The sequence below is a fragment of the Panulirus ornatus genome, chromosome 8 (genome assembly GCF_036320965.1).
Source record: "Panulirus ornatus isolate Po-2019 chromosome 8, ASM3632096v1, whole genome shotgun sequence".
NCBI lineage: Eukaryota > Metazoa > Arthropoda > Malacostraca > Decapoda > Palinuridae > Panulirus > Panulirus ornatus.
In genome coordinates, this window is record NC_092231.1 from 5,919,821 (window position 1) to 6,059,352 (window position 139,532).

The 139,532-nt window shown below is 41.7% G+C and overlaps 1 protein-coding gene across 2 annotated transcripts; it reads right to left on the reverse strand.

Annotated features, from left to right (window-relative positions):
• Nucleotides 1-16,532: 16,532 nt before the first annotated feature.
• LOC139749780 (EH domain-containing protein 3-like) lies at nt 16,533-120,073 on the reverse strand. Of its 2 annotated transcripts, none has more exons than XM_071664018.1 (6): nt 118,954-120,073; nt 29,258-29,366; nt 27,336-27,500; nt 26,833-26,989; nt 20,151-20,321; nt 16,533-18,948 (listed from the first exon to the last, which is right to left on the reverse strand). In XM_071664018.1, the coding sequence occupies exons 1-6, from the start codon at nt 119,754-119,756 to the stop codon at nt 18,737-18,739; spliced, it is 1,617 nt and encodes a 538-aa protein (XP_071520119.1). In that variant the 5' UTR covers nt 119,757-120,073; the 3' UTR covers nt 16,533-18,736. The 2 variants fall into 2 exon arrangements, with proteins under 2 accessions (XP_071520119.1, XP_071520118.1); XM_071664017.1 differs by lacking the exon at nt 118,954-120,073 and adding an exon at nt 94,955-95,839.
• Between the last annotated feature and the right edge of the window lie 19,459 nt (nt 120,074-139,532).

The following is a 139,532-nucleotide window of genomic DNA, read 5'->3' on the forward strand; positions in this document are numbered from 1 at the left end:
ATTAAAGGTTATATAACCTATTTAGATCTATCTATGTTACAAATACACAGCAGCTGAGTTGAGCCACGGAAACCACGTATTATCCTCCTCTCTTCTTTCTCTTATCTATTTCTCCTCCACACCAACAAACTTGCCTTCCAAATCCCTCAGCTCCCAAGACCCTTTCCCTCCAGTCGACAAACAAGAGAAATTGTCGTGGCTTTATATCCAACCTCCACTAAATAAAAAAAAAAGAAAAAAGATAAAAAAAAAAAAATGCTGTATCAACAATCTATCCAAATCCAGAACCAAAACATACAATCGGTTTTAAATTACTGGAACCATATATGCAGTGAGAACGTGTATGAACATAGAGTTATCTAGAACACCTGCAGAGAGTGTTCATCATCGACTGTTGGTTATAACGACACTGACGGCCTAACGACCTGGCAGTTGACAAGCCTAGCCCTCATATCCAAATCTCCAACTGACAAGTGTTTCGGCCACTGAACGTTGGGCGGTGTGGCCAGCGGCCGGGCGTCACTTCCCAACGGTTCGTCTGTTAAATCTTTTGTCTGTGTGTGTGAGAATATTCCAGTCCTCCATTTGAGGATAAAAAGAGATCTTTTAGTTGCTTTAATGGAGCCTAATATCATATTTTTCACTAGGGTCGATGCAGTATGACCGCTACTAGGTTTATTCGGAATACTACTGTAATCGTGAACATTTGGGTTTATTCTGACTACTATAATGGTGAATCTTTGGGTTTATTCTGACTAATGGTGAATCTTTGGGTTTATTCTGACTACTATAATGGTGAATCTTTGGGTTTATTCTGACTAATGGTGAATCTTTGGAGTTAATCTGACTATAATGGTGAATCTTTGGGTTTAATCTATTATAATCGTGAATCTTGTTTTAATCTGAATACTATATCATTGAATCTTTGGGTTTATTCTGACTACTATATAAGTGAATCTTTGGGTTTAATCTGCCTATTATAATCGTGAATCTTTGGGTTTAACTGACGACCATAATAGTGAATCTTTAAGTCGGTAGTCACCCCGAAAGGATCGAATGCTCTTAATGAACTGGACTCAAGAGGCAAGATAAACACATCTCTACCTACAGTCTTTGTAGGTGGAGGTTACGCCCAGGGGAAGTATTACCCTCCTGACTTAGGGAGTGTTGAAGTGATGATGGCCCAGAACCATCATACACCCTCTGTCAGCAAGCACAGTTGGTTTTATTTTCTTTCATTAAAACCAAGTTATTAAGCTACACTAAATCTCCCTCCATCCACCATAAACGTATCTTCATTTTTTTTTTCTCTCTCTATTCTGCCTTCACGCACTTTCCCTTCCTTATCTCGCCGTGAATCACGAAATGGAAAGTGAATGCAAAAGGAGAGAGTGTGTTGGAATGTGAGGAGAGAGAAGGGGAGGAGGGTTGAATTCTTACTTCTCATCCTCACACTCTTTCTTAACTTCCCTTTTTCTCTTAACTCATTACCGGGTCAGCTGGGAAACGAGAGAGAGAGGTGAGGAAAACTTTCCTTTCTTCTCTATTTCTTTGGCTTTTTTTTTCTTGCATATTTTACCTAAGGACTTTTCCTCCGTGACTGGCGTCTTCCACGCAAAACAATAATAATAATAATAATAATAATAATAATAATAATAATAATAATAATTTGCGCTACCTCGCAAACGCGGGAGACAGCGACAAAGCAAAATAAAATAAAATAAAAAATGATAATAATAATAATAATAATAAAATAATAATAAATGAAAGAATGAAAGGAATGATTGTCAATAATCTACGTATATGGAACTTTCAGAAGTCTGGCCAGAGCTGTACTATGGCAACAAATTTGCTGGGTCTTTTGAAGTTCCTCGGGTCTTGCACATATACGTAATCAACTACTTAATTAAATGCTATCTGAGAGCGTGTCGTAATCTATCCAAGCTCAGATAATAATATAAAGTTCTATTTCTCGACAAGATTTCGAGAACTCACAACAGAATGCTCACAGACAAAGATCAATTTTGAATATAATCAAAAATACAGCAAACTATCATTTTTTTTTTTTTTTTGTTTACTGGGTAGAAGGGACACCTTCAGCATCGGGAATGTGTGAGACAATATACATATACCGATGTAATATATTCCACAATAACTGCAACATCCCTCTACACCACTTGAAGAGGCAATATATGGATATCTGCAATATATAGACAAACCAAAACCTCTTGTAAAATCCTAAGACAAATAATGGAAAGGGAAGACAAAACCGAGTTCAAATTCAAAGAAAACAGGATGACTGAGAGGAAAAGAAGCATGCCAAAAAAAAAAAATCAAATAAAGGCAAATAGAAAATGAACGAGTCAGTGAGTATAAATCAGGAGAGACTTTAGTAATAATATTATATGATATTTCTCTTTAAGGAAATGTTAGATCAGGAAACTGATATTAGTGAAAGAATATGTGAACAACAAATACAGTAATAAGTTACTGGGGGCAGTTAATGAGCGTTAATCATTACTGTGGGTCGAGTGGTCGGCCAAAAGAAAAATAAATAAATTATCAGACTTACCAAGTGATGCGTGGACCAAGAGCATATTATATAGCCATAGGGGACGAGTTGTAGTCATTATATATAAAAAAAAAAAAATGCATATTGTGGAAAACGAGTTAGTTTGTTCGCAAAACTTACTGAAAAAAAAAAAACGATGATTGGTTATTTGAAAAGGCTTTAGGTCTAGCAACTGTTAAAGTCATTAAGGTTGTTGTAACGGTCATAATGCCTTTATAACAACCGTACTGAGGTGTTCACAATAATTCTAACACACACACACACACACACACACACACACACACTCACAACATATATATTTCTCGAATAATAAATTGCACAACATAAAACTGAAAACTTGCAAATCAAAATCTATGATCCTTAAGATATCAGTCTTAGCAGAGACGGTGAAGTGGAAATGACAAGTGTTGAAAGACCTGCTGAATACAAACCTTTTTAAGAAAGAAGTTTAAAAAAAAAAGTGACAACAGGTTTGGCAAGGTTTGTCCAGCCACACTGTTCAGGCATTCGTATAAGGAAGTGATGGATGGTTGGCTGGCTGGTTGGTTTTGGGGGCATTCCAATGAATCCTTAAATTGCCAATTAAAAAACTATATATATTCTTTTACATTTTACCCACCAGGTGGTAAATAGTGTCTTGACATATCTTAAAGTATTTCTGACATTATACAAACAGAACTAACCAAAAGAATTACATTCGTTCTGAAGTTAACTACAGAATAATATAGCCTAGTTAAAACATTTCCGAGTATCTCTTTGTGGTAGATAATGAATAGCCGTAATGGGCAGTTATTTCCTATCTTTAAATTCTATGCTAATCAGGACTCCATCGTAAAATCTGATCTTGGAAGACTTCGATCACAAGTTTTTTTTTCAGTATGCTCAATACTTCACCTTAGATTGAATTTCAAGTTATACACATTACTGGTAACATGGTAATTTAGAAGGAAGTTACAAGCATGATCCAAAGCTGATCCCAGATTTATATAGATTAGTCGATACAAAATCGAGATACAAGAGAGGAATTTACTGAATTTTGTACTCACGCCTAGTTTCCCAACGTTGCCTTTACCGCTTATAAACTTCTTGATCTTGTTTCCTTTGTGATGTTTTGATAATAATGACTGAAGACGTCGAACTATTATTATGTACTGATGATTTCCCAATGGCTAAACTACATTGCGGAATGGATTCGGCGGAGGAATACTTGACCAAACTGGTCGACCCTCGGACCTCAGACCATCGTCACGAGCCGAACCCATTATGCAATGTGACTGACTATATTTGTTCTCCACCATCTGTGAACTGACACTACGGCCACTACCATCTTCCTTGACGATAGCACTGTAGCAAGTTCCCTGTCTGGATCTGACAATTAAATACAAACGTCTTTGTCTACCGTAAAATTAATCTCTCCTCATAGTCCCCTAACACACACACACACACACACACACACGATCATGTCATTAACTAAATGGCTGACAATTTTATTTTTTGCCCTGGTGCATCCCAGACAACTCGGGCTGTTAAGGCCTTCAACGTCAAGTTATATACAACCAGTCGAAAAACCTTGAACGCCTTCGTGGGGTTAAAAGATAATACTATTCAGACCATAAAACGCTCTCACTACATGTACACAGCCCTTGCTCAAGTAGTGTTTATACATAAAAATTTGCCAAAAGAATAAACCAAAACTAGGCTATGACTAGACTTATGTCAGCCGTGAGAGCCAGGCTTTTGTCATTGACAATTTTGTTACTAGGCTTTGGTCGGTGATCGAGTTTTCTCACGAGGCTTTGGTAAGTCACAGAGTTTTCTAAACACAATATACAATATTTCAAACAACTTAAATAGATTTTTTTCCCCAAAAATTACGCTTAGGAAACTGATCTTTTACGTTTATCTTTTTGTTCACTAACATTCCACTCCCTGATAGCTTGTCAAATGCTAGCTATCGGCCTGTTGTCTGCAAACAGCATTTTAGATAAAAGCAGTCAGTGAATTTTCTGCTTCCTTTACTCATTAAAAAAAGGGAAAGTGAACATAAGAAAGAATGAAGCAGAGAAAAACTAAAGATTACGGAAAAAGTCTACTAACAATGAAAAGGAAAATAGTAACCCCTTGATATAGACGGTACGATCCCAGCATCTGACCTAACTCTGATGGGTCAGGTCAGAGGTAAAGGCTTAAGGGTCACGTCAAAGGTAAAGCCAATATAACCGAGACTCGTACAATCGTAGTTAAAAAAAAAAAAAATTCTCTGGAGGTGACGGGAAAAAGGAGAAAGGGTAACAGAACGTATTAAATGAGGTTACGTGACTGTTAAGTACACCAGTACATAAGGAGGACATGTACAGAATACTTACCGTAAATAAGGCGGCGTCCTGGTGATGAAATCTACACAGTTAAACAAACAAGAGAATTAAGACTCAGGTCGTCTACTCCGTTATATCATAAAAGCAACTTTCCTAATATGAAGAAAAAAAAATGTCCACAAGGCATGGTTGCCAGACATCACACTGACGCCTTCCCATAAAAAAAGTAAAAAAAAAAAAATTCTCTTCAGACTCTACCACACACACACGACGGAATTATTGTTTAGCTTTTATGATCAATATTTCGGGTAATATGGCTCAAGTTGCTAAATGATAAAGGAAATTCGGACGCTCTTAACATATTTTAGTGAGAAATGTACGAGTAAAAATAAGGATGTGGGGTGTTATATAATTGTCTTTTAACACACTAACTATATATCGTTGAACGGAAAGAATCTACAATCTAATGAGTGTTCGAGGAAGTGACGAAATCCAACTGTTACCTGCGTCCCAGAAACGAATGAAGATAAAAAAAAAAAATAACAAATTTGGAGAACTTATACTAAAGAAAAAACTACATGATTCGACTGAAATCCACGAACTATCTTTAGCTTAAGTGATTACAGTGAACCTCACTGAAGATCTAAAACCAACGACAACAGGAAAAGTACGTAAAAATACATACATGTCAAGAAATCGTAAAATGTTTAATTTGAACTGATTTTTCCGTTGCAAGAGAAACCTCGTTGTTCCCTGAGGCTATGAGCAGACGAGTGGACACTGTGGCTGTCTGGCCGTTGCAGACGACATGATGGTTGGATTAGGCTTCAGGCGGAGTAAGAGACCATTTCAGAAGCTTTAACAGTCCCAATGGACACCAACATCAGACCCCTAGTGCTCGTAAACTTTGACGACTTCTTCAGCGTAAGCACTCCACTGTGTCGACCCCAGTGACACAGACAATTAGGCATACCTGCTGTCAACCACTGGATACCTAATCACGTGGGAATTTTGGGTAATAACGCAGCGGACGAGGTAGCCAAACAAGCTAAGGACGTGGCCGTAAGCCTCAGCCAGACGGAAGCCGCCGTCACCACCAGCAGGAGGAGGAGGAGGGCAAGGTCCCACTGGTGACACTAGGAGACGCGTCCTCCACCAGCATGGCGCGTCGGTTTCCTGGTACGTCCGGGTCGTCCGCTACCCAATCACTTCCGATCCAACAGCGCCACAAGGGAGAGGGAGCAAGTGAACCTTCACACCGACTTAGCCTTGGGGATGTATGCAGCTGGCAGCTTAAATGAGTCAGTCCAGCACACGGGTAACTAGTGTAAATGTGCACCAACACATAGGCTGAATCACATCTTAAGAGTGTATAGTGTGTTACTCCGTGCATTAAGGAACGCTACACAAAAGAGGAGCCAGGAGGAGTTTCTACTATTGCTACGGGCATGATGAAGGCAAACTGCAAAGACAGTCCACTATCCATGCAATTTGGTTGCTTGGAATTACTGCTACCGAACCAGACCGAAGCCTAACTCTCAAAGGGTAATGGAATGAATAATGCCATGTAAAACGCAGGTCGCTTTCCGTCGTCATAGCAAAGTGTGAATGATAGGCAAAACTACTGTCCAAACCACATCTTTTGGCTCCCCATATCCACATCTTCACAACCCAACACCAACACTTAGTCACTGGCGAATGAAAATCTCTTAAGGGAACCCGTGAACAATGGGCAAAGTCTATCGACAAAGGTGGACCAAGGACCAAGGAAATTTGAAAACGTCCACCAATACATCTGCCGTATCACACAAAGTGATCTTGGGTGGTACTAATAATAATGCTATTTCTACATATCAATACTTAGGTTTATATATGTGTAAACGAGTTTACATAATTTTTGATTAATTACGTTCTGATCTAAAAATATCATTCCATATCTAACATCAAAATGAACATGTGAAGCTTATCTGGAGTTTCTCTTTAATAAACATTTATAAATATAATAGATATTTCTACATGGAATCACGAAAAAAATTAACACATGAAAAATCATAGCTCCTGCATAATCTCAAAAAAGCATAGCAACGAATTAAAAAAAAGTACAGCAATGAATAAAAAAGCATAGCAATGAATAAAAAAAAAGCATAGCCATGAATCGCTTGTACGGTTTACAAATTTCAACAGAATCAAAACTTGAATAAAGAAGATGAGGATAAATAAAGCTGAAGCACTCCATTCACCTGCAACCTGGACCCCGAGGTCTTGTTCAGGGATTCGCTGCTGACGTCGAACATGTCTAGAGTTTCAACGAAAACTTCCTTACCTCGTCAAAGTCGTCCTATACTCCTCAGTATGACTTCTGTGTCCGAGTGGAGAGCAACTGTAGCTCCTGGCTTCTTCCATCTGCTTCCTCGTGCGACCTTCATGGCGTCCACGGCTGAATGTTTACACTTTTGACTGAACACACCTGGTGGAAGATATTTGACGGTCATTAACAATTGTCCTTATATTCACTGGTATGTAAACTTTATCACAAAGTAACACTGATGTAACAAAGCCTTTAAAACAAGGAGAACATATATATAAACGTACACAATGAATATATCCTATAGAACCTGTGTTCCGGGTTGATTGATCTATTGTAAACATATTTAAGAAGTGCAACTCCGCATGATTAGTAGAATTTTTAAGGAGACGTCGAAAGTTGCTACTAACGCCATCTTAAGGGTAAGTTAGTTACTTGTGAAGGAAAACGTTTAGCAGAGAAGGTAAGGGTTAATTACATTAATTTGTGCGTGACACTGCAGAATACGTGCTTACTATCTTGCCTTCATTTAGAACATCAGGAATCCCTATAATTTTCATCACGGTTTATAGAAATACATGTATGATTACTAACAGTTATTACAATACCTACTTACTCTCTGGAATCTTTCGGAAATCGTTGGTTCTTCAGATGACTGTGTGTATTTCTACTTTTTTTTTTCTGCAGATAAGAGCAGCTCTTCCTTCCTCGGAGACACCATATTATGATTGTTGGCCGCCACTTTTTCTTCCTTTGCCGATCGATTGAAACTATGACAGCAGAGCAGACGACCAGCTCACAACATTGTACTGACAATGATAATGATGATAACGATAATAAAATAATAATAATAATAATAATAATAATAATAATAATAATAATGATGATGATAATAATATGTACACGAATATAGAATTTATTTATATATAGTTACCCACAGGATCAATTTCTGTGAATGAGTTCTGCTTCTACTTAGGACCTTTCTAAAAGCTGCTACATGGGCCACATAAGAGTATATGTGGTCTTAGAATTATCTTTAACACCTGAAGAAGGTGTTAAAATATTTTCAGTTGGTGGATGTAACTTACGTTGACGTTTTTAATGACCTTGGCAGTTGATAGGCCATAAAACTAATCAACCAATCAGCCACCTGCAGCCCAAAGACGAGCTACTTCCATTAACAGGGGAATCAAATCTCCATTGGAGTGGCAGATTCTTTGACGAGCTGTGCTCTCAGAAAAGAAATTCAATCATAGTTCCGCATGTGTTTATGAACTTGACTCTTAACGATACAAAGGTTATACTAAAAGGGAAGGCCGAAAGAATACCACAGTCTAGCTGTTCGAGGATTAAAGGAGGCTTCAAAACAGCCAATCCTCGAGTGGTCGGAATCCATACAGAAGCTGTGGGAAGCAGCAGTAAGATGCGTGCCACGGGTCCACACCCTGAGGGGTTGGGGACACATGTAGGTGCGTACAAGTGTCAAATTATTGCCTTTAATTAAGTATCGGCCAGGTTGGGGACACATGTAGGTGCGTACAAGTGTCAAATTATTGCCTTTAATTAAGTATCGGCCAGAAACATCCCGGCAAAAGTGATGACTGGGAGAGGCACTTCAGTTCCTCCTCGCTGTTAGAAAGATGAAGTATTACAGATGTGTGAGCAATATTACATAACAAGGTGGGTAAAACACCTGCAAAAACACCTGTACATATGAAATAACTGCTTACGTGAATAATGATAACGACACCGATACAACACACTCAGATTTTGGAACAAAGTTTATATTGGGTTTTTATTATTATATATATCATACATTATATTACATTGTATTATATTATATTATATTATATTATATGAGTTGAATTGTGGTGTTTTAAAACAGAATAGAGCGAAAAGAATGATTCTTAGAGAGACATGCAAGAAGATATTGTCTTAACCTTGGAATTCGAGCTAGGTTACTGTTCCCCCATTCCGAGATGTTGGACTGGTCTGAACTGAGAGACGATATGTATTCAGGACGAGAAAGATAACCAACATTAAAGTAAAAGTGAATTGAAGAAAGTTATCATCAGCGTAAAGAGTGAAAAGGAGAAATGAAGAGATCAATTATTGAGAAGAGGAGAGGAGAGGAGGTGATAGGGTGATGGAAAGAACGAAAACAGACCTACGGACTTTGTGGACTTCTCATTGGAGGTTTGCATTTCCTCGTTTGATTGTTGTAACTTGACGTTGACCGTCTTAGTGACCTTTGCAGTCGATAGGAGTAAAGCCCAAATAATTAACCAATAACTAACATGCCCTCTGACCTCACCCACTTCTCTATTCTACCCTCACCAAGCAGTAACAGCAGAAGCCTAGCTCTCACCAAGCTTGACTGTCCAGTTCAGTGCAAATGACGGAAGTTTTTATTCTGGTCTATTTTGTACTGTTTGCCCTGTCCTCTCAAGTCTGGTTCACCATTTAGAAAAAAATGAAAATGACATCAGAAATACTTAGGCAGCAGACTAGCGTTGTATACCCTATCATCAAAGTAGAAAACAGGATGTGTGAGAGGAATGAAAGGGTTTACCTCAGGCAGTGTAGTTTCTAAACCAGTTTGGTAATGATGACGGTGAAGTGTTCTTTGGAAGATGTGTGGACGAAACGATCTAAGGCCATTAAAAAAAACACAGACTCCACAGCAAAAAAAAAAAAAAACTTGTTAGGTAAGAGATGCACAGGAGCGCGTCTTTGGACGTGTCATAGTGCTGGATAAACAGAGTAATCTAAGTCTCAAAATATGGTTGATACTGACAGGTTACAAGAGTTTGAAAAGTTGGACGATAGCAGAGAAAGTTCCATGGATGAGAACCCCCAGCGGGTGTAGAACTATCTCGCCTCGCACAGTACAAATAACCAATTATAGTGAGAGGAATTAAACGAAGGAGGAAATTACAGAGGAACAGTTGTGAGATACATAAGACGAAGTGATACGGATATAAATATTTTTTTTCACCTAGGCATCAGGAGTAGATTGGAAATATATATTACAGATGACCAGCAGATTTGGTCGTAAGAAAGACCCATCAGTGTAAGGACAAACTTCAGTTAATATGAGCGACCTGGGACGTGTTCCATTACTGCGTCACAAAAAAAAGAAAAAAAAATTAAACGGACGTTAGACAAGGAATACCTAAAAAAGAAGCTCACTTTCTATATATATATATATATATATGTATGTATGATATATATATATATATATATATATATATATATATATATATATATATATATATATATATATATATATATATGACCAACAACAAAGATTTGAACCTCATATCATTTGCTTGGTAGGTGGGTACGCTCTGCAGAGAGAGAGAGAGAGAGAGAGAGAGAGGAAAACATAGTTAAGAGTTGCTTATGTATTAAAAATGACACTTGAGAACCAGTTGGAAACCGTTACCTAACAGGAGAAAGGGATTTTAAATGCAAACCCCAGACCTGTTTTAGACGAACAAAAAAAAAAAAAAAATTTTTTTTGCAGATGACCTAGGCGGAAGTTAGGCAATCAAGCACGATCTATTAAACCTGAGTCATTAGAACAGGAGACGTGGACACGTTACATAGTGGGAGCGTATGTGGTCTTGGAGGTTAATTTTTTTTTTTTTTTTTCGGTAGGCGGATGAAGATAGCCCATGTTGAACGGCCTTAATGACCCTGGTAGTTGATATAGTCCTGAATTATCAAACAACCATCCTTAATCTTGCAAATGTTATATATTGCAGGAGAAAATTATATGTACATATATACCTAAGATAATAATAATACCAATAATAATAATGATACTACTACTACCACTAATGATAATAAAAATATAATAATAATAATAATAATAATAATAATAATAATAATAAATAATAATAACTAGAATGATAAACTTTCTCAAGCAAATGCAGTGTGCCAGCCCCCTCTCTCCCCCTAAATTATCACTCACCCTCAAGGTCATTATGGAGAACATCAACAAATATATCTGTCTTCACGTCACCTTCCATGACCCGAGAATCATGAGAATCACTACAAAGGCCTTTGTTCTGACCCTTACAAGTCATGTCAGAGGCCGTCTTCATTACACCCTTTTGAATCAAGTCAAAAAAAAGCCATCTTCGATACCACCTCGACACCACTGGCCTTTGACCTAACCCTTAAGGGTCAGGTGAAAGGATAAAGCAGTGATTCTCAAAAGGCCGAACCGTCGTGCTGTCAAGGTCAAAGTTCGAATAAAGACAAGACAAAGTTTATATCTGCTTATTAAGACTTTTTAGCCTCAACCACTTCATACATCGCTTTAACTACGAGAATATTTTCAAAAGTGGAACAGCACAAGATTACTCCCTGGTGATACGTACAAATCGATTAGCTAATCAGTAACAGTTTACCAAACTCTATGATACGTGGAACAAAAAGTGGTAACGAAGCAATTGGTACATGTGTACGTGGGTGGGTTGGGCCATTCCTCGTCTGTTTCTTTGCCCTACCTCGCTAACGCGGGAGAAGGCGGGTATAATATATAAATAAATGAATATTTCACAGAATATAATCATCCCCACTAACATGAATATACCTATCATGACTTCACCTAATACGATGGCATAACATATCTCATGTGGCCGTTGTGCAATTTTCGCTTTGCAATGTAACTGGGTCTGAATTTCACCATCATTATCTGTGATGAACAACGTAGCCTATCTTAACCTCCCCCCCCCTCTCTCTCTCTCTCCAATGTCACCACAATCTTGATTTCGTCTACCTTATTTCTTTCATGATCCAGCATCATCTGCACATATATATGCTCAGGTAGTGAATCATATCCTTCCCAGCAAGTTACTTCGAACAGGAGGAGGAGCAGCAGCGGCGGCGTCCTCAGGTCTGACCCCTGTGGAACGCCACCGGCTACTTTTACTCGTACCTCGTTCAGTGAGGTAACTCTTGACCTTTTGTTTGGGTAACTTTCGGTCGACTTGATCTCTCTCTCTCTCTCTCTCTCTTTCTCTCATGTTCATGATGATAATATAACAAATACCATGAGAATGAAGCAGACAGACAATAAACAGATGTTGAATGAAGAAACCTGAAAAGAAGGATGAAAAGATATATATATATATATATATATATATATATATATATATATATATATATATACTTTTTTTTTTGTCGCTGTCACCCGCGTTTGCGAGGTAGCGCAAGGAAACAGACGAAAGAAATGGCCCAACCCACCCCCCATACACATGTATATACATACGTCCACACACGCAAATATACATACCTACACAGCTTTCCATGGTTTACCCCAGATGTTTCACATGCCCTGATTCAATCCACTGACAGCACGTCAACCCCGGTATACCACATCGATCCAATTCACTCTATTCCTTGCCCTCCTTTCACCCTCCTGCATGTTCAGGCCCCGATCACACAAAATCTTTTTCACTCCATCTTTCCACCTCCAATTTGGTCTCCCACTTCTCCTAGTTCCCTCCACCTCCGACACATATATCCTCTTGGTCAATCTTTCCTCACTCATTCTCTCCATGTGCCCAAACCATTTCAAAACATTTTTCAAAATATAGGCCAGCATTTCTCAAGATTCTCATATCACCAGTAACTCCTGAATCTTCAGGTTATCCCTCAAAAGGAGAGCCAAATCTCATACTGTTATTCCTTGCTACTGCCATGCATCCTCTGGGAAATACACAAGTCTACCTCCTCCTTGTTGAGACTTCTCTTAATAATTCCTTGGACACTTAGAATTATTTCCCTTTGTAAGTTCCCTTCCCGGTCAATCTTTCAGATTCCTCGGTATTGAAAACAAGGAAATCAGTACAGTACCCTTTGATAATAGTGATTGGGTCCTAGGAACCCACAACCCTCTCCCCATATTGTACAAATAGGAAATTACAATCAATTTTCAGTACCATAAGAAATGCATATCCAGTCCTCTATATCATAAGCCTTTTCCAACAACATACACCAATCCTTGCTTTATGTTTTTCTGCTACCATCCACACAGAGTTAACTTAATTCATACCTCTACCTTACTTTAAAACCCCTTTGCTCTTCATCGAACCTACTTCATCATCCTCATCCAGTCAGTTCTCCAGTGCATCTTCAATGGTACACTCAACAAGATGATTGGTCTTTAGTTTTCACACTCCTCTCAACTAGGCTTCATTTGTACATAGGCAGAGTCCTTGATCATGTCCATAGGTTTCATGTGTACAAAGGCACAGTCCTTGATCATGTCCAGTCACTTAAGTACACACCCACCTTTCAACAGACACTAACACATTTGTGTCCATTCTTTAGCACATTACCTCTGTTTTTTAACATTTCTGCTGTTCTCCCACACATTCCAGGGAGCTTGTAGGAATGTTTTATCTCAGCAATGGATAGTTTCATGAAATGAAGTTTTTCTTTGTACTCTCCTTATCCTCATGCATGATAATACTGCCTAACTACCAACCACCAATGTCATCAATTCTTTAAAAGTACTCCTCCCATTTATATGGTTTAGTCATCCTTCAACATCTCTTCTTTCACTTCGGCCACTTTCTAGCTAGACTGCAATTGCATTAAATAAATTTTCTTATGCCCACAAATGTTTCTTTCATCTTTCTTCCAGGTCCTCTGCTTTTTATCTTTCTCCTCCTAATCATTAACTTCACTCAAACTTCTTGCACTCCTGTACCATCATCTATGTTGCCCTGGCAAATTCTTCTGCAGAAACATCATATACACTTCCTACTTGATTTGTATTGTTTTATCTATTTACTCATTCCATAAAACACAGCCACATACCCTTTTAACCTTTCAGTTTCATGCCATACACATTGCCTCCTGCCTTCTTTATACTCTCTCAGAAGAATCACCACATAACCTTCACATCATTCTGTCAATTTTAAATGTTTTTTTTTATGGTACTCCAGCCTCAATTTTCTGGTTCATTCAGTTTTTCCATGGCTACCCTCATCTCCTCATATTTCAGTAAATTAAATATAAGCACCTACCTTTTCCTAATGCTTACTGATCCAAATTTCACAACCACCACCTTCTTAACTTCACATCCAACACTTTCTCCCTAATTTTTTCCTTAATATTTGGAAGCATTATAGAACAGATGACATGGGCCCTTTACATTTTTGCAATTTTCCGATGCATTCCAACAGCATTACTATTTTTCAATGGATTTAACCTATTCCATGCAGCCATGTGTACTCCCCTCACTGCAACTGAAATAAACAAAAATAAATTCTGCATTTTTGCAAAACTGACTTTAAAAAATATAAAATACATATCATCTATGCAAAAAAGCCATATCATATACATTGAAAGCAGTCACTAACTCGCCCCAGATGAAAGCAAAAATATGATGATATCGTGCAACTGTTTACAGTTCATCCACTTTAAAGGCTAACCAGTTATCCATTGGCCCATATTACACGCACACTCAACCAGGAATATAATACATATCTAAACAACTGTGAAACAATGCGTAAACAAACTAAAATCAACTTACCATGTGGCCTGTGGTGGTGTTGGGGACAGTTACACAGTAAATCTGCTTATCCCATTCACTTTTTCAAGGCCACTGTCATTAATGTACAATTGTAGCATGTTTATATCATTCTCTCCCACACTTCATATATGATCTATCCAATGTCTCACACAGTTTGTACATATTGAACAGTATAAAAATAATAAAACTTCAGAGATGCCATCATATGTAGTCAGAATAGCTAGCACATTATAACCAAGGTCATTTTCTATATGAGAGTTAATATATCATGGCACCTGGCATCTTACGATTACCATTGTGACACACCTTTAAATGCATATATGGTGAAATCGCACTCATATTTAACATGTAATTTTTTTTATACATGTGGCAATACTTAATAAAGTTATTTAAATCTCAACATTACAACAGAAGTACCGTCCAGCATCTACCAACATAGACAACAAACTGGTGGGGGTTGACCTGGGTAGCTAGGTGTGTTAGGGACCACTTTTCTGATGTTTACATTTTTTGACCAGACCGGGAAAACTGTAACAGAGAGATGTTATTGGCACCGTCAAGCAGTATGCAGGGATGACGAAAAAATGTGATTACTAAACGCTGTCATGAAAAAGATAACCCTGTAGACTTTAAAAATCCAGTTATTTTATACCTTTCTGCTATGGCACCAGCAACATCATTGAATCTGTCTTAATTGCTACAATTAAGAACTCGAACTTGCCCCAGGCAACTTTAAAGCCCATCCTATCATTAACCAAATCATTATGAGAGAATTGAAACTTGGTCGAGTTGAAAGCAAGGCACAAGCTTTCAATTCATGGATGTAGGGGGTTTGAGAAATACATAAAGCAGTATTACATCATAAGAATGTGGGTTGTATTACCATCAGGATAAGTGAGTGTTTGGAAATTTGCTTAATATTTTTCTTTATAAATTATGGGCAATTGTAATCATTTATAAATAGCCAAGAACATAACCCTATTCACACCATTATGTTGATGAGAATATAAATTTCTATTTACATCATTTCAACTAAAATCATTTTGTTCAGGGGAACACCCCTATGTAAACTGAGGACTACATAACAGATAATGAATGCTTGAGTTTTGCACGTTCATCCACATCTGGACCATTCACTCACCTCCTTGATGCCACATTTCAGGACAAATTAAAAAACAATGATAAATATCAGTACACAAAGGTCACATCAATCAAACCTAGCTGCCTTAAGAATTTGCTGCTCATTGAGGTACTTACCAGATGTTAGAATGCCAAGATTAGATTCAACCTGCATAAATAACTGTTTTTGACTGAGGCTTACCTAACTTGAAAATGCTGAACATAACAAATTTCAGTTCATTTTTTGTGTTCTCTAAATATTAGGTCAGCCAACATGAACACCATTTGAATTTTGGTGTATCTCACTTGTTTTACTCCAGCTCCAATACTGGTTTTCAGTAGGTGAAAACAAGGAGAATGCTATACCAATTCTGGTGTCGTCTGAAAAAGATTATGTGCCTGTAATTCATGTTGCTATCGGTGTCGTAGCTATGACTGCAAAACACGATAGAAACATTTCTAGCGATTGATTAAAATTAGTATAATAATCTCATCCACTACGAGCAATACAATCTGAGAACAGGTTATATTTCTTTCTCCTGTTACAAAAGAATGCTCAAAACCTTTTTCACATTTTAGAGTATACAGTACAATACCTATCAAGTGTGTGTGCTTTATGAAGTAATTAGGAGTATAATAGAGGAGGCAATGATACTTATATCATTTAAGTATAAAGTAATATATTTAGAGGTTATAAACTTTTTCCTTTTGTTGGCTTACATAAACAAACAATAAAATATTCTGAACATAGTTACAAGGAATCAATTCTTTGGTTTCCTGAAATAGTTGGCAACTGTGGGGGATTGACATTTCCAATTGCTTCACTATGTAAAAATGGAAAATATGTAACATTATGCTTATTTACAATAAATTTACAAGTAAAATAAACTCTAACACACGGACACATTAGTTGTTCTGAAGCCTGTGATGAAAAAACAGAGGTGGAGTAAAAAAATCACAATGGCCAAGGAGTTTTAAAAAGTATTTAGCATGCCAGAGTTCTTTAGAAGACCTTTGAAGCAGTGACAAAATATATTATTAACTGCTTCAGAGAAACCCTCCGACTATCTGATTTCCTTAATCACATGACAGCCACTGACTCCACCTGATTATTTCTGAATTCATCCAGGTTACAGAATTAAATCAGAATACTGGGTGCAGAACTTGGGTGCAAGGATAGAATCCCTTCACAAAATCACTGGTGAACAAAAGAGGATATAAAGTTTCCAAGCTGAATACTAAAAAATGGTTTTGAAAGTCAGAGTTCTGGAACAACCTGTATCCACAAACGAGCTGAGTAATCTTGGTGGTATATCTAGCCTTTCATTTTACAACATAACCCAGCAAAGTGGCTGTGGAACTAACCACAGCAACACTAACCAATACAATTTGGTCCAGTGTGATGACTGACAAACTACACAACAAATGATGGAATGACATATTCTCCTGAAACTGAACTGTGGCAATACTTTGTAGCCAAGCCTAGTTAAGCTCTGCAATATTATATAGCACCTTATCAAAGCTTTGCAATATTCGTTTTAAATCTGTTTCCCGATTATAAATCATAAACATATATATAATCTAGGTTCATTCATAATATTGTGGAAAAATCTTTTGACAAAGAATAGCTTGTAGGAAAAAAGTTCCGGCACTTGCGTGAACATTAGCCTACCCGAGGGCTCTGCTACAGGCACTATTTATAATATTTTTGCTAAGTTCTCTCAAAACCCATCATATGAATGTTGAAGGTAATACAAGTCTGTAAAACTAGGACAATATTATATAAAAAGTTCTCCCTTGAACAAACAGAAACATTACTAATAAAGAACTTAGCAAAAACCATTCTCGAAATACTACCCTCATAGAATCTAGGCTCATATTGTGGAAAAATCACTTGACAAAGAATAGCTTGTAGGAAAAAAGTTCCGGCACTTGCATGAACATTAGCCTCCCTGAGGGCTATCTGCTTCAGGCACCATTCTTGTAACAACTTTTGCTAAGTTCTTTGAGGAACCATCATGTGAATGTTGAAGGCAATAAAATCCATAAACTGAATGGTTGTATTCTGAAAAGTTCTTCATGTAACAGGATGACTGATTATTACGAACTTAGCAAGAATCATTCCTGAAATACTGCCCTCAGTTGAATACCTCAAGGTATAAAGCCATTGAAAGTGAGTAGATATTCGACTAGATCTTCTGTGTTCTTTCTTAAAGAAGTATACTTGTGTTCATCAGTCTGATCACTGGTTATTTAATCCTTCACACCTCACTTGAAACACCTACTATGTGATGAGCATCACTAGTGCAACTCTGCAATATGGCAATTTCTCAGGGAGAATATAAGACCCAGCTGTGAAGATTATATTCCAGTGATACTTACTTTCCCTTATAGTGGCAAACTGTTCTTTTACATCCAACCATCCAATAATATCCTGTTGAGAAGACATCAGCACGTCTTACAATTCACACACAAAAGATGAAAAAGGAATTAACAATCTAACACTCTTTTTTTATTTTTTACTTGTGGTCATATATAACTCTGTGAGCCAATGAATGAACTATACCAGTAAAGATATAAAAAGGAATTCTATGACACTACTTCACCTGCTCATTTTTCAGTAAAAAAAATTTATAAATCTATACAGAGCCTCTAATTTCATCACTTTTAATGAATACATAAATATAAAAATGGTGAATTTCAAAGTTTACTTTACACCAACATTCCCTCTAGACAATATTATCAACAAAAAAAGTTTCAGTTCAGCCTTATAAAAGCTGTGATCTGACCCTCATAGTCACCATGTCATCTACTGACACCATGAAAACTTTGTACAGTAACACTGTCCTCAAGACTTAAGTATTAATCTAGGCCTGGAACCCTCTCTTGCTTGGAGGCACAAGATGGTCTGGTAGATCATTGGGCAAGTCATTGCCATCTAACTTGATGTTAATGAGGTGCATTGCCAGTGCAAACTCATCTGAGTCAAGCATGCCATCTTTGTCAATGTCCGACATTTTCCAAATCTTGCCCAGTACCGAGTTAGGTAGCTTAGACTTGAGCATCTCTTGCTTAGCCGCTGAAAATATCAAAGAATTTGATTAACTATCAGAAAAAAAAAAAATCAAAATGGGCACCAGTCATTAGCACATCTTCAAACTCCAAATGCTAAAGATTTTGAACAAAGAAAACAGTAACTCTACATTGCAACATCCATCATAATAAAGTAACTCCACCAACTACACCATCTTCTTATGACAAAGACACTGTTCAACACATCTTAAGATAGGGAAAAAACATGTTTTAAAAAGACAAAAATACAAAGGAACTCTCAAAAAGACTAGCAAAAAAGTATTCACTCAATTCTGAGCTATGTTGAGAAATGAATCCCTCTGCTGAAGCATCTTACTAAATGTGACTAATTCACCTATCTATTATCTTTAACTTATTCCAATCTCTAAGAAAAACATCAAATGAAAATAACCTCATGGCTTGCTCATATGTTTCTTCGGCTTATTACCAGTAAACCTAAGAAAACAAAGTCTTCCAGACTACTACAGTGCCTCACAAATCAATTATGCAGCATAATTTGTTAATTCATCTGGAGACTTGTTCCCATTTATCCCTCTATCTGGTCTGTAAGCACATGCTGCTGAAGTGTGAAGCAAAGATAAAATTCTAACTCTTACCAAGGGGCTGGAATCACTTCATAAGAAAATGATTGCTGAACATATCAGTACTTTAACAAACCAACGATGCTTTTTTTAGCCAAAACACTTAAGCAAAGAAAATTATGAACAAGTCATCATAGCCTTCAAAAATGAAAAAGTCAATTTCTATAGTTTCTAATGATAGTGGTAATGATATGTAAGATGTATCCCATTCTCTAACCAAGTAGTGTGTACATGTGTGTATTCGGTGGCTTGAAGGCTGGTCAAGATTCATCATACAACATTCACTGTCCTCCAAGTGTGTCAAATCTATTGTCATTGCCTTTGAAAATTCAAAAGAAATCCTTATTAATCATTTCTTTTTATGACTGTTTATATTGTCACTCTCCCTTTTCATGCGAAACTGGACTGGAGGCACTACAGTCTGAAAAATCAAGATGCCCTGAAGTGGCCGGCATTACTCATGAGGAGTTTTTCTGAGGATGAGGTTATTTAGGACCATGGTAAGCTTTGCAAATGTTCTGGGAACTATTCCTACTAAAGACTTACACATGTCTATACTCAACACAATTCTTTTTCAACTGGATCACTTATAAACAGGATTTCTTACCTGAGCCAGTGATCTTGCCATCAACAGGGCTGAGATTGTCAAAGAGCTGGTCATACTTGTACCGGTCTTTGGCTACAATCCAATCTGGGTCACCAGCTCCTGCATCTGCTCCCTCACCTCTCTTGTACCCAAAGACAGTGTTATCATTCATCACACCTTCGAATGCACCACCTGTAAACAAAATCAACAATTAATTTACATATAAAACATAATTCACTGGGACAATTTATGCACCATTTGTGACGCATATAGGCACTTCCTTTGGAGGGGGTAACTCCATACTTAAATGGATCCACCACTCTAGAAGAACATTTCTTCAAATGTATTTTCCATAATTCTGTGCTGCCATTTGAACCATACAAAACTGACTTATTATACATCAAAGTAAATATCTAAACTTAAGAGAAAATAAACACTGAAACATGCAATATTAATATCAACACAGTAATAACGATAATACAAAATATTATGACTGTTAGCACTTTTTCATCATTTCGTGTGTCAGCAAGGTAGCGCAAGAATGGATGACCAAGCCTCGGAGGAAAAATCCTTAACTGGCTCCTTCCTCTGCTTATCATTTCAGAAAATGATACAGGATGGGAGGAGTTCCAGCCGCCATGCTCCTACTCCTCTTAATCCACCTTCTACAACAAACCAGAAATACATAGCATTCTTTTTCTCCCTATACTCAGGAACAAACCAGAGCATCAGAAGCAGCCGTGGGAAATCAAGGAAAGGTCTGTGGGGACTAGCTGTGGTTTGTGTGACAGATAGAGAATGGATGTAAATGAATGAGGGAACAAGGCCTTTTCTTTGTCTGTTCCTGGTGGTACCGTGCTAACATGGGAAACAACAAAGCATAAAAGGAAAGAAAAAATAATAACAACATAAGGGTCTTGCAATACTGTTAGCATTCACAATTTTTATAATACCTTATCCCAATCACATCCACAATACGCATTAATACAAAGCAGAAATGCCATCCCAACCGGAAAATACACCTTAATTTTCAGCTAATATAAATTCTAAAATGTGTTGACTCCATTCCAAGAGGAAAACTGCGCTCAAATTTGAGAAAGCCAAAAATGATACTGCTATTGGAACAAGAAACACTGCACATCTTTTATGGTTTAATAGAGCATATCATCTGAGCTCTGAACCCCAACCCCCTATTTACAAGGAAAACAAATGGTGTATGTCAATGCACCTAAATGTGTAATTCTCTTATAATGACAATTCTTTTTTTTTTTTCCATACTGGTTCGCAGCTTCCTGCCTACATGAGGTGATGTCAGGAAGATAAACACCAAGCCTTGAAGAAGAAATCCTCACTTTTGTTTTCTATACTTAAGTGCTTCTCCTGCCTCTACTAGGTAGTCAAGAACAAGAAATATGGCCTCATTTACATGGATTCAGCTTCTAGCTGTCACGTATAAAGTAGTGAAACCATGGAGTAGTCTGTAGGGCTTGGCTGTGGATTGTAAACTCTTGATACATTATACCCTCAAGCAAGAGACTAGATGTTTGCAAATAAGGTCACTTTTGTTTTTATATAAGATGCTACCTCACTGGGATGGGAAAGGCAATCATTAATAGAAAGATATAAATTCTACAAAGGTGTAAATACCTTCTTCCTATGCTTTACAATGTCTTGTCAACATGCAAATGGGATCTCAATATTTTGCAGTTGCATTAAGGTAAATCTTAGAAACATTTACACTCACTAACTTGGATAATCAATAACTGACCAAATGCTAATGACCTTATCTGTCTATCTTGTTGAACAAAATTGTATTAAACACATCCTTTACTTTTGTTTTCATGTAAAATGTATGAGTTAAAAGTTCATATTCATTTAGAATATACAAGTTTTAAGTTCATACTTACATAAAATATAAAAATTTTAAGATCAAGAGTAACTAATAACCATACAAAATTCTGATATCATCACCAAGGTGCAGGGGTGAACCTACTTTTTTTTTATAACCCTTTCACTGTAGATAAGTTAATATGATTGAGGCATCTCCTCAGACCCCACCTGACTAAGCATGTTTCGTTCAAGAAATAATTTTTTATTCAATGCTACCGTCAAGGTACTGAAAAACTATTTTCTCTATCTATTACTAAGGAAGGGGGTGGTGCATAAGTATGCTAGCTACAGTGAATGGGTTAATGCTGCAACATACTCCTCTTTTATTTGTACCATCACAGATATATGCAGGAAAATTCTTCCATCACATTTGGAAAAATAACAACTTTATACTACCTCACAATGCCTGACATTTGCTACATCTAATTGACACCAAAATTCACAATACTCGATTTTCAACAAAAATGAGACATTTTGTTAAAAAGTGCTTTTCAGTCATCTACAATGTCTGTAGTGACAATGCCTTATGTTATTCTTCAGTATATTTCTATAAAATACTGTTTTTGAATAAAAACCAACAAGCATAATGTAAGGCATGATAGTATAAACATCCTCCACCATACTTAAAGTTTACTCACCAAATGATCTCATCACACCAGTACAAGAAAATATTTCTCTTGGTTTCCATTATCAAGTTACGCCTATGATTATCACAAAAAGTAATAACTTATTCATGTATTCACTCGTCCATAAGTAAGAAAGAAAGAAATGGATCAAAATCACAGTACAAAAGCAACCGTTATTGCATGGCCAACACATCCTAAACATAAAGCAACCATCCTTGCATGGCCCACACATCCTGGACACTTTCCTTTTATTTCTGCCGTTCCAGAAGCATCTACATCACGGGGGTTTGAAGGCATGAGGTTGGAGAGAAAGGTTAGATGTTAGATGTCTAAAGGTCAATTATCAATAACAGACTTAAAAGGTTTCATGCATGATTAGTTTTACAAATGATCAAAGCTTACACTAAATATGTGATTTAACACATTAGTGTAGTATATCTCTATCTTTTATGAACAAGTTGCATTCTGTTTCATTCAAAGCAAATGGCAAAGAAATAGTAATAAGATAAAATAAAGTTATGAAATCAACTGTAACAATGGTGAAATCAAAGTAAAAATCTGCAATCAACTCAACATATAAAAATCAACTAAGTAATTTCCCACAACCAGAGGACTATGAATCAAGCAGAGTCTTCTAAACACTGCTTCTTGTCTACCTCCACATATTGTACAAATTACTAGTCAGCTGTCATAAAATGCCGGTATCTGAAGATTTTAAAAGGTAATTACTTACTCCTTCAACTAGTAATTCTTCCTAATAATTTTCTTACTAAAGTAAACATCTATTCACCATTCTTATAACATTTTATCTCTAAACAACAGATGCTCTGCTTTAAATTCTGACCTGATAACCTTGTTTACCAAAAAAATAGAAAAAATTCTAGCTTGGGAGTCTATGTATAGTGCCTTTAAAAATGTTCACAAAAACTAATAAGAAAAATATCTAAACATTATTAGTATCATGCTTTTCTAATCTGCAAGATCAAATCTTTGTTCTGTCTAAACAGGAAGTCCTTGATTACAGGAATTTTGAATACTGCTGTTTTGTAGAATAATCATTACCAGTCCTTGAATTAGGCTGCTGTCATTTTGAAGTTACATAGTTCCTGGATGAGAAATGGTATCTAATATGGCCAATAGATGAAGAGTGGTATTTCAAATTCCCAGAAAAAACAGAAGTAACAAAAAATAATTAAACATTCTGAAGCTGGTGAACAAGCTGCCAACATTGCCATGATACACTCCTAACAGCAACAAAGTTAAGGGCTATCATTTAAGATCAAAAGTTTTTCAAAACTGCAATGACTTTACCTATTACTCAACTGATTAGAAAAATATAGGTACCGTATCACAAAATATTTGTATGGAGGATAAGGATCAGCCCTGGATGCCAGTGAGCATACTCTTAATAATGCACAAAGCAAAGAATTTATTTGTGAATTTGAAGAATGATTCTGGGAAAAGAGTAATGAAGAAAATTAATGGAACCTTTATCTGCATTCATTTTACCATTGTAGTGTGCTAGCTTTTTAATAATCTGAAAATTGTTCAGCCTTGTTTGTCTGCAAAATATGTTTCCAGTTTGTTTCCTGAGGATGCAACACTAATTCATACACTGAAGCCATAGAAAACCTGTCTTGAATAACGTCATTTTGAATAAAAATGCATTTTCCAAGAATACATCAATGATGTTCATCAAGGATTACCTGCACTTGCAAGCATACAAATCAATTTTCTTCTGAAGCTGAAACACAGTAAGTCTATGGAAATATTTCAAAGTTATACCAAATATTTGCTTATTCTTTGAAATGAAACCAGACAAACTTTGACAAAAATGGGACTACTCAAACAAGGACAAAGTTGCATGTATAGTTGTTTTCCTTCTGCGTCCACACTTATTAAACTAAGAGGTGAAAATGAATACCAAAACATTCACTACCACTTTCATTAAAAACACCATTCACTTATAAATACCCAAAGGATAGTTACATTATGAGTAGCTAAGTCCATAAGCAACACCTCTAAGATCATTTTCTTTTCTTCATTACAGTAGGCATACATGCATACATGAATGCAAAGTTTTAAAAAAGTGGAAGGGAGCAAATGTTACACCTACACAGACAATGCCTGATTAATTAAAGGCTCAACATGTGGAAATCCGACTTTATGCAAATTCTCTTATAACTCAGATACAATACTTTTCAGAGATGGAAAAATATGTGTTAGTAAAGTACTAAATAGCATGCACAGAGGAATACAACAGAAAGATGAGTTAGGTAAGCATCCTCTTTCCCAAGGAACATGTCTTAACAAAAACAGCACTGCAACCCACAACATCTAATGCTGACCCTATTTCCTCTCCACATTTCTTATCTAGCAATCAAGCTCTTTATTAACCACCACAAAAACAGTCTTCACAGAATTAAGATATATGGACTCTCTTTACATCCGGATAATGTCACATGTTTCTTTTATGTACGAAATGAAAGAAGGCCTCTGTATGATTACCATCTTGAAAGGAATAAGCTTTAGCATTCTGTATGTGAGTGAAAAGGACTTGGGAATCAACAGTGTCCCAAACCTGTTGCCTGAGTCTTACATATGGAAATTAGTTAAGGAGACAAATCGTTTGCAGGCAAATATTAGAATAGCTTTCAAGTATATGGATAAGAAGTTTAGAAACCTATTCACATCCTACATAAGACTGAAAATATACCATGCTTCACAAATTTGGTCTTTGTACCAAAGGGGAAAGTCCAGAGGAGCATAACAAAGATGGTACCTAAATTAAGAGAACAAAGTTAAAGGTAAGTATTAGTTGGTAGGCAGCCAACGGCCAGAGAGGTATATTACCAGTACTACCCGCCTGGGTATCAGGAGGGTTAGTGACATCTGCTTAGTGAGCCAGCACTTTAGTGGTTGCCAAGCTGCACTCCTCTGACCCAGGTAGCTTTCTTTTCTTTCTGCCTCACTAACATGTGGATTACTGGCATTCTGTCCACAAACATATAATCTCTTCCTGTCATGTGTAACGCTTGACAACACTTAACTCACGCAGCTCTTTCAACCCCTACATTTATCTCCTCCTCAAGAAGCTGGTGTCTGAGTTTGGGTGTGTGTGTAAAAGGAGTATGTTCTGTGTATATATCTAGATTGAAGAAAAACTGAAGAGTGGAGTTCTTCAGATAACTGAGAGCAGATATTGCAAAAGGAAGAACCATGCAGGCAGAAGTGAGTTATACAAGTCATAAGGTGGGAGAGAGGATAAAGTGTCCCAAGTGCATTAAGGAACATATGGAAAAGTCTTTGTCTCTTTGAACAAATATTGTTGAGTATGATGATATATCATTCTTAATAGTGTTGTATGCAAAATTCTGACAGAGGGGAGACAAAATTAAAATCCTGAGAAAATTACATGGTGTGAGATGGGTTCATCATGTAAGGAATGGTAGTGTAAGGGTGAAATGTGGTAGCAAGCACCATCTGACAGACAGATGACTCAAGATGTGCTAAGATAATTAAAAAATATGAAAAGGAAAAACAAAGAAACACAGGGGATCTGCAAGTCAGAGTAGGAGGGAGGGAATGGGAGAGGAAGATGAAGAAGAACACGGAAGGATGGAGTGAAAGAGGCTCTCAAGTACTATGGAGGAAGATCAAGAAGAATATGGAAGGATGGAGTGACAGAGGCTCTCAATTATTAAGGGGAAGATCAAGGAGGATATGGAAGGATAGAGTGACAGAGGCTTTCAAGTATTATGGCTTGAACAGTCAAGAGGATGAGAGGGACAAAATGAACTGGGCTGGTGTGGTATGCAGGGGGTAATGTGCTGTTCATGGGTTGAACATTGGCACATGATGTAGTCTGAGGAAACCAAGGGGTAGTCTATGAGGCTTGGATGCATCACACAAGACAGCTAGGGAATTGATGTAAACAAATAAGGCTGCTGTTCATTTGCTCCTGGCACTACCTAACTAAATGAGATATGGTAAACAGTTAGAAAAATATGTGCATGTGTTTTGACCTATTTGTCTATTTAGGACATTACACATAAGTGTGTTAATGAATATGCTTATAAAATATCTCTGATTCATTGGAATTCCATAAAATGTGTTTTATTTACACTTTCTCCATTTCTTTTTAAAGATGAATCACCTCTCTGCATGATGAGCCATGTTACACTTACCACGGATTACTGTATTTTCTTTATTTGTAGTAGCCTCCTCAACTGGGATCATGGCCATTAAACGAGCAATATCTTCTGCCAGCATCTTGTCTACAGCCTCTAAGAGTCTAGGTTTTAGAGGGTTGAACTTAGTGAAGTCGTGGTGCTGGAGTTGTTCCTGAAGGTAATATGTTGGATTTTGTACATCAAAATACATCATATGATTCTTTAATAGCATATGAAATGTATCATTCTAATTTGTTCCTTCCTCAAGATGACTCTTCTGATCTGATAAATATCAGCGAGTTTTCTTCTTTCAAGTTAAGCATTCCACTCTTGACAGATAAAACTAATGATAGTATTTCACAAAGTCATGAGTTGTACGATCTGGAGAATATATACCAATTATGTTTCCACCTAACATAATGCTTTACATTTTCAAGCATGTACCTCGATGTTCCAGAAAATCAACCAACAATTAGAATTCTAATATGGTTTCAGTACAACAAAAATAACAAACCCACCTGCATTCTCTTGATTTCAGGGAAGTCTCCTGGAGAGATTTGGTGTTCTCTCTGAATCTTTTCATAAGTTGAACTCAAATTCTTGATTAGTTCCTTCTTTTTATTTTCTCGGCCAAACATGGAGGGCATTTCCTTCTTCAACTCTGATATGATATATGCATGAACCTGTAAAGAAAGTTTTCAGTAACATAAATGCATTTAGAGCTAATAATAAAATAAATCATGATGACACTGCATTTACACAAGCAGATGCACATCATTTGAAGTAAGAATGTGGGCCTAAGAAAACATACATCAAATATGAAGCAACAGGAGCCATAAAGGCACAATAATACTGCTCGAGTTTTCTATCAAAGTAAACAGTTGCACAAATAAAGAACATAGTGGAATGCTCATATTTTGTAAATCTTCACCTGTTAAGGTCCAAAACAATCCATTTCCTCACTAAAAAATCTGTGATCCCACCCACATACAGAAACAATAAACTTAACTAAAAGAGTACAATACATTGTACTGTAATTATGAGGCAAGACAGGGGCATGAGTGAAAGTATACGCTGATGAGATTGACAGAAAAAAGAAAGAGTACAGACCACTGGATAAGAGAACAACAGTTCAAAACTGAATAATCTCTGTTTACACAATCAAGGTTAATCACATGTGTAGAAGCATCTCAAAATGACCTTGAGTGATACACTCAGTCACTAGATGGTTTTCACGTTTGGGGTACAATCTTCAAATCTGCAGCTCAGTCAGTGAACAAGATAACTTACTGAGGGTTGTCCGATACTACAGTCCTCTACTCACTTTACAATGAGTAATTTGGCTGAACAGTACACAGTGTTGGGAAGTGTCCAGTTGTTTTTAGAAGAGGCTCAGAGTTTTATCTTAATTTTTCTTATAGAGGATTTACCTACAGATGAATGAATTTTCATGCCTTATAATTCTTATAGCATCTCTGCTCTTGTGTGCATCTTATTTCCATATCCTAACCCATCTAGTATTCCAGCAGAGCATTATCTTTCTATGTAGGTTAGGGATAAAGTCTTCTAGTATCTTCCATGTGCAATCTAACAAGCATCTCTCACACTAAAATTCTATGGTAATCTTATCTTTACATATCCTCGTCAGTCATATGCTACCAGAATCAATGAGGGCACCCAAGGGCCCTTGGCCAATTTCTAGCTTTGAAAGTTCTCCAGCTACAAACAATGATGTTAATGATGTGCAACACTCAGTCATGAGAACACTATCACTTTTGAGTTGTGTCACCAATGGTCTTGCTCCTCTTATTCTTGAAGATTTCAATAATCATTATTCTCAATAAATTCTTCCATTCTATTCTCTAATGATAAGATCATCCAACAATATCAATCTTGACCTTCAATGCAATTCTCTAATGTTACCATCAGTTTTGTAGCTATCAATCTAGAGGTCTACAGCTAAGATATCTGAGGTAGACAAAAGTTTGTAATAACCATGATTTTACCGTAATGGGAGACTTCATCATCCCCGTGTCAAAGGCGGAGAAGCTCTGTCTTGTAGCTCCAGGTGTGGATTGGATTAAACTTACTTAACACACCTAATGCACTTCATTTACTTTAAAGAACTGAGCCCTGAAAATCTAGGGGGTCCTAAAGACAGAGGTTTTATCAAAAAAAATATTGTCTATCAATTAATAGGAAATATCAAGTTAAAGAAAAACAAAAAATATCATTCATGAACCTTATTTGTTGTTGCATAGACATTCAAATCCAGCACACACACCAAGCTCATAATTTTTTCATAATTAAAGGCAAACCAACTGTGAGAGCCATGTTAATATTAAACATACCTAATGGTACGGTACACACTGATATCATTCTAAAGCAACAGGTTCAGAAATCATCACAAACAAAATTACAGACTGCAGTCATGTCTTACTTTAGCAAGGCGGGCACGTTTAATAAGATCATTCAGCTTCCTCAATGCTGCATTCCGAGGCAAAGATTGCAGATCTGCAAAAAGATCTTGCTCCTCTGCCTCAAACAATCTGAAAATAGAAAAATTCAGGATGTAGTCTAGATGAAAAATTGTGCTTTCACATTGTATGCATTCCTTCCAACATCACATTCACAGCACAGTAGGTCACAAAGAATATTCTCTTATTGTCCATGAGATCACTCAGCTCCCTTGAAGTAACACAACTGTACAGTGACTTTATAATCTCCCTAAACAAGGCATCTAATTATCTATTGGCTATGCTCAAAATGATTGCTCAACAATCATCGAAGTGGACTTTAAAATCACACAAGTTATGCAGCTGCCTACTACTTGCACCTAAAAACACTGTAAAAGTATTCATACGAGTGACTGAAATGAATGCTCTATCTCTCTCTCTCTCTCTGAGAAAAATGAAATAAAATATGGTCTCATGCCAAGCAGACTGTAAATTTAACTTCCAACAGACCTCGCATTTAATGATTTGCTAATCTACTAAAGCACATATAAATGCTGATTACATTGAATAGTTCCTGCACGTGAAATTGTGAATATGTTCATAATGTAATGAATAATTACATTAATGAGCACCTAACCTTGTTAAACGATTACAAAAGGGGACTCGTAAATAAAGTATTCAAAACTGGTAACTTTTGAAAAAATTACTAACAAGAAAAGGCTTCGTTTTCCAGAGAAAAATCGTTTAGATTTTCTTCAAGGGTATGTATAGCAAACGGAAAACTAATATGAATAGTGTACGAATGGTATGTATCACCTGCATACAAAATTGTCCTAAACTGAACACTGCTAAAATGCTTTTCCCCCAATAAGTTGAATGTTCGGCTATGAATGGAGCAAACTTCCATTACACACACACACTCACACATACACACACCCGTAGCACTACCAATCTTTTTTTTTATGGCGTTCCCAAAAAAACATTGACAAAAAGACTAAGAATGTAACGATATCTAAATACAACACATCTTCAGTACAAGATAAAAATACCACTGGCAGGTCATCCTGACATCACCTTCCTTCTCCCTTATGATCAACCATACTTTAGGATTTTCCTTGGCATCTGCACTGCCATCAACGTATGGGAGATTCCCTTACAATTCAGATGCCATCAGCGCCGTTACTATGTGGCTTTCCCCTCCTACAGCAGCCACCATCATCATGCCGACCTCGCCGGTTGCCACGCAGGCAAATTAATTGCTCACACAGGCGTAATGCTGATCAGAGAACTTAAGAGGCTATCTTTATAACTAGAGCCACAGCTGTCCAAATAATTAAGAGATCTTTCTAATGCCTATTATTGGTAAGGTGTTATTCCTGGAAAACATATATGACTAACATATAAACCGACTCTGGCAAGGTTTTTATAGAATCCGTCACGTAATTTTCGAGATAATAATTTTCTAAGACCTATCCTGTACTGTAGAGCAACATGCTAATTACAAGACGAGGTGACCCATTCCTCCTGCCTCCCTCCTCCGTGAAGCGTCACGACACTGAGTCTTTACAAAGCTTTGTTCATCAGGTTGTTTGTTGCTGCTGCAGGTCTATATTTATTGCGTGCTGCGCGAACTGGCTCCTCTAACCACACACCCACACCACCACCTTGCATGAAACTTTAAGTTTTATGAAGATTTCGGTTTTTACCATGATACGTATATTTGCGTGTGTGGACGTGTGTATGTACATGTGTATGGGGGGGGGGGGGTTGGGCCATTTCTTTCGTCTGTTTCCTTGCGCTACCTCGCAAACGCGGGAGACAGCGACAAAGTATAAAAAAAAAAAAAAAAAAAAAAAAAAAAAAAACGTTTGCTGGGTCCGTCGAGTAAACTTGGTTCCCTTTACATGACGTTTTCTCTTTTTTTTTTTCCTAGCATCTCTGCTCCCCACTGTTAATCTAACAAGCCATTATCTGTGTATAAAGATTACGGGCTAAACCTTCTCATATCTCCTATTTGTATATCTCTCTAGAGGTCTGCGCTCAGAACATAGTTTTTTCAGATAGTTTTTACTCTATCCCAGTAATTAAGACGCTGTGACCAACTGAATGCGGCCGGACCTTTCGATGTCTTTTTTTCTTCTAGTCCAGCAACTAATATCCGACATTTTAACACACCGCGGTAGACAAAAACTCATTTTCCTGTCGCCAGAGAGCGTTACACTTATGACAGAATACAGTAAGAGAGAAAAGGAGAAATATAGAGAGAGCATTAGATGAGGAGGGCACTAGAAAGGTGATGCAACAGCCCTCTGGGCCACCATGGACATTGCACACACACATCTCGCTCACAGTTCAAGACGTAGACGTGCATCTTAATGCGCCTAACAACCTTCATGCCTCAGGCTCAGAGCGACGCGGCCGAGGTGGAGACTTTGAAACTGATACACAAACTTAAAATAACACATCACATGTATGCGCAGTACAGCAGCGCAGTAGATCCGAATATACCCTTCCATCCTTTTTGGTATATATGGCTTAACTATTTCTTGGTGGACATTTATTTATCTATTCATTTTTGCCCTACCGTACTTATATTGATTACCAAGGTCGTCCTTATAACCCGGCCCAGCAAGCTTCATCAAAATACTGTTGACCCGAGATAAAGTTTTTCCACTACATACTTCGGCCTATATCCAAAGATTTTTTTTTTTTTTGAGCGTCATGAAAAGACCTCACTTTGTCAAGCCTGACAAGGTCAAACACGGGGATTTGTCACACAATGTACAACGAAAGATAACAGCCTCGGACAATGGTCCAATATCAAACAAAAAGAGATGCAGTCATGTATGTGCGCGCGAGCGCACTCACTCACACACACACACACACACACACACGTAAAACTCACTCCCCATTACACAAATATTATAGCAATCACATATACACACATACGCCACAGAAAATCATTAAATATAAATCCTCACACATAACAACTTACATATATAAATACATAAATACATAATACATACATACATACAAGCACAATGAATTGAGTGAGAGGAATTATTATTAACAAGGAAATCCTTCATCTGAAGAACAGGAAGTCAGAGAGAGACAGACAGGATAACCACCAAATGAATTTCCTTGGATGACCAGCACAATCAAATTAACACACATCAACTCTCCTGACGTCAAAAGGGAACCAACAGATACGAGGACATGACGGGCCGCTTGGCAAGCGTGAGAGAAGGGACGTGAGGAAGAGTTGCTGTGGATTCGCGGTACAACCTAAGCCAAAAGGAAGGTACATTAGGACAGCTCTGAATATATAATAATAATAATAATAATAATAATAATAATAATAATAATAATAATAATAATAATAATGGTCTGTATGATGGGAAGTGTGTGGCTTTTTAAAAGAAACCAGCGTCCCACGAGTGTAAGGTCACATGACCCTCTCACTGATGCCGTGACCTTCGCCGGGCATCCAAGTTTTCCATTACCCAAGAGGAGTGTGTAACGAGAACAAATGCCACCACAGCTCACGGTCATCCGGAGGGCAGCCCCACACACGAGCTCATCCAACCAACCCGCTCCCTCCCCAGGCTGGACACCCATCACCAGCTTCCCGTACACCACTAATCCATCCATAAATCCCTTCCATCCTTCCCCATCCACCAATAATCCCTCCCTCCCTTTCCCCCGAAATCCTTCCTCCGGTATCCTGTCCTGAAATTCTATCCTACTCTCTCCCCCCGCGTGAGACAGGACAGCGAGCTGGTATGTGTAGTAGGAGGCACGTCTCGCACCGACTCCACTCACGATCACACCCACCCACCCACCCAGCCTCCCTCGGCCCTCATCGCCACAGTGAATCTACTCCCATCCATCACACAGCCCCGCCATCACCACCAAGAAAAAAAAAAAAAGATAGAAAATCCCACGCCCTACACAAGTGCCTATAGAATGTACCAGGATGTGGTGGTTTAAAGATTAGCAGAAGGTCTGCTGGGGGGGTGGGGAACCAACGGCGGCGGCGCTGGAGCCTCCTCTTTTAAACCCCGCCTGACGGAGGAGCAAGACCCGCGCCCTCCCAACACAACAACACCCGACCCTCAGACAACACGAGAGACCACGTGTCAGGTTCTGCGGCCGCCAAATTTCATCACACGAAGAAAAAAAAAAAAGAGAGTTTCTCGTGTCTTTCGTAATATTAATTCAGAAACGCGATGATGATAGGTGTCACAAATAATGTCAGATTACAGCGAACACAATCTTCAGAACGCCTTATATATATATATATATATATATATATATATATATATATATATATATATATATATATATAGAGAGAGAGAGAGAGAGAGAGAGAGAGAGAGAGAGAGAGAGAGAGAGACACGGGAATGGACGAAGGAAGCAAGAATGAATATGTACAAGTGTACATGTGTATGTCTATATATGTTGAAATGTATATGTATGTATGTATGCGTGTACGGGCGTTGATGTGTATACATGTGTACGTAGGTGGGTTAGACCATTCCTGTTTCCTTGCGCTACCTCGCTGACGCAGGAGACGGTGATTAAGTACAATCAAATAAATGAAAATATATATAGATAAACAGATATAGATACATATACGGTACAATTGACTGAGGGAAGAGACTTACAGAAATCCATTACAGTAGGACAAGTTGACCATAGTCAAATGTGATAAAAGAAAACATTCCGGGCTGAGATTATTGGTAAATTATAAGTTATAATAATGGAGTTATAATAATCTGGAGAGGAATGAAAAAAAAGTAACGGGTCGAGGCCAACTTTACGATTTTTGAGCGAAGACGGTACGACACTTTGAGCACGACGGTACGACCCCTTTAAGCACGTTGGTACGACGATCCTTTGGGTACGACATTACGACCCTATTATGAGCACGGCGGTACGACCCTTGGATATGATTGGCCCGGCCTTTTCGACCTGACCTTTACGGGGTAGTTGGGTCAAAGAGGCCAGGTCCAACTTACAACAAAAAAAAAATACTAATAATAATGATAATGATAATAATTTTTAGTTGACCTCGCAGCCTCGTCCTTCGCTGTGTACACGGAGCACTGACATGTATCAGCTGACGGGCGGCGACTTTGTGGGTAACCACACCACAAGCTCGCTAAGAATCACCAGACGAAGATCAAACACCCCCAGAGAAACATTCAGCGAATAACAACCCCCAGAGAGACATTCCACGCATAAAAAAAAACCTGCAACACCCCATACTGACATTTTGGTAGCAACATCCCCAGAGAGCCTAAGCAACACCCCCAGAGAGCCTAAGAGCAACACCCCAAGATAGAGATTCTCCAAGCAGCAATTTATTTTGCACGATTTCCAGACGCCACTTCAACAGCTTTACAGCTAAAACACCCGTGCCTAAATAAAGCTATACTAAGCTTAGGTTCCCCTAAAATAAGCTAGGCTAGGCTAGGCAAGGCTTAGGATCATCTAAATTAGGCTAGGCTAGGGTTAAGTTCGCCAGAGTTAGGCTAGGCTCCGGATCGCCTAACTTACGCTAAGCTACGCTTCGGATCGTCTACATTAAGCTAAGCTAGGCTTAGGATCGCCTAAATTAGGCTAGGTTAGGCTTAGGGTCAACTTAGCTCAACAGATGACCCTAACGTACCCAAAACATACCATACCACATTTACATTAGATCACAACCCAAATTTCACAAGGTATCATAACCTAGTTCTTCAGATTGCACAAAAGCCTTCCAAAGCCCATGCCTGACCGGACGCAACACACCCTCCCTCCCTCAACCCTTCCCGATCTATTACCCCCCATCCCCCATTGCTATCTTCTCCCCTTCCCCACTCACCATTTCTTTTTTCTTACACCACCGCACTCCCTTCATGCTTACAACCCCCCACTTAAAATCCCTTTCCCCAGTACAGATACTACATCTCAATGATCAACCTTGTCTTTCTTGCACCCAAACCCCACTCGAATTACTGTCACCTCCACCCATACCTCCCCACCACAACCATCCTAGCGACACACTCCCAACCCCAACAACAACGCCATCACCCCAGCTACACCCCACCACCGCCCTGGCAAAGCCCCACCACCCCTAGCTACACCCCTATCACCACCCTAGCTACACCCCTATCACCACCCCAGCAACACCCCCATCACCAACACCCTAGTTGCATCACCACCACCACCTTCCCTCCTTAGCTACACACTCTAACACCACCCCACTAACGAACGCTCCCCACCCCATCCCCCACTCCTCCCCTTCGCACTCAGTAACCCCTCCGAAACCAAATGTCACATCTGTAACGCTGGCTACGTCTGTTCATGTCACTTCTCGTAGTCTTCCTGTCTCTTAACCTTCTCCCTCTCTCGCATATTTTCCCGTCTTTGACAATCAGTCTTAGTCTTCGTCCGTACATCTGTCTGTATGCCTTATGCCTGTATAGAGAGAGGCACCATCTGGAGCGAGGCATTACGTCATAGGGGGGAGGGGGAGAGAGGAGGAGGAATGACCTTCCCTTCGTGGTACCCGGCCTGGCCTAGACTAGCCTAGCAGAGCCAGCCGGCTGGCCAGCCAGCCAACCACCACCCGCCCTACAGCAGGAGCAAGTCACCAGAACCCAGCTGTGTGTACATGATCCTCTCTCTCTCTCTCTCTCTCTCTCTCTCTCTCTCTCTCTGAAAACCTTGGCAACAACAATCTCTTTAAAAGTATTTCACTATCGCAGATCTCCTAAGCTGCTACCAAAGAGCCATCTACGGTATGATTATTATAATAATTATTCCAGTGATTATATCAATCATTACCATCATCACTATCAGCTTTTCATTATCATAATTACGATCATTATTGTCATCATAATCATTCCAGTGATTACATTAATCATTACCATCATCACCATCAACTTTTCATTATCGTAATTACCATATGACCATTATAACTGACAAATGTTCGTTATCATATTGTCATGATCACTATCAAATTTCCGTTATGTCATTATCAATATTCGCATGTGGTAGAAGTACTTGAAAGCATTTCTACACAACTGCTTCTCACGCCTTAGCCAGGGCCACCCGTGCTACGGGCCTCCACTGCACACACACATCCACTCTCTTCAAATGACTTGTATAATCCCATGTGACCAAGACAACGAATCGTCACTCCCGCTTCTGAGTCCTTACATCCCGCTGTCTTCCTCCCCTCTAGAAATTCTGAGACGTAAACATGACCTGCTACTTTTTGGGGAAATATTGAAAAAAAAATAAATAAAATAATCCCACTTTACCAGAAGTACTACTACTACTACTACTATAACCTGTAGCTTGTACACCGTATGACCGTAGGGAACTACTTCTGTCGTAATGCATTATTAAACATCATCAAAGATACGACACGATACTGCAGTATGAATCGTGTCTTTGTTGACCAACGCTAAGCATAACTATTCATTTGTCTCAAGGGAAGAAATGGCTAAATTAAGGCCCGTCAGGAATAACCCGGCTCATGTCGTACTTTCCTTGGAACTAATTCGTCTGTTCAACGTGTTATCTCTCTCACACACAAGTCACGGAAATTTTCACAAACCACAACTTAAAAAAGCGCCTACCCTTAAGCCTTTCTCGGTAACTAAATTGAATCCCAAGCAAACCTAATTGGAACTCTTACAGTATTCTGAAATCCACTCCTCCTGTAAGAAAAATTTTCCTATGAGAAATATGAGAATCATGAAGTCAAGAGGGGAGAGGTATTTTGTGGAATCGATCAATATCATGGTACGTTATGACCCACATTAATCATACAGTGTTGAGCGTAGGCGAGATCAATACTTGTGTACTGGATAGATAGATGACCCACTCTTAACTCCAGAAAACCAGAGCACTTTCAACGCACCGCATCAAGATACCGCTAACCACTGCCTTAACCCCATATGGTACTATACAATTACTTAGTTGAAGTAATAGTAGTATAATAGTAATAGTAGTAGTATCAGCGGTAGTCGTAGTATAGTAGAAGAATAGTAGCTGTAGTAGTAGTATTACTGTAACTAGTAGTAGCAGCAGTATAAGTGTAACAGTAGTAGTAGTAGTAAAACTAATAGCAGTAGTAGTAGTAGTAAAACTAATAGCAGTAGTAATAGTATAACGGTAACGGTAGTAGTAGTATAACAGTAATAGTAGTAGTAAAAGTATAACACTGACAGTAGTAGGAGTAATAATGTAACAGTAATAGTAGTAGTAGTATAACGGTAATAGTAGTAGTAATAATGTAACAGTAGTAGTAGTAGTAGTAGGGTATAACGGTAACAGTAGTAGTAGTAGTAATGTAACAGTAGTAGTAGTAGTAGTAGTAGTAGTAGTAGTAGTAGTAATGGTAACAGAAGTAAAAGCAGTAGTAGCTTCGTCCTTGAGCTCGTTTAAAACCATTGGCCGGCGACGTGCACACGAGGCACCACAAGCTGCTGATGCAACACCGCCTTTATCACGTCCTAAATGAGATTAACACGCAACAATCACATTGGAACAGTTGGACGAGGCTGAGGTCTAGGGCCATCATATAGGCGCTGGTTCTCATGCAGTTCTCAAGCACCACCACCAACCTCAGCCCAACCCCCGAGGCAGACTGACGACTCTCTCTCTCTCTCTCTCTCTCTCTCTCTCTCTCTCTCTCTCTCTCTCTCTCTCTCTCTCCCCGAACCCCGAGACTTGACTCAATTCGTAACCTAACCCCCCCAAGACTCGACAAATAACTTTCACACCCCTTAAACTCCGAGGATGATGGACGACTCAAAACCATCCTCCCCGTCGCATTCCCGACTAGGAACGACGAGGGTTTTTTTTATACGCTACAAGTGAAAGAAAGAAAATCACGGCGACGACGTGCAAGCGATGCAAAACAAACAAATATAAAGCGGGGAGGGAGCGGGAGAATCTGCCTGGCGCCACAGGTATAGAAAACGGGCGCCATAGTCGGTGAGGGCGATTGGTTCAATAAGTATTACCCTCGGTCGTCGTCGCCCGGCTCATGACGACATCGGGCCACAGATATAAGGCACGGGACGTCTGTCTGTGTACTGCTGACCCGCGCTAAATGTCAGCGGGTCGTATTATGGTCATCAGTCAGGCGAAGGGGAGGAGGAGGAGGAGGAGGAGGAGGAGGAGGAGGAGGAGGAGGACTGTTGGATATCCAGTTCTCCGTATCGATGGCTGCCATTTTAATCTCCCTTTCTTTTTACACGTTCCAGGTCGTATCTAACTGTGATTTTGTTCCTGGACAATGCCAAAAACGTACACACAAATAAAAGATGGTGCTCCACGAGTCTTTAAACTCCCTCCTCGTACTTTAACAAAGAGGTTAAGACTCGTACTGAGATATATTGGAACCAGCCATACCTATCGACAATAGATGTTTAAACCCAAAAGTATATACATACAATACACAATTCCCATGACTGTCTGCGAGTTCTTCATAGACCAAAGATGCTGCTGACCTGAAAAGTTTCACCCCCGACCCTCTCTAGAACGTTGAACACACACACACACACACACACACGCACACCAGATCTACGTGCACTTGACGCCTCCCAGTGCGAAAGAGCGAGAGACCTCGATCCCAAACCGCATTGGTTCGTCTCACGTTACCCCGCGTCTACCCCGCAGGCTTGGAAAGAAAACGTGACCAAATTTCTGGCGGGGTTAATTGCTATCATGAAAATCAATTGTAGTCATCCACCCCACCCCCATATCTCCCTTCCCCAGCAATAGTTTCTATACAACCTCCTCCCCACAGACTGGCTGGGAAGCAATCACTCATCTATTTGGGGGATGAAGCAATTTGTAACATGTTACACAACACACACACCCGTATGAAAGCTCCACAACACTACTACAGATCCACACGGGAAGCCCTGTGCCAAATATGGCACCCCTAGCGCACACACCCGACCTTGTGCCAGTTATGGCACACCCGAGAACAGGCTGACATTGACAAAAGAGCCCGTGTCATGCGTAGTCCTGGCGAATCTTTAAACACACAAACTCCACCCCATACCTACCTAAAAGCATACATCTACAACCTCCCCTTAACTCCATTCCGCACCCCCAGATAAAATACCATAACCCCCTATCTTCCCCCATTCTCCATAAATAATATTAAACCTCACAACCCCTCAGACAATATCTATTCCACAATCCTCCCCACCCCCCCAGAGAATACGTAACCTCACAAACCCCTACTCCCACAACAATTAAGTCAACAAACGATTCCCACTCCAAGACAATACTGTTAACATCTTTCCAAACTATATATATAACCTCACAACCTTTACCTTAGGCAAAAATTACCACTCCTCTTCCCTTCGCTCCAGACAAATAGTTAATTCAGTACCTTAAAACGAAACCCCCCTTCCTCACACAGTAAGTGACCAGACAGCCTTTTCCCAACACGACAACCATTACCTCACCACCTCCCCCAAAACAAAATCTCCTTCTCCCCAAACAATACACAATCCCTCCCCAGAAGTCCTTACCCCTACAACCCTTTCCCCAGATAATAAGTAACCCCACGACCTCCTCTACCAAACCCAGGAAGTCCCACAACCCCAGCTTCTGTGAATAAACGTTCTCAAAACCACATATTTCCCCATAACTTAAAAAGAAATATTCTTATCCTAAACTTAAAATAAACATTAAAACAAAAAGCTATTTTAATCACATAATGAATAAAATAAAACTTCCATCATCTACTCAAGGCTTAACAAAAAAAAAAAAGTCGCTTTTAAAATAGATAAAAAGGACAAAAAAAAAAATAACACCCAAGTTGATTAATACCGCATCGTTATAACCTGCAAATCAAGGACACACTTGACAGAAAAGCGAAACAAAAAGACTGATGGCATACTACAGTAAGCATTATACTGTACGAAGGATATCCGAATATAAAACCAAGCTGGCTAATATCACAGCGAACGACAATACCATAAAGTGATGTAAGAAGTACCACAATGGCCCATGTCGTCTCAGCTAACATAAACAATTGCCAGCGTCGTCTTAGCTAACAAAAACAATTGCCCGTGTCGTCTCAGCTAACATAAACAACTGCCCGTGTCGTCTCAGCAAACATAAAGAAAAAAAAATATTATGAGAATTAATTGCCCAGTTGATGATTTCTGCTTAAAACAAAGATACTGATCAAAACTGGTATGTACTTACTTATGAATCTATCTATCTGTGTGTGTGTGTGTGTGTGTTAACAAATGCGACCTACACGTTCCTTTATATACAAAATTTCAAGTTCCTCGAAACAAAGAGCTATATTATTCTTCATCTCTCTTGACAATAATAATATGTTTGGCAGTGCAGAGAGGATACACTACTGGCACCATCAAGCAAAGAAACACATGATGAGCGCTTCGTGCTCACCGCCCCCCCCCCCCCCCCCCTGCCAAAATCTGAAAATAATATATGGCTAAGATCTCTCTCTCTCTCTCTCTCTCTCTCTCTCTCTCTCTCTCTCTCTCTCTCTCTCTCTGGTTATTTTGCCATTTAGTGCATTTACTTCCTGACCTTTCGATCATGCACAGTTAACGTTCGAATGTCGGAACCCCATTCCAGTAAGTTTGTCATAATAATAATAATAATAATAATAATAATAATAATAATAATAATAATAACAATAATAACCACTACATCGAAATGGTATTGCCACTTACATTAAATTGATTGGGAGGAAGAGGCAGAAAAACGAAAATAGGAAAATCCGGTCTTAAAAGCCAGGCGATTTACAGTCGAAATCCCTCTTACCTATGAAAGACCCATCTAATACCCGCTGGCAACCGAGTATTTATAACCTAAATCCAACCAGCATTGACGTGGAGAGGTGGTGGCGGGGAACCGTGTGTTGGTGTCGCTGTTTGTGTGGGGGGAGGAAGGGCGGCGGCGGAGGTGGCTCCACCGGACAGACACGCCGGCCGGCCGGCCAGCCGCCCTCCCGCCCAGTGACATCGTCGTCTGCTTGTTTACAATTTCGAGCAGTTGGCGCGAGGCTAAAAAAAATCATGTACTTGTCGCGAGGCTACAATAAATACCACGTTACCCGTGTCTTCTTTATTTCGAGTACAACATCGGAAATTTGGGTAGAGGTCTCTGTTCTAGAGCGAAGATTTGGTGAGGATTTCATAGTTTCTGTTGATTTCAGGCGAGTTTTGCATCTACTTTCCAGTTAACCCGGTGTTCTAAATAGCCATTCCTAACTATCATTTTACCTATTATCGCTCCCGATCACGTGAGTTCCTCCGTTCTAAATCACTCCTCTCAAAAGGCAAGGAGTTCGCTGATAGGAGTTTTCTCCAAATCCATGTCATATCGAAGTTACCTTTAGAAATCATAAAAAAAAAACCAGTTTAATAGCTAAAATAACCATAAGGAACTCTCATCATTCTGCTTAGGTTACTATACGTTACAGTATATATATATATATATATATATATATATATATATATATATATATATATATATATATATATATATATCCTACGAGTCCACGGGGGAAAATGAAACACAAGTTTCTAAGTGCACTTTCGTGTAATAATCACATCATCGGGGGAGATACAAGAAACACAAGTTAGCCGATATACAACGAAGAGACGTAGCTAGGGCGCCATTTAAGATCAAACAGCCCCCACCCTCGATCTCCACCCTTACAACACAAGGGGTCCGACCCCATAACACGACTGTACGACCGTAAAACACGACTCAATCAATATCAGAACGACACGTCGAAGAACCGAGCGTCGGTTCGACCGATACGCGACACGGTCAAAGAACCGAGCGTAGGTCGGTTCGACTCATATGCGACACGGTCAAAGAACCTAGCGTCGGTTCGACCCATGTGCGACACGGATTTAATAACCCTTTGAACCAAAACGGTGCTACGCATGAGCACTGAGGCCCGGCCTTTGAACATGACGTATGAATTGGTACCACTTGAGCCGAAAATTTCCTAAGCCCGCAGGACATGTTTAGCAGATACTAGATTACAACATTAATCTGCGTTGTCTTTCACGGGTCCATGACATGAGCTAAATTCGTTTTTTCAAGCGTTGCCAGAGAAAGCGTCTTGATGAATGTTTAAATGGAGGTCATGTAACGGGAGGCGGGTCGGCGTGCGCAAGCCACGGAGCATAATCGTGGGTACGACAATCGTAACATCGACCTACGACGGCGTAGGGCCATTCCTATCGTAACTTCGTGTGGGGGGAAGCCCCTAAAGGGAAACCCCGGGAAAGTCCGTACAATAGGCGTGGAAAGCCACTTTGCCGTTTAGGTATGCCTATGCAAGCTTTTAAGTTAGGAAAAAAAAAATAAAGCTTTGACCTAAAGGTTAAATACGCCCTTACGTAGTAAGGGGTTTAAGGTCAGCAGATATGGACAGCCCTCGAATTAGGTTAGGTCGAGAAAGCACTTACCCTAAGTTAGGTTGGGACGACTTTTACACGAGGTTAGGCTTTGCCCTTACGTGAGGGTGGGTCTGGGAAAAGGAAGGCCTAGCGGAAAGAAATGGGAAACTCGTGTGGTATTTATACTTATATTACGTGATACAAAAGGAAAAACTACACTCAAGTACCTAGTGTATAACACGAGGCACAAACTGCACTGGAAATAATGCAAAATGGGGTGTAAGTATAGAACCAGCAGGGCATAAAACACAGAACACACAGGAAATGTTCATACAAGGAAATGGGCACACAAGCAGCCAGCTCACGGGAGCAAAAACCAAGCAATGCCTACAGAAGACGGAAAGTGAAAACCAACATTGCGGCGTAGGGCAAAGGGGGGTCAAAAAGTGTGTGGAAGTTAGCCTGGGACATTCTACAAGTCTGACCGCTTTCGCGAAGTTAGCCTGGGACATTCTACAAGTCTGACCGCTTTCGCGAAGTTAGCCTGGGACATTCTACAAGTCTGATCGCTTTCGCGAAGTTAGCCTGGGACATTCTACAAGTCTGACCGCTTTCGCGAAGTTAGCCTGGGGCATTCTACAAGTCTGACCGTTTTCGCGAAGTTAGCCTGGGACATTCTCCAAGTCTGATCGCTTTCGCGAAGTTAGCCTGGGACATTCTCCAAGTCTGACCGCTTTCGCGAAGTTAGCCTGGGACATTCTCCAAGTGTGATCGCTTTCGCGAAGTTAGCCTGGGACATTCTCCAAGTCTGATCGCTTTCGCATCACCTCAGTCAAAGTGTAAGGACGAAGAGCTAGAACCACCCTAAATGTTAGAGGCAGTGCTCCATACAAGGACGAATCAATCCTTTGTATAAACGCAGCACAGGCAATTACTGCTCAGAGGAGACGAAGTTTCGACATGGACACACTACTCACAGTTTCTTTGGAGGCAGAGACTTGGCTATTTCCGTAACGTGGGGGGTTTTCTGAGAAGAAGAGGATGTTACAGTAATACCGACTTATACTTGCAACAACCTGTACCCGGGTCTATTACTTGTAACAACCTGTACCCGGGTCTATTACTTGTAACATTATCTATAACCTGACGAATGCTATCAACTCGTTAAATACGTGTAACAACCTAGACCTGGAGGCATATCAATATATACGTAAATATGTAAACGTATGAATATATAACGATTAATTAGATACAGACAGCCATTCACATGGAAAAAAAATATATATATACAGTTGACGTATTACGGATATTACATAACGGGGAAGTCATGATACAGCAACTCGTTACGTTATCACAAAAGAGCTTCCAATCGGTCATGATAATTACGAGTTGACCAATCACAAAAGAGCTTGCAATCAAGGTGGGGCTGGGCATTTCCACACTTAAGATAAGCAAATGGGTGAAGTGTGGCGAAATAACAGGGGTGGCCATCACTTGTAACCTGTGTCTATCATCCGCTATCACTTGTAACCTGTGTCTATCATCCTCTATCACTTGTAAACTGTGTATCATCCTCTATTACTTGTAATCCGTGTCTATCATCCTCTATTACTTGTAAACTGTCTATCATCCTCTATTACTTGTAACCTTTGTCTATCATCCTCTATCACTCGTAACCTGTGTTTATCATCCTCTATCACTTGTAAACTGTGTCTATCATCCTCTAGTACTTGTAATGTGTCTATCATCCTCTACTGTAAACTGTGTCTATCATCCTCTATCACTTGTAAACTGTGTCTATCATCCTCTATTACTTGTAATCTGTGTCTACCATCCTCTATCACTTATAACCTGTGTCTATCATCCTCTATCACTTATAACCTGTGTCTATCATCCTCTACCACTTATAACCCGTGTCTATCATCATCTACCACTTATAACCCGTGTCTATCATCATCTATTACTTATAACCTGTGTCTATCATCCTCTATCACTTATAACCTGTGTCTATCATCCTCTACCACTTATAACCCGTGTCTATCATCATCTACCACTTATAACCCGTGTCTATCATCATCTACCACTTATAACCCGTGTCTATCATCATCTATCACTTATAACCTGTGTCTATCATCCTCTACCACTTATAACCCGTGTCTATCATCATCTACCACTTATAACCTGTGTCTATCATCCCCAATTACTTGTAATATCCCACAGCTGCTTCTCTACGCCTCCCCCCCCCTCCCCACCGCCCCTCCTCCTCCTCCTCTATTTCTAACGTTATCAGCTGACCTGTTCAGTCCTTATCATCACCTCTGCGTCTGTCCACGCCGTTTATCACTACACCTCCCACATCAAGTACTCCATCCCCCCCACGCCAACCCCCTCCCCCCCAAACCCCACCGGCAACCTAAAGTACCCTTAATGAAGATATGGCCTGGGTAAGCAAAATGGCCAGCACCCTTCACGTTCGTTATCAGTCGACGAGCGATTGGAAACTGAACCTCAAAGTCAACCTTAATGAATACATTTAATGCCAGGATGAACAATTTGATCACTAACTACCCTCGCTAACCACCACCACTAGCTAAACAACAATCTGATCACTAACTACCCTCGCTAACCACCATTAGCTAAACAAGTCCAGGATGACTTTGGACTTGTACGTTTTCCCGATGTACTGAGGCAGTGCCGCCAATGGTGACCGGGTCCAGTGGGGGGTTGGTTGAAGTGGGGGTTGAAGGGGCTGTCAACCCCACCACCAATAATACCCCCCCTCCATTATGACCCCACGCAGGCCCTCCTCTTCATCCTCCCCCAACATATTACCCCTCCTCCCCTACATTATGACCCCACGCAGGCCTTCCTCTTCATCCTCCCCCAACACATTACCCCTCCTCCCCCACATTATGACCCCACGCAGGCCTTCCTCTTCATCCTCCCCCAACATATTACCCCTCCTCCCCTACATTATGACCCCACGCAGGCCTTCCTCTTCATCCTCCCCCAACATATTACCCCTCCTCCCCCACATTATGACCCCACGCAGGCCTTCCTCTTCATCCTCCCCCAACATATTACCCCTCCTCCCCTACATTATGACCCCACGCAGGCCTTCCTCTTCATCCTCCCCCAACATATTACCCCTCCTCCCCCACATTATGACCCCACGCAGGCCTTCCTCTTCATCCTCCCCCAACATATTACCCCTCCTCCCCTACATTATGACCCCACGCAGGCCTTCCTCTTCATCCTCCCCCAACATATTACCCCTCCTCCCCCCCATTATGACCCCACGCAGGCCTTCCTCTTCATCCTCCCCCAACATATTACCCCTCCTCCCCTACATTATGACCCCACGCAGGCCTTCCTCTTCATCCTCCCCCAACATATTACCCCTCCTCCCCTACATTATGACCCCACGCAGGCCTTCCTCTTCATCCTCCCCCAACATATTACCCCTCCTCCCCCCAAAAAGAACAATACCACCCTCACCACCCCCTTAAATACCCCCAAGACGACACTCCACCTCCTCCAACCCCCAGATATTACCATCCTTACAACGACCCCCTTTACATAAAACCTCTTCCCCCCTCCCAGGACACTCCACCACCATCACCCCAGATAGTACCACCCACCCTCACCCCCTTACACACACACACCCTACCCCCAGACAATACTCCACCCTTACAACCACAACCCTACTCAAACAACCCCCATACAACACTACACACACACACCCCATACAATACCGTGTTAAACCCAAGGTAAAAAAAAAGGAAAAACACACACACACACATACACACACACACACACACACACACCCCATACAATACCGTGTTAAACCCAAGGTAAAAAAAAAAGGAAACACACACACACACACACACACACACACACCATACAATACCGTGTTAAACCCAAGGTAAAAAAAAAAGGAAACACACACACACACACACACAGAGCTGGGCTGTGTTACAACAACAAACGGATATGCTCATTACCACACTCTAACCTTAAAAGTTCACCGGCAGTGACGCAAAAATGCTTAAGGGCTTCGGTCCCAAAGTTCAAGTCTCTGGGCCCTAAAGTTCAAAAGGGGTGGCAGTCTTCTAAACTTCGAGGTGGAGTGGTCCTTAAGTTCAAAGAAGTCATGGTCCATAAGTTCAAAGAAGTCATGGTCCATATGGTCCTTAAGTTCAAAGAAGTCGTGGTCCATACGTTCAAAGAAATCGTGGTGCTCAAGTTCACATGGGTAGCAGAGCACGACTTTTTCAGGTCGTAGCCCTTAAGTTCAAAATTGAATGGGACCGCTCCCCTAAAACTGTATGGGGGTGACGCCCCTGAGTTCCGTAGTGGCAAAGTTCAATGGGGGGGGGGGGGGAGGAAGACGTCCTAAAGTTCAAGGGGGTAATGGCACTAAAGTTCAAAGGGGTAGTGGCAATAAAGTTCAGAGGGGCAATGGTACCAAAGTTCAAGGGGGGTAGGTGGCACTAAAGTTCAAAGGGGTAGTGGCACTAAAGTTCAGAGGGGTAAAGGGACCACAAAGTTCAAGGGGGGTAGGTGGCATTAAAGTTCAAGGAGGTAGTGGCACTAGAGTTCAAGGGTTAGCGGTATCAAACATCAAGAAGTAGTGGCATAAAAAAAAAGTTATAAGATGCAATGCTAATTAAAAGTTGAACTGGACAGTAAGTGGCCTTCAACAATTTCAAACGCAGAGAGCAACCCTAAAATTCTTTAAAAGGGGACAAAGTCCCTAAAGTTCTAAGGTAGCCGTAGCCCTAAAAAAAAATGGGGGGGAGGGCAGTGGCCCCACACTCCACAACAGGGGTAGTAGTGGTCGTGACGTCCTCTCTTAAGTGGCCCGGGCGGGTAGTAGTGTCCACGGACCAACACACACACACACACACACACACACACACACACACAGTGGGAGGAGGAATATAGGTGTACACACACACACAGTGAGAGGAGGAATATAGGTGTACACACACACACACACACACGACTCTTCATACTTCAGGTATGTACACTGGTTCTAGCTACCTGGTTAGCCAGCTGTAGCAAGCCACGCCCAACCCAGCCACACCCTCGCTGCCCCACACACACACACACACACCCCACACTCGGGTGCAAACAGTGCTACATCTCAGTGAGTCGCATCCTTCAAGAACATATCTTTTAAGACAGGTTTTCCTCGCCTTGCCTACGGGAGAGCGGGACATCTCTGGCCAGCCACACCCACCCCGCCCGCGCTCGCCCGCCCGCGCCCGCCCGCATGCGACACGTCGCAGGATAATCCTCCAGACCTGTAATGAATTACCGTGGGTACCAGTTATGGCCAGACGCGTCGCGTCGTGTGTCTATTTTTCCTTTCCCGTATTCATACTTCTGTGTCGACCCGACGGATCCTTCGAGAGCACACGACGGGAGCGTCCGACACCTTGGGTACCGATGGGTCTTTTAGGAAGTGGTGTCGACACCTGGCAGTGGGCACGACGGCGAATGAAACCATGAGGTGAGTCATGGGGTGTGAGTGTGAGGGGGAGAAATGGGGTGTGTGTGTGGGGGGAAGGAGTGGGGTGTGTGTGTGGGGGGAAGGAGTGGGGTGTGTGTGTGGGGGGAAGGAGTGGGGTGTGTGTGAGGGGAAGGAGTGGGGTGTGTGTGGGGGGGAAGGAGTGGGGTGTGTGTGATGGGAAGGAGTGGGGTGTGTGTGTGCTGGTGTGAAGGTTCTGGGAGCACTGAGGGACGTGTGGCAAGGTGAGGTCGTCATCTGGGATCAGGCCCGGATATGGATGGTGTCATGTCTGAAGGTGTGTGGATGGATGGTTGGGTTAGTCCCGGCAATGATGATGATGATGATGTTATATGAATGCGAGGCGTGGTGGGTTGTAGCTAGGGTTGTGCGGAAGAGGGTGGATGTCTTGGAAATGAAATGTTTTTTTTTTTTTAGGACACTTATGTGGTGTGAGGCGGCTTGATCGAGTAAGTAATGAGTCAACGTATGTGGTGTGAGGTGGCTCGATCGAGTAAGTAATGAGTCAACTTATGTGGTGTGAGGTGGCTCGATCGAGTAAGTAATGAGTCAACTTGTGTGGTGTGAGGTGGCTCGATCGAGTAAGTAATGAGTCAACTTATGTGGTGTGAGGTGGCTCGATCGAGTAAGTAATGAGTCAACTTATGTGGTGTGAGGTGGCTTGATCGAGTAAGTAATGAGTCAACTTGTGTGGTGTGAGGTGGCTCGATCGAGTAAGTAATGAGTCAACTTGTGTGGTGTGAGGTGGCTCGATCGAGTAAGTACTGAGTCATGGAGAGAACGAGTGGGGAGTGGCTGACAAAAGAGGATTGTTTCAGTAGCGCGGGGAGAAAAAGGGAGAGAAAAAGGGGGGAGAAAGGGGGTAGACCAAATTGGAGATGGAGGGGTGGAGTGACAAAGGTTTGTGTGCTCGGAGGGGGCCCCTGAACATGCACGAGGGTGAAAATGGGACACGCGTGACAAAATGAATTGGAGCGATGTGCTATACAGGGGACGACGTGCTGTCAACGGGCAAGCAGCCGGGGAGGGACGCGCCAAGAACAAGTCTGTGGGGCCTGATAGGGAGCTGTGGTTTAGTACCAATACACACACATAACACTTAAGAGAATGGATAAGGAGCCAATATGGCGGTGACATTTTCTTCCGTCTGTTCCTTGCGATACGCTGCTAACGCGGGAAACGGTGAAGAAGGACGAGAGAGAGAGAGAGAGAGAGAGAGAGAGAGAGAGAGAGAGAGAGAGAGAGAGAGAGAGAGAAACATGTTACAAACTGGGGTACCCGTCTCTTGGTCTAGGGTTCAACTCAACCCCCATGACCTTGGCCATGTCATCACTGTCAAGTTTGGTGGAAACGTGCAAGGCGCGCGCACACATTAACACACACACGCACACACACACACAAAGATACACACACACACACACACATATACATATATATATATATATATATATATATATATATATATATATATATATATATATAATATATATATATTCTATTCACCAATTCCCGCGTTAGCAAGGTAGCGTTAAGAACAGAGGACTGAGCCTTAAGAGGGAATATCCTTCTTTTGGAAAATTAAAAACGAGACGGGAGGATTTCCAGCCCCCCGCTCCCTCCCATTTCAGTTACCTTCTACGACACGCAGGGAATACGTGGGAAGTAATATTTCTCCCCTATCCCCAGGGATATATATATATATATATATATATATATATATATATATATATATCGTACCTACGGGGAGATACAATGGAAATGGTTGATCCGGGGCGAGCTGCTCCTCACCACACGTGCAGCTTGAGGTATTTATGTATGTATACAAGACCACGTATATTAATACTCTCCTCGTCCGCAGCTGCAACACAAGCGATCGATCCCTTGGTTCATCTGGGAGGGAGGGAGAGAGAGAGAGAGAGAGAGAGAGAGAGAGAGAGAGAGAGAGAGAGAGAGAGAGAGAGAGAGAGAGAGAGAGAGAGACCGTGCGAGGGTACGAAGGTCTGGTCTTTCACCTCAACCTCTTGGACCAGGTCAAAAGCCAAGGGAGAGAGTGCGTACACCACCACCGTACCGTACGTCACGCTCGTGTGTCTCCGTACCGTCACGTTCAAGTGTCCCCGGTACCGTCACTCTCAAGTGTTCCCCGTACCGTCACGTTCAAGTGTCCCCCGTACCGTCACGCTCAAGAGGTTAAGAGATTCCCTCCTTGGAGCGCCATCCTCAAGCACCTGTTGAAGCCGCGCCATCGTCACCGCCAAAACAAGGACGCTACTGCTGTGACCCCCGAGCGGGGAGTTCAACTCTGCCAGCGACCAAACCTTCCAGCGCTCTCTCTCTCTCTCTCTCTCTCTCTCTCTCTCTCTCTCTCTCTCTCTCTCTCTCTCTCTCTCTCTCTCTCTCTCTCTCCCATCCGATGCACACGAGGCTCAAGCCGCTAGCTAGCGTAGCTCCAGTTGGGAGGGAAGCGCGCGCGCGAGTCTACCTATTCTCCCTCCCCTATCTGGCCGGATCAAGTTCCTCCTCTCCTAAAGCAGTGCACTTCAGTTGTGTGCGCGCGCGTATAATATAATATAATATAATATAATATAATATAATATAATATAATATAACAATATAATATAATATATAATATAATATAATATATACAGAAATGTTTTCGATCACTATGCACTGGGGGATGATCAACCTTGCACTTAATGAGTCACTACGTACGTCCACCAGGGCCTGGCTCACGAGGTCAGGTTCACTCTGGACCCACTTGCTCAAGCCCTCTCAGTTCCCCAGCACTAGCATCTACACTCAGGAGCTGGGGTATACACAATTCCCTAGCACTAGCATCTACACTCAGGAGCTGGGGTGGGTATACACACTTCCCCAGCACTACCATCTACACTCAGGAGCTGGGGTATACACACTTCCCCAGCACCAGCATCTACACTCAGGAGCTGGGGTATACACTTCCCCTTTGTCTTATCTCGAGGGCGTGGATAAAGATAAGAGGCCACACCACTACAGTTAATACTAACTCCAAGAGATAACCTTTATCAGCAAGACCACATGAGGGCTCTCTCTCTCTCTCTCTCTCTCTCTCTCTCTCTCTCTCTCTCTCTCTCTCTCTCTCTCTCTCTCTCTCTAACCTATACGTCCCCTGCAAGGAGCCACTGTCTCGCTTCCCCCCCTGCCCCCGCCAACCACCCCGTCAAGTCCACACATACACACACACCCTCTCTCAGTCCTTCCCCTACACCTCCCAACACCCCTCCCCCTTCCTACCCACCCACTCCAACTTCCCCCCCATCAAGGGGGGAGTGGAGGAAGCGTCTCCTATCAGACACACCCAACCCCCCCTCAGCCCCCCCCCCCCCCTCACGTTAAGGACATGATCAAACTACCATCTCCCTCCCTCCCTCCCCACCACACAATCCCTAACTTCCTCCATGAAGCAAGCACCCGCCACCTCCACACTTCCCCCATCCCCCCACACACACCCACCCTTACCTCCCCCGTCAAGTTCCTAGCGTGCACTTCCCTCTATCACCCACCCACCACCACCCCAACAACCATGCCTACATCAACCCCACCCCCCACTGCAATACCATGTTCCTCCCCAGTTTACATGGTGAATGATGACGGGTGACGGTACGTACACACGCTGCCTCTCACTCCGTAATGTGTGTTAATACGGTATTAACCCCCCGCACCCACCCGCGACTCATCACCTCCCAGACTCATTACTCATCACCACACCTGACCACTGACTATGACTCATCATCACCAGACCAAATGACTCACCAACAGACCCATGACACATCACCACCTGACCTAGGACTCACCACCAACAGACCCATGACTCACCACGAAAAGACTCATGACTCACCACGAACAGACCCACGACTCATCACCACGAACAGACCCACGACTCACCACCACCAGACCCACGAGAACAGACCCATGACTCACCACCACCAGACCCACGACTCACCACGAACAGACCTATGACTCATCACCACCAGACAGACCCGTGACTCACCACCACCAACAAACCCACGACTCACCACCACCAACACCAGACCCAGCAGACCCACCGGACGTACATCAAAATATGATGGGACATCGCATCTTTCCCTCGTCGACATCCCCTGAGTACGACCACTAGTCGCCACCCCCCCCCCCCCCCCGACCTGTGTGACCCACAGCACGTCATCATACCCATGGGTCGTACCGCCCGTGTTTCAGGCAGACTGATGGATAATTTCCTCCCGCAGGCGAGCGGGATACGAACCAGGGGTTTCCTCTCGAGCGGCGGTGGCCGTGGGCGAGTGTGTGTTAAAAGACTCCTCCTTACCATCATTACACGTATTTCAAAACTCATAGAAGCGAGGGTAGTCATACAAATACGATATATATATAATATATATATATATATATATATATATATATATATATATATATATATATATATATATATATATATATTCCTATGAGTCCACGGGGAAAATGAAACACGAAAAGTTCCCAAGTGCACTTTCGTGTAATAATCACATCATCAGGAGGAGACACAAGAGAGAAATATAAGTCAGTTGATATACATCGAAGAGACGAAGCTAGGACGCCATTTGGTAAACATGCGATATATATATCCTCCCTACCTTGTATTACACACGGCCGTCCAATGAATCATATCACAATATATCTAAACGGAAATGCTCGACACAAAATAAACACGTTTGTCCAGACTCACAGCACAAACATGTGATAATCACTGATATGTGCCCTACACCCACGCCCGTCCAATAATAATAATAATAATAATAATAATAATAATAATAATAATGATAAAACTACTACTATTACTACCTCTAATAATAATAAAAATATAAAATAATAATAAAACAATACAAAACAAAATAATACATATCAATAATAACAATAATAATAATAATAATAATAATAATAATAATAATAATAATGAGTATGAATGTTACAACGTCCCTCAAGGAAGCCCTGTGCACAGGACAGCACATCAACACCCCCACCATCACTAGTGTACAACAGGCCCCGCCGCCCGTACCTCGTAAAAACCAGCCATCAAACCGGTTCAAACCTGCGTTGCCTAGTACCTCTGGCGTCCACATATACCCGCCAGTAAATAGATTCAGGCAGTATGTCCCGTGTTGCTTGGTTATTCTGGCTGTGTGTGTGTGTGTGTGTGTGTGTGTGTGTGTGTGTGTGTGTGTGTGTGTGTGTGAGTGTTACGGGCAGAGAGTTTTTACACTCGTGTTGCCCCGTTTCTCATCCATATTTTTACTTTAAATAATAATAATAATAATAATAATAATAATAATAATAATAATAATAATAATAATTTTTTTTTTTTTCTTTTTTTTTTATACTTTGTCGCTGTCTCCCGCGTTTGCGAGGTAGCGCAAGGAAACAGACGAAAGAAATGGCCCAACCCCCCCCATACACATGTACATACACACGTCCACACACGCAAATATACATACCTACACAGCCTTCCATGGTTTACCCCAGACGCTTCACATGCCTTGATTCAATCCACTGACAGCACGTCAACCCCTGTATACCACATCGCTCCAATTCACTCTATTCCTTGCCCTCCTTTCACCCTCCTGCATGTTCAGGCCCCGATCACACAAAATCCTTTTCACTCCATCTTTCCACCTCCAATTTGGTCTCCCTCTTCTCCTCGTTCCCTCCACCTCCGACACATATATCCTCTTGGTCAATCTTTCCTCACTCATTCTCTCCATGTGCCCAAACCATTTCAAAACACCCTCTTCTGCTCTCTCAACCACGCTCTTTTTATTTCCACACATCTCTCTTACCCTTACGTTACTTACTCGATCAAACCACCTCACACCACACATTGTCCTCAAACATCTCATTTCCAGCACATCCATCCTCCTGCGCACAACTCTATCCATAGCCCACGCCTCGCAACCATACAACATTGTTGGAACTACTATTCCTTCAAACATACCCATTTTTGCTTTCCGGGATAATGTTCTCGACTTCCACACATTTTTCAAGGCTCCCAAAATTTTCGCCCCCTCCCCCACCCTATGATCCACTTCCGCTTCCATGGTTCCATCCGCTGACAGATCCACTCCCAGATATCTAAAACACTTCACTTCCTCCAGCCTCTCACCATTCAAACTCACCTCCCAATTGACTTGACCCTCAACCCTACTGTACCTAATAACCTTGCTCTTATTGACATAATAACAATAATAATAATAATAATAATAATAACAATAATAATAACAATAAATAAAATAAAGGAATTTGAAGACCCAGTTTACGTGTTAGCTAGGAAGAGAGAGAGAGAGAGAGAGAGAGAGAGAGAGAGAGAGAGAGAGAGAGAGAGAGAGAGAGAGAGAGAGAGAGAGACGAGCGGCAGGAGGGACGGGGGAGCCAACCGGGCCAGGCCAGGCCAGACGGCCGACCTCCACACACACACACACACACACACACACACCTGACAGCAGCAGCGACTGTGGCCGGAGAAAGTTGCTAGGCGCGGCAGCCCGGCCCCTCACTGCCACACACACACAGGAATCAGTCAAGACCCGAGAGAGAGAGAGAGAGAGAGAGAGAGAGAGAGAGAGAGAGAGAGAGAGAGAGAGAGAGAGAGAGAGAGAGAGAGAGAGGTGCACTTCTCCTGCAGAAGGGAGGGACCTTCCTCCAGAAGAGCTCCCCCGAAGTCAGAGGTATTAAATAACTTGTCACACTCGACTCCTTTCTTACAAACACCCGCGAGGGCGGGAGGAAAAAAAAATATTGAATCTAAATACTGTGTCGGGTCGTATTCTCCTCTCGATAGCTGATGATACGTGCACAGGATACAGTGAGGGACTGTACCGTCACCTGCAGCTATGCACAGACACACACACACACACGCACACACACACACACACACGCACACACACACACACACAGACACGCACACAAGTACGCGGCAACACCAGACACCCTCCTCGAACCTGTTATTATGCAGCATTATGTGTTACGAAATAGGTATCCCCCCTCCCCCATCAAGTGTTACGACACAGGTACCCCTCCCCCATCAAGTGTTACGACACAGGTACCCCTCCCCCATCAAGTGCTACGACACAGGTACCCCTCCCCCATCAAGTGATACGACACAGGTACCCCTCCCCCATCAAGTGTTACGACACAGGTACCCCTCCCCCATCAAGTGTTACGACACAGGTACCCCTCCCCCATCAAGTGTTACGACACAGGTACCCCTCCCCATTAAGTGTTACGACACAGGTACCCCTCCCCCATCAAGTGTTACGACACAGGTACCCCTCCCCCATCAAGTGTTACGACACAGGTACCCCTCCCCCATCAAGTGATACGACACAGGTACCCCTCCCCCATCAAGTGTTACGACACAGGTACCCCTCCCCCATCAAGTGTTACGACACAGGTACCCCTCCCCCATCAAGTGTTACGACACAGGTACCCCTCCCCCATCAAGTGATACGACACAGGTACCCCTCCCCCATCAAGTGTTACGACACAGGTACCCCTCCCCATCAAGTGTTACGACACAGGTACCCCTCCCCCATCAAGTGTTACGACACAGGTACCCCTCCCCCATCAAGTGTTACGACACAGGTACCCCTCCCCATCAAGTGTTACGACACAGGTACCCCTCCCCCATCAAGTGTTACGACACAGGTACCCCTCCCCCATCAAGTGTTACGACACAGGTACCCCTCCCCCATCAAGTGTTACGACACAGGTACCCCTCCCCCATCAAGTGTTACGACACAGGTACCCCTCCCCCATCAAGTGTTACGACACAGGTACCCCTCCCCCATCAAGTGTTACGACACAGGTAGCCCTCCCCCATCAAGTGTTACGACACAGGTACCCCTCCCCCATCAAGTGTTACGACACATGTCATCACCCCAACCCCGAAGGGCACTGCTTGCGATCGCTTCTTCGTCGTTGTCCACTTCCTGAAGGGGCCACACAAGTAAGGCAGCCCCCCCCCCCCCCACTCTCTCTCTCTCTCTCTCTCTCTCTCTCTCTCTCCAGCCGTAACAAAAAGCGGGGGGAAGGGGGGATTCGTTTGGCCTGCTGGAGTGTGAGGAGACTAAATATATTTTTTCCCCTTCCTCCATAATTCGTAAGTACTTTCCCCTTGTCTCTTCTTCTCTCTCTCCCCTCCCCCCACACTACCCTCAATCCCCGTCTCTTAACCCATCTCTACATTTCCACTAAGGCCCACCAGCCTTGACGTGGAGGTTGGTCCGTGAATGGCAGAGCCTTCTCTCTCTCTCATACCATTCGCCATTTCCCGCATTAGCGAGGTAGCGCTAAGAACAGAGGACTGGGCCTTTGAGGGAATAACCTCACCTGGCCCCCTTCTCTGTTCCTTCTTTTGGAAAATTAAAAAAAAAAAAAAAAATGAGAGGGGAGGATTTCCAGCCCCCCGCTCCCTTCCCTTTTAGTCGCCTTCTACGACACGCAGGGAATACGTGGGAAGTATTCTTTCTCTCAAAATCACTGGGCGATCATCACCCTGGCTGGAGTCTTACACAGACGCTGTAATTTCTTTTCTCCTTTTTTTTTTTTTCAAGTACGACGATGTATGCAACCTTTGAGGGTGTAGGACGGTACGTCATTTTGATGTCACATCACAATCATTACGACCACCACCTCTGCTGCTACAACCACCACCACCCACCACCACAATTACCATCGCCATCTCTGCTACAAGCACCCTCCCGACTCTACCACAATCACCCTCCCAACGCACCACCACCACAATCACTACCACCATCTTTACCACAATCACCACCACAATCACTACCACCATCTTTAACACAATCACCACCACAATCACTACCACCATCTTTACCACAATCACCACCACAATCACTACCACCATCTTTACCACAATCACCACCACAATCACTACCACCATCTTTACCACAATCACCACCACAATCACTACCACCATCTTTACCACAATCACCACCACAATCACTACCACCATCTTTACCACAATCACCACCACAATCACTACCACCATCTTTACCGCAATCACTACCACCACCTTTACCACAATCACCACCACTACTAACACACCCACACCACCACAATCAGCTGTTTTACAGCCACCGTTATCACACCACCACCACCACCACACAATAGCCACGTAGCTGGGGAGCCGACCCACGCGGGGCACACAATCATCTACGGTCGAGATTACCTCCCACTCTAGAGTACACACACACACACACACACATACATACACACACGCACACACATACACACACACACACATACTGCCACACACGCTATGTACCGCACGGTACGACAGACGCTATGTACCGCACGGTACGACAGGCGCTATGTACCGCACGGTACGACAGGCGCTATGTACCGCACGGTACGACAGGCGCTATGTACCGCACGGTACGACAGACGCTATGTACCGTACGGTACGACAGGCGCTATGTACCGCACGGTACGACAGACGCTATGTACCGCACGGTACGACAGGCGCTATGTACCGCACGGTACGACAGACGCTATGTACCGTACGGTACGACAGACGCTATGTACCGCACGGTACGACAGGCGCTATGTACCGCACGGTACGACAGGCGCTATGTACCGCACGGTACGACAGGCGCTATGTACCGCACGGTACGACAGACGCTATGTACCGCACGGTACGACAGGCGCTATGTACCGCACGGTGCGACAGACGCTATGTACCGCACGGTGCGACAGACGCTATGTACCGCACGGTACGACAGGCGCTATGTACCGCACGGTACGACAGACGCTATGTACCGCACGGTGCGACAGACGCTATATACCGCACGGTATGACAGACGCTATGTACCGCACGGTACGACAGACGCTATGTACCGCACGGTGCGACAGACGCTATGTACCGCACGGTATGACAGACGCTATGTACCGCACGGGGCGCCAAACACACTTTATGCCATCCAAGAGCTGAGGCAAAATAAGGCCCGCGCACACAAGCCCTTCGGTGGCTTTCCATTTTCATTCTTACGTCCAACCTTCGCGTGCCAGTAAGGGGAGGGGGAAGGGGGGGGCGAAGAATGAGGATGTGAGAGAGAGAGAGAGAGAGAGAGAGAGAGAGAGAGAGAGAGAGAGAGAGAGAGAGAGAGAGAGAGAGAGAGAGAGAGAGAGCATGATCCGTACGTCAACGGAGGGAGGGAAGGAAGGTACACACTGGGCGGTGTGATCATCTCTCGCGTGTGTTGCGTGGGGGTCATATGACCAGCCAGCGGTGCTCCAGCGTGCGCGCTCCGTCGTCGCTGAAGAGCTGAACAGCGGAGGTACAGAGGAGGAGGAGGAGGAGGAGGAGGAGGGACAGGTTACCAGAATTAAGAGGGGACCCCAGATGCAAGGAGGAGGTTTTAGGTGGTAGTCATAAACTCCGTCCACCGTGGATGACTGAAGAGTCGCGGGTGACCTGATCACAAACCTGGCAAGTTCAAGAAGTAGTGCGATGGCTGCGTATGTTTGAAGACGGGGAGGAGCCCCCACGGGTGCAATGGAGGGCGTTGCACACTACCTCAACATGCTGCCTAGTCATATGCCCCTATACTTGACTGCTATATGAACCTGGCCACAAAGGCGGGGTCCACACACGCCCTTCTTACACGATCATCTTGACCATATGATGGTGGGGGTGCGAGGAGGGGAGGGGGGGGGACGATGGTGGGGGTGTGGTGAGGGAAGGGACGATGATGGGGGGTGTAGTGAGGGAGGGATGACGATGGTGGAGGTGTGGTGAGGGAAGGGACGATGGTGGGGGTGTGGTGAGGGAAGGGACGATGGTGGGGGTGTAGTGAGGGAGGGATGACGATGGTGGGGGTGTGGAGAGGGAGGGATGACGATGGTGAGGGTGTGGTGAGGGGAGGGACGATGGTGGAGGTGTGGTGAGGGAAGGGACGATGGTGGGGGTGTGGTGAGGGAAGGGACGATGGTGGGGGTGTGGTGAGGGGAGGGACGATGGTGGGGGTGTGGTGAGTGGAGGGACGATGGTGGGGGTGTGGTGAGGGAGGGAGGGAGGACGATGGTGGGGGTGTGGAGAGGGAGGGATGACGATGGTGGGGGTGTGGTGAGGGGAGGGACGATGGTGGGGGTGTGGTGAGTGGAGGGACGATGGTGGGGGTGTGGTGAGGGGAGGGACGATGGTGGGGGTGTGGTGAGGGGAGGGACGATGGTGGGGGTGTGGTGAGGGGAGGGACGATGGTGGGGGTGTGGAAAGGGGAAGAGAAAAATGGTGAAGGTGTGGGGTCGATAGTCGGGGTGTGAGAAGGGGAGGGATGATGGTAGGGGATGTGGTGGAGGGATGATGATGGTGGCGGAGTTGTGAAGGTAGGGGTGATCTTGCGGGTGTGGGGAGGGAGCCATGATGGTGGGGAGAGGAAAGAGGTGATGGTGGGAGGGCGGGGAGAAGTAGGAAGAAGTTGGGGTGAAGGATATAGGAAGGGGGTCATGTCAGGGGAGAAGGTAGGGGAGTATAAGGGAATGGGGAGGAATTCAAGAGCCAACAGGTTATCGATCAACGTATTGAGGACGTGGAGGGAAGCAGGAGGGAGGGAAGGAGGGTGGGAGGGCAGCAGCACAAGGTCCCCTCCCTCCCTCCTTGCACGCCGCTCCACCACACCCAGCATCTCTCCCCCTCCCCTTCCTAGCAAGGGAGCCTTCCATCCACCAGACACCCCCACCACTACTTAACATGATCACCAACACACACACCAACACCCATCTCCATCACCACCAACACTCCAACATCGACCTCCACCACCACTCACATGGACCACCATCACCACCACCACCCACACACCAACGTCGACCTCCACCACCCACACCATCATCGATTTCCATCACCAACACTCCGCACTCCAACATCGACCTCCACCACCACCACCACCCTCCAACATCGATCTCCAACAGCGTGACACCACCACCACCAACACACAAAGCTGTCTCTGTACTGTATAATCCCTTGTAGCACTCAAGGTCCAAGCCAGGGCGATCAGGGGGTCGTACCGTGTTTGCAACATATCGTACTGCCCAGCTCAAAGGGTCGTACCATCGTGCTCGAGGGGGTCGTACCGTCGTACTCATCATAAAACAGCACCGTCGTGCTGAAACACCCGTAACCGTCGTGTTCACTGGTCGTACCATCGTACTCGAGGGAGAGGGGGGTCGTACTGTCGTTCGAAGCACTAGACCGTCGTGCCCGCTGCTCGATGGGGAGGGGTGGGTCGTCCTACTCGACCAGTCAACCAAACGACCAAAAAAATCCATCAATGACGTGCCTATCTGTCATCAACACGACCCCCAGCAAACAAAATAGTCAATAACTTCAAGTGTAACTTCCCCAGCAAGCAAAATAATCAACAACTTCAAGCGTAACATCACTATTCTTTTTATTAACCCATGCAAGCAACTTGTACAGGCGAGAGACGGATTCGTGCGCCGGCTGAAGCACAGTAAAAAAAAAGAAAAAAAAGAGGGAGAATAGCTTGGCGCTGCTGTCGACGTGGCGGCCGTGATGACGCAGCGGTGACGTAGACATGATGACGCGGCGGGTGATGACGTGGTATCCGGTTGGGGCTCCCGTGGGAAACTGGCGAGTGTGTTCGTCACGCCACCGACCCCCCCCTCTGCAACCGCTCACGGCTCTGACCTCTCCTGCTTGAGAGGTGTGTGTGTGTGTGTGTGTGTGTGAAATACCTCTCTCTCTCTCTCTCTCTCTCTCTCTCTCTCTCTCTCTCTCTCTCTCTCTCTCCACAGCGCACAAACACGTATACTTATAATAACAGCGATTGGTCTGCGATCGAACACATGGACAAACACAGACAAACAAGAAACTCAAACACACACACAAATCCACAAGTGAGCCGACCATCTTACTAATATTAGCTTGAGCACGACAGTACGACCCTTGACCACGACGGTACGACCCCTGAGCACGACGGTACGTCCCTTGAGCACGACGGTACGACCCTTGATGGCCGTACAGTCGTGCTCAAGGGGGAGATGGGTTTCATACACATCATAAGTACGTACGTACATTCGCCCTAAAAAAAAAGAAATGCTGGAGAAAGTACAAAGGAACTGCAACGAGAACGGCGAAAATTCACTGAAGTTAGAAAAAAAAAAGAGGGGGGATTATAGAACAAGATTATAGAACAAGGCTACAACTACATACAAGCCAGGCAAAGAGAGGAGAGAGAGAGAGAGAGAGAGAGAGAGAGAGAGAGAGAGAGAGAGAGAGAGAGAGAGAGAGAGAGAGAGAGAGAGCAAAGGACACGTCATCAGGAAGACACAGCTGTGGTGGACTGGAAGAACTTACTGTAAAACATAACGATAAAAAAAATGCAAGATAATTAGGCAATGTCCCACGAACTAGCATCTTCCCTACACACACACACACACACACACACACACACACACACGGGCTTCCGTGGTTAGCATGACTGGCCCTGGGGTCACCCTGGACCCGCCCGGGGGTCGGGCCTACAACTGGTTCGAATCTTGGGTGTGGCAGTCGGCCTACATTCCACTCAGGTGTTCATCCTACCCCTCAGGGCTTGGTCGATGAATTGTTACCTGGCGTGCGTGTGTGTGTGTGTGTGTACACCAGTAATGACATTGCTATACATATATACAAGGTCACGAGAGACGGGGCAACACGCATGTGAAACTCTGTCCCCGTGACATACAAATAGCAATCACACACACACACACACACACACACACACACACACACACACACACACACAACAACAACAACACACCCTCCACAGGCTCAACAATAAACGCAGTCGACCAATTTACAACGCTCTTGAATGGTAAGCGTAAAATATCATTCATAAAACTTATTCACAAATACTTCTTACAAAAGTGAGTGAAACGCTTTTCTCTCTCTCTCTCTCTCTCTCTCTCTCTCTCTCTCTCTCTCTCTCTCTCTCTCTCTCTCTATGGGGAATGGTTACCCCGTCCAGTCCTTATTTACCTGCAATGATACTTTGTCCTTTCAAAAGGGGTGGGCTAACGCGTAGCGCCTACCGCAGAAGGAGAGAGAGAGAGAGAGAGAGAGAGAGAGAGAGAGAGAGAGAGAGAGAGAGAGAGAGAGAGAGAGAAGCAACAAGCCAACACCAGAGGTCAAATCGCCCGCTATGCATTCATCCGTGGCGCAATCAAGAGAGCCCTGCACACTGTACATATCCGCTTCCCTCCACCTGCACCAGCATGTACACCCAACAACCTACACCTGCACCTCCCCCGCCAGCATGTACACCCAACAACCTACACCTGCACCTCCCCCGCCAGCATGCACACCCAACAAGCTACACCTGCACCTCCCCCGCCAGCATGTACACCCAGCAAGCTACACCTGCACCTCCCCCGCCAGCATGTACACCCAACAACCTACACCTGCACCTCCCCGCCAGTATGTACACCCAACAAGCTACATCTGCACCTCCCCCGCCAGTATGTACACCCAACAAGCTACATCTGCACCTCCCCCGCCAGCATGTACACCCAACAAGCTACACCTGCACCTCGCCCGCCAGCATGTACACCCAGCAAGCTACACCTGTACCTTCCCGCCAGCATGTACACCCAACAAGCTACACGTGCACCTCCCCACCAGCATGTACACCCAACAACCTACACCTGCACCTCCCCGCCAGCATGTACACCCAACAAGCTACACCCTGCACCTCCCCCGCCAGCATGTACACCCAACAAGCTACACCTGCACCTAGCCGCCAGCACGTACACCCAACAACCTACACCAGCCTATAACCGCCCGCTGCTAAGTGTATCCGCTTATAAATACCCTACACTCATCACTCACATGGTACACACACACACACACACACACAACACTCGGTACTAGACACCCTCCCCGCTACATCTCTACCTTAAAACCATCATTTTCGACGTGGTAGTTAACTCCCCCCCCCCCCCCCACAATAACCTCGCCTCTAACACAAGTGCACCTTTTAATTTTTTTTTTTTTTAAAGTCGCTTCGCCACCTCGGAAAAACTTCCTGTACAAGTTGGTTTGGCCCCTGACGCCTGGGGGTTGGATGACCGACTCAGCAGCAGCCGCCTTCCTGGCTCAGGTCTGCAGGGCAAAGGAGCACCGTTAGGAGCCGATCTCGTTCCAACCAAACCGCAGCTCCATGTTTACGAAAACAGCATTACACTGGGAAATGTAACTACTATTGTATTTTCGTGAGATATCACTGCGATGTTTACGAAGTAAAAAAAAAAAAAAAAATACTTTACATACACAAGAGGTCAACTTTTTTTTTTCCACCCGCAACAACTTAACCTTCAACGATTTTGAATGCTAGGCTATATTAGGTAAGGCGGGGGGTTAGGTTAGGCTCCCTTCAACGATTTTCAAGACTAGGTTAAGTTCCCTTCAACGATTTTCAAGGCTAGGCTATGTTTGGTAAGGTAGAGGTTAGGTTAGGTTCTCTTCAACGATTTTCAAGGTTAGACTAAGTTAAGTAAGGTAGGGTAAGGTTAGGTTCTCCTCAACGATTTTCAAGGTTAGACTATGTTAGGTAAGGTGGGGTTGGGTTAGGTTCTCTTCAACGATTTTCAAGGCTAGGCCATGTTAGGTAAGGTGGGGTAAGGTTAGGTTCCCTTTAACGATTTTCAAGACTAGGTTAAGTTCCCTTCAACGATTTTCAAGGCTAGGCTATGTTAGGTAAGGTGGGGTAAGGTTAGGTTCTCTTTAACGATTTTCAAGGCTAGACTATGTTAGGTAAAGTGGGGTAAAGTTAGGTTCCCTTCGACGATTTTCAAGGCTAGACTATGTTAGGTAAGGTGGGGTTGGGTTAAGTTCTCTTCAACGATTTTCAAGGCTAGGCTGTGTTAGGTAAGGGGAGGGAGAGCAATCGTCAGGTAATCCTTCTCTTTTTTTTCCCCAACACACGAGTTCCACTGCGGAAAGAGATGGCATATATCACACACAGCCAGACACAGATACGATACATATTGCTCGTTCGTGTGGTTCGGATACGCCAGGAAGAGCTTAACATTCATAACCAATAACTGACGATCTTTTTTCTCTTATTATTCATCTAACAATAAACAGGGAAAACGTCAGCATTATTCCCTTTTTTTTCTTTAAAATCTAAATTCGTTCCCCGTCCGTTGCAGCAACATCCTCCCTCTACCACCCTTCCTACTCTCAATAACACAGCATAAACAATGATATTCAAAAAGATAATAATTCCGGAGCATCGTTAATCCCATACATTACAAAAGTGAAACAATCGTAATCTATCCTATCGTCAAAATACGTTTCTTTTTTGTTTACGAAGTTATGATGCTTCATAACTAGAATGTGCTTCGGATGCATAATGTTTCGAAATAAATCGGTGCCTCCATCACATAAAGCGTGAACACAAAGTCTATTCAAGAAACTCCTTACACTATATATATATATATATATATATATATATATATATATATATATATATATATATATATATCATGAGACTGCAAAATTCTTTTGCCTCTCAGAACACCAAAAATAAAACTACAGTTCCCAACGTAAAAACAAACGAAATCACAGATTGCCAACCTCGCCTCTGAGGCGTGAAGTGTAGGTCCGGCCAGCCGTCCTACTTTTTTTTTTCGGTGGGATGCTGAAGCGCACATCATCAGACGATATCACACGATCGTACGACGGCTGAGGGCTGAACTCGGGAGTGTGAAAACTCCCATCATGGGTGAAGAGGTAGATGTGGATATCGCCGACGAGAACAGTGCAAGAATTACTGATCTAATCTTCTACTCCGAAGACTCAAACTTGAAAAAAGGGGAGGGGGGACTTTAACCTTCGCCCAGACCTACACACACACGAACAAGAGAATGGTGACAAGGAGGTCCTACTTCATTCAAACAAATGGCTGAATACCAATTTACTCAACAACTTTGCATTATTCTTTATATTTAATACCGTTGCAGCTGCTCTGTTTACGGCTTCTGAGGGGAAAACAAGAATTTTTCGTTCTTATTCTCTTGTTTCCAGTTACACGTATCATAGAGGATGAAAATGGGGCCAAAAATTCAAATACGTCTGTAGTTTAACCTTGGATATGTGAAAATGAAAATAAAAAGTATCGAGAATTGATACACACACCATGGAATTGCTGGAATAAGTTTCAAGGCCAAAAACGATACAGGAAGCAGAATCCAGAAGCATATATGAAGCAATGACAAAATAACGCTATCGTGATGCTAAAAACACACTCACTTCAACTGTCTTGTGTGCTTCAGCGGGTTCAACCTACTATCAATGACACAAATATATATATATATATCCACATATTTTCCTGTTACCTACATATCCATTCTTCAAAAAAGAAATTATTTTATGGCTGATCTGAAAAACTGGGACAATCCGCCCACGTCATCGTCACGCCCACCCACCCACAGTGCACGACACCTGCCGGAGGTGTAACGATAACTCACGGGCGCCACAGCGTGTCGCGTGACGAGAATTGGAATCTTACGCGCCACAGTGCGAGGAACAAGGCGTTGCACCTCCTGCTCCCACACCACACCACCTCCTCACCAAGACCCTATGATCCATGACAGACAGACAGACAGACAAGACACCAATGAAGAAATTTGGCCATAAGGCAAGTGCAGGGCAGCGCGGACAAGCTGGTGACAAACAGTAACAAAGGAAGAATTGGGGTGGCAGGAGTGAGTGTTGAAGACAGACAGACAGACTGACAAGAAACCTAAAATGAGATTGTGCCATAAGACAATGGTAGCGCCGTGAGGCTGATGGCCTAAAAAAAGGAAAAAATGGGGTGGTTGGAGTGAGTGTTGAGTGAAACATACGTGAACGAGCAAGCGGGGTAAAGAAATTATGAAATGAGGTAATGAGTGAAGAAGTGGTGGCAGAGAAACGAGTTAGACTAAAGCGACAGGGGCGAGCGAGGAATGCCAAGCATGTGAACCACCTTCCCCCAACCAACTTAATCATCATTTTTCTTCTGCAAGTTTACCTCTGGCACGAGTATCGTAGAATTCTAAAAATGGAAATTAATAAACACCGGTGCGTGCGTGAGGGAGCGAGAGAACAAGGGCCACCTAACCCGGGGGAGGAGACCTGACCAAACCAAACGCCCTGTCAGAATAACCCCAGCCGGTGACGCGTCGTCTCCCGTCTGCCGCCACCACACCCAACCAGCCAAGGCACTGTTGCCAAATGCTCCTTTACTCCCGCTCCAACACACCCTTATTTCCTGACGCAATCATGACTTAACATTCCGACATTAATTATAAGAAAAATATTAATTTTCCCCGCTTAAAAGCGTCTCACGCCTCCACACCCATCCTAGTATGCCACTGGTGCCAAGCATCATCACGAACATCTCGCCTTAATATCCCAAATTTCTGACGCACTTAAGATTAAAATCCACTTATCCATATTTCTAGCTAACATCGACTCCACTCCCATGTTTCAAGGGTTGGAAAGAGTAAACAGCATCTAAAATCTATCAATTCCACTGAAAGGATGGCAATATAAACTATACATTTAGCTGAAATTTCATTTCCTCATACCTTGTACCAACTCTTAATCAACAAATTATTTGTTCTTCTAAATGGCTTACGATACTAACTCTTAATCAACAAACTATTCGTTCTTGCAAATGGCATACAAGAGATGGTAAAAACTAGGCGTCCAATATCTATAAGATTCAAACTCAAAACAGCGAAAAATCTACTCCCACAAAAATGAAAATCACTCGGGGGTCAAAGAAATACACGTTGCGTGAGGAAAATAGTGTTAATCATTCACACTAAAAACCTCTAAAAATATGTCGGTTCTGTAGAAAATATAAACCGCCGGATGACATTAATTCATCCTCTGTAACCGGCCGTTAGCAGAAAACGAAAGAATGACTATACAAGATGTCTGACACGGAACATACCATTACTATTTAGTGTCACCCGCATTGGCCATGGGAAAAAACAAGCTCCTCAACTATCGCCCATATAAATGCAGTACTTAATAGTCACACACATAGGCATAAACAAAGAGGAAGTCGTCCAGGTCAAGTGCTACGACGATAAATACGCATTATCTATGAATTTCAATAATAACATATACCATATCACGCGATTATCAATTTATCTCGTATGTGGCAACACCCGTGGCCTTTGCCGAATACACCTTTCTTTGGATTTACCTTAAAACTCGATATTTCTTACAATAACCATAACAGTCACCCATACAGCACTGGAGTACTTGCCTTTACTCTTAAAAATGACACAGTACTTAAAAAAGTGTAGGTTTTTCTGAAAGGTTCGGCAGCATCTGGCACAAAAATTGGCCGATTTATCATTCCACAACCTGGCAACACGTTCCCGCCCCTATAGTGACAGAGAAAGAGTCGTTTACCTAAGTGGCCGGCCCTAACGAACTATCGATTAAAACTGGATCTTGTGATCTCTCTCTCTCTCTCTCTCTCTCTCTCTCTCTCTCTCTCTCTCTCTCTCTCTCTCTCTCTCTCTCTGCCCTTAACAGTACTCAAAATAAACGTCATGTATGGTAGTAACAACGGATTACACCCGGGTCGATGAGATTGAGAGGTTCACTCATAGCAAACATATAATGACGGGGGAACTTCGAGTAAGTGAAGACCATCTTCCACTCCTCTCCGTCTGAAGATGTTTTATACTTTACACTTCCGTTAAATCGCATCCTTCCTCTCGGGTAATAACGAGGTTATACACACAAACAAACACACACACACGACTCTGAAATAATAATCAGAAAACTCCTGCTGCTGCTAACGACTACACACAACACACAGTCCTGGCAAAAAAAAAAACCACAGATGAAGCGGGATTTAAATGTTCAAACAAGCCATTACGCGACGCGCCGTATTGAACATCAAAGGGAATACTTCGCAACGCACGAAAATAACACACACACACACACACGGAATCCCCTACACGTGTTGAACTTCCTCCCCTCTCCCCACCACTCAAATAGGTAATCACACACACACACAAACGTGTAGGGGGCCCTCTGTGGTTTAGTGGTTATTGCTCATGGTCATGAATCAGCAACCGAATTCCCGGGTTCGAATCCCGAGGCGCGGCAGTCTGCCCACACCTGACCATGATGTTCATCCTCCCCTAAGTCAACAACAAAAAAAATGGTACTTGCCTTTGGATGGGGTATGTTTGCGGGTGTAAACGAACACAGAGGACGTAGTACATACAAGCAAGACCAAAATATGATTAAACGGTGTTACCGGACTCTGCCTGCAAGTTGTAACGCCACAAGCGAGGCCTCGCCATCCAGTAGTCTTGTCAGGTAACGAAGAGTACAAGCATCGTCGAGAAAATTTCCCGGGGTCCTGAAGGGAACCACCCACCTTACCCTCCTCCATAATAGGGCGCAGTCTCGCATCCACACACACTGAGTCCCCAAACAGGGAAGCTTCGGGTTACATATCACATTATAATGTTTGAAACCAAACTCTTATCATCGAAGTACTGGACACGGGAGTGGCTCATAAAAAAAAAATGACCCTTAAAAGACTTTCTCAGAACAGAAAAACGAGTTATTTCCAAGATAAAAACTTCTAGCCCATCCAAGCGTGCAATACCTCGCCAAGGTGGAGGGAGGAGGCGCCGGATTTACAATAGAAATAAGCCGCAAGGTTGACAAGGCAAGGTTAGTTGGGGAGGTGTGTGTGTGTGTGTGTGTGTGTGTGTGTGTGTGTGCAGATGCTGCTGTTGCTAAGGTACACCATAACTGTTGTACGCGTGTGCTTACAATCACCAGGCTGCTACTGTTACCACGCTGATGAACTCGGTAGTTATGTCGTTAGTACGCCGCCACTCCACAAACGCTCATAAATCAGTAGTTATGATGTGGTTAAGCAGCCTACGTTGCTATCTTAAGCTACAAAAAAAAAAGGAGGGTACAGTTATTACGTAGTTAAACTTGGTCAACTAAGTCCCGTTGTGCCTCACTGTGGTCTAGTTAAAACTGGTTTAAGCTTGCCGATCAACTGTAGGCCACTATTACTACGCTGTTAAGATACTGCACGACACTACTAAACGGGCGAGCTAACATACGCTAATAATACTATACGATTTAATCACAAAGTTGTTATTAAACATTAATTATCACAAGGAGAAGTTTGCTGGGCTACTATATAATACTTGCTACCACTTCCCTGCTCCTATTGTCCTTATATTAACAACCAATTCTGCTCTTAATTTCTTTTTTTTTTTTGTGGATGTAAGGGCCTTCCCCCCCCCCCCCCCCCCACACACACACAACCATGTGTATGTTCCGGGGAAAAAGTTTTACTCTATGTTGCCCCTGTAAATATATACTGTCTTCACTCGCGTATAAAAGAACACATGCGCACAAACACACAAACGCACACACACACACTATATATATATATATATATATATATATATATATATATATATATATATATATATAGAGAGAGAGAGAGAGAGAGAGAGAGAGAGAGAGAGAGAGAGAGAGAGAGATAGACATAGAAATATATAGATATAGATGGATAGATAGAGATATACAGATATGGTTGAGGTGAGGCAGGATGAGTGTATACCTCTCCTACATATAGTAATCACACACAGTTCTGTAGTCTAAACGTTTCCAAGCATGTAACGGATTCGGGCTTATCTAAACTTTATCAACAGCCAATATCAAACCCAACTATTTTACGGATGGGGCCCCCCCCACGAGACTAGACCCCCCCCCTTCCCCGTACCTAACAGTTACGTAAATGAACACATCACCGTGGTATAGAGAAGTGTGAGAAGCGACCCATGAAATTTTTCAGGGGCCCTCGTTCGAATCCCTGACAGAGGAGCAGACCCATAGTCAACCCATCCGTTCATCCTCCCTCTAAGGGCTCGACTATGTTAGCGTCGTACCTTGCGTATTTCGAACTCTGATCAAATCAAAAATTATTCATTTACTCCCAATCATTACGACGACATAACCCCCCCCCCCCCACTCCCCTCTTCACCCTTAAGTACGACGACTGAAACTCGTAAGTACAACTTAATCCCCCCCCCTCACCCCCACTGCACCCCAAGCACACACTTAACTTCACACGGCAGATCCTAGAATTCGATGACTACAATTCACTATAACCAAATATTCATATACATACCCAAGTCCCTGTCGGAAGGTAAATTTTACAGTCAGTATAAACTCACTAAAAAAAAAAAAAAAGTGATGTATTAGCAAGCTACCTGCAGGAGCGATGAGTAAAAGAAAAAAAAAAAAAAAAAAAAACGGGAGTTTTGGTGCGAGGCTAGGTGAAGATCCTGGAACCCGATCCACGTTTTCTTTACCAAACACTCCAAGACACAGCGGACATGACTTTACAACACCTTACAACAATAATACGACTTACAACACTCCTATTCAAATACGAATTACAACACCCCTATTCAAATAAGACTTACAAAACCCTACTCCAATACACAACGATCCATTGTACACAATCTATCATTAATGGAAATTAGTTGTCACTCAATTACTTTACAGCGGGAGACTGAAAATCCTCTCCGCCTGTATGTACACTACTAAAGATGAGAGACATGCAAAGGGAGGATAATTTCACTCAAGTTCATTTATCAGTTCTTGACGCTATTTCACTAATGCGGGTAATGGCGAACATTAATGTTAGCTGAGACGGCACGGGCAGCTGAGGCCCTAATTAAGGCCTTCACATTAACTATATATATATATATATATATATATATATATATATATATATATATATATATATATATACCCACCCTAGCCTGAACCATTCTTTCCAGGCAAAACAATCTCTCTCTCTCTCTCTCTCTCTCTCTCTCTCTCTCTCTCTCTCTCTCTCTCTCTCTCTCTCTCTCTCTCTCACACACACACACACACACACCACACACATACACACCGATTATCGAACAAGCGCATAACTACTAAAAAACATATTGTTTCTGAAATCCACGACGCGAGAACAATTTCGAAACGAAAATAATGCTACAACCTCTGCGGGACAATGTAACACCAACAGCAGAATATGTTTGTGAGAATTATTTAACAAATAAACAGCCTGTAACACGGGGGTATCTGGGCTTTCCACCCATAATTCCTCTCTCTCGTTTCCAAGGCCGCTCGCTGGATAGCCTTAAGTTAGTCCCATTTTCTTTGTCTTCGACGTTAACAAACTTGGGCGACAAACTGTTATTCTTAGAGAAAGAAAACAACTATGTAATTTGGTAAAAGTACCGTTACCTTGAAAAAAAAAAAAAAGAAATTCCAAAGTCTCATACTTCATTCAGGAACATTTTTTTTTTCCCATCATCTATTAACACATGCAAGTACGAGGTGCATGAAAAAAAAATATATATTCTCAGATGTCATTCGTGTCTCGTTTGCCTTCAAACATGGGGAACAATGATAGTTCAATATCGTAATACATGGACTCATAGGAATGTTAATATATATATATATATATATATATATATATATATATATATATATATATTATCCCTGGGGATAGGGGAGAAAGAATACTTCCCACGTATTCCCTGCGTGTCGTAGAAGGCGACTAAAAGGGGAGGGAGCGGGGGGCTGGAAATCCTCCCCTCTCACTTTTTTTTTTTTTTAATTTTCCAAAAGAGGGAACAGAGAAGGGGCCCAGGTGAGGATATTCCCTCAAGGGCCCAGTCCTCTGTTCTCAACGCTACCTCGCTAATGCGGGAAATGGCGAATAGTATGAAAGAAAGAAAAGATATATATATATATATATATATATATATATATATATATATATATATATATATATATATATATATATATTCTTTCTTTTCTTTCAAACTATTCGCCATTTCCCGCGTTAGCAAGGTAGCGTTAAGAACAGAGAACTGGGCCTCTGAGGGAAGTTCCTCACCTGGCCTCGTTCTCTGTTCCTTCTTTCGGAAATAAAAAAAAAAAAATGATAGGGGAGGACTTTCAGCCCCCGCTCCCTCCCCTTTAAGTCGCCTTCTACGACACGCTGGGAATACGTGGGAAGTATTCTTAATCCCCTATCCCAGGGATAATATATATATATATATATATATATATATATATATATATATATATATATATATATATATATATAAACACTTCAAAGTAATATTCTAATGTCAACATTAAAAACAGAGATGCAAGTATACTTTCATTTCCTCTGTGTCAGCAGCAATCCGCCGGACGATACTTGATCCACAATCAACACCACCACTGCGCAGTCGACACCAGTTTCCTGTACCAGGCGCGCTTCTAAAAAACCTTATGTAACAAGCTATTCTGTAGTAGTTTCCCAACCCTGCACTTACTTGTGAGCTAAGACGACAGATTGTAAAGAGGAAAAAAAAATATATCGTGTACCGATGGTATAATCACAAACATGCACGCAAACGGACTGAGAAACATCTGTGAAGGGCGTGGTGTTCTTGCCGGGTTTTGAAACTGTGGAGCAAAATGGTTCTGGCGTGCATTCCCAACTCCACCGTTTCCGACCCCGGTGCGCCGCGCCCCTCGAAGATGTTTGATGTTTCGGTCGTGTACATAAAAGAAACATTTGGAGGACGCGACATCATAGAGGTAGGACGGAGAACACCGAACTCGCTTCAGTCTGAATCAATTACAACTTAGTGATTTTGCCACCTACCCGCACACAGATAGCAAGAACAGCAAGAAACAAAATAATAAGATTATATAACAATAAATACAGAGACCCTGTGTGTGTGTGTGTGTGTGTGTGTGCGCGCGCCCGATATTCACGTGTTTCTCGAAGCCTTCAAAGAACTCCCGAGTCCAGTTATGTTAAAGATACGCTACGTTACTGACAGAAAACCGCAAACTGTACCTCAGTACACGGTCGTCTGTGTGCGTGAACGTCACTCCACAGGTCTGCGAAACTGTAGCTATATCATAACAGTCCCATGGAAAAACTTGGTGGTTAGAACTACATCGTGATGAAAATTCTAACCTGCCAATATTGTCCATTTTATGGAACAATGACTAGGTCTTATTTTGGTGATGTGTTCTTTGGTACACGAAAAAATAACTGCGTCCGAGGACATCACTATTCCCAATGCATTTTAACACGGTAATCAAATACCAGTTACAACCTTGGGGGACATGAGAAAAAAAAAACATAAACAGTCTTTTCAAACTGCACCTTGACAACAATATAATCCACTTCAAATAATAAAAAGGAATGTCGCCTTGTAAAGGACGGGATATAATAGACAAATGAAACTCAAGACAGAAGAAACAAAGATACACCACTCGAACGTTACCATTCGCTGGTTTTCCCTTAACTGTTCCACCAGTGTGTCATTTCCGTGCACCCAGCATCGCCAACACTGATGACGTGGCGAGAGACTCTAGCCTGGGCGCATTATAAATCGCCTACCTTGCCAAAGCAGGTCCTGTACAGGTCCCATATATATATATATATATATATATATATATATATATATATATATATATATATATATATATATATATATATATCATCCCCTTACTATGGTCGTGTAACAAGGACAGAAAAAAAACTTTCCCATTGTCCTGACACGAGACTTAAATTCTCCCATAAACTGAGCGTCAACCTTCTTCTACATCCACCCCACCACCATTTCATATCTTATCGGAGCGAGTGGTAAATAATCTCTCTTAACAATGAATTATTGTTATCATAGTCGACTCGTCTCGAAGCACGAGATTCTTATTCACTCCCCACCACCACCACCATCCACCGTCCCCAACACAGGCAGTAACTATGGTTTTGTGACCTCCCCCACCCACACACCCACCTCGTACAACTTGCCAGTCACAGGAGCAGCAAACCTGACAAATCCGGTGCGTCATGCACAAGCGCGTCATATGGCACAAGCACCACCCCTCTCGCTTCCGACGCTGGTGGCGAGTTGTTTCTGGTCTTTTCCTCTATGGATGCCGTCTTTGGCTTTATAAGTGCATAAAATATAGCTTAGATACAGGACACAGTAAAGATGGTAAGCATAGACGATATTCCAAAACTGTAAAGCCAACAAATGGGGCGGTATGCAATATGCAAATAGGGAAAAACGATCAATCAATACACGGTAATGGTGCATCTCAATCGGTGAAAGTACATTCCTGGTAGACATACAACATTAATAATACCTCCACAACAAACGCATCCGTGCCACAACTTTCCACTCTGACAGTTAATTAAAACCATATAATTACCCTCTCGTCATTACATAATTTCAGCGGAATAACATCATATAATTACCCTCTCGTCATTACATACATTCAACGTAATGACAAAGACAGAAACGTGTTGCGCAACACCATACATCTGCCAACGCCTCAGGGAGGCTCAGAGACAAAAATCTTAAGAGTATAATAAATAGTATTTAGGTCATGCTGGGGAGGAAAGCTATATTACTGCAGGCTCTCTCTTTCTCTTCCGAGTGTCGAGGATGAGCTGTTGAGGGCGGTGTGCGATGGGACGGGATGACAGGCGCCTGGCAGTAGCTGGGGTGCGCGGTGTGCTACGGAACGAGAAGATGACAAGGGCGTGGCCCTATATAGGTGGGTGGTGTGCAACGGTACGGCAGAGCACACGTGGCTAGTCGAGAGGTGTGTGTGTGTGCGGCGGCGGGAGAAGGGATGACGCGCGCGGCTTGTTAGCTGGGCGGTGAGCGACAGAAAGAGATGATAGGTAACTAGATAGTTGGGTGGAGTGCGACGGAACGGAATGACCCGCTTGGCTAGTTGGGTGGGAACAGATTGAGGAGGAATATATTGGTACTTATCATATGTACACACACACACACACACACACACACACACACACATATATATATATATATATATATATATATATATATATATATATATATATATATATATATATATACAGGACACTGGTGACCTCTTGAGACAGTCTTAGAATCACCAAAATGTTCTTATGCAAAGGGAAGGCAACACAGCCTTTTCTAAGACACTAACACACCGATTGACATCATCCACCGTAATATTCAAGCGTAGTCCTTACTTACTATTCCCTCAGTCTATCGTTCTGGTTATTTCTGGAGGGGTCAGGTTACCAAAAAATGCTCAGTCCAACGGTTAACACAATGACTTCGAAATTTTAACGCCCAACTTACTTTCACATGGGTTGGGTTACGATTACGTAAGGGTGGGTTAGGTTAGGTAAGCCAATAACACAGTTTGTTTAAAGTTCCGATAAGGTATCCCCTGCCATCTTTAAAAAGAGTACTGACATACAGAATACTGAGTATCTCGTTTTGTGTCCTACCTTTCAAAACTTGGTCACTACATTCAAGGAGTTTGGAAAGCACTAACGCGCACCACCAAAGCATTTGACCAATGCGATTACAAAGGCATTTGTCCACAACAGTGGACAACAAAATGTTACTGAAAGAAAAAAAAGTCCCATGAGGAGAAAATTGCCAATCAAGCCAAAGTGTTCAGGCATTGGGGTAGAAAACCTTTATTCCTCGATTCACTTTGCTTCCTTATCTTGTCCTAAAATCACATTCTCGCTGGGCATCCTTATCTATCTTGTCCTAAAATCACATTCTACCTCCAGAAAACACAAGCAACATTTTAAACAAAAATTCTTTAGTTAAAAATCAATCAAATCTGCTGCTCCGAGAGCTTATACCACGTATCAATGACTTAAGAGGGCCAATGAAAAGAAATTCTAAATGTTTTACCAACAATTTCCCGTATGAACCATGACGTTTAAACACGCCCCTCCCTTCTACGACTAACAGGTTCCTGTCGTGCAAGAAAAGATAAAGATGCGAGTAGTATCACACAGAACGACCTTCATATTTGGAATTCAGGAACAGCAGAAGTTAGACACACATAACTCCCGGGTACTTTCAGAAGCAAAATACGTAAAAATGGCCAGGGAAATGTCCTCCCTACATTGTGATATCTCGTCCATATCTCACCTTATGGAAATATTTTTGAAGAGGAGGAACGGACTTTGCTACAACCTACATCAATGCCCAGGCAAGAACGCATCATCTTACCCATACATATGGAAAGATACTGGAAGGTGTGCTTCTAAATCTACAGTCATGATATGCAAGGCAAGCAAGCCTAGGCAAACACGTACACTTGAATGGGCTGGGATGCCGTTGCAATATCCCCGGGACACCGTGATGCGAGATCAAATCTGAATCTACTAATAACGTAACTGATCCAATATAAATAAAAAATTAATAGAAATTATCATTTGTTACCATTTTTCCTATCACGTATAAATTATCGCCATACATTTAATGGGAATTATCACCTGTAGCCGTTTTTCCCATCACAGGTATATAATAACCATAAATTTTATAAGAATTATGATTTGTTGCAGTTTTTGCTGCCATATGGACCTCCGCCGCTGTACCCAACATCTGGGGGGAGGGAGGAGCATTTTCCCACATCAGTCCTTGGCGGGACTTACGCGCAGGAACACAGTGGAAAGTAAAAGTGTCCTCGCTAACATTTGCGGAAACAATGTAATCACTGGGGGGGGGGGGGGACACTTCCATCCCCCTACCGGCCAAGGTTCGAAACATTAAGAATATCGCAATCAAATACAGCAAAAATGCGCGCGCGCGCACACACACACACACACATCCAATCACATGTGTGTGTACACGGACACACACACTCACTCTATCCGACTAACACGAGAAAACAAATTAGTTTCTTCATGAAACTCCTGACATCCTATCTTGCCAAGCAAATTACACATCCCGTGGCACAAAAGCGGCTGGCTGCACCGCATTTCTAACAACCAAAGTCCCCCGTGGCTTGATGTTTGATACCTTAATCCAGAACCATGCCACTTACGTAGCGTGCCTTACTAAGTATCAAGTTCTTAACTTGATGCCAGCCAAGAGACAACGTTCAAAGGTGAAACGAAAATCCCTGTAGTGGAAAGCCTTCCTTGACGAAAGGAACTGCAGTGTTGTAACGTTACCTCGCAACAACAACAAACATATGAAATGGATTAACTTTAATCCCAAGTACATCAGCTTTCGTAAATAATTTCAACCCGATCACTTCAAACTTCCTTCCTCGCTTCAACCCAAATATTCCAACTTTTGACATGGTTTTGAACCTGGCAGCACGGGTAGTGTACAATGGCGGCTGTTAATATCTACTTGAGAGCAAGAGGAAATCGACTGGCTGGCACTGGTTAGGACGGGATGGACTTGATGATAATACTTGGGAAAGAACGAAATGAACAGATACTTGGGAAAGGACGAAATGAACAGAGAGGTGACGCGTAGGAAAAGATCGTGTTGGCAGTGCGAGGGAGGCAGGTTGCAAAACCACCAGGTCGAATTAATCTTGGTGGTGTTGGGTAGGCCTGGGACAGGATAGGCTATGGGGCGCGGTGACACAACAGACCAGGGTGGGTGGCGTGTACTACTTTCTTTAGTGGGACGTGTGGATGATAGAGGTTAGGCCAAAGTACCCCTTAGATGTATGGTGTGAAGCATCTCCCCCCCAACCCAACCCGAATGGGGTAGGTGCCATGAAGCAGGCCGGAGTGATGAGGTTTGGGATTATATCTGACGTCTTGGAGGAGGGGACAGGATGGGGTGGGAGGGTGGAACACAGGCCGGGCGAGGAGTGGGGAGCAACATGAGCTGGGGTGGGGGCGGGATCAGTGGAGAACAGAGTAGGCAACATGCAACCTATACCACCTCCACTCAACCTCATCTCAAACTCCCTTTTTTATGCAGTCGTGCCATCAAACTCATCTTATTTTTCTTTATCCATATAATATTGATCCTTTACTCGTAAAACGATTAACTAAAGAATATAAATATAAATACACTTCTAATCTACAATGCCTGAACTGTATATTGCTTTACACAGCATAATTGCAGGTTAATAAGTCCATTTTCGTTAACAACTTGCACGACAAAAAGGATCCCAACATCATAAACTAATTGTGGGAAAGTAGGAATGATCTGGTGTAAAGGAAAATACAAATGGATCAGAAAAGAGGAACTTCAGTCTGGATACTCTACAGAAGGAACCTAATGTCACTCTTAGAGAAACAGTTCTAACAGAACTCATTAAGGAGGTACAATTTCAGACAATCTCCCACACATTAAACAATAGCAAAGGAAAGGGGACTATAAGAGGAGGGGGAAATAGCCCTCCAAGAAACACCATAAAATTCTAAGTCCCTCTTAGCATTTTCCTTAAAGGTACAGTTGTCTATTCCTATACTTTTCTTTAAGGCTCAGTTGTCTATTCCTGAAACTACTTTAAGAAAATGGAAAAAGGTTAGATGGGGTCTACTCTATACAGACTAGAAAACCAAATTTACAGCTGACAATATATATGTCTGATAACAATAGCTTCCTTTACAGTATATTCCTTGCAACCAGAAAATATACTTAAAACATCAAAACCTAATAAAGCAAAGTACAAATTCTTATAAATGTTACCAGTCAAAATCTAACCATGCCATATCTGTTTACTGAGGCTGTAGATAAGTGATATATAATAATTGCTATATATTTGTTTATAATTACCCCAACAACATTTTCAAAGAAAGTCCAGTTACCAAGGATTTTTCTGACAGCTCTTGCAACCCACAAGACTGCACTACTTTCTGTAGCATGGAAATGTAGACTCCTCTGAAGTGAGAAGTTCTTTGAGGAAAATGCAGTCCGAATGATAAAGCCTCACCACAGATGATTTTCCACTAGCAGTATAACCTCGAGTAGGTGGAGTCCAGTAACAGCATATATGTGTAAAAAAAAAAAAAAAAAAAAAAAAAAAAAAAAAATCAGACTTATTTGCCATTTCCAACCATATCCATGTAACATCAGAATTAAATGGCTATACTCTTGAGGACAAACCCTCACTTGGCTCCTTCTGTTCCTTCTTTTGGAAGGTAATAATAAAGAGAGAGATTTCCAACCTTATCCCCCACCCTCAAACGATGTATCGTCATCAATGAATGGATAGGAATACTACTTTGCTGAGGACTTTCCCATCCCTGTGCCACATGCCCTAGGGCTGCATAACAAACTACATACATAAACAAAACTACATCAAAATGTACGGATAAATGATATGATGTTATGTAACAAAAACCTCAAAAACTCCCCACTAATTAGCTACTTCTAAAGGATCTTTGCCATACATACACACATAATATAAACATTTTTAATGTATCTCGTAAAGTACTACGGAAAAAATAAATCCAAGATTTCATTATCATAACCAATACATGTTAAAAAGATATTTTTGAGATCAAGACACCATATCAAAGTGGTATATATATATATATATATATATATATATATATATATATATATATATATATATATATATATATATATATATATATATTTTTTTTTCATACTATTCGCTATTTCCCGCGATAGCGAGGTAGCGTTAAGAACAGAGGACTGGGCCTTTGAGGGAATATCCTCACCTGGACCTCTTCTCTGTTCCTTCTTTTGGAAAAAAAAAAAAAAAAAAAAAGAGAGGGGAGGATTTCCAGCCCCCCACTCCCTTCCCTTTTAGTCGCCTTCTACGACACGCAGGGAATACGTGGGAAGTATTCTTTCTCCCCTATCCCCTATATATATATATATATATATATATATATATATATATGGAGGAAGTGAAGTGTTTTAGATATCTGGGAGTGGATCTGTCAGCGGATGGAACCATGGAAGCGGAAGTGGATCATAGGGTGGGGGAGGGGGCGAAAATTTTGGGAGCCTTGAAAAATGTGTGGAAGTCGAGAACATTATCTCGGAAAGCAAAAATGGGTATGTTTGAGGGAATAGTGGTTCCAACAATGTTGTATGGTTGCGAGGCGTGGGCTATGGATAGAGATGTGCGCAGGAGGATGGATGTGCTGGAAATGAGATGTTTGAGGACAATGTGTGGTGTGAGGTGGTTTGATCGAGTAAGTAACGTAAGGGTAAGAGAGAGGTGTGGAAATAAAAAGAGCGTGGTTGAGAGAGCAGAAGAGGGTGTTTTGAAATGGTTTGGGCACATGGAGAGAATGAGTGAGGAGAGATTGACCAAGAGGATATATGTGTCGGAGGTGGAGGGAACGAGGAGAAGAGGGAGACCAAATTGGAGGTGGAAAGATGGAGTGAAAAAGATTTTGTGTGATCGGGGCCTGAACATGCAGGAGGGTGAAAGGAGGGCAAGAAATAGAGTGAATTGGAGTCATGTGGTATACAGGGGTTGACGTGCTGTCAGTGGATTGAAGCAAGGCATGTGAAGCGTCTGGGGTAAACCAGGGAAAGCTGTGTAGGTATGTATATTTGCGTGTGTGGACGTGTGTATGTACATGTGTATGGGGGGGGGGGGGTTGGGCCATTTCTTTCGTCTGTTTCCTTGCGCTACCTCGCAAACGCGGGAGACAGCGACAAAGTATAAAAAAAAAAAAAAAAAAAAAATATATATATATAAGTCATAGAAGGCGACTAAAAAGGGGGGGGGGGGAGCAGGGGACTGGAAATCCTCCCCTCTCATTATTTTTTTTAATTTTTCCAAAAGAAGGAACAGAGAAGGGGGCCAGGTGAGGATATTCCCTCAAAGGCCCAGTTCTCTGTTCTTAACGCTACCTCGCTAACGCGGGAAATGGCAAATAGTTTGAAAGAAAAGAAAGAAATATATACAAATCAATAAATGACTACACACCAGGTCTTTGCACAAACCATAAAGGCACACTCTGTGCAACAGATATGAATACGAAATGGTACGTATGAAGAAAGAAGTAATACAGTGATGTATGATGAAAGCAGACGGTGCACATGCAAAAACTTTATGAACACTCCCCATTCAAGAGTCATTCAAAAAGAAGCACAAAACATTTTATGTTCACTATATATATCTTACAGCCAACCGGGGTGTCCCTTTGTACATGACTGAGCCCAAATTATAGGTCTCATACTGTTCATGTAGCCTGAACCAATCCTTGCCCAGTCTACCTGCTCATATCCTCCTTCACATACTTTGTTGAATTCTACATTACAATTCATGTACTTCTAGACATTATCAAAGTAATACCAATTCTTGTTTACTGATAACAGTACCCTAAAACACTTAATTTACGTCAATTAATTCAGGCTACATTTCTAATTTACTAAAAATTTAAGAGTAAGAATATAAAAAATTTATTAAATATCAAATGCAATCATCTGTGAAAGACAGCCTCCAAAAATAGATGAAACTTATCTGAAAATACAAAAATACTATCCGTTCTACCAGTTCATAACATGTGCAAAATGCTTGCAACAACACTGACCTTGCTTATGGCTGTAGACCATCCAACATGTCATGCAGAGAAATATGTAAAAAGCAGTTACTGTGATGTTAGTACAGTATACCGTTATGTGGTATAAATACTAAAGCAAGAACATAATCTGAACAATTTCCTCATACAAAATTAGCCAATTAAGCCATACATCATAAAAAACAAGGCCAATTTCACAAGTTATACTCTATGCCCACCTTACTTAAGAAAGCTTTATAAACAGACAGAGAGAATATCATTTACAACAGACTGGACTCTTCATACCAAATTACAACAGTTTTTCTGAACCACATGAACGTCACAATTCCAGGAAAATTCCAAATACAGTATAATGAAGGGTAAAAGTAATAGTTATCATGACACTCAGTTCTGACAGCTGAAGAATCTCAACACATATATGGACATAAAATCATGTCTCACTGTTTGATTAATATGTGTGAGAATGATTTGTGTGTTACACAGGAGAATCTTACACTCATGTTGCCTGGTCTTTTAACCATATATATAAGCATATGTATCATGTCTTTACTTATATGTGTATAAACATATGCATACTCAAGTCTAACTATATAACAACCAGTCCTGAGGGAAGGATAAAAACCTGAGGTGGGCGTAGTCTGACTGCCAACACCTAGGATTTGAACCCGTATGAGCCTGACAATAGGTGGGTCCATGTTGACTCATGGTCAGTAGCTCTAACCACTACACCACAGAGACCTGTGTTTGTGTGTGTACATGCATTTGTTAAGGAACAGACTTAACGATATAGTGCATCTAGCCAGTCCTTCCCCAAGCACTTCTCAGTACAGTAAATTATAGAATAATTAAAAAACAATAAAAACACGTGAAAATAACTAAGTAATCTTGTCATTCTTACAATGGCTTTTCCCTAACAATCTAAAATGAATACTTCAGATAGATCCCTTCACCAGTTAGTAAAAACAAAACATCAGGTTAGCTTTAACAATATCTATCCTCTGAATACTTCATTTCATTGCATTTTTTATTCCACAGGGAGTATGCCATCTGGATCCTCTTAAAGATTTCATTACCTATGATTTGAACTTAACACAGCTTCAATCATACCTCTAATGTCACATCTCGGGAATAACATGGCCTAAACTAAAGTTGCAAAACCAAGATGAGGCAGATCATCCACTGTTTCCATTTATATGCCCAATACAAAATTAACTTACTTTCCATAGTTTCTCAATACTAGAGTTGAAAAATCTGGCTCATTTAAAAAAGTTGTAGTATGAGCACATCTTTTTAAGCATTACAATCTATATGGTTTGCATTAGATCTGTGGACACTCCAGGAACATTTATTCCAAAGGCAATATGGACAAGGAAATTTTCCAGACAACCTGGTCTGCAATGCTGATTGTACATCCCCATACATTAAAAATTCACAAAAGGCAACACTAGTGCCCATCTGTTTCAGAACTCTTAATCCAGGTTACAGGAGTTGGTACGAGCTTCTGTCTTTGGCTACTGAGGATGTCATTAATATATATAGTCGCATTTTTTTAATGCCATATCACAGTGAAATACTGTACAATAATCACACCTGAAAAGTGTTGGAATACCAGGTTGCTGGTGTATCATTATGCTTGACTAACTGAGCTTGCCAAACCAAAGACCCAACATAGCAGCCTGGACTTGCCCAAACAGTCTTCTTCATGATTACTGCACTTCAACATATCTTCTTCTACATTAAGCTCTCATAACTACATATCACACCTAACACTAATTTTTCTCATGGATATTTACAACTTGATATCTATTTTCTTTAATGGCTTAAACTACACCAACACTGAACTCATTCACTATATTCCTGCTGATATTTCACAAGTTTCGTATTTCTTCAGCAATAACCATTAGCTCTCAAAATACATATGTTCTAGTATGATGTACTGAGATTCAATGTCTTTGCTCCCTAGCAAGATGAGCTGTGGATCCTAGCCCTTTAACAATTACCTGCTCACACAAGCATGGGACTTCAGTCATACTTACTGGGTACTGAAAATGCCAACAATATGGAAAAGGAATAAAATATAAATGCTGGCAGACTTAAAAGATATATATTTCTGTGAGGAAAATCTAGGTAATGTATGTTATGTGAGTATGAAACATATCTAAGATGTTGAACAAATGATTGGAATGGAATGATGGGTATGCATTAAACTTGGTGAAAAGTGCAGAAGGTTAAAATCTTGTTTATAAGTGATCTGAAATTAGCTGTAATAGTACAAGCTGTATATAAACCAGTGACAACAAGGGGTTATCAATGCATTCTGGAGACGAAATAGCTACATCCATAGATGCTAATTATTATGGAAAATGTAAGCTCATGGATGAGAGAGATAAGATAGTCATTTAGTATGGGATACTAAGTGGCATTCATTTCAGAGACAGGATAGAGGGAATTTGTGTATTAGTAAGCATGAACACTGCAAATGCATACGATACTTTCAACAGCCACAAGAATGTTCATAAATGTGTAGTACGGAAAAGAGAAGGTTCAGGATAAGAAAGGGTATTGTTTTCATTTCTGATACAAATTATCATCAGTAATCTGCATGATGGAAGGTTTATGAGCTAATTGTGTAGACACTTTATCTGATCACATGACAGTAATATGTATGTTATCACTATTGTACTGTAGATAGTTTAGGACTAAACATTGTGAACAAGATACAAGTTATATAAAAGTTGAGAAGCTGGGAGTCAAAATGTCACACTAAAGTTCAGACAGACATCTTTTGTAATGAAGGATACGAATGACATGATACAAGCAAAAGTTGCAGTGGAAACACTTAAAGGCCTTGGCTACCAATGAGATATGGTATGTAGCTCTGTATAAAATGGTTATAGAGGGAGGAAATACATATGTGAATAAACACTTCACAAAGTTAGTTGAGAGTCTGAAACCAGAAGCTTAATCTTCCAAAAATAGCAAAGAATGGAAGACTATGACTAAAGAACATATCACAAAATACAAAGTGGGTCCTTATACATATAGCTATAAAGCAAATTTTCACAATTTCAGTGCATTACATCACATTCTGACAAAGATTAATGAGCAATGATGGAAGGAGGTAAATGAAAGAAAAAAAAAGGTCAGCAAGAAAAGTGAAGGTACACTAGACAAGATTGGATAACTTGTGCCAGAGGTTAAAGGTCAAAAGAGGCGGACATAGTCCAGTACTCCCATAGAGTGTTCAGGGGGTCCTGATAAGATAAATGAGAGCTTTAGTTTGGTAAACCTCTAAATTAGAAGCATGTACAACAGAAACAGATAAAGAATCAATCAAGTGGTGTGGATAAATTTTGTCATGAGCATGATGCATGTAAGTTTAAGATATGCATATATAAGAGAGCTAAGAAGCTGCACTTCACCTACACAACATAAGTGGATAAAAAGTTTGAGAAAACAAAATGGGTAGATAATCTAATCCACCTTATCTTGTATACTTCATACAACACAACATCTAACATGGGATCCTCTGCAAGATTCCAATCCATTACACCTAAATCATGAGATTGCTGATCTGACAACTAGCTAACAAGGTGCCTGTTGAACAGGTGAAGAGCTGCTTAAAAGTTACAAATAAAATGACATGATACCACTGAGAAATCTAGTCTGAAATATTCTCACAAAACTTGACAATTTCCTGTAACAGTATAAATAACAGCATGCAGGAGGATATAGCAAACAAGAAAAAATATAAAACAAAAAGAGAAGCAATTACCTAAACACTTAAAAATTTATAATGTTATAAAGTAACTCAAAGTCTCCTTTAATTAAGCTCCTGAAGCTTTGTGGCTGTAGCACAATCAGTAGCAGGGAAATGATAAGACCCCTTTGAAGTTCAAAGTTCCTTTACAAGATTGTACTTCTTAATGACCAATGACAATAACAAAAACCCTGCTGCTGGTGACTTTCCACTTGTGGTGTAACCTTAGGCAGGTGAAGTCCAGTAATACCTCTTACATCATATGAAGTGTCTAATGCAGAATTCATGCCAAACACTTAGCCCATGTGTATCCTTGAAACTCTAAACTATATGGACCCAAAAGTTAGGAAATCTCTCCCACAAAAATTTGTCACATAGTTTAACCACTAGAGAAGCACCTCAAATCCCTTGCCAACCAGGAAAAAGGAAAGTGGTAAACTATGCTGACAAATGAGACTAATGGAGAAGATACAGAAACATTAGTGTGATATATTTCAGCTTTAGTCATAGAAAATGTACAACATATATTGCTATCTACTTGTACCCTATGGACTAAACTAATACTAACTCTGACAAAGATTTCAAATTAATTTCTTTTAGAAAAATTTCTTCGTAATGATAACTTTATGTAGCAACATACCACCATAATGTGCCAAGTGAGCAATGTAAGACTACTTGGCATATCACCAACACAGAATCTGTGCCAAATAAGCATACTGAACACCATATTTTCAAACAAAATTATACATTACTAACACAAATTACTAAGTAAATTTACAAATACTAAAGAGCAATCTAAAATGGTTCCCAAATTACTAAGAATTACCAATGACTAATAAAATCAAAGGACTTTCATGTTGTAAGCCTTACAGTAAACACATGCTGCTGGCCTGAGTTGGAAGTACAAGAAAACACTGTTACATCACAAAACATTCCATATATCCCTCCCCAGAAATTGGTGTTTGGCTTATTTCAGAACTTACTACCATTTCAATACGAACATAAGTGAGCAATGTACTGGTAGGCTGAAGAAATCGCAAATCATTTATAAAACCTGTGCGAGTCCATGCAAAAATCAAAATATTTTTTTAAAATTTGCAGAGACAATGTCAATAAATTTTTATAAAATCATTGATTCAGTATCTTATATAGTGCTTTTTTATTATAAAATCACATATAGTTTATTAATTTTTCATAATCACACACTGAACTTCAGTATTACATGTTTCCCATTAACAGGATATCTGTTTTTCCCATTAACAGGATATCTGTATGCCTGACAGATCTTCGTTTCTACCAACACTGGTATTGCAAAACTTGAAGCCAGATAAATAGAAGGTAAATATTCAATAACCATATATAGTACATCACAAATCATCCTTAGGTTTCAATTGTGTAAGACAGGACAATATAACAGCAATTAGAGGCGTAAGTACAATACGTGGATGTGCAAAGGTTTCCAAAACTTCTTTGACTAAATCGAGAACATTAATAATAATAATAATAATAATAATGTAATGAATTAATTTCCAGAGAGAAGAAGAAAGGGTGGGCGATACAAACTCACGGCAGGTGGAACAAAGGGTGGCTGGTATGGCAGGGAACTGGGTGGAAAACAGACAAAATGAATGTTTTCTAGATAAGCTTTCAAAACTGGTTGCAAACAGATGGGCATTTAACAGTTCTCCAGGTTGTGGTGGATGGGTGGGTGGAAAATGGGGTGGAGTGGAGGATGGATGAGGGCAGTGTCCCCAGCAAGTAGGTGTTACCACACTAGAAAAGTTAGTCATTTACGCACAACGTTGCCTAACAGAAACAATATGAACAGTAAAGATGCTGCTTTGTAATTTAGGACACTGTGAAACAATGTATAATTTCATTTAGCAATTACAGGTGACTAACTGATATTATTCGTGGTACATGTGGCTTCTATTCCCAGTTCCTCCCGCCCAACCCCTCACTGCTTCATACCCATTCCTCCCACCCAACCCCTCACTCCTTCATACCCACTCAGCTGAAGCTAGGTCACAGCAAATTTGTAATGTCTACATTTTTTCTTTCCGGAATACCATAACATTTTGCTAGAGTTTTTGGAAGCATCTAAAATGAGCATGAAACTCCGTAAGTGTGGCATTAAAAACATTTCGGCAATGTAGGCATCACAAGCTGCAGTGTATGCTTGCACATCCACCTCAATTCACCAAAGGAAGTAAGTTATTTAACACTTATCGGTGGACAGCAAAATACATCCATGTCTATAAATCGCATAAAACCTAAAATATGGACATGCGAATTGCCTTTTTATTAAGAGAGGTGGAGGTAGTTGCCAGATTCCGTGTTTTTTCATCCAAAACATTTTGCAGAATATGACATCACATTCTGGGAAACTGCACCATTCACTAGACTCACATTCAGGAACACTAAGGCATATGGAATTTTTATAAGTACTCCCATGAGAACTACATTTCCCATCTGAATAATAACCTGTTCTGCACCATTTTGTCTTCTAGGACGTTTAACTGATGAAGACATGCTGAGAAACAAACATATTCCCACAAATGTCTGTAATCAGTGCAAAACACTAGCAAATCTGGAATTCTTTTTAGATATTACAATCTATATTCTTAAACTACAGCACTTGCATCTCCATTGCAAAACCTATAAAAGAAGTATATATCTGCACACTCTTCAGCTAAAAATGTATTGTTTCTTGTGATTCGTGAAGGTAGAGTACAACACAACAACATGCCGCTAAGACATCTAAGCACATACTGACTGTACAGGTGTTTATGCATGCAAGTCCATCCATGCATACGTAGGTGTCACTTTAAATATGCACAGTTTCATAACCATAGAAAATCAACTCATGTTCATAGAACACTGAAGACAAGGAATGACCTCAAAAGTAAATTTCAGAGGTATTTTTATTTATCTATTTTGCTTTGTCGCTGTCTCCCGCGTTTGCAAAGTAGCGCAAGGAAACAGACGAAAGAAATGGCCCAACCCACCCCCATACACAATGTATATACATACACGTCCACACACGCAAATATACATACCTATACATCTCAATGTACATATATATATACACACACAGACACATACATATATACCCATGCACACAATTCACACTGTCTGCCTTTATTCATTCCCATCGCCACCCCTCCACACATGGAATACCATCCCCCTCCCCCCTCATGTGTGCGAGGTAGCACTAGGAAAAGACAACAAAGGCCCCATTCGTTCACACTCAGTCTCTAGCTGTCATGCAATAATGCCCGAAAACCACAGCTCCCTTTCCACATCCAGGCCCCACACAACTTTCCATGGTTTACCCCAGACGCTTCACATGCCCTGATTCAATCCACTGACAGCACGTCAACCCCGGTATACCACATCGATCCAATTTACTCTATTCCTTGCCCGCCTTTCACCCTCCTGCATGTTCAGGCCCTGATCACACAAAATCTTTTTCACTCCATCTTTCCACCTCCAATTTGGTCTCCCACTTCTCCTCGTTCCCTCCACCTCCGACACATATATCCTCTTGGTCAATCTTTCCTCACTCATTCTCTCCATGTGCCCAAACCATTTCAAAACACCCTCTTCTGCTCCCTCAACCACGCTCTTTTTATTTCCACACATCTCTCTTACCCTTACATTACTTACTCAATCAAACCACCTCACACCACACATTGTCCTCAAACATCTCATTTCCAGCACATCCATCCTCCTGCGCACAACTCTATCCATAGCCCACGCCTCGCAACCATACAACATTGTTGGAACCACTATTCCTTTAAACATACCCATTTTTGCTTTCCGAGATAATGTTCTCGACTTCCACACATTCTTCAAGGCTCCCAGGATTTTCGCCCCCTCTCCCACACTATGATTCACTTCCGCTTCCATGGTTCCATCCGCTGCCAGATCCAATCCCAGATATCTAAAACACTTTACTTCCTCCAGTTTTTCTCCATTCAAACTTACCTCCCATTTGACTTGACCCTCAACCCTACTGTACCTAATAACCTTGCTCTTATTAACATTTACTCTTAACTTTCTTCTTTCACACACTTTACCAAACTCAGTCACCAGCTTCTGCAGTTTCTCACATGAATCAGCCACCAGCGCTGTATCATCAGCGAACAACAACTGACTCACTTCCCAAGCTCTCTCTCATCCACAACAGACTTCATACTTGCCCCTCTTTCCAAAACTCTTGCATTCACCTCCCTAACAACCCCATCCATAAACAAATTAAACAACCATGGAGACATCACACACCCCTGCCGCAAACCTACATTCACTGAGAACTAATCACTTTCCTCTCTTCCTACACGTACACATGCCTTACATCCTCGATAAAAACTTTTCACTGCTTCTAACAACTTGCCTCCCACACCATATATTCTTAATACCTTCCACAGAGCATCTCTATCAACTCTATCATATGCCTTCTCCAGATCCATAAATGCTACATACAAATCCATTTGCTTTTCTAAGTATTTCTCACATACATTCTTCAAAGCAAACACCTGATCCACACATCCTCTACCACTTCTGAAACCACACTGCTCTTCCCCAATCTGATGCTCTGTACATGCCTTCACCCTCTCAATCAATACCCTCCCATATAATTTACCAGGAATACTCAACAAACTTATACCTCAGTAATTTGAGCACTCACTCTTATCCCCTTTGCCTTTGTACAATGTACTGACATGAAATCATGGAATACCCTACATATGCTAATAATACTGCAGACAAACTTATTTTCTATATAATTTTACCTACTTTTTCCACAAAACTTCATATTAAGTAAAATGCTGAAAAAACAGCTATCTTACACTCAACGTTATGAGTAATTATTTCTCTATTCTTAAAATAAGAAAATTTTCTTTAGTAGGTGTCTTATTTTGGGAGAAACGAGAAATTGGGAGCTTGTGTAATGTACCCCTTTTAAAATTACATATATAAGTGTGACTGAGGCATGTGATATTTCTTTCCAGCTACTGTAGGAGAACACTGTTGAATTTATGGATAATTGGTGGAATCACACATAAGAACTCACCTGATGACAGGTACTATAATCATCATTTGAAAAGCATTGAACCAAGCATCATCATTTAATGATTACAGCAATTTAAGGGTTAACTTCACACCATTTCATTTACCATGATCTTCATAACCTACCACCACTATCAACTTATACAATGCTCTTCCAGGAACAGTTCCAGGCTAAGCAAAGTAATGATCCGTAGGATGCCTGGGAAAAAAATTTGGCAGCCTGTATCTTCCGTTTTAAGTCTTCAAAAGATTGGGAAGAACGAGGAGTGTCACCAAGGTTTTTGTGCATATCACTTGTCATCTTCATGGGGGGTGGGCATAAGGGAAGACTGATGTACATGGACTACCGTCACTTCAGTTTACCTAAGAATATCCTAATCACCGTACTTGTCCATTTCTACCTCAACTAACCAATAAAACTTTAATCTTGAGGCAACAAAGAAATAACTTATGGATCTGGGAAAAGCAATGCTAATTAATAAGCTCCCTAACTTACATGAAGTGATTTACACCATGATTAAGAGCACTATTTATATCCTACACAAATAAATAAGTGATAGCATGCAGGGCATATGAATCTGGGGGGTAAAGAATGTCACAGTTCAAAAATCTATGCAAATCACTAAAACTTGTGAAAACTTCACTCAGAAAATGTGTAATGAATGACTGTTGGAGAAATTGGGCAGCATACTATCAACCTCTGTGTTGTTTTTCTTGCTTTGTTTGGCAGAGCTTATGTGGCCAGAGTTCCCAGCTATTTAATACCCTGCCTACATAATGCCAAGGGTTATGTAGTTAGGGTACCCAGCTAATGACTGACTGCTTTCTGAAATGCTAACGTAGTGTTTAGAGTGGCAGAGCAAGATTTGGAGCATTATGTTGTATTTAACAATTAAATGAGGCAAAGAGGGTTACCTAAATCAGGAAAAATGTGGAGTTTCTAATATAAAAGTAAGGTATACACCATTAGTTTCAATTCAGAGCAAAAATAGACCTAACCCCTCAAAAAAACATACCCCCAGCTATTATATACCCAAAGTAAATGGCTACATAAGCACTCTGTTTACACTTTTTGGCAGTTGGTATTTCTTAAGTTATCAACTATAACACAATTAACATTTTCCTTTTAACTTTCATAACCAGCACCATTATCACTTAATCTAATACTCAGAACTCTCTCGAAAGCTCTAATTCATGCTCCAGCAATCTTATTCTGTTCTTTAAAAACAAAACTACCACTCAAAAAATAGTAGCCAAAGCACCACGTGGCTAAAGCACTACTTTACCCTTCTTTTAACATAAAACTTTCCTTGTGATTCACGGCCCTTGCTAATACTGACTTAACCTATCAAAAAAGAAGTCATGGTTATTTTTGCCAACTAGTCAGGAATAGTGGGTCACATATTATCTCTGATGCCTGTTCCCTCCAGGGACTCCCATCAAGGGGGTGGCCACAGCAAAAGAATCTCCGCTTACCCTTGTCCTTACACGCCTCCCTTGCATAAAACATTCCATGCATTCTTCCACCGGTACTCTTCCTCTCACACCAACCCTTTTAATCGTACTGTCACACACTCTCCTTGTAAACTCCCCATCTTGCATTCTTTCCACATTTAGTCAAACCACATATCAGCTAGTTAATTTTTTGAATTATTTTTCCCTCACATTACACCTAGGTTACTATGAGGAAAGATAAGCTAAGGGGTTAGGGCGTAGCATACCATCTTGGGGTGAGGAAGGTTTGTTGGCATGAATATCTTAACACTACCTGAAGTTCAAGACAGTAATGGGTATAAGCTCTCCTGCAAACCTTGGCCAAGGACTTACAGCAATTAAAATTGGGTAGTCTCACCTAGCTCTGTATCACTATATCAGGATACTGAGTAATTTTGTTCTTTAATGCTAGTGTAGTGTTTCAAGTACACAATAAGTTTAATGGGGAATGATCCAGAGCAATATATAAAAAAAAACAATTCAAAATTTGGCAACAGAGGTAAGGGTTGTGCACAGTCCAAGAAGATCGGGAAAGAATATAAAAGTGCTATACGTTACACGTTAAAAGATCAAGACAACCTATGATAATCTCACCTACTACAGCAGCCAATATCATACCAGCCTCCAGCTTTATATGACAAGGCTGCTCAGTCTATGATCTAGTGGATGAAATTTGATGATGCTCATTCATAGGTGTGACTGATATTTTTCAAAAACCGTAAAGGACAGAAAAAAAGACTTCAACTATTAAGGAGGTCAGTTAAGGATCTCATAATTCTACAAATTTTCACAGGCGTCATGTCAACATTTACTCAGCTATTTGGTCAGTCAACTGTTTGCTAACTTAGTAAGCACCTGGTAAAATGCAAATCATAGGTGTGTTTTTTATTTTTTTTTTTATTTTGCTTTGTCGCTGTCTCCCCCTATACACTAAACTACACCTCATCAAAAGTAGTAAAGGAATACGAGAGGACTGCAGTAGGCTCAACAAAATACACCTGTAATACAGTGAAACTCCAAGTCAACTAATGGAATCTATGTTTATATCTAGAGTTTACTGCTTTTCTCTACCAGTGTACCGATATGATTTTGATTGACAATCTCCATTCTAACAATATGATGCCACATTTACATGTCCCCCAATCTACATAGTTAAACAAAGTCAAATAATTACTTTTCTGATCTAGTACAACATCTAATGAAATGCAACACATTGGTACACATCACTGCAACATCTGATTTTTACTGCAAAACTATCTAAAATGGCACTTTGACATACATATGGCACAACCATCCAATAAAAGACTTAAATTCTTTACTGTAAAATTCTGGTCCTTTCTATCTGTCCCCAGTCAGCAGACATGCCAAGAAGTTGCTAGATGCACAATTGACACCCATACAGAACTGTCAGTAATTCATCCATTTCCTTGGCAACATGAAAACTACTGGTTCCTGGGGGAAATATTTTGGGGAAATATTCCACTGTCCACTGTTGAGCAGGAAGGCTATGTCGGAAATATGGGAAATAAGAAGATGGAAAATAGAAATGGTGTGTGGATGTATTACCGAACAATGCTAGTCTATCATTTAGGGATAGAAGGCCAAGTAGGGAGGGCGTGGTGGTGATGAACCAGGGTCTGGTGGCCTAAGAGAGATGATGGTGATACTAAGGGAGAGTGTGGTAGACAGGGAGGAAGGGTGGGAGTGGTGATGGTAATGGAGGGTGTGGTAGGCAAGGAGGAAGGGAGTGGGGAGAGAGGGTGTGGTAGCCAGAAAGGGTGGGTGTGATAGTAAGGAGAGAAGGAATAATAAGAGGTGATGGTGAGGGTGGGTTCTATAGCCAGGAAGTGAAGGAGCAGTGATGGTGAGGGAATGTATGGTCACTCTGCAGGAACAAGTAGACGAGGGCCCAAAACTATAATTACGCAGTGAACAGTTTGGGTATACCATACCAATATATGTATATTACACCTGACTTCTAATTTTCGGCTATCATTTCTTTACATTACTGTACTTACGCTATATTTCTGTGTTACGTAAACCCAGCTAAAACACTGAAAATTGTAATAAAGCTCAGCTGTTTGTGAGATAAAGAAAAGGTTCTCATAAAAATTTCTTGCATGCGCTTCACATCACGCATTTGCACAAATCAACTCCATATTTTCTGATAATCATAACTCAGCACTATTGCCTTAGTCAGTCCTACGCTATAATAATAATTGCCTCAAATCATGCAGTGCATCTTTACTTTAATCACTACACTATCATAGCAGAATAATCAAAGTAAATTGAAAGCTACTGGTATTTACAATGCAAAACCAACCTAGCAAAGCAATATGTTTGATATTCTTTTCTTTGCAACCCTCAATAAAACTGAATTGTATATTCTACACAATAAACTCAATCATTCCTAATAACTAGAGTACAATAAGAGTATTTTGCCACCTTGTCACCACTAATGGGTCCATTATCATATAGATTACTTCAATTTCTCTAGTACTTAAAGGTAGGCTAGAATTACAGCAGGATACATTGGGGTCATAAAGCCATAGGACGGAGCCCTCCTGGTTTGGGGGTTACGTATTATTGTTGATTGGCTGAATAGTTCTAACTTAATACTTTGCCTAGACTGCAAGGTGGTGTTGGGCTGAGATCTCTTGTGGCCCAGCGGACTTTGGGAAGTCATAACCGATCTTTTCACTCATCAAAATTGACATGTCGGAATCCTGATGTTTGCATAGCTGCTTTTCTATAAGAATAGTTGATAAATCTAACAAAGATGTGGAACAAAGGAAAAGATATTCATCAGCAAAAGAGTATTTGACCCACTGGTTCCTAACAGACAAAATAAAAACAGCAATAAGGGTAAGCCACAATACTACCAATTTTTTCAAATATTCAGCATCTATGTGCCCAAGCACACAAATATTAACATATCTTACCTTCGATTGACATCATATCGGAGAGGCTGATCCCAGAAAGATCCAATGTACACTCGTGCCACTTCAGGCGTAGCAAGCACTTTCCCTAGAGACCACATAAGGGCTCCATACACTCTCATGAGCTGCTGGTGATCTACCATATCAGCCTTATTAAGTACAATGCGTATTTTGTCATCGTGACCTTTCAGTGCTTCGATAGACCGCCTAAATTCGTCACTAATATCAAGCTTGTGAGCATCGAAGAGGAGAATAATTCTATCCACACGCTCGGCAAACCACTCTAGGACCCCAGTGAACTCGTAACCCCGGTCCACCCGCTGCTTCTCCCCTGAGAGGATACCTGGGGTATCGATGACAGACAAACCCTTCAGCACCGTCGAATTAACCTGCGAGCACTGGAACCGGTTGAGGAAAGCGTTCCCGAACTTGGACAGAGGTCGGAAGGGCTTCTTGGGGTCCACTACCAAGGCATTGCCCGGTATGGTGCCATCTGTCTCCCCGTACATGACGGCGATGAAGCCATCGGTGGTGGGCTCCGGGCCTATCCTGATGCCTGGGAAGTCCCTCTCCAGCAGATACCGGATGAAGGTGGTCTTGCCAGTGGAGTACTGCCCCACCAGCAGGATCATGGGCTTGGCATCGAAGTCCGGGTCGTCGAGGGCGGGCGAGTGGAAGTCATGGAACTGGTAGTTGGACTCTAGCGGCAGCACCTTCGTCTTGTAAACCTTCCTCAGCCCGTCCAGCACTGTGTCGTACACATCCAGCGATTTTTTCTTCGCCTCATCCTTGTTCATCCAGGAGAACATGGTGGTGGTGGTCCCCAGGCCACAGCGCGCGTGTGACAGCACTGGTCGAGATATCTGCGGACTCCGGCCCCCGGAAGTTGACGTGAGAGGTGTTTACCCTCGCCAGCGCCATCTGCCGCCCCGCCGCCAACTTCAAACCTCGCTAGAGGTAGCCAGTCCAATGTCATTCCATCATTACTCTCAATTGTAACCTTCCTAGACCACCTGTTCTTTCCTTATATCTCATAACCCTAGCATTGATTCGAGTTCTCGTAGGAGAGAAGATCTTTTCACGTTCATATCTTGGGATTATACAATGGGGTTTGTGTTGACTTTGGGCCTTGTGCCAGCCACAACCCCAAGATTGAATTTCAAGATATGAACGAGAAAGGCGTCCTCTCTTACCAGTTCTAAATCTGTACCAAGTCTGGATGAGACAAGGGAAGAGTAAGTGGTTGTAAAGGTGACATGTGAAATTATGGAACGACACTGGAGACCATTTAAATACTTCTATATACCACAGGCAACATGCACTATATTCAATCCCTATACATTTCTCTCTTCTAAATAATCTTCGTTAACAGTACCCGTATAATGTTATTTACTGAGTGAATGAAATTAACACTGCAGAAAGGGTACTCAGGGGAAAAATACATGGGTAATACGACGTAACTAGTCAAAACATCAATAATTACCTTTACTTTTGTAATGGCGACATAAATGTTCATCAAAAGTTAATCTACCGGCTACAGGAGGTTGTTATATGATGACCAGTTCCTGTGAATAATAAACCACAATGACTCAATCAATGTTACAGAAAGATCACTTAGTTTTAAAAGTGTGTGTGTGTATATATATATATATATATATATATATATATATATATATATATATATATATATATATATATATATATATATATATATGAGAAAATAAAATGAGTTCTATCAACGTCACAGCTGCTACAATAGGGTCTATAGAGCCAATTAATATCAAGTCTGAAGCTCATGGAATGTCTGGGGACTCCCTCAATACACGGTAAATTCATACAAAAATGTAAACAATACATATATATAAAATTACCCATTTTATAATACTGCTTCCACGTTGCCAGTGTTACGAACCATTCCTTTATAGTTTCCTTGAGGTGACAAGCCTACTTGGCTTATGCTTCAATCCGGTACTGCACGTATAGTATTACATCACAAAGGAAGATTACATGAAGCAAATATTTGTTTGATATTCGGATTTTGATTTTCACTTCATACGCTGGGGCTGTAAATACTGTCATGTTGACCCTGCATTCCATACAATGTCTGTATTAAAGCTATATCTCCACGTATAAATCTTAATATAGTAGAAATCCAAAACCCTCACAACAATATCAGAAGATGAGAACGAAAAGTGACCCGACCAGTCAGACGGGAACAAGATATTTGGAAAAAAAAAAGAAAAAAGCTGTTCCAGCTGGGACGTATCAGCCCAGGACGACTTTTATCCCAGGAGGAACTGCAACTTTCTCGGTTGCCTTCAGGATAAAAACGAATCATGTGACTCAGTACGAATATCCATGACGATGACTACACGAAAGCTTCATAAAATCAATTTATGAAAACTTATCAAACGAGACTAACGCTAAACCAGGTCTTGATATATATATTTATATAATTCCCCCCCCCCCCTCAGTATGTAGTGAGTCACGCTTCACCTCCTGGGAAAAGCAAAAGGTCGGCATTCCTTTCCTAGTACATGAGATTAAGTCGTTTTATCTGTGATGTTTTAGCGTCAGTTTGTAATATAGGTCAAAGATCTCCGTGAATAATGTAATGACGTAGTTTTTACGTACATAGAGGGAGTACTTTACAAATTCAGAATATTAAATACCAGATATGGCTGAAATGTCAAGGCTACACACAGCCATCGTGTCCAGAAATTTTCGCTCGGAATGAAACATTGTGAAAACAGGGTTTCGCGAAACAGGTAAGACATGAAATTACTTTTCACTCGATTTTTGACATTTAAAGAATTATATTTCTGAAAAAAAAAACTACTTAACGCCGTTGGGTATGACACTACCCCTTTTAATAAAAAAGATGTCATCATTATATCTGTCTCAGAAAAAAAACTCGACAGAACCTTCCCTTTTAAGTGCGTTCTTGCCCAGCTCAGCAGACGTATTGCGCGTCACGCCATCTTTGTGAAACACTATATTGGCCATGACAGTCGCTTCAGCAATACGTGTTGGACGACAAGGTGGAGCGGATCACGACTCAGCCAGCCTGTCGTTGGGTGTGTGTGTGTGTGTGTGTGTGTGTGTGGTGGAGGAGGAGGAAGGAGAGAGAAGGGGAAGAGTGGTGGTGGTGGTGGTTTTGTGGGGGGTGAAGGTGGGGGTTGCAGGAATTGGGGTTAATATGTGGGGACGTGCTCGGGTCTGATTACCGATTTGTGCAATACGGGGAAAGACGAGGGACTTCGCTCCACCCTCGCGCCACACCATGTTTCTCGACTCCCTCGTATTATGCACACGATAACACGTCCCTTCGCTGGGTAAGGAATTAACCCACTTATTACGGTACGGGAGGGAAAGTTCTTCACTCGTAAGGGCCTGACATATCCTTAACTCTTTCCCTTTTGACATTTTCCAATTAGATAAGGTTAGCGCGTATTGCTCACATACTTCCTTTTTTATCTTTGGCTTGATAAATAATGCTGTTATTGTCTGTCGCCGCCACACACACACACACACACACACACACACACAACACAGTGTAAACCTCTTCCTAGGCTCATCTGGAACTGCTTCGAGCCATTTATCAAGGCTTCTCATGTATTATGTTCCTGTGTTTATCCCACGCGGATTTATTTCCACTTGGTAGTTCCACTGGAGATAGCCTATCTTTCTATCTCTAGCTGAGCCCTCGTCAATCTATTGTTTTTGGTTGTTATGTTCCACGGTAATATATATTTCTGGCAGATTGAACCACTGTTTCTTCCTTGCTAGGGGAAGATTTTTACACCGATTCACATCGTTTTTGAGACCTGAGAGAGAGAGAGAGAGAGAGAGAGAGAGAGAGAGAGAGAGAGAGAGAGAGAGAGAGAGAGGCTAAAGATGGAGCTCAAAGGAGATGGGGAGATACGTCGACGGAAGCCAATAAATGCTGAGAAATAGCAGGAAAACTCGTCGACAGAGAGACGAGAACGAATGTAAGAGGGAAAGCAGACGTAGGAAGGAAGGGAGGGGATTAATGAGATAAGATAATTTTATGATGAAGTAAATGAGACGAGACGTGGGGGTGAGATACAAGATAAGAGGCACAAAACATACAAAAAATATGAGGAGTGAGAAGTGGAAAATATAAGAGTAAGAAGACTCAATCATGGAGCCAGACTTGACTGAAGAAAAAAAAAAAAACGAGAAGAGATTGTGCTTAAAGAGGGCACACTGTGGCTAGATTCATCTTGTTCTACTGTTATACAGTTCTGCATGATTTTTGTACGTCACTTAACACATTGCAGCAAATGTAACCTAACCTAACTTAATCTAATCGAGTCTAACCTAACACCCTACCCCTGCTTTCCTATCCTGTTTCTCCCACACACACACACACACACACACACACATATATATATATATATATATATATATATATATATATATATATATATATATATATATATATATATATATATATATTAGGTCTCTTAATATCTATATCAAGCTAACCATCTCCCTATGACCATAGAGACGCGTTGTTCACAACAGCCTCCACCATCGAGGGCTGGGCGAGACAGGCCCTGAAATTGAAGGCCAGAAGACATAATGTAAACAAACTTTTGAAAGTCTCTCAACTGTGCCACTGAGGGGGTAAGGTAGTGCTAGCCATTGTGTGGATATCCAGCCCAATGGTAATAGATTAAAAACTTTTTTTTTTACAGTAAACAATTAGGCATCGACCTTACAAACAAGACGTTGTTATTGCTGAACTTGACTAGGCTATAGGTTTACTGCTGTTGTATTATCTGTTCCGTGTCCTTGTATACTGTCTGTTGTATTATCTGTCGTATCATCCAATACTATAAATTATTAGTATTTGCAAAATGTTCAGTCTTAAACATTGTAACTAATTGAGTCTTTATCTGTATAAACGTCATTTAAGAAACTATCCCAAAGTGATAATAACTTACCCATTCTACCTTTTACTTTACTGACGTTTTAACTATGTATTCATTCCTTCATGAAATAATGTAAAAATGTGAATAACAAAGAAAATTATGTAGAAAAGAAAACGGAAAATAATAGCCTAAGTTAGCCTACATGCCCAAATTGAATTTATATTATCATAAAGAAGAACGTATAACTGCAGCTCGAAAAACAGAAGTAGATGAAGAACAGGAAGGAAAAGTATTTATGAAGTGAAATGGTTTTCGTTGAAATTTTATTGCTTTATATCCAGAGGGCAAAAAAGTTGTTTCGAAACGATAGCCACCGATGTTCTTTTTACCTCTCTCTCTCTCTCTCTCTCTCTCTCTCTCTCTCTCTCTCTCTCTCTCTCTCTCTCTCTCTCTATATATATATATATATATATATATATATATATATATATATATATATATATATATATATATACACCTAGAAATACACACACACACACACACACACACACACATATATATATATATATATATATATATATATATATATATATATATATATATATATATATATATATATATATATATATGTATATATATATATATATATATATATATATATATATATATATATATATATATATATATATACATATATATATAGGTATACACATATACATATACACGCATGTATATATTCATACTTGGTAACCTTCATCCATTTCCGACGCCACCCGCCCCACAGGAAACAGCACAAATGCATGAATGAAAAGAAAAAAAATATGACACATACATTCTCTTCTTTACCCCTACACCCTATCGCCGCCCCTTCGTTAGCGAGACAGCGCCAGGAAACAGATGAAGAAAGGCCGCATCCACTTACATCCATACACGAGCTGTCATGTGTAATGCATCGAAACCACAGCTCCTTATCCACATCCAGGCCCCACAGACCTTTCCATGGTTTACCCCAGACGTTTTACATACCCTGGCTCAGTCCATTGACAGCATTGTCGACTCCGGTTTACCACATCGTTCCAATTCTTCTCTATTCCGTGCGCGCCCTTCACCTTCCTGTATGTTCAGGCCCTGATCGCTCAAAAAAAAAAAAAAAAAAAAAAAATGTTCAGTCCATCATTCCATCTCCAATTTTGTCTCCTGATTCTCCGTGTTCCCTCCACTTTTGACAGAAATATCCTCTTTGTGAACCTTTCCTCACTCATTCTCTCCATATGTCCAAAACATATTCTTTTAATTTCCACAAATCTCTCTACCCTTTCATTACTTACTCAATCTAACCACCTCACATGGCATATTGTCCTCAAACATTTCATTTCTAACACATCCACCCACCTCCGTATAACCCTATCTATAGCCCATACCCCGCAACCATATCATACTGTTGGAGCTACTATTCCTTTCAACACGCCCAATTTTGCCCTCCTGGATAACGTCCTCTCGTTCCACACATTCTTCATCGCTCCCAGAACCTTCACCACCTCCCCCACCCTGTGACTCACTTCCACTTCCATAGTTCTACTCGCTGCTAATTCCATTCCCAGATATCTAAAACACTTCACTTTCTCCAATTTTTCTCCATTCAAACTTACATCCCAACCAAATTGTCCCTCAACCCTGCTGAACCTAACAACCTTGCTCTTATTCACATTTTCTCTCAACTTTATTCTTTCTCACACTCTTTCAAACTCTGTGACCAACTTCAGCAGTTTCTCACTTGAATCAGCCACTAGTGCTGTATCATCAGCGAACAACTAACTCACTTCCCGCCGCAGACCGACCTTCACTGGGAACCAATCCCTCTTCCCGCTCGAACACATGCCTTATACCCTTGATAAAAACTTCTCTGCCTCTAGCAGCTTACCTCCTACACCGTATATTCTTTAGACCTTCCACAAAGCATCTCTATCAACTCTATCACATGACTTCTGCAGACCCATATATGCCACATACAAATCCATCTGTTTTCTAAGCATTTTTCACACACATTCTTCAAAGCAAACACCTGATCGACACACCCTCTACCACTTCTTAAACCACACTGTCTTCCTCAATCTGATATTCTGTACATGTCTTCACCCTCTCAATCAATATCCCCCATACATCTTACCAGGTATACTCAACAAACTTATGCCTCTGTATCGTGAAAACTCACTTTTATCCCCATTGCCTATATGTAATGGCACTGTACATGCATTCCGTAAATCCTCAGGCACCTCACCATGATCCATACTTATACTGAAAATCCTTACCAACGAATCACCAACACAGTCACTCCATTTTTTGATGAATTCAATTGCAATACCATCATCTCCCGCTGCCTTGCCGCATCTCTTCTTCCCCAAGGCTTTCCCCACCTCTTCTCTCTTCATACCGTTCTTCATGAATGTCTCACTTCGCGCATATATATATATATATATATATATATATATATATATATATATATATATATATATATATATATATATATATATATATATATATATATATATATATATAGTAATGAATTGCAAAAATAGAACGCAAGGAATACTGACTTCTGGCAGAGTAACACACACCTAACCTACTGACAAACTGTGGTGTATCCGACACGGAATGTGGCAAATGTAAGACACGTGTGTGAAACGTACGTGACAAGTATGACAAGACGAGACAGCAAGTCCCTATTCCGTTAAACTAGTCGTCCCTGCCCTTTTCTCAGACTCGCGGGGCTCAGAGGGAGGTCTCGAACCAAGACAATCCATTTCCCAGGGAAAGAAAGAAAAAAAAAAGGTGCAAGAGTGGCCTTGCAAGCCACCAGCCTGCCTGAAGCCGCCTTTAACGTGAGAAAAATTGAGAGAAAACGGTAGAGGAGGGAGTGATGTGTGTGTGTGTGTGTGTGTGTGTGCAGCAGAGTCGACGGGTAACGCAACAGCCGTTTACAAAGGAATGAGGCTTTTTAGTTACAGGTCATCCAGTGAAAGACATGGGCTATATATATATATATATATATATATATATATATATATATATATATATATATATATATATATATATATATATATATATATATTTCATACTATTTGCCATTTCCCGCGTTAGCGAGGTAGCGTTAAGAACAGAGAACTGGGCCTTAGAGGGAATATCCTCACCTGGCCCCCTTCTCTGTTCCTTCTTTTGGAAAATTAAAAAAAAAAAACAAGAAAGGGGAGGATTTCCAGCCCCCCGCTCCCTCCCCTTTTAGTCGCCTTCTACGACACGCAGGGAATACGTGGGAAGTATTCTTTCTCCCCTATCCCCAGGGATAATAAGGATAATTCTAAGATCATATATATATATATATATATATATATATATATATATATATATATATATATATATATATATATATATGGTCTTAGAATTATCCTTAACACCTGAAGATGTTGAAAGGCTTCCTCTTTTTTTGACTGGTGAGTTATGGCTTGATATATATATATATATATATATATATATATATATATATATATATATATATATATATATATATATATATATATATATTGTGTGTGTGTGTGGACAGACATATGAATATTTCAAATACATACTGGAACCAGAAAGTTGTTCGTATATACACACGGTTATTATAAACGCATGGAAGACAAGGGGGGGGGGGGGGGGGTTTAGAGAAGGAGCAAAATACGATCTGTTTTTTGGTAAAAACAAAAATATGGCAGCGTGTATGATAAGCCAATATATACGGCAGTACTGTACAGTAAATTACACTGAATAATTTAGTAAACTACTTGGAGTACAAATGACTTTCTTCACAAGCCCTGACCCCCGCAGCATAACGTCAACAAGCGCTAATAGGTTAGGCTTTGAATTGGCCTATCAACTGCCAGTTGTCATCATTAAGGCCAACACCGTCATGTTGTGTATCAGTCATCCACCAACCGAAAATTACTTTTAACAACATTACCAGGTGTTGATACAGGCTTGCAAGACCACGGACACTGTGCCTGTAGCCCACCCGGGTGTGGAGTAACATAGAGTTGTAACACAAACGTAACAAAAGCATCTGTCAGTTGACTATGATGGCGTTACGTAATAACGTCTCTAAAATATTAAAAAAAAAAGATGATAAGGAAATTTAAATGATAAATCATACTCTTTAAAAAAAAAATAATTTTTTTTGAAATTCGCTTCTCACCCGACTTTACTGGATTTAAGGACGATTAAGATGAACTTATATTTCAACTTAATTAAGTAACTTTATTAAGTAACAGTAAGTATGTAAGTAAAGTAACGGCATTGAACACGTCAGAGGGCCAATGTGAGACGAAGCATTGTGGGAAATGAACATAAAAATATTCCTCAATCATTGTCCATCAAAGAGCCATTAGAAGACGAAACTTTGTGGGAAAATGAACAACTATAAATATTCCTCATTGTACGACTACGACAGTCCTACGACGGTAGTAGATGAGGAGTTCCCCCGACCCTCTACATCTACGATGACTTCGCATTGTGAAATACGACGGAACTCTTACGTATCGCAGCCTCGCTCGTACGTGTAGCGATAGCCCAATTTTACGACAGACGGAGGAAGTTATCGTAAGAAAAACTCAATTATACGACACTAGGCCGTAAGAAAAACTCAATTATACGACACTAGGCCGTAAGAAAAACTCAATTATACGACACTAGGCCGTAAGAAAAACTCGATTATACGACACTAGGCCGAAGTGTGAAATTAATCGACACGTGAATAGTCAAAATTTTGGATGGGTAATTTCGCAGTTTTGGGGTAATTAAGTAGCAGGCAATCACCTATTACTATTACCCACTAGGGTTATTAGGAGAGTTGGTGACGGTCAGCGCGCGCAACGCAGTGTGCCCACACTTCAGTGGCTGTCAAATTACCCTCCCTGGCCCATATTACCTTTTTTTTTTTTTAACTTTTGTCTGCACTTACATACTCAAGGGTTGCTGGTATTCAGTCCACAAACACATACTCTCTCTCTCTCTCTCTCTCTCTCTCTCTCTCTCTCTCTCTCTCTCTCTCTCTCTCTCTCTCAATATTTCCTGCGTTGAGCGCTACGCGTGAGCCCTGCCTCGAGGCATAATGCCGTCATGGGTGAACACAGTTCAAGGGATGGGAGAACCGGGAGTGTCGAACTCTCTCTCCCCATTTCACAAGGACGGGAACCAAATGGCGGTGGATATATACATCTTTAAAAACGAATGTGTGTATTTTAAGTCTTCTTCATATATTTTCAAAGCCTCTTTAATACCTCGAGATTTGGACATACCCGTTTTCAGAAAAATGAAAATAAATTTAACGTAGAGGTGAGTCTGGAGACATTGTTACCAGGTCAAGTAACTAGGAATTAGTTTCTCTGTACTGGTAATATTTGGCAACCTCAAAAATTATCTTGCTTAACCCGCTACATTCCTCCACTCCTGCCTTCTGTTTAAATATACGACTATATATATATATATATATATATATATATATATATATATATCCCTGGGGATAGGGAAGAAAGAATACTTCCCACGTATTCCCTGCGTGTCGTAGAAGGCGACTAAAAGGAGAGGGAGCGGGTGGCTGGAAATCCTCCCCTCTCGTTTTTTTTTTTTTTTAATTTTCCAAAAGAAGAACAGAGAAGGTGAGGATTTTCCCTCAAAGGCCCAGTCCTCTGTTCTTAACGCTACCTCGCAAACGCGGGAAATGGCGAATAGTATGAAAAAAATATATCTATCTATCTATCTATCTATCTATATATATATATATATATATATATATATATATATATATATATATATATATATATATATATAATTATATATTATACTTAACCGCCGTCTCCCGCGTTAGCGAGGTAGCGCAAGGAAACAGGAGAAATGGCCCAACCCATCCATATGCACATGTATATACATAAACGCCCACACACGCACACATACATTTCACCGATACATACATACACATACACAGACATATACATATATATATACACACGTACATATTCATACTTCCTGCCTTCATCCATTCCCGTCGCCACCCCGCCACACACGAAATAGCATCCCCCCACCTCAAGCGAAGTAGCGCCAGAAACAGACAAAATAGACATCAGTCAGGATACGTCTGTAGAGTTCCAATATAAGAGTAGATGAAACCAAGACAAGTTATTATGCCTGATGTGTACACCTGACGCAGCAATGTCGGATCCAACTCCCGTGAGCAAGACAAACACGACCCCTTGAGCACGAGTGAGGCTCCTTGAGCATTCCGGTACGACATTTAGGTCGTACGACAATACCCAAGGGTCGTAACCGTCATTCTGAAGAAGCTAACATCCATGATATATATATATATATATATATATATATATATATATATATATATATATATATCCCTGGGGAGAGGGGAGAGAGAATACTTCCCACGTATTCCCTTGGTGTCGTAGAAGGCGACTAAAAGGGGAGGGAGCGGGTGGCTGGAAATCCTCCCCTCTCGTTTTTGATTTTCCAAAAGAAGGAACAGAGAAGGGGGTCAAGTGAGGATTTCCCTAAAAGGCTCAGTCCTCTGTTCTTAACGCTACCTCGCTAATGCAGGAAATGGCGAATAGTATGAAACATATATATATATATATATATATATATATATATATATATATATATATATATATATATATATGAAACATGCATCTACCTAACCTTAGATCCAGGGCAAATATTATATATACCCTTACGACTGGAGAGAGCAAGGGATGCGGGTGGAACAATTCATAGAAAAAGGAATTCTTGTAAAAAAAAAAAGTTCCTATCACAGAAACTGCAGTTAATAATTGCCAAAAACATTCCCCTTTGCATGTCAGTGTTTTAATAGAGAATATAATTATCTAGCAATAATTACACACAGCGTGTAGATTGAAGGTTAATATACAAATGCAGACATATAAACAGTCTTACAATGCGTGGGTCTGTTGACGCTGTCGTCATAAATATTTTCAAAGCGTTCAAAAATAATAATAAATGAGCGTTGAAATGTCGCCAAAATTCGTTGTCATTTAAAGCACTTTTTTTTTTTTTTTTTGTTACTCTGCTGGTGAGGAATGATCGAGCACAGTGTGTCATTTACCGTTATAGAAAATGTCAATTCCCTCGACAATTCTAAATGTCCAGGGACACACACACACACAATCTCTCTCTCTCTCTCTCTCTCTCTCTCTCTCTCTCTCTCTCTCTCTCTCTCTCTCTCTCTGTTTTTGGTCACAGACCCATAAAAGATCCAATGAATCTAAAAATCAAGAAACAATTGACGAGTAAAACAGAAGGAATGGAATAACCGACCTACTATGAACAGATTAATACAAAAACAAAAAACAAAAACAAAAAAATATCTCCAATACACAGCCATGATAATCTCGACCTGGCAACGAATGATAACAGAACCAAATATGTTAAAAGATAAACATTCCGGACCTAGAAACATCACAAATAAGACTAGAAACAAACGTCTTCAAAACTTTCAGCAAACAATGCCTGGAAATCCTGCAGGAAGGCATCGACTCGAAAAGTCGATCGACAAAATGGCTAGGCTACTCACTGTTCTACCTCCCCAGTAATCGCAAGGCTACTCACTGTTCTATCCAGTCAACTTCGGAATCTTGCCATCATCGGTTCAGAATACACCACGTCCATCTGGAAAACGTGAAGTTTTCCAAGAGGATAGGAAGAGTAAGCTGGACGAGCCAAAATTTAGACACACCCACAAAGAAGCTGGGTGATCGTAGCGAGCAAAATTGAGGAACGCCTAACTAGACCTCGGCAAAGCCCCTTGCCCTGCGTCACACAGTTACTGTACGGCCGTTGGCAACTCGAGGGAGGTGGTACGTTGTGTTGTCTGTTTCTTTCCGTACACCGCTAAGCTTTGGGACGCTTTACCTTACGCATGGGTCGTACTGTTGTACGCATGGGTCGTACCGTTGTGTTCAAGGGGGGGGGGGGTAACGTTGTTCGCGCTATCATACGCATGGGTCGTACCGTTTTTGTGTTCAAAGGGGGCAACGTTGCTTTTAAGGGTCGTAACCCGCTAGTCCCAAGGGTCGTACCCGTCGTGCTGCTCCAGGGTCGTAACGCTACACACTGATGTCACGGTGTTTAAAATCATGTTTGAGGCGAGGTGGTGGCACGTTACGATAGCTGACAACAAGATGGGTTTAGGGCGAGAAAAAGGCTGTGTAGGCCAGAAATTCTCCACTTAGACAAGAAGTAGATTATTAAGAAATAGGAAAAAGCAAAGACGAAGCTGCATTTAAGGGTTTAGAAACGGCATATAGATGATTAAGCGAATGGGAAAGTCATATCTGGAGGGAGGGTTTGATTCGCTGTGGCGTGCTTAGGGGGATGTGGACATCTGGATACCCTTAAGAGCTTTTGCCATGCAAGCAGTGCATGTGTGTGTGTGTGTGTGTGTGTGTGTGTGTGTGTGTGTGTGTGTGTGTGTCAACGTGGTTATTTAATTTTCTTTTTGCGTGAGATGGGAGACGAGGCTGGGCGGCTGTGGTGTGTGGTGGAGACACACCAGGGGCGAATCCAAGAAGAGTAATTAGGGTCTCCCCTCCCCCACAGACACACCCTTGAGCTGGACATTATGAAATCTGCTTAACAATAATAATGATGGTATATATATATATATATATATATATATATATATATATATATCATCCCTGGGGATAGGGGAGAAAGAATACTTCCCACGTAGGCGACTAAAAGGGGAGGGAGCGGGGGCTGGAAATCCTCCCCTCTCGTTTTTTTAATGTTCCAAAAGAAGGAACAGAGAAGGGGGCCAGGTGAGGATATTCCCTCAAAGGCTCAGTCCTCTGTTCTTAACGTTACCTCGCTAACGCGGGAAATGGCGAATAGTAAGAAAAAAAAAAAAAAAAAAAAAAAAAAATATATATATATATATATATATATATATATATATATATATATATATATATATATATACATATATGCTTGCGATTATTTACAACTTTTTAGTCCATAAAAAGGGAAAGCATAAATGTATCTATGTTCATACTAAAATACTTTATAAAAAGATGATAGTCTAGTTTAAGAAGATGTATAATGATAGAGAAGGTGGTACAAGAAGGAGAGGCAGATTGTGGAAGAGATGGGTGTAGAGGCAGAGAGGGAAGTGTCCAAAACTGGATGTATTTGAAATGAAAACACCGGAGGAAACATTCGACATATTCTGTCCACTGGAAGTATTTTGTGTGCGTGAAGGAGATGGTGTTAACGAAGACGCTGGTCTCACTTGACGAATCAACTTAATGTGCAGAGTGGAAAAGTAAGAATCACTTATTCAAGTGTGGAAGCCCATGCTCCACTTAACAGCACAGGGCAGCACAGTATGAGGATGCGTGCATGTGGGTATTCTGGGAGGCTGGGTGCGCTTGATCCACCTCACAGAAACTGGAAGTAGAATTAAAGACAACAGAAAACGGTGGATATATATATATATATATATATATATATATATATATATATATATATATATATATATATATAGTAAAAGTGTCACCATGGCTGTTTAATCTGTTGAAAGATAGGTTGGTGACGGAGGTATATGGGAGGGTTTCGGATAGGGAGAGGTATACAGTATGTTTGGGATGAGGTGGGCAGGCCTTGGGTCAGCTTATATTTGCAGATGACACGGTTCTGGTGGCAAACTCGAGTCACAAAAACTGTAAAAACTGGGCGTCTGAAACGGCCAGGGAAGGCCCACAGGGAGGTCTGTGGGGCTTGGATGTGGACGGAGGCTCTGTTTACGGTGCATTCAACGTAACAGGTGGAGTGGAAGTAAGGAAATGAATACCGCTTCTTCGTTTCTTTCTGCCGCTACCTCGCTATTGGGAGAAACGGCGGACACACACACACATAGTATATATATCTTCTTCATACTATTCGCCATTTCCCGCATTAGCGAGGTAGCGTAAAGAACAGAGGACTGAGCCTTTGAGGGAATATCCTCACCTGGACCCCTTCTCTATTCTTTTTTTTGGAAAAAAAGAAAAAAAATATATATATATATATATATATATATATATATATATATATATATATATATATTTCTTTTTCTTTTCAAACTATTCGCCATTTCCCGCATTAGCGAGGTAGCGTTAAGAACAGAGGACTGGGCCTTTGAGGAATACCCTCACCTAGCCCAATTCTCTGTTCCTTCTTTTGGAAAAAAAAAAAAAAAAAAAAAAAAAAAAAAAAAACGAGAGGGGAGGATTTCCAGCCCCCCGCTCCCTCCCCTTTTAGTCGCCTTCTACGACACGCAGGGAATACGTGGGAAGTATTCTTAATCCCCTATCCCCAGGGATAATATATATATATATATATATATATATATATATATATATATATATATCCCTGGGGATAGGGGAGAAAGAATACTTCCCATGTATTCCCTGCATGTTGTAGAAGGCGACTAAAAGGGGAGGGAGCGGGTGGCTGGAAATCTTCCCCTCTCGTTTTTTTTTTAATTTTCCAAAATAAGGAACAGAGAAGGGGGCCAGGTGAGGATATTCCCTCAAAGGCCCAGTCCTCTGTTCCTAACGCTACCTTGCTAATGCAGGAAATGGAGAATAGTATGAAAGAAAAAAAGATATATATATATATATATATATATATATATATATATATATATATATATATATATATATATATATATATATATATATATAGGAGTGATGGAAGGAATAATGCATGTTTGATGGAAAATATAAAATATAAAGGAAAATAGACATGTAAGAAAAAGAAATGTATCGAGAAAACTACATATGCAAGAAAGATGATTATGGATAATCGTCAACATGGAAAAAAAAAGGTAAACATCACAGAAGAAAAATGAAGATAAATAAGGAGAAACTATGAAAATAATTGGTAATAACATACATCTTTTCATAACTTTACTAATGGGGTCACAGAGTCTTTCTGTTCTTAAAAGGCATTAAATATCATTTCAACACTGTTTCAACAGTGTTCTTTTTTCTTTTTACTTTTTTTTCTTTTTTGGTTCAGTTTAAACTTCAAACAAAAGTGCACATTGCGTTAGCCTAGCGTTGCGTTAGCAATACACACTTTGTTTACTTTTCCATCATGCAAAATATCCTTGCCAGAGATGCCTTCACCGGGTATATTATTTTTTTCTGTACGATGTTGATTCATTAATCACGAACCAAATATCTCATGTCCCTCTCCTATTCGTTTATCGTGAAAGTACCTTGTCTTAGACAATGTCTATTCGTTAATCGTGAAAATACCGTGTCTTATACGATGCTGATTCGTTAATCGTGAAAATACCATATGCAAAAAAAAAAAAAAAAAATCGCCTATTCGCTAATTAAAAGAAATCGTGTATAAGAATCTACGCTTTTTTCCATTTCTTTTTTTCGTAAAATCGTATTATATAGATATAGTCGTCTTAAACTCACACGAAACTCACTAAACAGTGTCGGTACGTAGAGGGCGAGCGGGAGGGAGGTGGTCTGTGTTATAATGAACCCAGCGAGCAGTGAAACGCTAGCAATACTGTACCGCCGTGTGTTTACACAGCTTTTGTTTACCCTTGTGAGTGATCTCTTGTTACTCAATCCTGCCATCATTCTATAACGTCTTTCTTCACTTCAATGGCCTCCGATGTGGAGTCTACGTACTACCCTTTCTGAGTGATACGATTTATTTATTTTTTTTCTTTTAAATCCCCTTGAGCAATTTGGTGGTACGACCCTTGAGACGATATGTGTGTTACCGGACTCCAGTTGCAAGAGGGTGTATCCCTGGGAACACAGGCTCGTCAGATAACTTCTTAGAGTAAAAGAAGGCTACTGAAATTTCCTTGCTACTGGGAGAAGCCTTGAGCTGCAGGATCCTTTAACCCGAGGTCCTAGGTAACACACACACACACACACATACACATACACACACACACACACACACACACACACACGCTGCGCGCATCTCTCTTATCCTTTCATTACTTACTCGATCAAACCACCTCACACCACATGCTCTCCTCAAACACTTCATTTCCAACACATCCATCCATCTCGCACAATTAAATCTAGAGCCCATGCCTTGCAGGCATATAATATTGTTGGGACTACTCTTCCTTCAAACCTATTTTTGCCCTCCCAGATACTGTTCTACCTTTCCACACATTCTTCAGCGCTCCCAGAACCTCACTTTCGCTTCCATGGTTCCATTCAATGCCATGTCCACTCCCAGGTATCTAAAAGACTTCACTTCCTCCACTTCCTTTCCTTTCAAATTTACACCCCAACTACCCTGTCCTTCAACCCTACTGAGCCCTTATTCATATTTACTCTCACACACTCTCCATTCCATTCTCAGTCACCCACTTCTGCAATGTCTCACTCGAATCCGCCACCAGTGCGGTATCATCAGCAAACAAGTGGCTTACTTTATAGGCCCTCTCATTCTCCCACAAACTGCATTCTCTCCCCCACCCCCTCGACAAAACTCTTGCATTTACCTCCTTTACCACCCCATCCACACACAAATTAAACAACCATAGGAGAAATCACGCACCCCTGCCGCAAACCTACATTCACTGAGAACCAATCACTTTCCTCTCTTCCTACTCGTACACATGCCTTACATCCTTGATAAAAACTTTTCACCGCTTCTAGCAGCTTACCTCCCGCACCATACACTCCCAAGTCCTTCCACAAAGTATCTCTATCAACCCTATCACATGCTTTCTCCAGATCCATAAATGCCACACATAAATTCATCTGTTATTCTATGTATTTCTCACACACGCTTTTTAAAGAAAAGACCAGATCTATTCGTCCTCTACCATTTTTGAAACCACATTGCTCCTTCCCAATCTGATGCTCTGTACATGCCTTCATCCTCTCAATTAATACTCTCCAATACATCTCATCAGGTATACTCAAGAAACTTATGCCACTTATATGTAATATAATGGCACTATACATGCATTCCGCAAATCCTCAGACACCACGCCATGATCCATACTTATACTGAAAATCCTTACCAACGAATCAAGTCACTCTCTTAATATATCAAACTGCAATACTATCCACTCCAGCCGCCTTGCCACATTTCATCTTCGGCAAGGCTTTCACCACCTCTTCACTCTTCACCAAACCACACTCCACGACTCTCTTACTAAGCATACCATCCAGACCTAAACACCCTACATCTGCCACACTATCATCAAACACATTAAATAGTCTTTCAAAATACTTACTCCATCACCTCTTCACTTCATCACTACCTGTTACCACTTCCCTTTTTGCCCTCTTCTCCAATCTTCCCATTTGTTCTCTTGTCTTACCTCCTTCCAAAACATCATCTTTTTCTCTCTGAAGTTTACTGACACTCTTTCACCCCAACACTCATTTGCTCTCTTTTTCAACCCCAGCACATTCTTCTTGACGTCCTGCCACTTTCTCTTATGAATCCCCTAATCATCTGCAATCCTTCCTTGTAAAGTACCACCCAAACGCCTCTGTTTCTCTTTCACTATGAACTAAACTTCACCCCCACCACTCACTATCCTTTCTAATCTGCCCACCATCTTTCGCATTCCCACATACATCTCTCGCACATGCCATCTCTGCTTCCCTAAATACCTCACATTCCTCACCTCCACTCCCCTTGTTTCATTTACTCACCTTTTGCCATTCTACAGTCAATCTCACCTTTACCAAATGGCGTTTGAGCCACGTCTCTTCGTTGTATATCATCTGTTATATTTCTTTCTTGTATCTTCCCTGATGATGTGATTATTACATGAAAGTGCACTTGGGAACTTATCATGTTTCACCTCCTCGTGGATATAAAGGATAATATATATATATATATATATATATATATATATATATATATATATATATATATATATATATATATATATATATATATATATATATTCAAATCCTATTTAGGCACTGCAGAAAGAAGTGTTCAAGAAGCAACAGCCATGAGCAGGACGAAGGAGAAGGAGAGACTCAAGGGCAGAGAGTTTTCAGGCGAGGATTATTTGTCGTGTCTTGTGAAACACTATCCTGCTCACGGTAGAGTGAGGTTGTCGTTAAGACCGGCTGACCATGTGACACTCCACCGAACCTGAGCCTTATGGCCTTGTCTATTGAACTAGAAAATGACCGTTTACAAACCGTGCCCCCAGAGAAATGGCATCACATCTGTAAACAATTTGTTTCTCTCTCTCTCTCTCTCTCTCTCTCTCTCTCTCTCTCTCTCTCTATATATATATATATATATATATATATATATATATATATATATATATATATATATATGTCGAATATCACAGCGTCAAGTATATCCCCTCCCACTCCGTGACTTCACACATATATCAAGTATAAGCCACCAGTCAAACTACACCAGTCAGAGAAGGGGGAGAAGGAGGGGGGGACAGAAGACTACCCTAAATACAAGGAGAGAGAGAGAGAGAGAGAGAGAGAGAGAGAGAGAGAGAGAGAGAGAGAGAGAGAGAGAGAGAGAGAGAGAGAGAAAGAGAGAGAGAGAGAGAGAGAGAGAGAGAGAGAGAGAGAGAGAGAGAGAGAGAGAGAGAGAGAGAGAGAGAGAGAGAGAGAGAGAGAGAGAGAGAGAGAGAATACTCAAGTTGGACGAATTTCACTCTGGGGTAATCCGCATAACAGACCCGCCAACTCACGTAACTGTACTGCACACGACCTTCTTCAAACCAGCCACTTTCGACGACATTAATGATATCTTCCTGGTGTCTATATATATATATATATATATATATATATATATATATATATATATATATATATATTCCTATGAGTCCACGAGGAAAACGAAACACGATAAGTTCCCATGGACTCATAGGAATATCTTGATCACGGGCAAAATTGTGATCCTTTCCAATATATATATATATATATATATATATATATATATATATATATATATATATATATATATATATATATATATATCTTTTACCGCAGAGAAAACAGACATGAGATGATAACCGATATGTGCAAATGGGTGATTCCTCTCACCAGCCACCAACCAGTCAGGGATGCGCCAGTGTATTTGGGCGAATATTATCTAGAAAGTCAGACGCCGACTCGTATGTGTACAATTGACACAAGTTCTATCCAACATCGATCCACAGTGTATTATACTTCAGGTAATCGGTACGAGCCTTGAGCACGACGGTACGACCCTTCTATACGACGGTAGAAGCCTTGAACACGACGGCGCGAGCCTTGAACAAGATGGTACGAGCCTTGAACACGACGTTACGAGCCTTGAACAGGACGGTAGAAACCTTGAACACGACGGTAGAAACCTTGAACACTACGGCACGACCCTTGAACATGACGGCACGACCCTTGAGCATGACGATACGACCCTTGAGCATGACGGTACGACCCTTGAGCTCGAAGGTTCGATCCCTGCGCACGACGGTGCAAGCCCCCCGAGCACGATGGTTCAACTCGATACGTACCGACAGTCTGGCCTCTGCCCTGAACCAGGCCATTAGCCCCAGGGGCCGCACCGTTGTTCAACGAGGGTCGTGCCGTCGTGCTCAAGGGTCGGCCGAGGCTGCCCTGGTGAGGCTCACCGGGTAAACGACAACCCTTCCGCGCGCATCGCTGAGAATCCACTTGCTGTAAACTGTCTCACGAACGTGAGTATCGGTAGAAAGTAATGTTAAATAAGCCATGAACTTTGCCACAGCCTTGGAAGGTAATAAAGCCAATATCTCTACCCAGTGGTTCAAAGGAAAATGTAGAGTGACAACATGCCAAGTGTAATACGACTAACGTAAATCGAACTTCATATGCAGCTGTAAACAAAAAACAAATAAAGAAAAAAAATCTGTTGCTTACAAAAAGAAAAAAAAAGATTTGGGCTCATAAGTTCTCTCTTGTATGTAACTTCAGAATTAATCCTCAATAAACCAGAAAGAAAATGAGAGATCGAGATAATATATAAATTTTCTCAATAAATGATATAAAAATTATAATAAGAAATAACTGGATGATGCATTCGTTCGGTAGACAACACACTCTACAATAAATTGTCATGTCTCCATTTTCATTACATGACTCACTCGCTCGTCTCCTCAAGCTTTCTCAACTGTCGCTTTCTCTCGTATTTTATATATATATATATATATATATATATATATATATATATATATATACATATATATATATATATATATATATATATATATATATAAATATATATATATATATATATTCTGTCACTGCAACGAAGAATAACGCAGCAGCAGTAAGGCCTAAAATCTTCTTCCGTACATTTTTTCACATAAGTATATAAAAGTTTATAATCTCCCTTCTTCTGCTATGACGTTTGAGATGTATTTAATAAACCTACCTCCCACGTATCTCTTAAAACGACCCGTCTTCCCTCACGAGGTCTTGACCGTCGAACATTTCATTTTTCTCTCTTTACCTTGGCCAATCATTCAATCTTTCCACTTGCTTAAATTACCATCTAGATCATTCCTTGGATGGCGGTGATGGCCGCGCGCGCGCGCGCTCGGTCACACACACTCTCTCTCCTGGGTCCTCTTGTCACCATGCACAGCTCTCACTTACTCCTGCTGGCTTGTATGTACTCTCTCCCTCCTCGTCGCTCTGTTTTGTTCTTTCAAAAGACAAGTATTTTCCTTCAGCCTTAGTCTATATCTAATCCCCGTATGTATCATTCTTTAAATCACTATCTTCTTTACCACACTCATTTATCAGGCTGTTTTCATCTTCCCCTATTTCTCTAAGAGAAACCTAATAAAAATCAACTCTTAATCATATTCTCGTGACTCATCTTTAATTTTCTCAACTATCATTGATTCCTTTTGGTCTACACTACCTTACATTCGCTTTAAGTATCCTGGATACTGTCTATGTTTCAAATTATAGCTTTTTTTTTTTTTGTCTCCATGATTATTCATAATTTCCACTGTCACATCAGCAAGTGAAGGCCAAAAATAGGATAAAGTGGATACTATCAAAATATGAAAATAGTTTTCGCATTACCTTGTTTCTAGCACATTCTCTTGTGTATGGTTGATTTATATTTCGTAGAATAAATTCTCGTTGATAATGTCAAATAAAAATTCTTAACATAAAGTAAATAACACAACGAATTGGGAAACACCAAATTTGATAAAAGAGATAAACAAACCTCGCTTACTACACCAGCAACGTTCAGTGAACATCGTACATCCGACTTTTCGAAACGCTGTATCTTTTACTCCAGCCCTAGACCTCTCAAGATGGATGGCTATGATCAGTAGGACATCCAAGCGTCATAAAAAAAAAAAAAAAACTTTCCAACCTGTGGAATATCAGAAGTCAGTCGCTTGTGAACCCTGCCATGTTGCGTAGTATATCCGGCCAGCGGCCACCTTGGATTCCCCAGCTGCCAGACGCACTGACCTTTATATGTTTTTAAAATATTAATGACATCAATAATAACGTGAGGACTACTACTGACTCCAGGGGCGTGGATCACCTCACATCAGGGCTATCACTGATAACAACTGTGCTTCAGGGAAAACTAATATAACAGAGGAAAATATCATTAAGACGTTAATAAAATACCAAAGCATCCATTTCAGTTAAGGGTTGGTTTGGATCTATGGTAATATTCATAAAAACTATAAAAGCGAAGCTGTGACAGCCTTAATTTCCTTAATATCAAAGTATGTGTTGCTAGACTCATTAGATATCAGTTGCACAAATGCACTTCTAATATATATATATATATATATATATATATATATATATATATATATATATATATATATATATATATATATATATTGCATTCCTTGTTAACAATGGTTCAGATGCTGAGGAATTACAAGAATTAACAATACATCTGAAATATTTTACTTATAACTCCATCAGTCTACAAAGCTTTGTTCATCGTGCTGTAAATGGAGTGTCAGTTTCCAAGGAAGAAAATGGAAGACTATTAGTTAAACTATCATAAAAATGGAAGACTTTTTTTTTTATTATAAGAACAAATACTTGAATAACTCTCCTCTACAATATAACAAAAAGTTTAGAGAGTCAATTGGATAAAAATTGATAATTACATAAAATCAGAAACTGACAATTTGGCTCAATTGCACAGAATATACACCACATAATAAGTCTCATATCACCTTATATTTTACCTAACGGCTATCAAGATCATGATGCTCAAAAACACATTAGAATACTTACACTTAAGGAAATATGGAGGTCAAAGCTCCTTCAGTGTGCCTACTACTGTCACAGTACCCAAGCACCATTTCTGCAGTCTCGAAGTAGCACGTGCACAAACACGATAAGAAAAACAAGAACAACAAACAATCGAATGACCCAATCATGTCCATTAACGAAACTGGATCTGACGTGTAAACCCACCACCTCACTTCCGCTACAGAGAGACATAATAAGTTCCCTTAACACGACCGAATTGTTTCAGCCCCTCCCCCTCAACCATAGTCCCCCCCCCCCCCCCCAGTCCATTTTTAGAACAGCTTACAGGTAAGTGCACGTGGGCAACCCGCCTCTCATGCCGGAGTAGACACGAAAAGGGGGGGGAAAAAAATAGTTAACAAAAACGACCGACATTGAAAAAAAAAAAAATGGCTGTGCCTTTGTATCATTGTTGCGTTGGGTTGTATATAGATGCCTGCTGCTGCTGCACCGCCACAGAAAACGGGTTGGATGATGATCAGCTGGGAGCGCTTAGTGTGCAACGTGGAAAAATAAACAGTCGGCGTTGTACGGACGATGGGTGTCCTTACCTTACCTTTGTGCCACGGCCACGCCCTAGGGGCGAGGCCGTGCGGGTCATCCCCAAGCACCAGTAGAGACCTATTTCAGTGCCTCCCCGGGGTTGTTGGACTGCTGCTACACGCCGTGGAGAAACACGAAGAAAACAAGGAGAGGGTGTAGGGGGAAGGGAAGGGTTGTTTGTACTCACGATCTGTTGATGTCGTATCTGAGAGGCTGGTTCCAGAAGGAGCCGACGTAGACTCGCTCCACCTCTGGCGTGTTGAGGATCTTGCCCAGCGACCACATGAGGGCGCCGTACACCCGCATGAGCTGCTGGTGGTCGATCATGTCGGCCTTGTTGAGCACGATGCGAATCTTGTCATGTTGTCCCCTCAGCCGCTCGAGGAAACACCGGAACTCGTCCGAGATGTCGAGTTTGTGGGCGTCGAACAGGAGGATGATTCTGTCCACCCGCTCAGCGAACCACTCCAGCACGGCGTGGAAGTCGTACCCTCTGTCGACCCTCTGCTTCTCCCCGGAGAGGATGCCAGGCGTGTCCACCACCGTCAGGCCCTTCAACACGTTGGAACTCACGTGCGAACACTGGAACCTGTTCAGGAAGGTGTTGCCGTATTTCGACAAGGGACGGAATGGCTTCTTAGGGTCGACCACCAGGGCGTTGCCGGGAATGATGCCGTCTCTCTCGTTGTACATGACCACCACGAAGCTGTCGGTCGTGGGCTCCGGCCCTATGCGGATCCCGGGGAAGTCCTTCTCCAGGATGTACCGGATGAAGGTGGTCTTGCCGGTCGAGTACTGACCCACCAGGAGAATCATGGGCTTGGCATCGAAGTCGGTCTCATTCAGAGGAGGGGAGTGGAAGTCCTCGAACTTGTACTGTGCCTCGAGGGGGTACACCTTGTTCCTATACACGTTCTTCAGGCCCTCCAGCACCGACTCGCACATCTGCAAGTGGCGCTTCTTCTCGTCTTTGTTGAGCCAGGAGAACATGGCGACGAGGAATGAGAGAACATAAGCGACCGTCAGGGACACAGGCAAGGGCCACACTGCCGCTGCCGCGGGCCGCCTCCACTCACCACCGCCTGTGCCAACCACCACACGCCAAATCCGTCCCGTGAATACCTAGCTAGACGAGCCGCCGCAACACCCCCTCGGACCCCCTCCTCGCTCCGCCATGGACGCTCCTCGCCTCTCAAATGTCAAACTCTCACACACACGAGGAACTGACTGCCGGGGGACGTCTGAGGTGCCGCCCTTACCTGTGCACCCCACACACACACACACACACACGCACGCCCTCACCCGAGATAACAAACAAGTGCATCATTTCACTGCACGTATAACACCCACCCACCCTCACTCCTCACCAATCCCTCACATTCATGGAGACTTTCAAGGCCCGATTCTCACTGCTCATGGGGGAAAGTGTTTGCAAGCGACGCTGACTGGGTTTCACATGTGATGGACTGGTGAAGGCAGCAATGGGTGGCGTGAACACAAGCAACAGTTTTCGACTGCTCAGGCGACTGGCAACTGAATGAATCCTGAGGTACATCAAGGACGACGTATATATACAATAACTAAGAGCAGGGTGGGTGGGGTTCACTGTGTGTGTGTCTGTGTGTGTGTCTCTGTGTGTGTGTGTGTGTGTGTTAGTTTTTTCTAATATAAACTCTTCGTCCAATTATGACAAGTTCTACACGGCGTGTGTATATGTGGAGAGGGTAGGGATGAGGTGGTGGGGATTAATCAAGGGGATAAACAGGAGAACAAGGATAAACCATCATGGAGGTAAACAAACAGGGAGACCAGAGTCGTTCTCAGTGATCTTATTGCCACCAACACCATCACAACACTGAGACGACACCCACACAACCGGTAGAGCATCAGGACGGGCACAGTATGAGGGGGGGGGGAACAGTATTACGTGAAGCATCCAATGGTTTAGTGTCTGTTGAGATATAGAAAAGTGGAAAGACATCTGACCAACAAAAGCAGTTGAAAAGGTTCGTGATGGTATTCAGGTGAGACTGCATTAGACAGGAGAGCATCAGGTGATGTAGTGTCATCCAGGACAGCAACAGGTGAAGCAGCATTATCTGGGAGAGAGTCATCGAGGACAGCATCAGGTGAGGCAGCATTATATGGGAGCGATTCATCGAGGACAGCATTATATGGGAGAGAATCATCGAGGACAGCATCAGGTGAGGCAGCATTATCACCATCAAACATCAACCCTCCTGGCATCAGTGTCCATCAGCACCTCATCAACAGCAACCTTCAGGAGTGGACCATGGCCAACGACGTCAACCATCAACCACATCAAGACTTGTGTGATGATGCACATCAACCTGGGTGCAGACAACGTTCCTTCTCTCCCCTGACATCACACTAGACGACCCCCCTGACATCCCCCCTCGTATGGTCAGAGACTTCGAACTTCATGGTGTCACAAGAGACGCCGGTCTAAACTGGAAGAGTCATCGCTATCAATCAAATCTTCCTCATACCGTCTGTACCTCCTCCACCGACTGAGAGTACTAGGCATCCCACCATCTGAGAGCTCTGGATACAAGACGACCCGCCAGTTTTGAGTCTGGGAATATCTACATCATCTTCATCCTATCTAAAGCTCATCAACGCCTCCCTAACCTTATGTCCTCCACACTAACACAAGCCAGACCAGCCAGAGAGAGAGTTGTACCAGAGCGCATGCAGAATCATCCTGGGCTCTTCTTACCACCACCACCACCACCTTACCAACAGGCCCTCAACTCGACGAACATGTCCACCATCTCCGACCAACACCACCGACAGCTCACACGCCAGTTTGGCAATAAACTACCGGCACACACACACACACACACACACGACACAGAGACCTTCTCTCCCACAATCGACCCGTTCTAATCAGAGTTCGTCCAGGCAGGTATAAGAACAACAGTCCTGTATCTACCATTGTGAACTTTATAAACAAACCAAGAACAAGTGCACGGCTATGCAAGTGGACAGCTCAGTTTTCTATTAAGGTCATTACGTATAAATCGTATCCTTTACTCTATATAAACACTCCTGTATATCTGCCACCGTGGCAATTTAAATGTACCTCAACCATACGGCATATCAGGTGAGGCAGCATTATTCAGGACAGCATCAGGCGAGGCAGCATTATATAAGACATAAGGTGAGACAGCATTATATTGAACAGCATTACGTGAAACAGTATTAAATAGATCAGCATCTGGCGAGACAGGATGATAAAGGACGGAGCAGCATTATATAAGACAGCATCGGCGAGGCAGCATTGCACAGGACAGCACCAGACGAAGCAAAATTATACAGGACAGCTTCAGATGAGGCAGCATCATATAGCACAGCATCAAGTGTGGCGACAGTATATCTAGGACAGCATCAGGCAAAGAAGAATTACGTAGAACATCAGGTGAGGCAGCATATACAACACAGCATCAGCAGCATTTTATGAAACAGCATCAGGCAAGGCAACAACAATATGCCTCACATTATGAAGCGAGACAGCATTATATAAAACGACATCAGATAAGGTAACAGTATACAGGACAGCATAAGACGAGGAGGCATGATATAGAAAAAGCATCAAGTAAGGCAACGGGTGAGGCAGCATTACATGGGACAGCATCACACTGGATAGCATTAAGTGGGTCAACATACAAAGACTTCAGAGGTATAGTCACTAAAATCACGGGCCACAATAAAGGCATGGGTCCGCCTGAGTACGAATCCCGAACGCGGCAGTTCGCCCACAGCCACCCTAGGTGTTCATCCTTCCCTCCGAGGTTAATCGATTTAATGTATATATCTGCCTCAGGCTGGGCTGACAGAGTCGTGTGTGTGTGTGTGTGTGTGTGTGTGTGTGTGTGTGTACACGCATAAAATTAAGGACACGGCGCATAAGAACATGACTACGAGACATGTTGTGACGTAAAAATCAAATAGTAATCCTAAAATACGAATATTAATCATGGATGCAGTGACGTCACCAAGACTCCCAGAAACGACCGCCATCTTTCGATCACAGAGCCAGTCGTCAACACTTATGATGTCTTTTGATTTTGGGGTAAAAAAAATATTAGCCGAAGAGACGAATGAGTGCGCAGACTATGTGGCAACATCGTAGGAGAACATTCTGGGTTCACTTACGGAGCAACACACCGGAATAAAGTGACGTAAATTGGAGGAAATGACCTGATTGATATCAGGGTAAGCTATGCTGGCATTTGATAAGCTCCAACTTATACTTACATTTTTAAGTTTCTTTCAGTCTGTGTTTATAAGTATAGAAGCTATGTAAAGTATTTCATGCCCGCAAGGTACAGCGGAGTCCAGTAATATATATATAATGGTCTCGTCCTAGCTACGTCTCTTCGTTGTATACCAACTGACATTTCTTTCTTGTGCCTCCCCCTGATGTGATTATTACACGAAAGTGCACTTGGGAAAGTGACTCATTAAGTATAATATAGTACAAACTAACCTATACACATTATCAAGTAACCAAATATATATTTCTATAAACATCTCACTCACCAGAAAATAGGAAAGAGTAAAGTACTTTAGGTAAGGTTGGGTAACATTTATGCTTTTAAAATTCAGATTTTATTGCAGTCACCTTAATCTATTGTGCAATGGATATGTTTTTATTTTCACTACATAACTTTAGAAATATGAACGTATAGAGCCATTATTTTTGTGTCTTTTTGGTGATTTTCATCATCGGAATGTTTGTTATGATGGCTGCCGCATGAGATGCGTCTGGACACTTTCACCATATTAGAGAGGAGAGAAATGTCGCACACACGGGAATATCAGTATACTTGTAGTAACATATCCAAAACAATACACACGGGAATATCACTATACTTCAAGTAACATATCTAAAACTACTACTCCTTGAACCACGTCGACCTTTTACAAGTGGAAAAAAAAAATGATTTTCGAGGATGGCATATTAGTAAAGGAAAAGCATTATAAATAAACTGTAAATATATGTAAATCTTGACGTTCCCATTAGAAGCTATTTTTGAGCGTTTCCGTACTGTAAATCCTTTTACAGAAAAAAACAGAAGACTGAGCCTTAGAGGGAATATCCTCACTTGGCCCCCTTTCTCTGTTCCTTCTTTTGGAAAATTAAAAACGAAAAGGGAAGATTTCCAGCAACCGCTCCCTCCTCTTTTAGTCGCCTTCTACGACACGCAGGGAATACGTGGCAAGTATTCTTTCTCCCCTATTCCAGGTGGAAAGATGGAGTGAAAAAGATTTTGTGTGATCGGGGCCTGAACATGCAGGAGGGTGAAAGGAGGGCAAGGAATAGAGTGAATTGGAGCGATGTGGTATACCGGGGTTGACGTGCTGTCAGTGGATTGAATCAAGGCATGTGAAGCGTCTGGGGTAAACCATGGAAAGCTGTGTAGGTATGTATATTTGCGTGTGTGGACGTATGTATATACATGTGTATGGGGGGGGTTGGGCCATTTCTTTCGTCTGTTTCCTTGCGCTACCTCGCAAACGCGGGAGACAGCGACAAAGTATAAAATATATATATATATATATATATATATATATATATATATATATATATATATATATATATATATATATATATATAATGTCGAATGCAGCAGTACTGAGCCTACCTGGCAATACCCAAGGTAACACCCAGCACAGTTGTGTGGTCGAGCCGTACATACGTGCTAGCCTGACTTTTAGCAGTGAGTGAGTCTGGTCGGAATCCGACGCATGTAGACGAGTCATGTTGGTATCACTGGCTGCTGAATGCGTTTCTCTCTCTCTCTCTCTCTCTCTCTCTCTCTCTCTCTCTCTCTCTCTCTCTCTCTCTCTCTCTCTCTCTCTCCTGACAGTTCAGTGAGTTGGCAGTTTTGAGGCTTAAGCTGGGCGGTGGAGCTCGCTCCACCAGCCTGAACCAGTGTTTGTAATCCTATGTGGCAGTGAACAGTGAAGATTGGTTGTGTGTGTGTGTGTGTGTGTGTGTGTGAGGGTGGGTGGGTGTGGGTTGGGGGGATGATGTTTTAAGGCGTTATACTGTGTCTGATGTGTTTTTGATATCAAGGTATAACGTAGTTTATTGCTCCGTAAGACGCACCATCGGTACTGGGTTGGGTAAGGTGAGGTGAAGTGAGGTGAGGTTGGGTTGGCTTTGGATAGGTGAGGTTAGGTGAGGTTAGGTTAGGTTAGGTTAGGATCGTTAGTTTAAGTTGGGTTTGGTTAGGATAAGTGAGGTTAGTTTAGGTTAGGTTAGGTGAGGTGACGTGAGGTTAGATTAGGTTAGGTTCGTTAGGTTAAGTTAGGTTAGGTTAGGCTGGGGTTAACGGAAGAATTTCTCGATCGCGCCGTTCGTCCGTTTTCTTAGTGCAATAAAAACGCTAGTAACTATGTGCACTCTCTTTAAAGTATGTCTTACGAGATGGAATACTGAAATACATTACGCGTTTGTGGCATATGATGAGGAGTCTGGTTTAATAGCTACACACTTTTAAATATAATCAATTATGACAAATATGAGGTCAACAAGACCTTAATTCAAATCGAAACCACCTTGCTAATTTTACCCAAGTCTCTCCTCTAACGAAACTCTAATTTCTTTTAATAGGCTCTCATGAATCCTTCATAAATGAAGCAGCAAAGCGATGGTGTAGCGGTTAGCGATCCTGACGCATTCCCGGGCCGCCCAGGGTCGAGCGCATACGTTCGACTTCCGGTTATGGCAGTAGGTCCACAGTCAACCCAGCTGTTCATCCACCCTTAAGGATTGGTCAATAAAATACTCCTATGAGTCCACGGGGAAAATAAAACACGATAAGTTCCCAAGTGCACTTTCGTGTAATAATCACATCATCAGGGGAGACACAAGAGAGAGTAACAGTCAGTTGATATACAACGAAGAGACGTAGCTGGGACGCCATTTGGCAAACATGGAATTGTCCAAGAATATATATTTTTTTTTTTTTTTTTTTCCAAAACAAGGAACAGAGAAGGGGGCCAGGTGAGGATATTCCCTCTAAGGCCCAGTCCTCTGTTCATAGCGCTACCTCGCTAATGCGGGAAATGGCGAATAGTACGAAAAAAAAAAAAAAATATATATATATATATATATATATATATATATATATATATATATATATATATATATAATAAAATGGCCTCGATTTGGGCTTTAGTTACTCATATACCGTCCGAGCTAATACAAAAAGATAAAATCATTGTTGCTTGTTTCCATTCTTGTTCGTGGAACAGACAACACCAATGGAGATGAATGTCGGACACCCGACCCGTGCGCGGCAATTTACAGATAACGGCCTATTAGGGGAAAAAAAAGGATTCATAACTATTACATCCAACAACACCTTACTGTACGTACATTCGGGACTCAGAGAATACACACACACACAAAAAAAAAGGCTGAAATCCGAAAGACTTAACAGAGTTTCGAGGGATGTTAAGAATTCTCATTTTTTTTCTTTTTTGAGTTTATGGTATAAATTCTTACTCGTGTAACGGTGGGGGATACCAGAGATCTCCATAGATGGCCGGGGTATCTCACAAGCAACACCCACAAACATGGGATGAATGACTCAAAATACCCACCAAAGTTTCATTTCAAACTTTCTAACGTTTAACATTTTTCTCTCGTAAAATTCGCATAATCATTATCTATATTCTGATGACTAATGAATTCTAATTACCTGTCCCAATATATATATATATATATATATATATATATATATATATATATATATATATATATATATATATATATATATATTGGTGTCATATGGCAAGCGAGTAATAATGTGCATACGGGGTTATAATGATGTGTCATATGACCAGACAGTTATAGACTTTCACATGGGTTGTAATGATGGGTTGTAAGGCCAGCGAATCATCATGGATTTCACACGTAGTTACTTTTCTGACTTATTACAATCGGGTTTTGTCTTCCCAGGATGGAGACGAATGCACTCCCCATTCAACAATGGTGGCCAAACGTCAGTGTGGGGAAAGCCGACAGAGGAGAAGGCTCGCAGAGCATCAGCCGGGAAGGTATCAGGCATCTAATCGGCCAGTATCAGGTATTAGGAACTGAATCGGAAACCATTTTGGATGATAAGAGATATAAGGAGATTGTACCGGTATTCAAGTGGTATCAAGCAGGCCTGCTGAGTATCAGGCATGGGAGTATCAGGGTATCAGATGGTGCAATAAAGGAGTATCAGGTCAGCCATTATCAAGCATTCATCAAATGACGCACGAACAGCCACGCCAGACAAACTGGCTAGTTTTATCGGCCTGTGGTATCGGTTTTGCGATCGGGTTACACGTCACGGCGGTCGGACCTACGACCGCAGAATATCGGTGACGTGTATTGTCTAGCTCATTCCTCAGCTGGGAAGCTCAACCCTTCGGGGGCCCGCCGTGGAGCGGTGGGCAGCGATGCCGTACGAGATATTCGAGGACGCCTTCGATACTCACATGCATGATCGCGCTGGATAGAACAGTTGTGTTGTTAGGGGAACAGCTGAGGTAGCTGTGTGTTGAAGAGAGGGGGGGGGGGGGGAGGACAGCCAGTTGTAACAAGTTTGTGGTTATAAACAAATGAGGAAGCTGTATGGGGGAAATTAGTATAATTATAGTCTCTGGAGGCACCTGGCATACACGTCCCTCCCCTAGCCATACCAGCTGAAGACGAAATTTCTCGACGTCCTTCCTGTCTGTCTCCCGAGCCCCACCCGTGTCATCTCATCTATTAAAAGCATCTCATCTTCACCATTTAGTGAGGGTCGTGTGTACCAGGGCGTGAGGTGAGCCCCGGTCAACGCTTCCTCTGCAGACGCCGTGTCAACAAACGAGAGGTGTACATACATACATACATTTTCATTCATTATTTTCCTTATTCAGTTTACCGGCGTCTTTTCAACAACACTTGCTCTTTAACTTTCAATATATCTATGTTATTTTAAGTTATCTTTTACCTAACCTTTTATTCTCTTACTTCTATTTTTTACTCTATCCCTCATCCTTTGTTTTCGACATAAAAACTACTTTTTTTTTCTATTTTTCTTGGTGACGAATTACCTTTGGTTTTTGCTCGCGTTTGCTCATAGTCCACCGACCGCGTATCTTCCCATCTTCTTCAATTTATCGCCTCTCTCTTTTCTTTTTATTTTCTGTCTCTCTTTTATCACTTTTGCTCTGGCGTAACCGAGCGGAGTGTCGCCGTATAGTAACCGCCCGGCCTGCGCGAGGGAAGGGTGACGTGTTTTTGTGGCGGCGAGTCTCCAAAATAAGACCTGCTGGGTCGGTTAGACGGACGGACGGACGGACGCTACTTAAGCTACTGTGTAGACACTCTCTCAGCGAACACTTGGTACCTTCCATTCCTAGCGAACACGTGGTACCAAATGCTCCCAGTGACCATGTGGCATTTAACTCTCCCAGCGAATAGTAAGTTAAAGAAGACTTCCAACAAGCTCATCGCTCCTCGCGAACGCTTGGCGTCGACCACCGCCTCCAGCTGGCATCGGACACTTCCAACAACTGTTTAATCACACACATAAACAGACAGAGGCACAGAAGTAGTAACTACATGCATCACAGTGTGCCCTAGTTTGACCTGAAGTGACCCAAGAAGGAAAATACGCTAACGCACTGTCAAGGCTGACCTACAATTACTGAGGGGAAATGATTTTGGACTCTTTTGGATTGTGTGGTTCTTCGAAGAGATTGTACGACAGTGATTCAGCCTCGCCGAAGGTGATTTTACACCCGCGCGCTAACCAAAAGCTGGCCGACTCCGGAAACACCTAAGAAGGTATATTCATGTCGGTAACGAAGGGAACATGGAGAAGCAGTAGGAAACCACAGAGAAAATTTTCGAATCGCTCTTAATGTTTACTGAGTTTTCGTAATGCATGTGGGAATATTCTATAACCATATTGCCCTTCGTCTATTCCAAATCCTATTTTAGTTACCGTTTTCTGTGCAAGGCATCTCACCTACATCCCCCGATTTTCACCCACATCCCCCATATATCATATTAGATTGTGACAGTCTATCTTTTTCTTCAGTTGGGTAGACTTTACCATAATTTACACATCATAAGATCGGCTCTAAGTCAATCGCTCGATTCCGCACAGCATGTCTATGATTATCTTTCCCTACATGTTCATGAACTTATACATTTGTTTTCTGGTCACGCATCTGTAACGAGTTTTCTACACTTGGTTGTGCGGTTGATTACTTGGGCTTTAGGCCTATACATTGCCAAGGTCATTAAGGCCTTCAACGTCAAGTTATAACCAACTGAAAAAAAAAAATCTTAAACACATTCTTCAGGTGTTTGGTATATATGGTTCTTATCCACACACATGCTACCTCGTCACTAAAGCCATCTATATTTATGTATTTCTTGCACATATGACGCGTCCTTCATGAACTGCATGAAAAGGTATTAAAAAGCTGCAAAATTTTGAAGAAAGATGCGAGGCTAGGAAGCAGATCTTATATTACTTTGCACAGTAAAGAATGGAAAGCAACGCTGTGTGCGAGGCTACGAAGCAGATCTTAAATTACATCTGGCACAGAAGAGAATGTAAAGCAACTGCTGTCGTGGCATTACTTAAGGAAACTGTCTTGAAATCCGTGTCTTCGAAGGCACTTACGTGTGTGTCTGATTTAAAGGATAATGGATACCTAATATTTCTTGAATCGAGAGATGACTGTAAATTATTATTGCTAGAGATTGTCGTGGAATACATGGTAAATTTTGTAATCTCTTGATTATATATAGTTATTCTTATTAATCCATCTATTTCTCCCAGTGGATAAATTTTCTACAATCTCCCTTTTATCTGGTATTGCTTTTCAACTCTTAATCTACTTCATCATGATTGTCTTCGAACCATTTCTTTTTTTTATTTGGTGGGCAACTGTATGAGTCGTAAAATATATAGATTTAGAAAACAGTATTCATGGTTTAAAGCCACTTTTTATCTTGGCAGTGACTCTCTGATAACAAAAAAGCTGACATTTATACCCCGTTAACCTTGAGTATACTTCCTTTCTTTTTGATGTTAAATGTTCTTAATGATGTTTAATAGTCTACGTCCTTCTGAGAATCAAATTATTTGGATTCTGTATAAACAGATTCACGCCAGCGGTTACCAAAAGCTACAGTTTAAAATTAAGTTCATACTAGGCTACATTTAATGAATAACCTTTTTATATAAATCGCTTGATTTCATATCGAAAAAATGAATTGATAGCGTAAATCACTGCCACTTTTTTTCTGCTTATAATAAAGCCAAATGACGCAAGAATTAGATTTGCTGAGCAAATTCTCTATAATTAAAAAAATTGAATTATATATAAGGTTTAAGGGACACCAGTCGGGTTAACACCGTCTCCGGTAGGTGGACAATCCATCTGCTTCCGACCTTCCCCCGTAATTTCATTTCTCGTATTTCATACTCCTCCGTTCATCCCCCATATTTCTAATCTATCCCTTGGGCTAAACTATTCTTCAAACCATTCTTAACTCTAACTTAACAGCACCGTCGACCATCCTCGCCTCATATCCTTGCTAGGCTAGCTCCTCCCTCGAGGTTTACAAATTGCTCGGTGTTCGGTGGTGTGTCTGTGGCTTGCCATGAAATTTCCCCAAACACATTAGCACCTTCAGCTGCAAGTAATTTCATTTCACCTCCGTGTGTTACTTCCCCGCTGGGTGGTGTGGGTGTAGGCCACGTGCCTGTTGCTAAGGTGGGGGGGCTACAGGGTTTTTTTTCCTAGTCTAGACGTCATGAGGTTTCTCTCTCTCTCTCTCTCTCTCTCTCTCTCTCTCTCTCTCTCTCTCTCTCTCTCTCTCTCTCTCTGGTGGGTGGGGTAGACCGCGCCCTGGGTAGCGCTGGAGTGGCTTTGTGACCAACTGTCGAGTGTCACTCCCTGGACCCAGGGATCTATCTTTTCCTTCCTGATTCAGTCCACAAAAATACAATATCTCCATCTCACATGTAACACGTAACTCACAAGACTCGTTCCTTTAAAACTATATATATTTTCGTGCGGCGGGCGCTACGCGCTTGCCCTACAACATGGCAACATCTCGTCGTAAGTACTTAACAATAAATACACTTTTTATATACATCTTTTTTCTGTATTTCGGTGGCTCTTTTGTTTCATTCTTTGGCTCATAAAGATCAAAATCCCACGCCAGTATCGGCGGCACGTCTACAGATCTCGCTCAAGACGTGGAAATGGACCCAACTTGTTCCTTATGACCTCAGGGGAAGCCTTCGTCCTCACACACACACACACACAGACACACTTGCGCTCACGAGCCGCGAACAACCGTACAACACACTTGTAAATATATTATATAAACTAACGACGAGGAGGAGGAGGAGGAGGATCATCATCACAACCCCTCGGTTTAAAATATCCGCCCCTAATAAACGAGATTAAGTGGACGAAAAAAGGTTTATAGTTACAGCGGCTGGGAAAGCCTGGTTGTCAAGGTCGTACAACAATGCATTTTGAAAGACCTGCCTGGCGGCTCGCTCGCTCCACCGCACTGAAGACACATGTTTCTGAACTTTGAAAAATGTACAAATTACGGGGGGAAAAATCAACTCATCCTACTGTTTACATTCACTCAAGGAATTACACGCACATAAGTTTATGTATATTTATATATATATATATATATATATATATATACATATATATATATATGTATATATATATATATATATATATATATATATATATATATATATATATATATATATATCTTTTCCTTTTCTTTTACACTATTCGCCATTTCCTGGGTTAGCGAGGTAGCGTTAAGAACAGAGGACTGGGCCTTTTTTGGAACATCCTCACCTGGCCCCCCTCTGTTCCTTCTTTTGGAAAAAAAAAAAAAAAAAAAAACGAGAGGGGAGGATTTCCAGCCCCCCCGCTCCCTTCCCTTTTAGTTGCCTTCTACGACACGCAGGGAATACGTGGGAAGTTCTTTCTCCCCTATCCCCAGGGATAATATATATATATATATATATATATATATATATATATATATATATATATATATATATATATATATATATATAAGCTCTAAGCCAGCGTTTTCTTGCATTTACTTAACAATTCCCCCCCCCCCCCCCACCACTTGCGTCATTATCAAAGCCATTATTTCTCCCCAGCAACACGTAACCTTGCGCCAACATACACTACTTAATGTGTTGATGATGATCAACAAAATGAATATGTCATCACTTCTATCACCAATAAAAACTCATCAAAATCTAAGATTCCGAAGCTAAAAAAAATAATTGTTTTATACAAAATATAGAAATTCAAAACCTCTGCTACCCTTCCCCACTAGTATTTCCTCTCTGGGGAGATTTTACTACCCTTCCCCACCAATATTTTCTCTCTGGGGGAGAGATCATTACCCCTCCCCACCAGTATTTCCTCTCTGGGGGAGAGATGACTACCCCTCCCCACCTGTATTTCCTCTCTGGGGGAAATCTTTCTCTCTCTCCCCCCGGGTGCAAGAACCCCTGCCCCCAGGCGGAGGTAACAGCGCGAAAATGAGAAGGTCAGGGAAGTCGACCGATCTATTTACAAGCTCACGGCGCTCCTGCGACCGACGCGCGCCTCGCCCCATCCTCCCATTGTTTCAACGGCGCAAATTTTTCTTACCCATTTCTCGGTTTCCCCCATTCCCGTCGGTCCAATTTGCCAGGTGATGGGCGTTTATTAGTCTTCCATCCCGTGGTTTGCCTTGATCAACCTATCCTCAAGTCTACCCATTAATAACCTAAGCTGTTGACGTGGCAGAGGCTTCAAAGTAATCAAATCTCAACTTCTCAGTATTTTCGCTTGCAAAGTCTGTCTGTCTTGTGTTTCCCGGACATTCTCTCCTGCTTTTACCTCACCTCGCCAGTCCACGTCATCATTTTCCTCCTCTTCGATATTTTTCCTCTCAATCTTTATATATAAATTCTGCTCTTTTAATGTGAACTAATTATATGTGCTATCTTCTCTTTTATTTACAACGTCTTTATCGGCTATCCTACACGAATTTCTCGATGTTTCCAATGAACTTTTTGCACCTCCATGATATATATATATATATATATATATATATATATATATATATATATATATATATATATATATATATTCCTTTCACTTCTCCGATTTTCCTCTATAAACACAAATATCTCTCTCTCTCTCTCTCTCTCTCTCTCTCTCTCTCTCTCTCTCTCTCTCATAATCCATATTTCTATTTCTCAATGCTAATGTCGCTTCTTGTACTCCTCTTTCACTCCCACGTCTCTTAAATTCCCTCTCCGTCGCATGACTCTACGTAGCCCTTCCTCCTCGCGCCTCTGACTCCACCTCTTGTCTCTCTCTGTATATACCCGTCTACGTGTCTGTCTGTCTGTCTGTCTGTCTGTCTGTCTTTGTCAGCCCCGCCCTCACCGGCCAGCCAAGGTAGCCCCATCATTCCTTTGTTTTTATGGCGGGCGACGCCCTCTTCCGAAATACCTTCACTTCCGCCGCCCCCGACGCCCGGCTCGGCCCGGCCCACCACAGCTACGGGCCCGGCCCGGCCCGCCACAGCTCCCGGCCCAGCCCGGTCCAAACCGGCGAGACAGACAGCCATACATATCGGACGCGCCGCTCTGTTGTCTAACCGCCCGGACCAGCGGGCAGCAACGGACGCGTTTGTTCTGTTGTCTTAACGTTCAGACAGACAAAAAACTGCGAGCGTAAATAATAAGCATAAAAAAACAAAGTGATAATAATATTAGTAATAGCAATGATAATAATAATTATTCATACTATTATTATAAATATGGGAACACATCAGGAATGGTAAACCTATGATAATAAATAAACAATAACATTACTGAATATGATTGCGATAGTATATAAATAATGACGGGAGAAAAAAATACAAAAAGCCTTGAGGTTGTGCTCCAAAAAGGAGCAGGGAAATGGTGGACTCTGTTGGAGCTAAATGTTCCCCAAAGAGGCGACTCCTCTTTTCGTCCATTGACGATAATAATATGGCAGCACCAAAGGCGACTCTTCACTCCCGGTGTAACACACACACACACACACACATACAGAGAGAGAGAGAGAGAGAGAGAGAGAGAGAGAGAGAGAGAGAGAGAGAGAGAGAGAGAGAGAGAGAGAGAGAGAGAGGACTAATATCTTAGCGCCCATCTCCAAGCGACATTACTAATCCCATCCGACCCAAACTTCAAAACTAACCATCAACTCATCTTCCGTAAAAATGAAATAAAAAAAAACACTGCCCTTCACACTTCGGCAACCTATCCCTCACACATCTCCACCTCCTCCAGTGCCAACAAACACCAAACTCGGCAAGTTCTAAACAACCGCGCGAACCCAGCCTATATAATTCCATTCCACTCCAAAAAATACGTAACCAAGAGAAAGTACACTCCCTAGACATATGCGGGTCACACATGCTCTTTCCATTCTGCACACCGCCTGACATTATAAACATCAACTTATCACATGACACCCCTCTTGCCTAACCTCCAACCTCCTCACTGAACGTCCTAGGATGGCTTGATTATGCAAGACTGTTACCGAGACGAAAGGGAGAGACTGGCGCTATGTTTACTGAGAGAAACCTGGATGCTCTGGCTCTGAATGAACCAATGCTCAAGGGTATGTGGGCAAAAGGGTTCAGGAATAGTTCAAGAGGTAGTACTGTACTAAGTCTTGAGGCCAGTGAGAAGCCCAAGAACAAAAGAAAGATTGCGCTTCTGATGATCAGCAAATGTCCTTTGGCACTGTATTATAGAGTGCGAGGAAGTGAGCTTAAAAAAAGAAAAACAACTGCTATGGGTCTTAATGAAAGCAAACACGAGATGGGTGGGTGACTGTTATCGCAGGTGGTCCAGAATGCGCGAGGCGCGACGAAGAAAGAAGGACTCCATTCTCAGGGAGGTGCATTCTCAGGTATGATGTAAAAGGGATCGAACCCTAGTGCAAGGGGATCTGAATGCACGAGTGGGCTGATGTGGTAACTGTGGCGGGAAACATAAGGTCCCGGTTGTAAATGAGAACAGGGGGGAAGACTGTCGGGTTGTGTGCTTGGATAACCAAATAGTGATTGAGAATATGGGTCGAGTGAGTTTGGGGAGGTCAACGTGTGTGTGTGTGTGTGTGTGTGTGTGTGTGTGTGTGTGTGTGTGCTACATAACAGAAGGTCAAAGGAGAGGATGGAAGGGGATGAGCAGGTGGAATGTTTTGATCATTCCTTGATGGAGGCGAGTGTGAGAGGGAGATGGTGAGTTTGAGGCAGAGAGGAACTGACGTATGTGTGTGTGGGGGATAAGTGGCGAAAATGGAGGAGGGTAAGATGAGTGGCTTGTGTGCAGAGACACCTTCAAAGACTGGGTTTAGAATGACACAGTGAGTGAGAGTGAATGAAACTTGGCAAGTGTAAGATATCTTGGGAAGCACTAGTACCCCAGGGAGGTGTGTGTGGCAAGAAGAAGGTGCGATACCCACGTATATGGAAAAAAGGGTAGTGGGTGGTGGAATGAGGAAGTGAGCAATCAAAGCAAGATGGAAGCTATATGTACGGTACCTACAAGTGATTGACAGGAATACAAGCGAAAGCGGTAGGATGTTAACAAGAGAGAGAGAGAGAGAGAGAGAGAGAGAGAGAGAGAGAGAGAGAGAGAGAAACCTAATGTCGTGGGGCACCACAAAGATCATGGACATTAACTGTGGGTGTGTGAGGGCAGAGATGGGAATGCCCAAAAGTATAGTGTAGTAATCCCGATGGTTTTGCATAGGCGCACCTTGGACCAGCGGGCGCAAAAGAAGGGAAAGAGAGTCTGCGTTGGAAATGAAGTGATTGAGGACAATACTTGGTACAGGGAAGCTCGACTGTGTGTGACATGGTTAGTGTCAGAGAAAGGAGTCGAGGTCAGTGCTGTCTCATTTGAGATGGCCGGCACACACGGGGGATACGTGGCCAGCATACTTTCTCCCTTATTCCCTCGAATAATAATAATAATAATAATAATAATAATAATAATAATAATAATAAATCAATAATTATAATCATTATCATTATTAATATTATTATTATTATTATTATTATTATTATTATTATTATTACTATTATTATTATTATTATTATTATTATCATTATTATCATTATCATTATTATCACTATTATTATTATTACTATTATCGTATGCTCGTAGTGTCCAACTACCAGCGATTAGTTTTTGTTTATCTGAATTTCTTTGTTCGCCACTTGGAATCTTCGCTGGCGATGCACAGGGTTAGACTCGTGCCAATGTGTGATAACGCGAGACCCGAGGATGAGTTTGCCCACCGGACGGGACGCCCCAGTTCTTCATACGAAGGAAGTTCAGCGTTAATGTGGGATAACTTGAGTGGTAATGTGGGGGAAATTGAGCGATAATGTGGGAGAAACTGAGCGATAATGTGAGGGAAATTGGGCGATTGTGGGGGAAATTGAGCGATTGTGTGGGAACTTTAGCGATTATGTGGAGAAACGTGAGCGATAATAAGGGGAAACTTGAGCAATAATGTAAGGAACTTATGCTATAACGAAACGGTGAAGAGAGAATAGAAAGTCTTGAGGTGATAAAAGAAGAAAATATGAGGTGAGAGAGAGAGAGAGAGAGAGAGAGAGAGAGAGAGAGAGAGAGAGAGAGAGAGAGAGAGAGAGAGAGAGAGAGAGTAGGAAGAACTGATAGCGGCGAGAGGAGCCAAGGATCCTGGTTACCCTTATAGACCCAATCTCTCTATATCAAAATTGGGTTCATCAACATATTGAATGACTAGTATTAATCATAATTACCTTTTTTGTTGTTGAAATCAATCATTTTGCTTTGCGTTTCAAGTCACTAGTGTCATGAATTATATTTAGAAGTTCCCAAGTCACAAAGTCCCGACTTGAACATACTGGCGAGGTTGGCAATACGCCCATCAATGTTGTTGTCACCAGTTCAAATTTCATAGTATTATATAACGTCATCAGTCCTCTTCTTTTTTTTTAAGTCGCCATGGTTTTTTATCAATAAAAAATACATATGATTTTCATTCATATTTCCCCCCTAATATCATTAACTATTTAAAAAAAAATGTAAAAATACGAATGGAAACTAAAGTAAATGTCATAGGTCCGTTTTCCCTGCTCACGAACACGTGTTTCTGAATTCTTTCGGTGTCTGAATTTTGGGAAGAACGACTAATAATACGATATTCTCCCTACAAATCCTTCTTGTATGATACTTTCACCAAATGACTTTAAATGGAAGACTGAAAAGTTGACCATAATCTTGTTATCTATATTAATCAAACGATTTGCAATTGATCTCACTCACATTTGTATATTGTTCCATAGAGAATACCTTCAAAGCACATACCCCACTTACAATTCAAAATTGTGATAACCTCTATAGATACAGTTACCCTCATTAGCTATAGAAATAGAGAATACGAAGATATACTAGTTTAGTATCCCTTCGCACTTATTCGTTTTCTCTAAGAGCCCTTTGAAACCCGTTTTCTTCATAACAGGACTAACTCAAATGTTTACCAACGATAATTATATTTGGCAATATCTTGAAGACGAACAATACGAGCCTACGAGGAAGTTAAGATCATGCAGTTGAGGGAACCAAGGTAATCATGATCCGGCTGCATTGAATTGCTTAGGGCATCGCGCTCCGGGAGCAGCCTCTGGCACCATGTATAAAAAGGAGACGCCCTTATGAAGACTAGATAAATTCCCAGCTCGACGCATCTTGCTTGAGTTTTGTCCTGGCGACCGTCACACGCCCAAGGCGAAGGACGACAAGGTCTAGCAAACACAGGAGGGGGTCCAGGGGTGTCGATGTGCTGTGCGACGCAGTGGTCTACGCTAGGAAGGTGTGACCACGGAAGTTGCTCCCTCCTACAGCGCCTACTGCAGCGTGTCTAGACGGCTCATAACCTTGAGCCTCTGCCTCTCTGCTGCTCGACCAACTTGTTCACATCAGTCCCTGGCCGAGCTCGCCCTCAGACACCGGTGTTGGGGTGGGGGGGTCAGGCTCCATTCCACTGTCAGTAGAGGCCGAGCTACGTCGTTCCCCTTTTCAACATGATACCTCCTCGTCGCCGTTGGTACTTCAGTGACCTTGCCTCGCCCCTACAGGCCTCCGGCAGGAGTGAAAAGACCGAAGTCTTCCTCAGGGATAACCCAACCCCGAGATCACGAGACCCTTGTATATACCTCCACAAACCAAACGACATCGTGGACGCTTCTCCTCCACCCAGCACGACAGCAATGTCCACGACACTCCACATACACACCCATTCTCTCTCCCTCCTCACTTCCCATGTGACCACTATCAGTTTTCACACATCTCTAGGTGGAATTCTCCTGCGTTACAGAACCCACGTTCATCACAAGGTTTATGTATTCCTTCCACTCCTGTGATGCTTACGTTACAGAACCATAAGGTTTATATGTTCCTTCCACTCCTGTGATGCTTACGTTACAGAACCACAAGGTTTATGTATTCCTTTCACTCCTGTAATGCTCCGAATGGTGCACGCAAACATAGAACTTTAAAACGGGCAAGTGAAACGTTCTCGACCACCTCCTCCAGCTGTTTGTATGACTGGATGACAGTGTGATATAATTCGCATCCATCTCTCGTGCATGTGGATGACCAGGTATGGCTGAACCCATCCCTCATCTTTTATTCTTAACTCTAGATGGTCGTCTATGAACCCATCCCTCGTTTTCTTTAAATTCTAGATAGCCGTCTATGAACCCATCCCTCATTTTCTTTTTTAATTCTAGATAGTCGTACATGAAACCATCCCTCGTTTTCTTTAAATTCTTGATAGTCGTCTATGAACTCATCCCCCATTTTCTTTTAATTCTAGATAGTCGTCTATGAACCCATCCCTCATTTTCTTATCAATTCTAGATAGTCGTACATGAACCCATCCATTTTTTTTTAATTCTAGATAGTCGTCTGTGAACCCATCCCTCATTTTCTTTAAATTCTAGATAGTCGTCTATGAACCCATCCCTCATTTTCTTTTTTAATTCTAGATAGTCGTACATGAAACCATCCCTCGTTTTCTTTAAATTCTTGATAGTCGTCTATGAACTCATCCCCATTTTCTTTTAAATCTAGATAGTCGTCTATGAACCCATCCCTCATTTTCTTTTTAATTCTAGACATCGTACATGAACCCATCCCCCATTTTCTTTTAATTCTAGATAGTCGTCTGTGAACCCATCCCCCATTTTCTTTTAATTCTGGTCAGTCGTCTTGTGCTCAACCCATAAAGACACACACACAAACACCACCACTTATACACTTTGATCTCTGGTCCTGGCCCGGTCGACGTGGCCGACTTCCTGGGCGGTGTGGGTGCCCCAGAGAAGGGAGGGGGGAATCTTCGAGACAGGATGATAAATGGGTAAACTCACGGACGGAAGCTTACCATTACTGGTCAAGGCTGGTAATAAGTGAGAAATGTCATGCCCAAAGACCCTTGATCACTCGTGATCTTGGCCATATTAGCCACAGTGTACACCCACTGCTCGTCTGTACCTGACGTTTCCTTCACAAATGCAATTAGAAATATAAGAAAAAAAAAATTGGCATAATCAAT

Coding starts and splice junctions, on each gene's coding strand:
- LOC139749780 (XM_071664017.1), bottom strand. CDS start 95,760: ATGTTCTCCTGGATGAACAAGGATGAGGCGAAGAAAAAATCGCTGGAT. Junction 29,367..94,954: donor CGATATGATGTCAATCGAAG/GTAAGATATGTT, acceptor TTCTATTTTCAG/ATTGTTTGAGGCAGAGGAGC. Junction 26,990..27,335: donor CTGAAATCAAGAGAATGCAG/GTGGGTTTGTTA, acceptor TATTACCTTCAG/GAACAACTCCAGCACCACGA.